The 144,179-nt window shown below is 37.4% G+C and overlaps 2 pseudogenes; both read left to right on the forward strand.

The window, feature by feature from the left end:
* Positions 1-23,763: 23,763 nt before the first annotated feature.
* Positions 23,764-24,789, forward strand: LOC111147824 (annotated as a pseudogene).
* A 14,945-nt stretch (positions 24,790-39,734) lies between these two features.
* Positions 39,735-90,115, forward strand: LOC111147489 (annotated as a pseudogene).
* The last annotated feature ends 54,064 nt before the right edge of the window (positions 90,116-144,179 follow it).

A 144,179-nucleotide genomic window follows, 5' to 3' on the forward strand; every position in this document is an offset into this window, starting at 1 on the left:
AAACACTAGCTTCCATTAATTTGATGCCTGTTTTATTCAGTACATCTGACCTCTGAGCTTGACAATGACTCTTTTGCAAATGGAAGCTTAAGATGCCATCTATAACATAAAATATCAGGTATGTGGGTGTTACAAAAGCATTCTGTCTCTGTGATGGGATGGCTCTGAGGAGAATTCACTGCCCACAGGATCTTTTATCTGTGAGTCACAGTTCCTGGGAAGGGCAGTTTCAGAGACACCCTCATTCCACATGAGCCACGAAGTCAATGTTTGCTCTTTTTTGGGAGTTGAGTGGATAAGTAGCATCTGGTCTAAGTTCCCAGCACAGTTTGCCCCAGTTAGTCCTCTGTTTTCAAGCCTCAGCAAGGAGGCCTGGAACAAAAATAGATGGAGGACATTCTTGTTTGTAGGCACCATAGAACAGATAAAGCAGATTACAAATATTTAACATGAACTGAGGTAGTAGATAATACAATTCTTCAAAGATGCAGTAAGTTGGAGGAATAGTGAATGCAGACTTTTAGAAAAGATGACATGCCTTTATGCAAATCTTAATTTTCAGCAATAATAACTCCTTATGATACAGTGAAAAAATTAACTAAGAGTCATACAATTTTATAGCTGGAAGAGGCCTTCATGACTCCTTGCTCTCTTTTTTTCTAATGAAGAAACTGAAGTAGAAAGTGGTTAAGTTAGTTTGCCCAAGCTTTGCCCAGCTTGTTAGAGGCTGGCTTAGACCTAGAAGCAGGTTTTCTTTCTTTCCTTTTTTTAAAAATTTTATTTATTTATTTATTTATTTGACACACACAGAGAGAGAGAGAGCACAAGTAGGTAGAGAGGCAGGCAGAGAGAGCGGGGGAAGCAGGCTCCCCACTGAGCAGAGAGCCCAATGCAGGTCTGGACCCCAGGACCCTGAGATCATGACCCCAGCTGAAGGCAGACACTTAACCTACTGAGCCACCCAGACACACCTAGAGCAGGTTTTCTAAACTCTTCCAGTCAGAGTTCAACATTACCCTGACCCCAAACTTGGACCCTCACTGCAAAAACTGCCTGTAAGGCTGTGACTGAGGGAATCAAGTCTGCAGATTTTATTTGAATCCCTGTCATTGATGAGAAGATATGCATTTATTGGGATTGAAACATTATAAACTTAATAAGAAAATATATGATTTAAAAGTTCTTACCAAATGGGCGCCTGGGTGGCTCACTCGTTAAGCGTCTGCCTTCAGCTTAGGTCATGATCCTAGGGTCCCGGGATTGAGCCCCACATTGGGCTCCATTCTCCATGGGAAGCCTATTCTCCCTCTCCCCCCCAGTGTGTTCCCTCTCTCACTGTGTCTCTGTCAAATAAATAAATAAAATCTTAAAAAAAAAGCCACTCATCGCGGAGTTTGCTTGAGACTCTCTCTCCCTCTCCTTCTGCCTCTCTTTCCACTTGCTCGCCTGCACATGCACTTTCTCCGTCCAATGAATGAATAAATCTTTTTTTTTTTTTAAAGGGCATTTAGGTCACTTGTGTCCATGTTATGAAAGGTTAATTTCATGGGTAACTAACTTTGTCCTAAAAAAACTAGTTTGCTAACACAGAAATGTATAGAAGGTATTAATTCGATTATAAACAAATTTATTATTCTTCACTCTGATGTGAAAAGTTTAAGTGGTAAGTAAATAATGGTCATGGCTGCATCAGGGCCTGAGAAAAGAGATACATCCTAGAGCAGAAATCCGGAGACCTGGGCTCTACTCTCTCATTAACAACGAGGTGACTGTACACAAATTATTTAGTTCTTTGATTCTTAATTTCCTCAAATATAAAGTGAGAGGATGATATAAACTTTGATTATAATGTGTTGTCTCACTTATCTGCATTTTAAGAAACAAAGCAATGTGTGGACATACTACACTAAGAGAAAGGGTATTTCTGTAGTGTTTGAAACAACCAGAATATTCATAGACCCAACTCTGTTGGAAACTCTGAGTTGCTCAGAGAATATGAGATTCTAATATGTATCATGCTTCATATTTGAGGGAAAAAAATCCACATATTTAATAACCTGACATACATCATTTCTTAAACTATACATTTTGGCATTTTCTATTGTATTACATATCTATGTAATAATGAAAGCTATTTTGTATTTCAGAAAATGACTCAGAACACTTCAGAGATGGGTTTGTTATTATAGAATGTAAAACTTAGCAGCTAGTCAAGAGTTAGTTCTCTTGATTCAAAAGACAGAAAACTCAATTCATAGTGGCTTAACCATAAAGGAACTTCATGGGCTTACCCAACTGAATAGCTCAAGGGGTGGGTTTGCTACAGGCAAGTTTGGCTTCAGTACTTCAGATGAAATGTTATCATGACCCATGTTATCATGACCCTGTCTTCTAGCCTCACCATCCTCCATGTGGCCTCATTCGTCAGTTCCTCACAGTGGCAAGATGGCTGCCGGGAGCTTCAGGTTTATACCCTCCAGGTCTAAGACAATAGGAAATATCCAGTACCTCTCCCCCATATTTCTAGAAAAAAAAAGTCTCGCTGCATCTCACTGTCTCATTGTCTTTGATTTCATCACATGTTTATTCTTACTCAAATCATTATAGCGAAAGAATTAGATGGGCAGATTGGATAGACTTGAACCCTATAATTGCTCAAAGCCTTACCTGAAGCATAAAGTTGGGGCAAAAACGATGGGGCAGAGAAAATCAGGGTACTCTCAGCAGAAGATGGGAGACCTGTAAGGAGTTGCTGTGACAACAGGTCTACCAAACTATGATTTTGACATATTATCAAGTTTTGACTTTTTATAAACCTTCTTATTTCAAACTTAGTATGATTTTCTGCACTGCTCTTATAGGCAAGTAGCAAAAGTTGACTGCTATATAATGTGTACCAACCTGCACTGATACCACAATAGGGTTGTTTACGGATGGCAGTGTGATGGATCCACACAGTGCTTTTAGCACTAGGTAATCTTGTTCAACTAAAAGCTTAAGTGAAATGCAATCTGATAAAAACTGAGCTTTTAAGGATAAAGTCGGGGTAGGTGGGGATCCTTTATAACAGCCTCCTTGTCAAATGATCTTATAGCTAACGGTAGAATACTTCAAATAAACCTCTGAGCTCTACACAGCAGCATTAATAGAGGTAAACAGGTGGTCTTATTTGAGTTCCAAGATGCTATTTTTCCTTCTCTCTAAAGGCTAGCTAACAAACATTACAGGAGAATTATGTGCTAAATCTGAAGGAAAATATGGGTGATGATAATTTTGCAAGTGCCCTTTATCTAGAGAGTTCTGCTTTGAGATTATGGGGCACTTGCAAAATTAATAATCTCAAAGCAGGATGCTGGATGAAAAGTGGATTGGAGAATGTGAGAGAGCTGAGGACAAAGCATGGCTCTTTTCTCTTGCAGTGAAGAGAAGACAGAAAGGTAAAGGCAAGTCTAAACTGATTTCTTCTTTATTCATCACAAAAGACAGAGGGGCCAGTCAAGCAGGATGTAGTGAATAAAGGGGAAGATGGGAAAGTTGGAGAAGAGATGCCTCTACCAGAGGAAAACTTCCCAGGCTCCCTATTGATCCACATCAAGGAGAAGAGGAAGCTTGAAGTCTGATTTCTGCCCTTGACACAGTAAATCCGGCCTTCCCAAACCTGACCAAATGGTTGTCCTAGATTCAGACAAATCAGATTGGGGAGCTCTGCTTCTGTGAGGAAGAATGAGGAAGAACATATCCCAATGCGGCAAAGGAGAGAGAGGTATCCTGCTCCTATTTCCCCATGTGGGGAAGGAGCAAGAGTCCTCTTCTCAGTGGAAAGAAGACAAAAATGAAGAGGGAGAAAATTTCCTCCAAGAGTTTGGCCCCAAGTGGCCTTAGGAAAAAATGGGTATGTGTTGGAAAGTAGGGGTGGATTCTGTTTTTGTTTAGTATAGTCGACAGAATTATGGCCCCACATATGCCCTACTCCCACAACCTGTGAATATGTTACATGACATGGCAAAAGGGAATCAAGGTTGTAAGTGAAATTAAGGTTACTAATCAATTTACTTTAAGACAGGGAGATTATTTCAGATTACCCAAATGGGCCCAACCTAATTATATGAGCTCTTAAAAGCAGAAGATGGAGGCTGAACAAGGAGATGGAGACATGCAAATTGAGAAGGACTCAACTATGCTAGTTTTGAAAATAAAGGAAGAGGGCTATTATGGGTTAAAGTATTCTCCTCCAAATTCATATACTGAAGTCTTAACCCCAGTGCCTCAGAATATGTCTGAATTGGAGATAGGGCTTTTCAAGAGGGGATTAAGTTAAAATTTGGTCACGTAGTTTGGTCCTAATCTAATATGACTGGGGGCCTTATAAGAAGAGCAGATTAGAACACAGACACACATAGAGGGAAGACAATGTGAAGATACAGAGAGAAGACAGCCATCTGCAAGCCATGGAGAGAGGCCTCAGAAGAAGACAAGTCTGCCAATACTATGAACTCTAGCCTCCAGAATGGTTAAAAAAAAAAAAAAAGTTTCTGTTAGAAAATCGCTAGAGAATACTCTGTGGTATTTTGTTATGGTAGCCCTAGAACATAAAAACAGAGACAATTAGTTAAGGAGTATATGAAGTCCAGGAGCTGGGAATAGCCCTTAGTTTACAGACAGTAAGAAAATGGTGATCTCAGTCACCAAACTGCAAGGAACTGAAATCTGCCAACAACTTGTGTGACCAACACCACATATTCTTTCCTAAAGGCTCCAGAAAGGAATGCCACTTGTGGACTCCTCGGTTTTAGGTTCAGTGAAACCTGTATCAGACTTCTGACCTACAGAACTATTAAGAGAAATTTGACTGTTTTAAGTCCCTACATTTGTAGTAATTTGTTGTGATAGCATTAGAAAGGACAGTGCATTCATTCACACAAAAGGCCTCTTTTTGTAATTTTTAATTTTTTATTAACATATAATGTATTATTAGCCCCAGGGGTACAGGTCTGTGAATCACCAGGTTTACACACTTCACAGCACTCACCATAGCACATACCTTCCCCAATGTAAAAGTCTTTTTTTGAAGAGTTCAAGTTATGACTCACAGATGGCCTCAAAATAAAGAACCCTTGGTTACTTTTAAGGGCATTCTTCCTCAGCCATTTCAGCAAAAGCCAAAATTAGAGATGGGATTGACTAGGAAAAGTCTGTGCAAAAAATCTCATATCTAATGGCATGAATTCCAGAGACAGACATGGGGAAACCAGGTGCTTGAGAATTTTAAGTCAGCAAAAATCCTGCCGGTTTGGATCACCGAGGACAGAGTTAGAATTAAGTGAAAGGAGGCTAGTGGACACTCAAAATTCCACAGGCAAGAAGCAGGCTGATAAATTGACTCAGCTGCAAACACATGCTACCCTTTGTGAAAAGGAAGAACGGCCCAAGGGGTGAAGGCATGAGCCCAGAGGGTAAAGCCAGGAACCAGAGAGGATTCCTCCCAGCTCTTGAAACCTAAGGAGGTTTGGCTGTATTTAGAAGTTGCTTGGGACTGGTGACTCTTGTTTTTTTCTTCCATTTTCTCCCCTTACCAACCATAATGTCTGTATTACTTTACACCTGTCCCACCATTGTACTTTAGGAGCAGATAACTGGTTTTTCAGTTTCATAGGACTATAGATGGAGATAAATTCTGTCCCAGGGTGGATTATACCCAGAGCCTCACCCACAGTTGATTTAGATGATTTAGGTAGTGAGATATAGGACTTCAAAGCGGATGAGATTTAGATGATATTCTGGATTCGAAGCTGGAGGTGTAATGGGAAGAGACCTCTTGGGAGCTTGGGATGGGGTGAATGTGTTTTGTACGAAGACAGATATGGAGGGTAGACTGTGGGCAGAAGAATGACTCTCCATTGAAGTCTAACTTAACTTGCTACACTGGCAATAAAAAATCAATAGTCAGTGATCTACTTCTCTGCGAATCAGTGCTAGAATCCTAGGGCCTAAGGGCAGGAAGCACCTCTCAGCATCTAATTCACGTCCATTATTATCCAGATTCTGATCCTGTAGAAAAGGGCTGATGAGAGCTTACTCCATGTCACATGGCTCATTTCTGTCCAAAAAAATGAGAATGTTTATTTCCCTACAGCGTAATTAGTATCTGATTATCCTGTTTTCAGAATGTTCTTGTATGTGTGTGGGTCTATTCTCTTTGACTGAGCTCCACACTGGCTGCCATCAGTCTAGTGCCTACTAAGACTCTGCACTGCCTCAGTGTCCCATTTCCAACATAAATACCTATTAGCAGGCTATGCATTTCTTTTGACAAAGTGACCCCTGTAAGTCAGTAATGTGTTACTCCAGAGAATTATACTTTCATTTTTCTAATTTAAGATTTTATTCATTTGAGAAAGCACACAAATAGGTGGAAGGACAGAGAGAGAGGGAGAAGCAGGCTTCCCACTAAGCAGGGAGCCAGACTCAGGACTCGATCCCAGGAACCTGGAATCATGACCTGAACTGAAGGCAGACGTTTAACCAACTGAGCCATTCAGGCAACCCTGAATTTTAGTTTTTAACCAGCACTTAACAACCCCCTCCAAAATGAGATTATTCTGGGAGAATTTCAAGAACAGCAATAGTCTTTCATCTCATCCCCCAGAGAAAACTACAGTTAGGTCCTCCTGAATTTTTTTTTTAAACTAATTAGATAATTTGATGCCCTTGTTTTTGTATCCACTGTCATCACTTGGTTTTCTTAGACTCCTTCTTAAAATAGGGTTTGAGCCTTGCAATTATTTTAGCTACACTCCACTATCCTAACATGGGAGCCCCAACGATGTGGTGGTGGCATGTGGAGGAAGGGAAAGTATTCGATAACCTTAGGATTAGGTCTGAGTATTTCTGCTCCCCACCTTAAAACTTCAGAAATGCTCCTCAGTGTTCTTCCCTTCCTTATGTGAGAGAAGAAGGCTACAGGTGACTGAAACTGGGCATTTCTCTTCACCTCAAATGCTATAGAGGGATGGTGATGGGTATCTCCCTTCTCCCAGATCAGACAGCTGCTGCTAAAATAGTTTCCTTGGAGTCCAGGCCTACTCACGGAGAATGTAGCTCTTGGGGCCTATCTCAAAATAGTGGCTTTTCCACTCCCCCTGCTAGAAGCATGAAGGGAATTTTGTCTGATCTTCATTAGGAGAGCCTGGTAGGGCTGGGAGGTAAAATTCATGAAATCTGGAATGGTCCCCAAGGACTGGGCCCCAGGGATTTTTGACTCTCAAGCTGTCCATACTGAACCTTGTTAATTTGTGTTCCCACCAATACTGGCCCCAAAGACTGGTTTCCTCCTAGTAAGCTATGATTCTTGGTATATTTTCCTCTCTCCAGTTTTTGGAGGAGCAGTTTCCTCTGTGACCTCAATTCTCCGGCAGATCTACGAGAAGTTGTTGATTTTCGGCTTGCTAAGCTTTTTTCTTGTTATGAACATGGAAGTGATGACTTTAAAGCTCTTTGTGTGTCAGAATGGAAACTGGAACACTCTGTATTAAAATGGGGTCAACTTGAACATACTGGTTTTTTTTGTAAATATTTTCACGTTGCCAAATATATTCACAACCTGTATGTTAATATTTGCATAATATCCTCTTCTATAGATACACCCTAATTTGCTAAGTCAACTCTCAATGTTAGACACATGGTTTGTTACCTATTTTGAACCATTTTATACAATCTGGAAGTGGAGCAAGCTAGTGATGCATCTCTGTGTCTATCTACAATGAGTTCCTTAGAATATTTTCAAATATTTCCATGAAGAAATCAGATTTAGTGCAGGAAGATTTGGTGAAAAAACAAGGAAAAGTAGGTGGATCCCTATATCCACCTTTGGGTACTGCCCACCTCCTCCTAACTTTCCTTTTGTTCATCCTGTTGTCTTTTCCCTCACTTCCTCATGTGCCCACTGCCTTCTGGCTACCTCATACCCTGGGGTGGAGCTCAGAGGACTTGTGCCATTTTATGTGCCCTAAATGGGATGAGAATTTCTGGGAATACTGTGGAGGATGGTTACTACTTCCCCCTTCCTCATCTTCCAACTCAGCCTCAGTAGCAGAAGAAGGAATGTGTCCAGAAAGCACCTGAACACATTCTTTTTAAGGTTTTATTTTTTCTTTAAATTGAATAATAAACCATGTCTATATGTTCTCAAACCTCTTTTTGCTAAGTTTTGGGAGGTGGGCACTTCCTCCTTAGCACTTCCCACTGGCCCCTAAAGACAGGAGAGCTGCCCCCCACAACACACACCCAGTTCTGCTGCTGTCAGGCCCCAAGGAACCTGTTTGTCCAACTCCCTCCTCAAGCACGCCCCCCACCTCACCCCAGATTTACTGTTAAAGGAAGGAAAAGAGGAAGAAAAGCCAACATGCCAAACTGTCTTTTTCCCTACCCCTTGTGGGGAACAGCTCACAGAGTATCAAAATTAGCACCAGAGCTCACAGAAACACACAGAATCTCGAAATCAGCTTAGTTAGAAGTTATGGACAGGAGAGACAACTGACATTGTTTTTCTTCAATGCCTCAGTACATGATGTGTCTGGAATAAAACACTGGCATGTTCATCTTTTGATTAATATTAAGAAAAAGTTGAGCTATACACACCTCAAAAGGGGGGATAGTGTCATGACAATTCTACTCGGAAATCAATTTCTTTTTTTCTGTTTTTTAATGTACATTAAGAGTGCTTATATATTTAAATAACAACTATTTAAAATGACCCAAGCTGAATGTCATTTTCATATTTAAGTAAAAATAGGGAACTAAAAATATAGCACTGACTCCAGTCACAAGGAAGATGCTTGAAGTTTTGTTATGTGACAAGAATATAAAATATTTCTACATGTATAATTAAATACACAACAGATAGTAAAGCATTATCTCTGGATATTAACATCAGACAAATGACCTTGAATGCTTTCAGATGTTATAAGTTAAAAGTCTGGCTATAAAAATAAACATAATTGGGTTGTAAAATAATATGTAATAATTTTAAATTTTAGAGGAAAAGTTTGGTGAGAGAGACCTGTAAAGAAGGCAATATACTTCTGAAAAGCAGTAGAGCTGGGCTTCAAGGAGGAAAGAAGTCCTTCCCAGGCCTCTTTTTTTTTTTTTTTTTTATTGTGTAATAACACTTAACATGAAATCTACCATCTTCACAAAATTTTAAGTGTACAATTTTGCATACGCATTTGGGAAACCAGAGGTTTATGTGAGAAACCACACTTCCTGGCTTCCCTGTTATTTCTTTGTGTGGAACTGAGGCTTCACCAGAACCAAGCAGTCAGATAAGTGACTTTATAAGTGAAAACTCCAAGTCTCACTGCATGTAGAAATGTACTTTTTCTTGCTTCTCGGTATATCATTGAGCAATACGGTGTCAGTGTTTGGAAAGCAAATCTGGAAGAATTCTGTCTCCACTGAGATGCCCGTTTTCCTTCCAGCAGAAACTACTTCATCCTCATAAACATGCATGAGAGTGATACACAGAGATGTGCTTTTAGGAGTCAACATCATTCTGGGTATAATCTTCACATTCCATGTTAGAACACTTACATTAATATTTTGACCAGCTTACATATTTTATTTTAGTGACAAATCACCTTTATACGCCACCCTTCAATGCCTAGATTTTTTTGATCCAGCAACCTTTTCATACCCACTCAGCTTTAAAACTAAGAACAAAAAAGTTAGTCATCAGTTCCTCCCCTCCCCACCAGCAAATGTTGAAAACCCTGTCTTTTAAGTGCTAAGAGAGACCAAGTCAGTCTTCCCTTTGATTCTTCTCAAAGAGCTTCAACAGGGAATCTTACCTAATTTCTGGTATTATGTAACATGACAAAGTTTTTGTATATGTTTTATAACCATCACAACCATCTTGGGTAGACGCTATTCTCATTCTAAACTTACAGGCTTGAGAGAGCTAAGTTTTAGTTATTTCTCTTTATTCAAACAAATGAATACTGTAAGATCTGGGACCTTCAGCAACAATGCTCAAACTCTTCCCCAAAAGAAAAGAGCTTCTCAAGGCGACAGATGAATTCAAATATCACAATCCAAATAGCACTTAATGTATTTAATATGGCATTTTTACTTCTGTTCATTGATGTTTAGACTACACTTCAGCTTGGTCCAAGATAGAGAAGCAGTTTGTACTTCTGGCCCCACAGACAGAAAGCCTCCCCCCTTTTCCCCAGCCCCCATCTCATTTTCTCCTATATACCTGTGAATGGATTTCACCCTCCTGGTCTCAGTCTAGTGTGTGAGATGATTCTTTCCCATCTTACCTCTCTTGGGATGTTATGTTTTTCTTCTCATGGGTAATGATAACGAAAATTAGCATTTCTGAATTCCTTCTTAGAAGCTGGTGCTGTTCTAAGTGCTCTACACATCTTAATACCGCTAAATCTTCACAATAAGTAATCCCCTAGCCCCATTTTACAACATGAGGGAACTTCAGGAACAGAGGTGTCACACAGCATGCCCGATGTCAAACAGTTACTAGCAGAAGATTCAAAACTGGGCTGTGTAATTTCAGAGTTTCCATTCTTAACTCTGACACTGCTGGTCTGCCATACCCTCCTCTCTACTCTGTCCCTAAGACCTCTGTTCTTTTCTACCTGAAGCGTCCATATTCTCTCTTTCTGAGGGGCTATCCCTCTTCTTCCCACTTGAGGAAGTGGCTTTAAACACTAATTGAGATATCTCATTATCTGAAGCAGAATTTGATGTTGTTGAGGATGGGAGGTAGCAGTTTGGTCAAGAGCTAGCATCTATATCCCTCATCCTCAACCTGGGGCTCTTGGTTGGGCAGGGTCTTTACAGCAGCATGGTCCATTCCTCCCCCCACCCCACCGCACCCCCATTCCAACATCTTGTAGTGTATGTGAGGTATCTGGATTCTGGAATCATTCTCCACCTTCCTTTCCAAGACCTCATTCTCCCAAGAAGTAGCTGGGCAAGAGAATAGCAGAAGCGAGCATCTGTAACCAGACACTTAGCAGTGGTAGACTGCATTCTCTGACCCTCCTGGCTCAGCTGGTTCTCTCTGCTGCTATGGTGGAGTTTTGCATGGACATTAGTGTGCTTTAGCTTCATAACAACTTTCTGTCACCAATGACCCCTCTCAGACAGGGGCAGCGTGAACTTCCTTTAGCCCTAACAGAACAAACTCTCAGCCCCCATCTGGTGGCCTCACATTGCTTGGCCCCTTGGAAAATCCTAACACAAAGTGAAAAATGCCTTCACTTGTTCACTGTACATGTGAATATTTAATAGTCGGTTTGCACAAAAGAGAACCTACCTATTCTTTACTTGGGGCTATAATATGCTTTAGCACTAAATTCTATTTTGTCAATTCTTAAAGCTATAGAAGCTTCTGGTATTCAATGAATGATAAACATAGCAGAAAATCTATTATTCAGAGAGACACAGCGCTGCATTTAGGCTTGCTACAAGTCCATCCACTGTAGCATATGCAATGAAAAGTAGTCCGTAGCTTATGCTGGGGCACTCTTCTCGTGTAACTAAAGTTGAGATCTCATTACTTGCAGACTTATATTCAATTAACCTTTCATTTCAAGGGTGAGAGAAATAAGATATAAAGATGCTCTACCTGCAAGTGCATATCAACATGATCGCATATGGGTAAACATGCTTGAATAAGTATAAAGTCTCTAAAATGCCTTCTGTGTCAAGTAAAGATTCCTAAGCTTGTTTTCTAGAGAAAATTCTGCTCTACTGAGCTCGCTATGCCATCTGGAGTTGGCGATATGCCCTAGTGGGCCTTGGCTGCAGCTTCTCTCTCCCCCATGCCTGCTGCGGATTCAGCACACACTGGCAGGCTAGTCTATTTCCTTGACGTGTCATTGATAAGCGTCCTTCTTCCCTCCTCTCAGTCCTTCCCATGCTTAATTGTGAGACTGCTCTTCTCTTGTTTTCCTGTGTTCTTCGAACACAAATAAAACCTTGATTTAAGGCAACTGGGAATATGCAGCTTTTGTTAAGAGCCCATGTCTTTGTTGGAAATGGCCTGAAGGAAATAATCAGCAATAGTATACGATGTTACTGAGTGAAAGAAAGTCAAAATCGAAGCCAGAAACTCATCGACAGGATTCAAATGAAAAATTGATAGATGAATTCTATCTGAATGTATACCATGCTCAGAGCTAACATACAAGGTACTGTGGATACTCCACACAAATCAATCTGGAAACAGAAACCATTTTGTTTTGTTTTGTTTTGTTTTGTTTTGTTTTGTACTCTGCCCAGGATTTTGCCAAAAATTCCAAGAATCAGATTGAAGCTAGAATCATGGCAGCGTTTAAAGCATGCTCGTCCATTATCTGGCCTTCTTTCCTGCTCTTACGGAAGAGGAGAATGAGGCAGAAATGCTGAAGGTTTCCTGGCCAGTTCGTGTTAGAAGTCTCAGAGCTGGGGTGCCTGGGTGGCTCAGTAGGTTAAAGCCTCTGCCTTCAGCTCAGGTCATGATCCCAGGGTCCTGGGATGAAGCCCCTCATTGAGCTCTCTGGCAGGGAGCCTGCTTCCCGCCACCCCAACCCCACCTCTGCCTGCCTCTCTGCCTGCTTGTGATCTTTGTCTGTCAAATAAATAAATAAATAAAAACTTAAAAAGCAGCAGCAGCAGCAGCAGCAGCAGCAGAAGTCTCAGAGCTATCCCTACACTTCATCTCACTTCTCAGACTGTGTTTTGTAACATACCATACCAATGGGCAGTGCTCAGTTCTCCACCTTTCCTGAAGCCTTTCTTATTCTCTACCTTACCTTTTGAAAAATAGCAGGACGGGAGGCCATGATCCATAACTCCTATTAGATGTTTCTTCAAATGCCGCGGGGGTTTCTGATGGCAACTGGAAGCCTGCCAGTGCAGAAAACATACCCTGTGTTGGCGAGGTATCCAGATTCCGTGTGAAATCTGCTACCATTTAAAAGACATTTCCTCAACTATGAATTCCTCTCCATCAATTCCCAGGTCTCTGACTTCAAAAATGTTTTCTCAAATGCCTGCCTTAAAAAACACTGTACTATTCACAACATTTCCATTGCATCTTCTGAACTCTTTGCCTCTTCAGAAGTATGCTGCCCTAGGTATGACCTTGAAGTATAACTGCCTTGTTCAATCAATAATAAGTTTCTGACCACTTGCTGTGTGTACATCTTGGTGCCAAGCATTGCAAGAGGATCTGAAGAACAAGGAAAGCTTTCAGAGCTTTCTATTTATCTTAGGCAGATAAAATTAAAACTTACAAACTAGTCAGAGAACAATTAGGAATTGAACTGTGAGAATGAACGCAGCAGAATATGACTGAGAAATGTAAAAAAGACCTAAGTTTGCTTGGATTCCTTCGAGAAAATTCACAGGAGGTAAGACATAGATTGGGGCCTGAAGGAAGAATAGAATTTGGTGAGAGAAAAAAGAAGCAAGGGCATTGCCAAGGGGAGGTAAGCGTGGGCAAAGGCTCAGAGGCAGGACTAGTCACTGAGTATAATGAGAGCCTGTAGTTCACAGTTGTGAACAGGAAGGTAAGCAGGTAAAGTACGCTCGGTCATGAGGGGTATATGGACTAGGTGGTGGCATTTGAATTTGGAATAAAAAATGACCCAATAGGGACGCCTGGGTGACTCAGTCAGTTAAGCAAGGATCTGCCTTCAGCTCAGGTCATGATCCCAGGGTCCTGGGATCAAGCCCCACATTGGGCTCCTTGCTCAACAGGGAGCCTGCTTCTCCCTCTGCTTGCTGCTCCCCCTGCTTGTGCTCTGTCTCTCTCATGAATAAATAAATAAATAAATAAATAAAATATTTTTAAAATGACCTAATAAAAAACCGTGAAAATAATGTTCAAAGTGCAGCCTGAAGACCACCCATCTAAGAAATTTTGTTGCGCTCCTTAAAATAGCACATTTCCATAACCACCATCACAGTAAGGATGCAGAACCTCATGGACCACTCCCTAGTGCTACCCTATTATGGTTATCCCCTCCCCTACACTCCCATACACGTGTCAAAATTCACAGAACTGTACATCAAAAAGTCCATTTTACTTGATATTAATTTGTAACAGTAAGTAAAGTCAAGATTGTCTTTACCTATAAAAAACAATGGCATATCTCTGGGCTCTACATCATATGGACTAAAATCCGAACCTTTGGCGTTGACTCCAGACAACTACATTTTTAAAAACAGTGGTTGCAGTGATAGAAGGGGAGCTAGCCTGTATAACCCCCTCCACCTTCCCTGCCCTGCCTCCTTTAAGTGTTTGCTTTGAAGGTCTTCTTCCTCCAGGTGAGGCTGGGCTGGTGGGTCTGTGGCTCTGCCAGGCTGTAGCTGAGCTGGAGTCCAGGGACAGCCTTTGTTTTCTGGCTTTGTCCCACTGTCCCAGATCTTCTATTTCTTGGTTTACTGTTCCTTTTTTCCTTGGGCTTTCTAAGAAGATGCACATGAGAAAAGTTGTAGGAGCTCTTGTCAGTCTGAGAAGCTTTATGTGCCACCATATTTGATTGATAATTTGGCCTTTGTACAAAATTCACAGATGAAAATCATTTCCCTCAAAACTGAGTGTATTTCTCTGTTGTCCTTCAACACTGGGTGTTGCTTTTCCTTGCCAACCCTATTTTCTCTACTTTCTAAAGGTCACTTGCTTTCTTTTCTAACACGTTCAGCATCATTTCTCATTTCTGAAATTACTCAAATATGTCACAGTAATATATCGAGTGGTAGGACTCCCATTCATTCATTCACTGTGTTAGGCAATTGCTGGATCCTTTTGATCTGAAGACTTGAGTCCTCATTCAATCCTGAAAATCTTTCTTAAATTATTCCTTTGATAGTTTGTCTTTTGTTTCCTATATTCTCTTTTTTGGACTTCATGCAGTCTGATATCGGGACATGTTATTGATCCTCTAAAATGTAATCTCTTCTCCTTTTCTTTCCTCTTTGTCCATTGTCCCATGCTGGCAATTGCTGATTGCAGCTTTCTTTGTCTTGCTTTATCAACCAGTATCTCTCTGATAGTTGTATATTCATTTTTTATTGGTGTTGTAACAAATTACCCAAACATTGTAGCGTAAAACAACAGAAATTTATTATTTTACAGTTCTGGAGATCAGAAATCCGACATATGTCTCACAGGACTAAAAGCAAGGTGTCACTTCCTTCCTTTCTGGAGGCTCTGGAGGAGAATTTATTTCCTTGTTTTTTTCTAACTTTTAGAGACTGCTGACATTTGTTGGCTCATGACCCTTTCCTGCATCTTCAAAGCCAGCAATGTTGCATCTTTCCCTCTTTCTCTCTTCCTCTCTCCTCTCTCTATTTCTCTCTCTCTCTCTCTCTCTCTGCCTCTCTGTATGTGTCCAAAGCCAGGGAGATTTTTTGTTTTTAAGGACTTATCTTATTAGATTAGGCCCACCTGAATTGTCCAGAATAGTTTTCCCATCTCAAGATCTGTAACCTCAATGACATTAGCAGAGTACATTTTGCCCTGTAAGGTAACATAAGGTTCTGGGGATTGTGGTATGGACAGCATTGTGGGCCCTAATTCTGCCTATGACGAAATATCTACTAGAAATTAATTGGAATATGTCTGCTGATATTCTCTTCTACATTCTTTATTTCTGTTGGCATGTATACCACTCTATATTACTTCATGATTACTTCACTATAGTTTTGGGAAGGAGAGGTAAATGGATGAACTTAATTTGACATCTTGAATCAGAAGTCTTTCCCCAGGATTTTTAAATGTTCATTATTATTTAAAAATCACTATTGGGGTGTCTGGGTAGCTCAGTTGGTTAAGCACCTAACTTGGTTTTCAGCTCAGGTTATGACCTCAGGGTCATGAAATTGAGCCCCACGGCCTTGTGTTAGGCTCCACACGGGGTGTGAAGCCTACTTCAGATTCTCTTTCTCCCTTTGCCCTTCTCACCGCTCTCTCTCAGCCCATGTTCACTTTCTCTCTCTTAAAAACAAAACAAAAACAAAAACACAAAAAAAAACCACTGTCATATGGGCTCTTGTATATAAGGACAATAAAATGAAATATTTAAAAAATTTTAGGAATGTATTTCGTATTTTCAAAAGTACCCATCATTTGCATTATCCTTTTGATTCTTCTCTGAATTTAAACTTCAGTATAAATGGAATTACTTTACTTAAGCTATTTAATTATGATTAATACTGTCCCTTCAGCCTGAGTCTTATCAAGCCTTCTTGTATATCTTTAGCATTTTAAAGTATTCTGTACATGTCTGAATGCTGGCATACTTTGTGTGTGTGTGTGTGTGCGTGCGCGCGTGTGTGCGTGTGTAAGTCTGTGTATATTTCTAAGGGGAAGTCATATTAAAGTGGTCCCAATTACTTTGTTAGAGACACAAAAATTTCTTACAAAATAACTTTTGCATTTAGGATGAACTAGAGTTCGTCGTAAAATATTTAGCCCAACCATATAGTTTAACATTTACATTTTTAAGTTCTTACAACACTTTAAATTTCTTTTTAGAAATGATGCATTTCCTATAGTTCACTAAAACTTCAAAGTACCCTACTATTCTTACCAGAAACAATTACTTTCAAAACTGTATTCCATAGAATCCATAGGCTCCTACACTTAGGAGCCCTAAGATACTGAGCTCTTAGTCAGGAAAAAGTGTTCTGTGGGCAAATAATTTGGGAAAATGACTTACTCTACTACACTGTCGCCCCTCCATATTTACAAAGTATATTAAGAGAAATTATAAATCAAAGCAAACATTTTTTAAAAATCTTTAATCAGCCAAACATACTTTAAATATATTTGATATTTTTTAATTTTAATTTTTTAAATTTACATTTTTTAAAATTTAAATTTTTTAAAAATTTTAATCCTCTAACAACTCTGGTAACACTATGTATCTCAGAAACATAGTTTTTTGGTTTATTTTTTTTTACAATTTTTAAAAATTTTAATTTCAGTGCCATTTAATACAGTGTAACATTAGTTTCAGGTGTATAATACAATGATTCAACAATTCCCATATATTAGTTAATGCTCATCAAGGTAAGTGTATGCTTAATTCCCTTTATCTATTTCACTAATCCTTCCCTACCGACCTCCCCTCTGGTAACCATGTTTATTCCCTATAGTTAAGAGTGTTTTTTAGGTTTGTTTCTTTGTTTTCCTTTGTTTTGTTTCTTAAATTCTACTTATGAGTAAACTCATAATGTATTTGTCTTTCTCTGACCAACTTATTTTACTTAGTATGATACTCTTTAGATCCATCCATATTGTAAATGGCAAGATTTTATGATTTTATTCTTTTTTAAGGCTGAATAATATTTCGTTGTGTGTGGGTATGTGTGTACACATACATATTGCATCTACTTTATCCATTCATCTGTCAATGCTCACATGGCTGCTTCCATAATTTAGCTATGTAAATAATGCTGCAATAAACACACAGTACATATGTCCTTTTGAATTAGTGTTTTTGCATTCTTTGGGTAAATACCCAATGTTGATTACTGGATCATGAGGTGGTTCTGTTTTTTAATTCTTTGAGGAACTTCCATACTGTTTTCTACAGTGTCTGCACCAGTTTGCATTCCCATCAACAGAGCAAAGTGTTCCGTTTTCTTCACACCCTCACCAACTTTTGTTATTTCTTGCGTTTTTATTTTAGCTATTCTGACAGGTAAGAAGTGATATCTCATTATGGTTTTGATTTGCATTTCCCTGATAGTAAGTGATGCTGAGCATCTTTTCATGCGTCTGTTGGCCATCTGTATGCCTTCTTTGGAGAAATAAACTGTTCATCCCTTCTGCCCATCTTTTAATTGGAGTGTGTGTATGTGTGTGTGTGTATGTGTGTGTGTGTGTGTTGCATTATATAAGTTTTTTATATATTTTGGATTCTAACCTTTTATCAGATATGTCATTTATAAATGATATTTAATATCTTCTCCATTTCAGTAGGTTGTCTTTTAGTTTTGTTGATTCTTCCTTTGCTATACTGAAGTCTTTTGTTTTGATGTAATCCCAATAATCTATTTCTGCTTTTGTTTCCTTTGCCTCAGGAGACATATCTGGAAAGATGTTGCTATGGCCAATGTTAAAAAGGTTACTGCCTGTGTTGTTCTCCAGGATTTTTATGGTTTCAGGTCTCACATTTGAGTCCTTCATCCATTTTGTATATTATGTAAGAAAGTGGTGCTGTCCAGTTTTCCCAACACCAACACAGTTTTGTGCTAAATAATTTGACTTTAACACGTATGACCAAATTTGAAGAATGATAACTGGGACAGGGTTTTACAATTGGAAAGGAATTAGAACCTGTGCCTTGAGGCATGGGATTAGGTCCTCCTTTGTTTTACCCCTGGTTCTTCCACTAGCAGATACTCATGAAATGACATCTATTTCCAGAGCTACCACCTGAAAGCCCAGCATGGACAGATTTTCCAGAATTACTCTGTGGCCAACAGCACATTTTTCCCTCTCAATCATACTTTTCTCTTCAAAGGAATGTTGGTGCAGCACTGACGTACAAGAAAAAGCAGAAGAATGTGATAGGACACAAAATACTTTCTTTAGTTTGACTCTCATATGTAGATACCACTTCATTTAGCTCAGTGAGAGTACCAGCCATCCATCTACCAGGCAATATTTTGAATTTATTAGGTATTTATTTGTACCTTGTTTTTTCAGAAACTACTTCAGAAGATTTTTAAAAATACATAAATTGTAAGATGTTAATATGAATATTATATTGTGACCTACATTTTTACCATGATTGGGCCACAGTTTAGTGTGCTCAGAAACCTACTGCAAACAAGGAATTCTTGTCACTTAATAATCACAATATCCACTGGATAAAAATAAATCAATCGCTTAAGAGAATTACATTTTATTCTTTAAACTAGAGTCAGGCAGAATTTTATGATGGGGGGCTTAGTAAGGAGAACATTTTCTGATTTAGTAAACAGCACTGTCACAGCTCAACAAATTTCTTATGGAGCTTTCTTTTCACAGTATCAATAAAATCTGATATTATCACACCTAAATATAATTTAGTAATGGCAATTCTTGTGTATGTTTGTAGGGAGAGGTATAGTTGTAATTCAGTGCTAATTAGATGTCTAGCTTTTGGCTGACCTTGAAAAGGGTTGAATTCCCAGCATCCAACCCATTGCCCTAAATGTAGCAGGTGCCAACAACTCTTTGTTGAAGGTGGTAATTATGTATTAGCGAATGTACTAACGGTTCTGCTTTTACAGAGCTCAGGCTAGTATCTACGTCAAATCTGCTGCCTTCCTCCTTTACCCATGGGAATGGGATTGAATGATGTTTACTAGCCAAGGCACAGTGTGAAAGATTGTTCAATTTTGGCCAGTCTATAATTTCATAATCTCAATCCCAAAAGCACAAAGTTGATTTTATAAATATTTCTTTAAAATGACTATAGATGTATCCAATAGATGTAATATTCCAGTAGGGTAGGAATGTAATTACCAATGAAGAAACTGAGATTCATGATGGTTGAGCATACTGACCCAGTTCATTGAGCTAGCAAGTAGCAGAGCTGGGACTTGAACCCAGATCTGTCTGACTTCACATTTCGTGCTCTTAATGTGCTCAGTAATGTGCTAAGAGAGACCCTGTAGGGATTGAATTATATACTTTTTCTCTCCAAGAAAGAGAAGAAAAGGGCACTGTAGACAGAAGGAGCCTTAACAACTTCTCAGTCAATAATCCCAGAAATTCAAATATTTTAAATCTGCTTTGATGCTCCAGGGTCTTAAACCTTATCTCTGCTGTCTTGTGAGCTACCCTTTCTCAATGCCAGACTTTGTGTCATGCTTCAAGGACAGCATGTCTGATGTACCTTTTGAATTTCAGGGACACTGACTTTCACAGGAGGACCTACATCCTTTCATTTATTTTGTGTGCTCTCAGGTGGTATTTAAGTTGACAGCCAGGTCCTCAGTCTTCTTCTCAAGGGATTATAGGTGTTGAACTACTTTCATCTTTCTCTGTCTATTTTTTTTTTAAGTGATAAAGGATCAAGATGGCTATCCATCCTTCTCTCTATCCTGTAGTCCCCTGGCATTCTCAGCAAAATGCTAGTTGGAAAATCACACTTCTACAGTGGTGAGCAGATAATTGAAATTCAAAGCAGAGGGGAGAAAAATCAGTTCTGAAGGCCTATTTTGCTGCAAATTCTTTATTAGGATTTTGGCTCTAGATCTGCACTAGTCAAGATGGGGAGAATTCAAAGAGAGGAACAGGATTCCCTACAATGTTCTGAAATGAAATAATTACATCCTGAATCTGTATATCTGAGATGGCCTGCTTACCTTGCACCTTGTACACATCCCTCTGGTTTCCCGTTCTTTAGACGGTCCTTTTGATGTCAAGCCCTCCTGAGAAGCATCTTTAGCAAACACCCTTTGAGGATTAGATATACAATGTTAACATTAATTTGAAAGCTAATCAAATGTCCTTTTTTTTTTTTTTAATTATTCCAAGCAGGCTGAGAGCCCATCATCTCTGTCATAGCTGTTTCTTATGAGATTTCCTCAGGCATATATATTAACAGGTTGTATTTGACAATGAAGATGATCTACCCTTTTTGTGTGTGGGAAATCTGGCTTTAAATATATATATATATATGTTCTTTCTGACAAGCATAAGACTGGCATTAGCCAGAAAGAGAAGGTCTAATTTTCTGATTCACTGAATACAGTAGACATACAATGGAGCCCAAACTCACAATGTTATAAGATTTTGAAGAATATGAAAGGTAAAAAAAAAACCCTGCTAATTTTCTTTGTATCTGTTTATGATGTCCCTGGGACAGTAAAAGAATCTTTAAAGGAAAGAGAGTGGAAAAAAGAGGTCTACAGTATAAATTGATAAGTTTGTGAAGCCTATGAGGTGTAAGTCAATTATTGGTTCCTACTTTCCGAGTTTTAATTTTTGTTTGGGGTTTGGTTTGGTTTTTTTGGCTACAATTAAACTTCATAAAGATAATGATAAATGACAGGTAATAGAAGCAGCTTTCAATAGAAGGAAAAAAAGTTGTGTCATCCAGCTCAGAAAAAAAAAAGCTAATATGGAATAATAATGCATTAATAGGTACATGTAAAGCAATATATAATGGAAAGGCATGAATATACAAAAAGGCTGCCATTTGTGTTACTTTATAAGCTACATTTCTGAAGTTAGGAGTCAAGAATCTGATGGGGAGATTGCTAAAATTCGTTGAAGTCATTCAGAAGGTGCTGAAGCAATAAGGACATTTTAATTGCACAATGTGTAACATTCAATCTAAAAAATTATTGGTAATACCAAAGAACAGTACAAAGGGAAAAACCAGATAATAGAAACAGAAATAAATTCAGATAACGTAGTTATTGAAACTACTAGACACAGACTTTGAGAATAACTGTGGTTAACATGTTAAAAAAAATAAGTTGAAATAATTCACCAGAAAACTAGAATATAGAGAGCACAATAATTTAGAAAATCTAAAAACTTAAAAATAAATTGGCTGGATTTTAAGAATCAATGCATGCAGTTATCACAGTTGAAAAAAAGAATTAGTGAGCTTGAGGGCAGAAAACATTTGGACTGACACAAAGAAAGTAAAATAATGGAAAATATATAAAAGAGAATAAAAGATATATGGAACACTGTGAAAAAGTCTTTAGAAAAAGGTCATACATGTAGTTGGAGTTTCAGAAGTGAGGTAGAAAGAGTTTCAGGGAAGAAGCTTTGAAGACACAGTGGATCAGATTTCTTCAAAATGGACAGAAGTCTAGTAGTTAAATTGTTAAACTCCCTTCAAGTTAGGCCAATGAGTCAGAAAGAGTTAGGAACACTAAGCAGGATAAATAAAAAGAAAATCCTATTTAGGATTAGATACATTATGGTAAAAATGTTTAAAATTTTTTAAAAGATAAAATCTTATAAACCACCAGATAAAAACAAACCAGATCAAAAACAGGACTGCTGATAACAGAAGAAATGGAAGCCAGTAGACAACAGAACATCACCCTCAACATGTGGAAAGATCAATGCCAACCTAAATGGATACGCTCTGTCAAACTATCCTTTTAAAAAATAAGGCAATCAAAATACGAAAAAAATTAAAGAAACACCAAAGGAGATTTTTTTTTCAGTAGAAAGAAAATAATCTTACATCAAAAAATAGAATTACAGGGAAAAAGAAAATACTAGATAGTATAAATATGTAGATAAGTATAATAAATCATTTACTTTCTAAAGAGTAATGATAAACCTCACAGAGTGAAAACTATATGCAGAATGAAAACACATGGCAACAATAACATGAAGATTAGAGGGGAATAAATGCAGCTTACAGGTTGAAGGTTCAACCATTACCATAAATGGAAAAAAACTAATTTATATTCCAGGCTAATAAATTAAGGATGACTGTTATAAGCTCCAGGATAACCTGAGAAAATCACCAGAGAACAAACAAACTAAAAAAATAAAAATAAAAGTAAAATCAGAACAAATAGAATAACAAAAAACACTTGAAAACCACTGGTTGCAGCCACAGTGGAGTAACTGGTATCAGACTCATGCTTCCACCATAAACTACCATTATATCTATACAATAATATATAACTATTTCAGGCAAAGGATGGCAACCAACATGGGGCTAAGAATTATGAAAGTTAGAAAGCACAATATTAGCTCATATTCACCCAAGATTTCTCCCCAAAAGTATTTCTGAATATGGACAAGGAAAATAGAGGCCAAGCAGAGTGGTGGTATCACTGGGTAGAAGAAAAAGAAATCTAATTTGGGGATGCTGAAGTAGGTGGAGTTTGGGGGACAGAGTAATGCGGAGGAAGGATCCATTGAGAAGAAGCCCCGAAATTTTCCATAAAAATATTCCTAGGGCCCTATTCTCTTCTAAGCTATAGATTTGCAAGGTCAACAATCGAACTGGCACTTCACAAAACAGTTTATCCAAACAGCCAATATGCATATTATATATTCTCAATCTCATTTGTCATCTGAGAAATGTCAATTAAAATCAGAGCAAAATATACACATCCATACCAGGCTGTCTATAATTAAAAAGACTGATAAGATGAAGTATTGGCGAGGAATTAGAACACCTGTTATTCTTGGGCACTGCTGGTAGACATGTAAATTGGCTCAACCATTTAGAAAACTTAACTGACATATATAATCTCCATAAGAAATGTCAAAGGATATTCATACAAGCATTTTCTGTAATAACCCAACCTGGAAACAACCCAAAACATCCATCAATAACGGTATGGATACATAAATTGTAGTTTAATCAAGCTAAGGAATAACATTCATCAATGTGTGGTAATAGAAGTCAGATTAGTTTTGTCTGCTTGGAACTTTATTTAAATGGGAGCATGGAACATGTGTTCTCTATGCCCAGCATCAGTAACATGTAGATGCATCCATATTGTTGCAAATACTACATTTTTTTTCTCATTCCTGACAAATGCATATTTTTATTTCTATTAAATATTCTATTTTTATTTACTTTCATTTGTTCTACATTTCTTTATGTGTGTGCGTATCTATATATAAAGTATATAAATGTTGTATATGTACTTACATATAAAAATATACAACTATACATTTTGGGCTGTGTTGTTGTATGTATATAATAGGCATATAACAGTAAAATGTGCACGTGGCTGCACAACTAGGGATGCTCACGGCTCTCAACACGTGGCCCAGTTTCTTTCAAAATGTCTGCTGTTCACAGAATTCTCTGCAAGCTCAGCTTGAAGGATGATCATGCCCCCAAGTGCACACAGGTCAAAGCATACACTAATTTTGAGTGTGATGCTCTGACACTGAAACAGCCATCTAGAGCAAAGATGTGGATGAGCTCATTATGGTCAATATCTGAACAACCAGAGAAATGAATTGAGACAGGATATTGTCTTCACCTACCAGAGAAGGACCAACAAGGAGCTTAGATCAGTACTGAAGTCAGCCTTGTCTGGCCACCTGGAGACTGTGAGTTGGGGCTTATTGAAAACATCTGCTCAGTACAATGCTTCTCAATGCAAAGCCTCAATGAGGCTGGGGACTGAGGAGGACTCCCTCACTGAAACCATATGCTCAAAGACCAACCAAGAGCTTCAGGAAATTAACAGAGACTACAAGGAAATATACAAGACTAATCTGGAGAAGGACATCATTTCTGACATATCTGATGACTTCTGCTAGCTGATGGTTGTCCTCGCAAAGCATAAAAGAGCAGAAGATGGCTCTGTCATTGATTATGAACTGACTGACCAAGATGCCTGGGATCTCCACGATGCTGGGGTGAAGAGGAAAAGAACTGATGTACCCAAGTGGATCAGCACTGTGACCAAGCAGACTGTCACCTCCAGAAAGTATTTGGCAGGTGTTTAAGTGTTTAACAGCTACAGCCCTTATGACATGCTGGAAAGCCTCAAGAAGGAGGTCAAAGGAGACCTGGAAGATGCTTTCCTGAATCAGTCCAGTGCATTCAGAACAAGCCCCTGTATTTTGCTGACAATTCCATGAAAGGCAAGGAGACTTGCAATCAAGTCTTGATTAGAATCATGGTCTCTTGCAGGGAAGTGGACATGTTAAAAATTAGGTGTCAATTCAAGAGCGAGTATGACAAGTCCCTGAACTACCATACCCAGCAAGACACCAAGGGCGACTACTAGAAAGTGCTGCTTTACCTGTCTGGTGGGGATGACTGAGGTCACAATGGCATGAGCATCTAGGAGGGGTGCTCCTTTGTTTCCAGCTAACAGTTCTAGAAAATAGCCTGTGACTAACATCCCCTTGTGCCCATCCCTGCCCCCCTCCCCATCTTTATTTCAGTTGCCTAAGCATTGCCTGCTTCTCACATCTAGTCTTTCCTTTGAGCCAAAGAAAGGAATAGCCCAAGGAGTTGGAAATGCATTCTGTGATGTGAAACACATTGCCTCTTGTGTACTGTGTCATAAACAGATGGATAAACTGAATTTTTACTTTATAATAAAAGTAAAATATGCATGCATGTATGTATATATATATAATATATAATAAAATATATACAGATATAAGATGTATGTAATAAACAGTTATTTTTAAATGTTATTGTGTTAATATCCTGAGGTTCACATTAAATAAAATACTAGACTAGAAGAGTATGACTGGCCAGCTAAGAGTTAATTACATGGATGAAAAGGCAAATGAATCAATGAATCTGTCTGGGCTTGTTTTCAGGCAAACAATGTAGGGACCAAGGGCAGGGAGCCCCAAGATGGGCCACTGTGGCATGAACATTACATCGAGTGAGCACTGGGTGTTATATGCAACTAATGAATCACTGAACACTATAACAAAACATGATGTACTATATTCTGGCTAACTGAACATAATAAAAAAAAAGTAATCAAAACCCAGCAGATGCAGGAAAAGCTCTCTTCCTGATCTTCAACTACCTAAATTTACATTGTTAAGGAGAGCTATTAACAGATTCTGCTTTACCTAAGAAACTTATCTGCATAATAGGGCAAACTTTGTTTTTGTAAAACATCTTTTCACCTTCCTGCTAATGGCTTCCTCCCCTTTGTGTCTTCAGAACCTCTCCCTCTCCTTAGCTCACATTAAGTTTCACGCTGCCTCCTTTTCTTTGGAATTTCATGTCTGTGTGGATTCCTCCTGTGTATGCTATTAAATTTTATTTTCTCTTGTTAATCTGTCTCATGTCAACTTGATTCTAAGTGTAAGGGCCTATTCCGCCAGAGCGGCCCCACCCCGGTTGAACTGCCATTTTGTTGTTTATGCAGTGAAACTTAAATTGACCTTGCCCCCTCCAGGGGAACTTACTTAAAAGCAAGTCCAGGAATCCAGTACCAGGTAACTGCCCAAATACAAGGGTGGGTTAGGTCAAGTGGAGATAAAGGCCCAAATACAAGGGGGGTCAGGTCAGGTGAAGACATTCAATCAGTGGGGGTGCATACTGTCTCCTAGTTACCAAGGTGATAGGCTAGTTTACATAGCTACTATGGGGTGAATTGTAATTCAATTAGCCACCTGTGTGTGGCCAGGCCCAACCACAGGACCTTTGCTCTATAAAGGTTAGTCTGGAAAGGAGGGTGGCGCGTACTGTCTTTAAGAGGCGTGGCCCCGGCCGGTCGGTTTGATTCTTGATGCTTGGTGCGAAATAAAGCTTCGCTTGACCTTCACTTTGTATCAGCCTCGCTCCTTTAATCACGGACCCATTATTGGGGGGGCCCAACATTGGGGACCCAACACTAAGTCCAGCTAGAAGGAGGACCACAGGACAGAGGAAGATCTTTCTCCCCAACATTTCACTGAATGCTAAAAACCACCATGATTCCCTTCTTTTGCAGTAATGATAATGATATTCTAATAGACACATTTCCTTTTTGTTGGGTCCATGGTCAAAGGAACGAGACTGATACAAAGCGAAGATCAAGCAAAGCTTTATTTCGTACCAAGCGTAGAGAATCAAACTGACCAGCCAGGGCCATCTCTTACAAAGAGGCAACCCCTCCCTGCCTTACCGACTAACTTTTAAAGGGCAAGGGCCATGTCGTTGGGCCTGGCCACACACAGGTAGCCAATGAGATTGTAACACACAGAGAAAGTTGCATAGTCATGCTAGGTCACAAACGGGTGGCCAACTGAATTCAATTTACCCTAGTAGATATTTGAGCTAGCCTATCTCCTTGGTCAGAATTGGCGTCCAAAAGGCGCCCAAAGGGCGGGGCCCATACTCCTTGGTAGCTAGGGAGACAGTATGTGCCCCCACTGATTGGGTACCTCCACCTGGCCTGACCCACCCTTGTATATGGGCTTTGTTACCTGGGACTGGTTTCCGGGACTTGTTTTTAAGTAAGTTCTGGTGGGGGGGGGTGGGGGGGTGGGGGGAGGGGGGCAGGGTCAGTTTAAGTTTTACTGCATAAACAACAAAATCACTGTTTAACCCGATGGAGCTGCTCTGGCTAAATAGGCCCTTATACTTTTGTCCTATTTTCTAACTTTTCATTGCCTCTTTTTCATACATACATATCCAAATCATCAGATATTTTGCCAACTTTACTTTCAAAACATGTCTGGAATATGACTTCTCACTAGGTCAATGACTATAACCCTAGTCCAAGCCATTGACCAAGAAGTTGGAAGAAAGTAGGGAAACACAAGGGATTGAGCACTACCCAGGAGATGGTAAACATGGGGCTCAATCCCACTCCTCAACCTGAAGAGGGAAGGGAAGAGGGCTGTTGTTATAGGACTGAGAGGGTTGCTTGACAGGATTTCAATCTTGACTTAGGAATTCAGCCAGCTGGAGGCAATCACTCTTGGGAAGGAAGACTGAGGAATAAATATCCTGAATTTACTCACTTTTCTGCCATTTGTCAATAGAGCATTTTGATGTGATCCATAGGGCCACATAGGCATAGAATAAGGTAGAAAAGGGTGGAGAGTAAATCTGGTATAGGGGAATGTGTCTTTTAGTGGAACCTTTCAATTTGACTGTTGTTTCCTTTTGTTCTATTTTCCACAAAACAGCCAGAGTGATTTCCCTAAAGCCTAAGGCAGAACATGCCATTGATTTCCTGAAGACCTTCTGATGGAATAATAAATAATAATGAAGCTCTCAATACCTTCCACCTTATTTCTAAAGGGCCAAAACCTTCCCTAATCCCAGAACACCACCTTAATTAAGGGAGGGAAGAAGGGAGAAAGAGAGAGCAAGGTATTTATGTACAAGCTTAGATTAATATACTCATTCTTTCTTCTTCTAATTACCTACAATGACACCAGGGAACAGAAAAGGAAGTTATTCTCCCTTCTTTCTGAACAAAATAACTATATCTTAAAATTTTCATTTCTTTGAAATCCCTTTGGAAACTACCAGGTCATTCCTTTTGTCAAGGCACCTACTTGTATGTGCTACTGAACGAGACTCTGGAGTTCATTTTTCATATAATATATATTCTAATCAGTATGACATCTAACTGTGAGTCTTACATTTTGATTTATTGATCTAGAGGTTTTTTCTTTATTGTCATTTGTCAATCAATACCTATTTCTAGGATTCCTTAAGGTAACTCATTTAATTTTCATGGCACAAGCAATGTTTCAATGAGAATAATCAATTTTCTGCTGTGCATAATAGTACAAATAAGTTGATTTATTTAAAGGAAAACTGTCCTTAAAGGAAAAGAAGAATCAAGACTACTTCTATTTGAGTTAAGAGGAGTAATGGTGAAATGGTGTCATAAAGTCTCAAATCAGAAAGTGCATAAGTACACATATAACAAGTACAGACCTAAGTATAAGGGAGGTTACAAGAACATGCAAGACAAAATCCTTGCTCAAGAGGAACTACCTTTATAAGCACTTAACTCTATGAAGAGTGACTAGTTCTTAAACAAATATGCAATGGATCCAAGTTTTGTGCTTTTGAACAGAACAAGTATGGGGTAGACTCATTCCTGCCACAATCCCTAAAGAATTTTTTTTTCCTTTTTAGGTCAACTCTCTAAATGAATGTCTCTGGGAGTCCCTATTCCCCTATCCACACATAGGAGCTTTTTCTGGTTCTCTTGTCAAGCAGAATAGTTTTCCTAAACAGTAATGTAATTTTCAATTGTCTTACCACAGTATGATTTAGCTGATCATACTGATTTTTATGTTCGTGATTTTTGTTGTGTGCCTTCAAGATATATATTTGCATTCTCAAGGAGCAAACGCATTATATCTACATTGTATCCGATGTCTTCAAAACAAGGGAATTTGTGCTTGCTTCAGCAGCACATATGCTAAGATAAAAAGAAAAGACTTCTGACATTTGTGAGCATTTTACCCAAGCACCTTCATAGAGTCCTCAAATGCAAATAACATTAAAGTTGAGCATTTCCCAAAGAAAAAGTAGCAAACAGGTTGCAGACCCTTTGTCATTTTCCAAACATAACACTAAATATATGAAATTTTAAAAAGTTTTGTTCTTAGAATAAAAGCTACTATTTATAGCATTTGGTGATAACATTAAATATTCCTAATCTGCAATGGAACTCAGCTGTTGTCATTTTACCAGAGGATTTTTGTGTATGAGATAGAAGAAAGCAGTATAGCCATACCAAGCAATGGATGCTAAACAATTCTCTAACTTCCCACCGTACAGCTTTCCAGTAAACCCTACTAGCTGGGAAAATTAGTCTAAATGTTTACTGCAATCCTTTGCTCCTAAGCTCAACCTCATGTCTCCCAGGGGAAATGAGCTTGAATATTTTTTTTAGCTCAACATTACACAGTTTTTGTTAAAATAGAGTTATAGCTGAATCGTCAATTTTTCAGATAACAGGCTTACCTTTTGTGTTTTTGGGGACTTTTCAGCAGAACAGAGAAAAAATGAGGATTGATTTAAATCACTTTCTAAGTAAGACGACTTCTTAAACTGAACAAATTAAGGCATCTCTTAATAGCAAAACCATGAAGAACTTGGCATTGTTGTATGCCATAATAGTTCTTATCTCAGACTTATCAAATATTTCTTTGTATTTGTAGGATCATGAGATTTCATAAATAACATTCAATTGTTTTCTGAGAAATACATATTATATCCATGATGAGTTACTAAGATAGAGATTTTATTGAAGGGCAGTCATAGGAAGCAGGCATTGAGTTCTGTACTGAAGACACTTGGAAACATTACTTACCATAGAGATGAGCCAGAAGGACTAGATCTAAGATTCTCAGAAGATGGATGCCCTAAACAACTATTCATTGGGTTTCTCACATCCTGAGCTCCTAATCTAAAGATCTGACCATTAGTTCTCCAGGAAAAAAAAATGTACAAATATCTCAGTGGCAGTGCTTCTGTTCCACCAAAGCACTTATTTTTTTTTCTGGTTTCTTTGAAAAGACTCTTGATCTTGTCTTTTCTTTTCCTAATTATCTTCAAGTTGGGGAATCATCCATCAACTTTGCTAGATCAGTTCCACATTCTTCTGCCTCCTTCCCCACTGCATTTGATACTAGAAAACAGAGTTCTCTGATATTCCTAATTTGGGACTGAGTCAAGCCTACACAAAATTGCAAAGTGAGTGAAATTTATCTCCAAAGCTCTTGAGTCCTGTTTCAGTCTTTCTGCCTTCCTTGTAGTTAGGAGCCATAGGAGAGGTGATATCTCACACTGTCTGTATTCTGGATTCACAATAGAACCCTACCAGGCTGCTACAATTATTATCCCTGTTTTGTTTTACCTATTAGGAACCAAGTAGGAAATAGGCCAAAGTGCATTTCTTGAATCCAAGATTTGAACCCCACTGTGGTCTGTCCATAGTGCTTTGCTGAGCTGACCTCTCTTTTCTGTCTGGACTCTTTCACTATGATGTTCCCTTGCAGTGCCATCCCCCGCCCCCGTCCTGGCCTCTCACATGCCAGCAATGCCCTGTATGCCACTTTTTTCACCTTGATATCAGAGGTGACATCCAAATTTACCTAATTGTGCTATGCCACGCAACTGGCAACATGCCAAGTAATCTGAGAAACAATTTCAAGTAAAGGAACTAGTCACTGATACTAAATCACTTGTTGAATTTTATTTGGTGGGGGGAGGAGCTGGGAACGCTAAGATAACTCAGGATTTGGGATTTATGGTATGAAGTTCTCAGTCTATGAATTTTACTGTGCAAATCTGATATTGGCTTATGATAAATTAACTCTATCTGCACCAAAGAAAACTCATTCCTTTTGAATTTGTCTCCTTCATCTATCACAAGTCCCTCATATGCATAAGCTACTGAAATTTAAAAATCTTTTTCTAATGAATTATAGATGCCTCAGCAATAATTTCCAGGCCCTGAACTTTTGCTAACACTACTTTATCCATGCAGCATTTTCCTTTTAGCTGAGGCTTGAATGTTTTGGACCAAAGATTTTCAAATTGTGCTCCCCTGTTGAGGACTGCCATCCCACCCACCCTACAGCAGCACAGTCAGGCTTTTAGATCTTCATATTTTCACCATGACACTAAGAAGTCCAGGGTAAAAGATTCTGAAATCTTGAGCTAGATGACTGAAGATGTTAAAAATTTTCTTTAAAAAAGAAAAAAAGGATTTTATTTATTTGTTTGAGAGAGAGAAAACGAGAGACAGAGCAGGAGTAGGGGGAGAGGCAGAGGGAGAGGGAGAAGCAGACTCCTCGCTGAGCAGGAAGCCAGATGTGGGGCTTGATCCCAGGACCCTGGGACCATGACCTGACCTGAAGGCAGTCGCTTAACCAACTGAGCCACCCAGGCACCCCTAAAATTTTCTTTTATGATACGATGACATTGTTTCACTAACACATTTTGACATTAAGTCATCATTGCTATTGATTTTTGAAGCATTATATTTGCAGTGAAAGAATTAGAATTATTCAAATACTATTCATAAAAATGTATGCTTTACAAAGTTGAAGAATCCCTGTATTACAAATTATGATGATTTTTTAAATTTTTCTATAAAGAAAAAAGGACATTGTTTTCCCAAACTGCTTTAACAATTTAGGCTTTACGTGTTGTGGTTGTCACTTATTTTGTTCTTCTTTGGGGGTGGGGATGGTAAATAATATGGCATATCAAAAAAATTTAAGTTCTGTCAAATTTAAAATGTACACTGCTATCATACATATATGCAATTTTATTAGCTTAAGACTAACAATTTAAAATATAAAATTTACTAAAGCTAGAAAACAGAGATTTACAGTGCTTTCATTAGAAAGATCTGTACATTTATTAATATTTCCAAGGAGAGCAAGTATTTATGCAAATATGTGGGTTAAATGCTATAGCACCATGCTACATCTCCATAATCTGAAAAATTCTTTACAGTTTCATGAGAAGTGAATTAACAGTAGAAAATATGCTTCTTTCCTGAATAATCAAATAGCAAAATGAGAAAAAATTTCTCAGTTATCAAACACTGTGTATGTTTGTATACTCGTATACAACTGCGAGGTTTGTGAGCTCATTATAAGTAGAATATCATTATTGTTTACTTTATGTTCTAGAGATTTTTGCCAAACAGAAGACTATGGGGACCTTTTACAATTTCTTGTAAGCATACCAGGTTGTCATTTCCAATGAAAGATTTATATATATATATATATATATATTATCCTTCCCAAATCACATGCATTTATATTCATTCTCTGCATACTTTCTGAGCTAAATTATGAATTTCTTAAACTCTGACACATTTTAATCTTAGAGAAATTACAGCCTTAAGGTTGTAAAAGAAACCTTCATCTATCATACTTTGATCCCCTTTCAACCATAATGGTACCAGGTGCACTGATGTAACATCCTCAGCCCAGCAATTCTTTTACCCTGCCCAATGAAGGAAATCTCACGATTAGTATCTGAATTCTAGGTGTTCCATGACAAGAACTGATTATTTGGACGTTTTCTAACCAAATCGTGGTTTGCTGTTTTTGTTCTTATTGTTGTGCTAGTGGTGGCTTGCTTTATTTTTAAAATTAAAAGATCAAGTTGAACATACAATAGGAAGTCCATTCCATCTTATAGGGTTCCTTTTTTTACCAGAAGTCAGATACATTCACGTGACCAACCCCAATGACTGCCCTCTCTAGGACATGTCAAATCACTAACTCCACCCCATACACACAGAGGACATGTTTTTTTTTTTTTTTTTAAGATTTTATTTATTTGACAGAGAGAAATCACAAGTAGGCAGAGAGGCAGGTAGAGAGAGAGGAGGAAGCAGGCTCCCCGCGGAGCAGAGAGCCCAATGCGGGGCTCGATCCCAGGACCCTGAGATCATGACCTGAACTGAAGGCAGAGGCTTAACCCACTGAGCCACCCAGGCGCCCCCACAGAGGACATGTTTAACAGATCATCCTGTTAAACAGTCTGCCCCACCTGAAGTCATTACATAAAAACCTCTTATAAAAAATAAAGTCAAATCCATGGAGAGGTTCAAAATTCCATCATTGCTACGCTAAACTTGTGTCCTAAATTCTGAAAAGAAACACTGGTGATGAGGGAGCAGGAGGCTGGCTGAAGACAAAGCAAAAGCTGGCACCTTGCACCCCCTCTCCATCCGCTCCCCCTCGGTAATGTGTGTAGCATTCCTCAGGCACCCCTGACTGCCATAAGCAAGAAACAAATAGTTAACTTGCAGAGATCACAATCCCGCAAGACAGAATCTCCCTTGGTTTACAAATGTCCTAGAGATCTACAAAGAAAGAAGTTACCTTATCAACAGCACAATTTCCAGAGGCAAATAACTCAGTTCCTCAAGCCCTAAATGAAGTTTAATTTCTTCTAAACCCAAATCTCACTAACAAAGATGCTTGACAGCAGAAATATGAATGGCTTGCCAAAAGACAACATTGATCAAGCACATGGTAGGCCCTCTTTAGCATATGAAAGCTCCCTTGAACCCTCCCTTCCCCTCACCTTCCCCCAACCTCAAGGTACAGAACATGCCATCTCTCACAACCCGGGGCAGCAGCTCTTCCTGCCCATGGGTCCTGTCCCCATGCTTTAATAAACCACCATTTTGCACCAAAGATGTCTCAAGAATTCTTTGTTGGTCATCGGCTCCGGACCTCAGCCCACCGAACCTCACCTGGGTTCTAGAACTTCATCACTGGGAACCATCATATTGAAAGATCCATATGGCTACGATTTGGGAAAGCCAGGATGGCCACCTGGTAGTATCTGATAAAACCTGAACAGTTGTCAAAATCCTCCATAAGATGATCCATCACAGTAAAGACAAAATGACTATGATATTAAACACTGGTAGTGAAAATATATAAGGATAACAAAATATAGTCTTATCTGTAGCTAACATAATCCTGGAAAAAGTGTAAAGGCAAGACGAGACTGGAACATTCTCTAAGAAAATATTTAAGCATTTTTAAAATTTGTTTATTTAATTTATTTTTTTTTAAAGATTTTACTTATTTATTTGACAGAGAGACAGAGATCACAAGCAGGTAGAGAGGCAGGCAGAGAGAGAGGGGGAAGCAGGCTGGATCCCAGGACCCTGAGATCATGACCTGAGCCGAAGGCAGAGGCTTAACCTACTGAGCCACCCAGGCACCCATATTTAAGCATTTTTTAAAGATTGTATTTATTTATTTGACAAAGGGAGCATATAAGAGCAGGGGAGGAGGGGCAGAGGGAGAAGGAAGCTCCCTGCTGAGCAGAGAGCCAGAGGCAGGGCGCCATTCCAAGACTCTGGGATCATGATCTGAGCTGAAAGCAGATGCTTAACCCACTGAACCATGCAAGCACCCATATTCAAGCATTTTCAGATGAATTTTATATAATGACTTCCCTCTGGGTGATGTATATTTGCAAATAACAGCATGATTATTTTCTGGAAAGCTGGAACATTCCCTTGTTAAAATAGACACAGCACAGATCGTGGCTAAAAGATACTGAATATCCCATCCGCTATGTACGACATTCTAACTATTCTATCCAGTAAAAGGGGACTATTCTATCAGCACAGGTATTCATGAATCTGTAAGGATCTGTCCCTTGTTTAAAAATATTCACTGTCGGGGCACCTGGGTGGCTCAGTGGGTTAAGCCTCTGCCCTTGGCTCAGGTCATGATCCCAGGGTCCTGGGATCCAGCCCCGCATCAGGCTCTCTGCTCAGCAGGGAGCCTGCTTCCTCCTCTTTCTCTGCCTGTCTCTCTGCCTACTTATGATCTGTCTGTCAAATAAATAAAAAAAAATTCACTGTCTTCATTATTGTGAAACCTCTAGAAAAGCACAAAGATCTTAAGAGAATAGGTAAGTTATACCAATCAAGTTCTAATCACAGGAGATCTTCAGAAAACACCACGTACATCTGCTGCTGACCCAAGATCCTCAGAATAAGCAATGACTATATAGAGTACAGAGATCACAGTCAAGACCATCAGAAGCAAATTCTCCAAAATACCTGAAACCACCCATTATTCTACTCTCCTTTGCATATTTTTGTTCATTAACCTTTTATTTGTATTTCTTTCAAGTTTAACTTTATACTCTTGTGATTTATTTCATGTTTCCCTTATAATAATACAAACTTGTTTATATATAAGATTTCCTATAACCATCATAACTCTTTAATAGCTACTCTAAGCTATTGCTGGTCACCCAATTTGAAAAACTATATATATAAAGGTATGTTACACTAACTTTGTTAATAATGAATTTCTTGTAGATAATACACAGTGAGAGCATGAGAAGGAGGATATAGTTAGGATGCCAAATTGACTGTTTGTCTTAACAAAATCCTAAAGATAATATATTTACAGCTTCATAAATATTGTTCTCTCATGCAGCTCCTGTGTTCTTTGTTCAAGGAGAAAATAAAGGCTCTTCAATGTTTTTTGTTTTGTTTTGTTTTGTTTTTTTAAAGATTTCATTTATTTATTTGACAGACAGATCACAAGTAGGCAGAGAGGCAGACAGAGAGAGAGAGAGGAGGAAGCAGGCTCCCCGCTGAGCAGAGAGCCCGACGCGGGGCTTGATCCCAGGCCCCTGGGATCATGACCTGAGCTGAAGGCAGAGGCTTTAACCTGAGCCACCCAGGCGCCCCAAGGCTCTTCAATGTTTACACAGAACCAAGTATTTTGTCCTCTAAGAAGACTATCAGTTAGGTTACTCCAGTAGATGATTCCTCAGTATCTTCTGTTGAATTTTGGAATTACAAAGAGCCTAAAGGTATGAAATCCTTTGTGGAGAAATAACAACTAGTGGAACAGATCTTAGAGGAACTAGGTAACGTGGGCAAAAAGTTTGGTGCATAACTTGAATGTTGCAATAAGTAACATCACACAACAGTAAGTTCAAATTCCTTATAAAAATGATTATATAACATAGGATTTTCTTTTAGCTACCAAGAGAAAATCTATGCCCTTGTTAGCATACTTTATTGTATCTGAATTAACAGTAGCCATGAAATGAATCAACTTGTATCTAGGTGAAAAAGAAAGTCTACTTGGTTATCTAAATAAAGTAGACTTAGAGAGTCACTGGGATCTGCTTTTATAATCAAGCCTGGAAAACCATGGATTGATTCTACAGTGCCTTTCTGCCCCAAAATTATTTTTGTTTTTCTTACAGTTATTTGATACATGTTTTCCATAAATGTTAAGTGCCTGTATATAGTCTCTGCCCTGGTAGATGATTCAACAAAAAGCACAAAGACAAAAGCAGCATATGATCATCCTGACCAATAATCAAACCAGAAATCACACCTTCACAATTAAACCTTACCTTAAAAAAGATCTGCAAACAAATCTCATCTTCAAGGAGAATCAACACCAGTGGTAAAGATATGAGCAATTTATGATGGTCTTCACTCTACTTGTCTGTGAAAGAACCAAAAGGGGGTACCATGAGTAAAAACTTGCCTACCCTCTAAAAAAAACACTGATCTTCTGTTGCCAAGGTAATAGAGCAATAAGAAATCATTTTTAAGAAAATGTTATTATTGAAATATAGTTGAATCACAACTCATTTTTAACTTGCTTAATAAAGAAGTAACAGCTTTCTAGTCATCGAAAAATTAACCACTGGAGCCAGTTTTAAATTTGTTTACTCAACCAATGACAACTCACTTCAGTAAATATGGTTATGCAAGCCAAACAACCAGCAGAAGGCTTTCACTTCTGAAAGGGAGCCCATGAGAAAGAGATTCATTCCAGGGAACACTATTCTAAGTGCTAGGCAATCGACAACAGGCTTACCCAGATAACCATTTATGTACAATAATGTTAAATCACTCCTGTCTCCAAACTTCAGTGATCACTGAGCTTCATGCTTCCCAAACTTGCTATATAAGACTGATATTCTGCTCTGCTTAGAAAGTGCCTGACCAGCAGAGCTGCCCCACCTTAAAAAAGCAATAAGTTCATGTTTGTGTGTGTGTGTGTGTGTGTGTGTGTGTGTGTGTGTGTATATTTCAGATATTGAATGGTGACTTTATCTTTTACATGGTAGTGGTTAAGTGGGTATATACACATTTGTCAAAACTCTATACAAAAATCTGTGATTTTTATTATATATGTTAGTTATACCTAAATTTATTTTTTAAAAAAAGGGAGTATAGGAATAAAACACATAGGCAAAAAGAGGCAGACATTTAGAGTTGAGATGGAAACATGGAACATTGCCAATGTGACCTCTCTCATACCCACAACAGCAGCCTCCAAGACACCTCTATGATCTCAGTGGGATCCACAGAATATAGTTTGAAAATTGCTGCTATATATGTGATGATGACAACTCAAGTAGACACAGGACAATACAGTGTAAAATTCTTCATTAATGATATTTTGGCTAATCTGGAAAGGCTTAAAAAGCATGAACTAAAATACAAGACAGAAATGACCTGAAAGTAGGGAAAAGGGATCAGAATTAAAATAACCAAAGACTGCTTATTCAATAGGAAGACAGACATATTGATTAGTTTGTTAAATCAATCTGCATGTTAAAAAATTCAAGGGTAATCACTAAGTTAACAACATAAAATATGTAACTTGCATGCCAGGAAAGGGAAAAGAAGAGAATAAGAAAATCTGGTTAATCCAATTAGAAGAAGGAAATAAGAAAAGACAAGCAAAATAAGTAAAATAAATCAGACTGAGCGAGATAAATACCATATGACTTCACTCATGTGCAATTAAAAAAATGAATAAACAAACAAACAATAAGCAGAATCAGATGTGTAAATACAGAGAATAGATGGATGGTTGCCTGGGAAAGTGGTGGGGGGATGGGTAAAATGGGTGGAAAGGACAGAGAGAGACAGGCGTCCAGCTATGGAAAAAGTAAGACAGGAATGAAAGGCACAGCATGGGGAATATCTATGGATACCGTAATAGAGTTATATCTTGACAGATGGTAACTACACTTGTGGTAAGCATAGCATAATGTTCAAACTCGTCCAATCACTGTATGATATACCTGAAAGTAATGCAACATTGTGTGTCAACTGTACTCAGTTGTACCTCTGTGCATAGTAAGTAGAAAACACAACTATTAACACTAAAAATAGCAGTAAGAAATTGGATCAGTAATATTCATATCTAATCAAACCAGCTCTATGCCCCAAATAGAGCATTTGTGAGGTAATTATTTAATACTATATGGATGAATTCATGTTAGGTTTACAAACCTAAACTTGTGTACAGTTAACATATATAAAGCAAAAACAGGGGGTGCCTGGGTGGCTCAGTGGGTTAAGCCTCTGCCTTCAGCTCAGGTCATGATCTCAGGGTCCTGGGATCAAGCCCCACATTAGGCTCTCTGCTCAGTGGGGAGCCTGCTTCCTCCTCTCTCTCTCTGTCTGCCTCTCTGCCTACTTGTGATTTCTCTCTAACAAATAAATAAAATCTTAAAAAAAAAAAAAAAAGCAAAAACAGAATCATAAGAAGAAATGGAAAAATTAGTACTCAGATTGGGGAATTTCAACATAGTCCTCTCAGAAGCAAATAGATTAAGCTGGCAAAAAAAAAAAAAATTCACTAAATATATGAAAAGCTGTACTGCACAGACAAGAAGCGTGACAGAATGGACACATGTAGAGCCTTGCAGCCAATAATCACAGAATACTAATTACTTGGAAGCACACATGAACATTTGTTAAATTATCATTAATGAAGTTTCAAATGACCAAGAATTGGTATATAAATCCTATTTTATAACCAGATTGTCATAAAAAAAAATTAAGAAGAAAGTTGAAATCACACATTGAAAACAAAATATCTATCTCATGTGTCAGAAACTAAATTTTAATTGAAATTTAGGAAATGTTTTAAACTGCACTACAACAAAAGTACTATGTTACAAAAATCCATGGGATGTTGTTAATCAGGAAGTACTTAGTGAGAAATGTACAGCCTGGAATGTGAAATGTTAAAAAATAAATAAAGACTAAAAATAAATGAACTATGTGCTAATCTCAAAAGCCAGAGAAAGAAAACTGAACACATACGATAGAATTAGAAAGAATGAGACTTTTTCTAGAAAAAAATTAAGTGATTAAAATTGACTAACTACAAAATGGATACAAACATCTCTATAACCATTAAAAAAATCAATCTCTAAAACAGTCATAAAATAAAGAAATGTAGAACTTATAAACAAAAACAAAATTGCCATTATTTCCACATGGTATGATCAATTATATAGAAAATCCATGAAAGTATACAGCAAATTAGAGCTAATTATGTTTTTCACAAAATTATTGCATATAAATTCACTGTAAAAAAGGCAATAGCATTCTATGTGTAAAGTTTCGCAGGTGAGGTAAACACGACACCAGGCAAGGTGGACACAAGACAAGATTTATTAAAGGCACTCTCTGGGGAAGTTTCAGGGCTCAGGAGAAGGGGAGCCAGGAAAGTCATGCAGGGAGGAGGTGGGCACCCTCAGGCGAGGTTCTGCAACTCTGGAAAGCAGAGTCGGGAAGTCACACTGGGAGGGAGTCGGAGGGGATCTTTTATCGGGTCAAGGTAGGGCACGGGCTTGTGTCCATATATGGTAAGGTATGTGGTGATCGGGGAATATGGGGCGGGGAGAGTCCGTGATAGGCAGTTCCCAGTGGGGAAGTTCCTGGGTGGAAGGTTTCAGTTTTCTGGCGGTGAAGTGAAGGCTGCAGTGAGGATGGCGGGAAAAGTCCGCCATCTTGGAGAGGGTTGGCGGGAAGATCCGCCATTTTGGAGCGCCGGTTTCCCAGCCAGCCCATCACTATGTATCAGCAACAACCATTTAAATGTAAGTCTAGAAAATATTCCCTTCAAAAATAGCAAGAAAATCTGTAAGGTACTTAGGAATTTAGCTAATAAAGGTGTTCATTTACTCCAGATTGATCTATAAATTCAGGATAATTCCAATCAAAAATATCCAGAGATTTTTTGTTTTTCATGAAAATTGATAAGCTCTTGCTAAAATCTGTAATGAAAGAGGAAATAGTCAAGAATAACTAAAACACAAGCAGATGGATAAAAAGTATGATACTATTTATGTAAATGTTACAAATACACAAATTAATTATACATTTATATACATGCATATACAACTTAGGAATACATGCATATATACCGTGTTAAAAATAAACGTACAGTAAGGATAAGCACCAATATTTGAATAGGGGAAAAAGGAAAATGTAGTCAGTAAGAAGTATAAAGAGGATAATGAGTTAATTTCTGGAAAAACACATATATGGAAAACAGCAAAAATGAACAATTGTTATATTTTACTTTTGGTACGTGGTATTTGTTATATTAAAACCTATGTTTGCTGTTTGTTTAAAGATCGTCCTGATAAAGATAAGAAAATTGAAAAAGTCTGAATTGCAGGTTGGGAATAGGTAGCCTTAAGAGACGACTCTTCTAAGTTCAGCGTCAATGAGGGCAGTAGTCAGAGGGTAGCATGAGGTCAAGGAAAAGTCCTTTTGTTGTATGGGAAAGAGTGGAGTACGTTTCCATGTAGATTAATAAAAATATTTTGCAACACTGGAGAAAAAATAATAGAATTGATAGGGCCTTGAGCATTGAATACATTGAATCAAAAACATTCTATCAGAAGAAAAGAGAATGGAATGCCTCTATTAAGCATCATGACCAGAGTAGAGAAAGAATTAGTAGATGGGAAAAATGGCTCTAAGGACTTTTATCTTGGATACTAACTAACATAAGAATAGATGTGAAATACTGTGTTTATCTCACTACTAAACGGAAGGATAAGGGGAGGAAGGAAATTAAGATACTGTTAGGATCCCAAGATCATTTGAGGAAAGTTGAAAAAAATAATCTCCATGGCATTCTAAATTTTTTTTGTTGTTTTATCTATTTATTTTAGAGAGAGAAAGACTAAGTGGGAGGAAGGGCAGAGGGAGAGATCTTCAAGCAGAAATCCTGCTGAGCAATGAGTCTGAGACGGGGCTCAATCTCAGGACTCTTGAGATCATGGCCCATGAGATTATGACCAAGCCAAAACCAGGAGTCCAGCACTTAACCAAATGAACCACCCAGGTGCTCCTCCATGGAGTTCTAAGGGTCATGGTTCCTAGTCCAGCATTTCAGCCTCCTTTGCACATGGCAGTCTTAAAGTTTTTCTTTGCACTCTACATGGAGAGAGTGACTTTTTCCATACTACAAGTTTTTGACACACTGGGGATGTTCAATATAATTTAATGTAAGATCTTAATTTTCCTTCTGACCTGCTAAAGAGATAGGAATATAATTATGGGATTTTTTTTTTCTTGATCCAAAGAGAAACAGGCCAAATAGGTTGGGGTGATGACATTTATAGAGGGAAACCTTGCAATTATTCTTATTAGACAAAAGTCATCACCCACACATCTCCTTTTCTTTAATATGTTAATTTTTTATTTTTTTAATAAACATATAATGTATTATTAGCCCCAGGGGTACAGGTCTGTGAATGCCAGGTTTACACACTTCACAGCACTCACCATAGCACATACCCTCCCCAATGTCCATAACCCCTCTCCCTACCCCCCTCTCTCCAGCCCCCCTCAGTTTGTTTTGTGGCATTAAGAGTCTCTTATGGTTTGTCTCCCTCCCGATCCCATCTTGTTTCATTTGTTCTTTTCCTACCCCCCAAAACCCCCACATTGCATCTCCAATTCCTCATATCAGGGAGATCATATGATAATTGTCCTTCTCCGATTGACTTATTTCGCTCAGCATAATACCCTCTAGTTCCATCCACATCGTTGCAAATGGCAAGATTTCATTTCTTTTGACGGCTGCATGGTATTCCATTGTATATATATATATACCACATCTTCTTTATCCATTCATCTGTTGATGGACATCTAGGTTCTTTCCATAGTTTGGCTATTATGGACATTGCTGCTATAAACATTCAGGTGCATGTGCCCCTTCAGATCACTACATTTGTATCTTTAGGGTAAATAACCAATAGTGCAATTGCTGGGTTGTAAGGTAGCTCTATTTTCAACTTTTTGAGGAACCTCCATGCTGTTTTCCAGAGTTGCTTGCATTCCCACCAACAATGTAGAAGGGTTCCCCTTTCTCCGCATCCTCGCCAGCATGTGTCATTTCCTGACTTGTTAATTTTCGCCATTCAGACTGGTGTGAGGTGGTATCTCATTGTGGTTTTGATTTGTATTTCTCTGATGCCGAGTGACACACATCTCCTTTTAAAGTTAAGTGTTGCCTAGAAGTTAAGACTTGAGATCCTAAAAGAATCACGCAGACCACCTGCCAGTCTGGCCTTCATTGTCTACAACATCAGGGCACTGGGTTAATGATCTCTAAAATAAAATCCTACAGTTCAGTTATTCTGCCTCTGCAGCTGTTTGCCCCAGTGTAATGGAAATGACCATCTAATACCTTCTGAAGAGAAAAACCTCATGAACATCCTACTTGTTTTCCCCCAATGGTAGCTGCTGGCTAGATACTATAGAAGACTTTAATTCATTGAAGCTTAGAGCTAGAGTAGACCATTGCAAGCCTAGAACTTTCTTCTTACAGGTGAGAATATTAGAGACCAGATCAAGTTAATGGCTTGGTTAAGGGAAGACACTGACTAGTGGTCACTCAGCTGTTCCCTCATAGGCTACAACATTTAAAATGTTACTTCTGATATACATATCTGTTGAATTAAACTGCTTTCTGAAGTGTGTATACTTTCGATATAACTTTACATTTCATAGAGGTTTAAATAGAAAAAGGGGTGCCTGGATGGTATATTGGGCTAAGTGTCCAACTCAGTTTTGGCTCAGGTCATGGTCTCATGGTTGTGAGGATGAGCCCTGCTCCATCGACTGGGCTCCGTGCTCAGCACAGAGTCTGCCTGAGATGCTCTCTCTTCCTCTGCTCCTCCCACTCCTGCACTCTCTCTCTAAAATAAATAAATGTTTAAAAAAAATAAAAATAAATATATAAATAGGAAATTTACGTGATTTTTAGCATGAAGACTTGAAGAGGTTTGAGCCCAGTGGTAGTACATTTTGCATGCATTTAATACCTCAGTGGTTTTTGCCAGTTTATTTTCTATCACACATAAGAGATCATTGGTTTTATGAGAATATGTCTATTAAAGTTCACTATCTTTCTCTGTTTCAAATGGACTACAGAAGAAGATATCTCAGTGGGATAGAACTTCAGGCCAAATCCATGCTCTGCTCAGTCAAACCAAGTATGTCCAAGGGCCCTTCAAATTTATATCTGGGTTTATGAATTATAGGTGGTTTCTGATAGGGATCTTTACAACTGCTGACAGATTTAAAAGCTGTGATAATTTTGCAATAAACAATAGAATAGCATAATAACAATTATTGCTCCTTTTTAACCTGAAAACAGTGATTAAAGGACTATTCTTATTTTGTAACTCTCCGAAATATTCAGATTTTTTAGGCAACCGTGAAAGGCTTTTTAATGTATCTATTGAAATATAAAGTGTGCAAAGCAAAGAAACAGTCTCTTAAAGCATGATCACATCCAGGAAGAACCATCTGGATCTCTTCCTTTAAGATTTCTTGTGTTTGGGGGCGCCTGGGTGGCTCAGTGGGTTAAAGCCTCTGCCTTTGGCTCAGGTCATGATCCCAGGGTCCTGGGGTCGAGCCCCACATCGGGCTCTCTGCTTAGCGGGGAGCCTGCTTCCCCCTCTCTCTCTCTCTCTCTCTCTCTGCCTGCCTCTCTGTCTACTTGTGATCTCTGTCTGCCAAATAAATAAATAAAATCTTAAAAAAAAAAAAGATTTCTTGTGTTTGTTTCAAGTAAAATTTTACAGACTGCTCTATCTAGGACACTACTTGGAATGCTGGGAATTCAGAGTTTTAATTTTGTTTGTGACAAAAAAAGGCATTTGACTGCTAACCTTTGATAATCAGGGTGGAAAAATGGCCAGTTGGAAAAGTAAAACACAAATTGCCTCACGTAAGAAAACATCTTAAAACAAAGCTATAACAAGGTAGAAAGTGAGTACAAATCAATCAAATACTGTGTGAAGTTTGGCTTTAAGGGAGTAGAAAATCAGTAACTCCAGCTGTCTATGGTTGTACAGATTCTACAGTCCTCAGTTATAGTAAGCACTTAGACTGTGTGTACAAAGTACATATCGTAGATGTGTAATTTTATTGAGATTTTTCCTAACAGATAGGGAGGTAACTATCTTTGGGGAAGGACATCTTTTTTAATCCAAAGATACCACTTAGCACAAGTTTGGGAGTCTCAAACCATTATTCCAATAATTGATTTCGACCTCCTTGTTTGTGCATATGTATATGTGTGTGTGGTTTTTTTTTTTAAGATTTTATTTATTTATTAGACAGAGAGAGAGAGTGCACATGAGCAGGGGGGCAGGGGCAGAAGGGGAGGGAGAAGCAGACGTCCCCCTGAGCAGGGAACCCAAGGCAGGGTTCAATCCCAGGACCCTGGGACCATAACCTGAACAGAAGACAAGACACTTAACCTTAACCGACTGAGCCATTCAGGCACCTCTTTGTGTGTTTCTTATAATCTTAAAGTCTACATATTACCTAAACAGAATTTAAAAAATAAGTTAAATATATCTCACAAAACAAACTGAGGGTTGATGGGGGGAGGGGGTTGGAGAGGGGGGTTGGGGTTATGGACATTAGGGAGGGTATGTGCTATGGTGAGTGCTGTGAAATGTGTAAACCTGGCAATTCACAGACCTGTACCCCTGGGGATAAAAATATATTATATGTTTAAAAAAAAAATAAAAATAAATAAGTTAAATAATGTAAAATTTGAGCTAGTTAATGTATCATTAACTACGAGGACACAGCAAATATTTACCCCAAATCATATTTTAAATAGAACTTTAAAACAGCTCCCTGAAGAAAGCAATACAGAATGAAATTTAATCTACATATCTCAAGTGCATAAAACATTACGTATCTGTAACTTTCATCTTATATAAACCATGGTATATAAGGAAGTTTCATTCAAGAAAGAATAGTGTTCATTTTTCAAAGGGAAAAAAAATAAGGATGAATCTGAAACTCTCATTTTGACAAAAAAAAAATTTGTTTTTAAGAATCTCCTACTGAAGTCCACAGCGAGTTGAAGTAATCATTTATGGTTAATATTAAAATTTTATTTGAAAAATACTACTTTCTCAGTACTAGAAACATATCTAACTCTAAAATTCATTTTGTACCATTTTGTAATAATTTTTTTTAAAGATTTTATTCATTTATTTGACAGAGAGAAAGATCACAAGTAGGCAGAGAGGTAGGCAGAGAGAAGCGGGGGAAGCAGGCTCCCTGCTGAGCAGAGAGCCTGATGCGGGGCTCAATCCCAGGACCCTGAGATCATGACCTGAGCAGAAGGCAGAGGCTTAACCCACTGAGCCACCCAGGTGCCCCCATTTTGCAATAATTTAATGAAACCTAATGATATATTAGAGAGGGTGGAAAAACAAAGATATCCTCTGTTGTATTTTACTTTGCCTTTAAGGTTATCAGTATCCTATAAGCTAGTCAAAGCTAAATTGGATCTCTAAAAGGCATTTTCTCCTGTTAACAAAAGCAATTGTTTAGTGTTTCTGTTTAAATGTGAAACCAATCAAGAATGCAATATAAGCAAGGAAGAAGAATATACTCACGAAGACTACAGACTTTTAAATAATGAAAATACAGTCTTGAGTGTCACACGCACCAGTAGCTGGGATGCCAAAAGATGTGATTCTGGTAATACTCTTTCAGATTGTGATCCTGTACTGCATTTGTACTGGATCTGTATCTGAGACTTCTGACTCCAAAGGTATCACGGATCCACAGCTGTACCCATCACTCACTACTCACTTAGTATCAGGCAAGCTACTTTACCTCTCAGAGGTTCTCTACGGAAACCAGTAGTTAACGACGACAAAAAATTACACAAAGGATTTTCCCGAAGTGTATTCCATAGACTATCTGGACAATGACATGAGTAAAACTCCTAAGACTTGTAGAGCTCTTTCTCTTCATCTCTCTGCTTCCCATGGCCTGACCTGCCAATTTCAACAACCGTTAGCAGCCTCGACTTTCTACCCCTCAGATTCTATTTCTTTCATCCACTGAGATCAACACTCTTTGTTTGGGCTTCACTTCTCCACGTTACAGCATGAAACCACCTGCAGAAGAATACTTGTGTTCTTCCCCTACCTCAAGTTTCTGAGCCATTTATTGGGTTTATTTAATCCTTTTAATTAGTTGTTTCTTATATACTAAATAATTTTATAGATGTTAATAGCAAGAGAGCAATTCTGATTCTAGCCATTCTATTATGACTCACCCCCAGATGTCCCTATAAGAGCATTTTTTATGAGCTCACTCTTTCTACCAAATTGGTAATAGATTGGTTTGAATCTACTGAACAGAGATAAAGTTATGCAGCAATTGTTCAAGCTAGTGATAATGATAGCTTTATTGAGCATAATGGTGGTAGTAGGAGAAAAATAGAAGGAGAAGGAGAAAAAGAAGCATTTGTGAAATGTGTAGGAGATAATACTGGTATCATTTGGTATTTGATAGTATATGACACTAAAATAAGGGGGGGTTTATAGAATGGCACAGTTTTCTGGCTTGGACTACAGGATGGATGGTAACAGCTTTCATAAATGAACACAGTGAATTTGAGATCCCTGTGAGATACCCAAGTTAGCATGGATGGCAGTTCATAAATGTAGAGGATATAAACCAAGTATAAAATTTAAACAGAGTTCTCTGTGGAACCTTGAGGAACACCGTTATTTAAGGTATTACGTATTGGTTGAGCTTATTGAAAGCATTGAAAGGGCTTGAGAATGAGTAGCTAGAAAAGGAACATAGGAAGCAGAGGAATGGCATATTTCATTGATTCAAAATTTTACAATGTACAATTTCGTCTTTTTTTCATCACTGCTTTAAGAGTAGTAAGTTTTGGGGCTACATCTTTGAAGAGAGTAAAAATTTAAACCAAATTCTCCTTTCATTTATCTTGTTTTTTCAAATACTTTAAATATAATATTTATAATAACATTTAAAAATTCATATTATTTCTGCATCACTCAAAAAGGAAAACTGTTTTAATGGAAATTTAGGAAAAAATGTTTATATGGCTCTATTATTGCATTTTTGAGTATTTATATTATGGGTAGAGTTATTTTGCTCGTCTCCTAAAATTGCAAAGTGCAGCTTTTCATATTATACATTTGATATGTTCCCATTGACACTGAAATTAATAGTTCTATATTTAGCCCAGTCATAACTGAATTTCTCAAAATACTCTTCTTGAAACGTGGGCTTTTGTAGACTACTTCTTTCAAAAGGCTCCTTTTTTACTTAAAACAAAGCCCTCCATGATCTCCCTGGCCCCACTCTGAACTCATTCATATTCTATTTCTTTGAGCCCAATAACACACATGCACAGAGACACTTTTTGTATAGGTACTTGCACCCCATTGTTTCACTATGGACTAGAGGCCAGGCAGCAATTTTTAAGTCATGAGATAAATTCTATAGTTCTTTACTCCATGGTCCATTTGCTTCAGTAGTCATTGTTTCCTCACTAAGAAAGTCCCACTTCTTTCAACTCCCATGATGGGCCAGACGTTAAGTACCACGGCTATAAGTGATCAGTACAAAAGTTCTGGAAAAACACAGAGAAAGGACGACATTAAGGAGATTTCTGTGTTGATATTCTTGAAATTACAGTCTAACTGGAAATTACAGTCTCAATAGAACAGTCTAGTCTTGAAATTACAGTCTAAATAGAACAGTCTAATTAGACTTCACCCTTCACTGAATTAAGAGTAACTCTTTGGTCCTCTTCTTTTTTTTTTTAAGATTTTATTTATTTATTTACTTGAGAGAGAGCAGGAGGAGCACAGGGAGAGCGACAATCAGAATCCGTGCTGAGCATGGAGCCTGACACAGGGCTTGATCTCACAACCCTGAGATCATGACCTGAGCTGAAATCAAGAGTTAGATGCTTAACGGACTGAGCCTTCCAGGCACCTCTGGTCCTCCTCCTTTATATTTTACACTTTTATATTTAGTTACTATATTCAGTGAACAAAGTCAGATTTTACAATTGACGATTTCTATTGTGATATTTTCTGCTCCTCCTCCTCGTGTATTTACCTTGTAATCCCTCTGATATTAGGATGTGGCTTTCAACGTCTGACTTTGCCAAGTAAGGATTTCCTAGTTAAGATTTTAATAATATTTATATATTTTTATAAACATACTTTGTTTATTCTGGTCTAAGCATATGAGAGTTCTTAGAAATAAACAGTGAACTGGTAAATTTAGCACCTAATGTTTCTTTCAATAATGAGAAACATCTTTGAAAAACATTTGGACTGAAAATTTCTTGATTCACCATGAGAAACTGAAATAGCAAGCCAATTACGTGGGTTGGTAAGGAGTTTGCCCACAGGACATGCCAAGAAGAGAAGAGCATCAAAGCCCTAAAATCAGGTTCAGTTATGTTCACCTTTTTGGTGTGCCTTAGGTTGCATGAATTGTTTTAAGAGGAAGATGCTGGACATTTGAGGCGTATTGATGAATCTTACTGATGCTAATTGGTCACACAGAGAAGTCACATAAATGGTGGGTAAGGAAAATTGCTGAAGGAACATGAAAGAGAACATTAATTTGGAAAAGTGTACCTTTACTTTATTGAACTCACTCTTGTTCTCTATTCTGTTTAACTATAAGGAATGACTTTTTCAGAATAATTTTTAACTTTGATCAATTTCTCTTTGATTCTTTGAATAACATGCTATTTCAATATATCCTTCCACAGACCATTCACCGAGTTGTACCCGTGACAAAATAAAAGAAGTTTCCCATTGCTCTGGCATGTTGCCCATTCCTGCTGACCTAATAGCCATTCATATTCAAAGAAGCAACCTACAGAGTAATCTTGGTTAGGAAGACTATTTTCTCCTGCCCACCAGGTGTTCAATGAAATGATACATTCTGATGTACCTGCTATTAAGCAGAGTTCTTACACAAATCTTGCCTTTTTGCATAAACAAAAGAAAAACCTCTAGCTTCCAATCTGGATCTGACCAACTATGTTTGCTCAAAGGAAGAGCTAGGATCATGGGTATTTAATCTCATACTGTAACACTTAAATATTGTTGGGGATGCCATCTAGCTAGAAACCTCTCTACTCCCATCTGTCTTCAAATAAAATTCTAATACAAGCTATTTTATTTCTAGAAAGACTCGGAGGATTTCCATGCCACACTATCATAATATGTACTGGTAAATGGAGGGAGAGTGTCTTTTTTATATGAATATACATTACGTGTGAGGAATGTTAATATAGACTATTAAAATTGCCGCCTGATCCTGTGTATGAATCATGCCCCCAGCCCACCTTTCTCAGCTTCACTGGAGACTTTTTTGAACGTCTCATCAATGTTAGCTCTCTGTATAATTGTTTCAGATGGATTGCTAAAATTTGACATTTATGACCCTTGGTATTCCAACCCACCCTAAATTCTACCTTTAGTTCCAACTGTATTTCTTAGAGGTCTCCCTTCAGGGTTTGGTGTTCTCAGCATTGTCTGAACATACTCTGATGTTCTTCTGTCTGTTGGAAAACATTCATTTTGCCTTGAATGTCCTCTACTAAAAACTGCCTAATAGATGTAGCCTACCTAGCTCTCAGTAGGTAGAACTGAGATTTTTTTATACTAATTATGAAGTACATTTAATTCTCTGTAAGCATTGACCCCTATGCAATGTTTTTGTGTTTATGTCTATCTCCTGGTCTAAACTGTAACCCAGAGAAGGGCCAATTTTCAATTATCTTTTTATTTCCCAAGCATCTTACTCAATGCCAATCACCTAGTTGGTTTTTAGAAAGTATTTGTAGGATTATTTCAAGTGGAATCAATAGATAATATCAATAACTTAGTCTTAGTAATAAAAAACAAGAAATATGTCTTACTAGTTATTTGCTTCTAAAATAAAACGCCAATATGCATTTGCTATGAATTTATATTGCTATTTATAGCTCTTCCAGTGCCTCTAGCTTTAGAAATAAGGTAACATTAGAAAAGATTTCATGGACATTCAGGGTCATTTTCCTGGAAAAATGATCTTGTGATGACCTTAGGAGGTATTATTTGAGAACTCTCTAGTTATGTGTTTTTATATCTCAATTATTTTATTTTATCTTAACTCAGATGGAAAGCCCTCAGGGAAGTAACTGAGTCATATTTTGTGAGTTATGAGGCACAAAAGGCACCCCTGGAAATTCACACATAAATATGTCATCATTATCATAGTTGCCCCTGACGAGTCTGTTACATTTCAGTAACATAAAAATTCATGTTATTTACAACGACGGCTTTATGAAGTTCCCCTTTAGCCTAGTTTTATCTTTCATGGAGCTTCATACAAATCTGAGAATTCCCTCCCTTGAAGGGCCACAGTAGAGTAGAGTAGAAATGTGGCTCCCTTAGGCTTTATCGACAATATATTCCCTAAGGTTATAAGTCTCCGGAGTTGTTCAGATGGAAAATAAAATACCAGTGGGACATATTTTGTAAAAATTTCTTTGTTTTTAAAGATTTTATTATTTATTTTAGAGAGAGAGGGAGTGTACCCGAGTGGAGGGAGGGGCAGAGGGAGAGAATCTCAAGCAGATTCCCTACTGAGGCCGTAACAGATATACGACCTGGGACTTGATCTCAGAACCCATGAGATTATAACCTGAGCTGAAACCAAGAGTCTGCACTCAGCTGACTGAGCCACTCAGGCACCCCGCTTAGTACAAATTTCTATAATACCTCTTTTTTTTTTTTTTAAAGATTTTATTTATTTATTTGACAGAGATCACAAGTAGGCAGAGAGGCAGGCAGAGAGAGAGAGAAAGCAGGCTTCCTGCTGAGCAGTGAGCCCGATGCGGGGCTCGATCCCAGGACCCTGGGATCATGACCTGAGCCGAAGGCAGAGGCTTTAACCCACTGAGCCACCCAGGCACCCCTATAATACCTCTTTTTAGCAATTAATTAGCTGATGTTCTCAATCTCTCAGTAACTTTACATTTTTACAGATGATATAAAACTTTATAATTTACATTATAGTTTCACATATCAATAAATTCTCATTTTAGATGTAACCCTTTACATTTCACACTGTTACCTAACTTTTAAGTGAATGCCATTGTAGCTTATGTAATACTCACACAAACTTAAACATAGACAGTACACAAAATATTTCTTTTATCAACGGTGATGATGAAGATGGCAACAGTAATGGTGATGACCTGGTGGCAATGATGCCAGCTAATACATTTTCACATGTTAATTGCCATACAATGAATTAAATGCTTTCATAAATGAGCTTATTTAATCTCCTCAGTCAGTCCAGGCAGTAACTAATAGCATACCTTAAGAAACTAAGCTTTAGAGATGTTAACAGATTTGTCCAAAACAGCTTGTAGCAGACAGAGCTTTGATGCTAATTGAGACTGACTCCAAAGCCAAAGAGGCTAATGACAGCATATTTGAATTTTTATTTTCCTCAAATGTCAAGATACATGTTTAATTAATTAGAGTTAATAAAGCAGAATTCCCTGTAGAATTCTCCCATGCAAACATTGGGTTTTTAGACCACTGGTTTGAACACATTTAAAAATTATCCTTTATAACATCAAGATATATTTTGTGTGAAACATTTTGTTTTTAAAGAACTGCTTCTTATGGGCACCTCAGTGGCTCAGTTAGATAAGCGGCTGTCTTTGACTCAGGTCATGATGCCAGGGTCCTAGGATCCAGCCCTGCATTAGGCTCCCTGCTCAGTGCAGAGCCTGCTTCTCCTTTTCCCTCTGCCCCTGCCCCCTGCTTGTGTTTTCTCTCTCTCTCTCAAATAAATTAAAAAAAAAAAACAAAAAAAAAACTTAAAGTAATGAAAGACTGCTTCTTAATACACATAAAATAACAACCAGACTACATTATTAGTTTCTTTTTTTTTTATTTAGTTTAATGGCCTATTACCTTAACCCTCACATTCTTTTCTGAATCTAAAATCTACTTTGGTTAATAATATGTATAATTGAAAAATAATTTTTCAGACTAGCTGCTGTACTTACAGATAACGGTGACAAAAGATAAAATTAAGCATCAGTGAAAATACATATTTTTTGAAAATGTTATTGTAAGAATTATTCATTAGTGACTTTTTTCTTTACTATCTCAAAGCCCCTGTTTCCTCATCTGTGAAATTATAATAATATTCATCTCATTTAATAGTAAAAGGAGTAACAGTTTTATAATAATTATTATTGACTGAATTGTCTCCCTTCAGAGTTCTTTGTTGAAGGCCCAACCCTCAGTATCTCAGAAGGTGACTATATTTGGAGATAAGTGCTACTGCCCCTCGGAACAATTTGTTACTTAAACTATAACCCCTGGAGGATTTTACTAGTTGCCAAGCACATTTAGATATGGCCTTAAGAAATACATATACTGGCAACAGGTATTTGGGGAGAAGGACGATACGCGACCGTGAAGCCGGGCAGCTGGGGATTCCCGGCTCGCTCAGGGCGGAAGGCCACCCCTTCACAGAAGCCGGCCAGCCGGGATCACCCCGTCAGCTCAGTGTGGAACGAAATACCGCCTGCTTCCCTTTGCATTATCGCTCCTTTCTCTTCCCAGAAGAGCCCGTTGTTTTTTAGATGAGTCCTTTGAATGTGCTTGGTTAACTATAAACTTTGTCCTCCTCCTTGCTTGTCCGCAAGACCTGTGACTAACGTTTGACTTTCATCGGTCCTTCTGTTGGCTATTGTTTCTATCTAATAAAAGTGAGACTGGAGTTGCTCGGGGCAGCAGTCTTTTCGACTGTTGTCCCCTGCTCCTAATCTCTTGCAGCTGACTTGTTTGTGCCTAATTCTTCTCCCGTCAAACCTGACTGGATTTAAAGATGCTAATTAAATTAAAATAAGTATGTTAGGGTGGTCCTAATCCAATCTGACTGGTGTACTTATCACTAGAGGAAATTTAGACACAAGGAGAGACACAGAGACCTGAGTGCACAGAGGGACAACAATGAGAAGAGGTAGCAAGCCAAGGAGAGAGTGCTAGAACAAATCCTTCACTTTCAGCAACTTGATCTTGGACTTGCACTCTCCAGAACCGTGAGAAAATAATTTCTGTAGTCTATACCACCCAGTCTGTGGTATTTTGTATAGCAACCCTAGCAAATGAATGATATATACATACCTATAAATATATATACACATGTATATGTATGACTAGTAAGAACTGGTGGTTATTATTGGTCTTGATTTTAATAAGCCACCACCTAGAACAGTGCTAGGATATAAACATCTATTAATGAATTTATTAATTATTTAAGGTATATTATAAAAACACATTAAATATTACACAGTCCTAAAGAAGGTGAGATCTAATTTCCCTTTTGATTTTTGTCTCACTGATTACTTGAACATATTTTTTTTTAATTTCCAAAAATTTGGGATATTTCCAGATATCTTTCTGCTACTGATTCTCATTTAATTTTATTGCACTCACAGAATATTTAAATATTTTTAATTTATTGAGACTGTTTTTATGGTGTAGTACATGATCCATATTGGTTATTCTCTATACATACTTTTAAAAGAATGTATATTCTGGATTCAGTTACCTATAAATATTAATTAGTTCAAGTTGGTTTATAATGTTATTCAGGTATTCTATATCATTACTTCCTTGAGCTTACTAATTTCATCAGTAACAGAGAGAAGTGTTGAAGTCTCAGTTTACAATTGTTAATTTTGTTTTAACTTTCAATTCTCTCAATTTTTGGTTTCAGTAAGAGGAGCCTCTGTTGTTAGATACAGATGAATTTCAGATTGTTATGTATTCTTGAATTGACATACTAATCATTATAAAATGCCCCCCCCCATCCCTTCCTTGTTCTGAGGTCTGTCTGATAATAATATGGCACCTCCAGCTTTGGTTTTCTCAAAATTTCTTAGTTCATCTTTTTTGTCCTTTTGCTTTAGACCCACTTGTGTCTTTATGTGTAATGCAGGGGTTTTTTATAGGCAGCATGTCTTTGGATCTTGCTTGTAAATCTGACAAACTGTCTTTTAATTCGTTCATTTGGACCATTTGCTTTCAATATAATTATTGATATTGTTGGATTTAAGAATACAATTTTTTCTATATATTTTTTTCTATTTTTTTTCTCCTCCTACCCCTTTCCTGAACTCTTTGAGTATTTTTTTTTTAATCTAATTTCTAATTATTGGCTTTGTAGCTCCACCTCCTTAAAAAGTTCGCAGTTTCTCTAAATTTTTAAAGACATGTCATTAGGGGCGCCTGGGTGGCTCAGTGGGTTAAGCCTCTGCCTTCAGCTCAGGTCATGATCTCAGAGTCCTGGGATCCTGGGGGCCTGCTTCCTCCTCTCTCTCTGCCTGCTTGTGATCTCTCTCTGTCAAATAAATAAATAAAATCTTAAAAAAAAAAAAAAAAAAGACATGTCATTAACTTGTTACATCCTCCTTCAAAAATGATATCATACCACAAAACATATGTAAAAAATTACACCAGGTTATCCATGTGTTATTCTTCACACATTACTTATTTAAATGCTATAAATCCAACAACTTATTTTATTACTTGGCTTTTAGACAGTCAATTATTTTTAAAAGAGGTTAAATATAAGAAAGAATGCCTTTACTTGTACCATCTCTGGCACTCATCATTTATATGCTAGGTCTTAAGTTTCCCTCAATTCTCATACCCCTGACAAAAGTATGTTTTCAAACATTTTTTCTGGTAAGTCTGTTGGTAAGATTTCCCTCAGCTCCTTCCTCTTTTCCCAAAAACTCTTCATTTTAGCTTAATTTTTTGAAATATTTTTTACTCAATAAAAAGTTTATGGTTGACAGAATTTTAAATTCTTTTCTGACTTTGAAAGATGTGACTCCATTGAATTCTTACATAGCTTAAGCCAAGAAGTGTGTGGCAATTCTTATCTTTGTTTCTGTGTATATTTCCTTTTTTTTCTTCTTCTGTCATAATTTCCTTTTTATCTTTTTTTTTTTTTTAAGCAGTTTTCCCAAGAAGTATCTAGGAGTGTGTATGTGTGTATATTTGATTGGATTCTCTTGAGTTTCTTGCATCTGAGGCTTGTTATCTTTCAGTAACTTTGTAAATGCTATATTTTCCTATCAAATACTTTTTTTCCTTCCTATTTCTTTGTTTCCTTTCCTTATTATTTCTCCATCTGAGATTCCATTGACAATTATATTAAACTGTATAATATTATCCCCCATGCTCTGGAAATTCTGGTATTTGTTTTGATTTGGTTTTTAGCACTTTTTTTTTTGAAGATTTTATTTATTTACTTGAAAGAGAGTGAGAGAGAAAGATCTCAAGAAGGGGGAAAGTCAAAGGGAGAAGCAGACTCCCAGCCAAGCAGGTAGTACAAAATGGGGCTTGATTTTCAGGACCCTGAGATCATGACCCAAGCCGAAGACAGACATTTAACCAACTGAACCACCAAGGCACCCCTGGTTTTTAGCACTTTTTGTTCTTCTGGTTTCTGTTTGAATTATTTCTATTAATCTTTCTTTCAAGTTTAGTAGTTCTTTATTCTTTTATAGCTAGTATGCTGATAAGTCTATAAAAAGAACTGTTCACCTCTGATATCATTTTTTTAATTTGTAGCATTTCTATTGTACTTTTTCTTATAGTTCTATTTGCTGAAATCTATATGCATATTTTACATCCTTTCTACTATTATCTTTCTGCTTATTAGTCCTAGTCATTTTATCTCTGAATCTACTTCTGTTGCCTCTTTATCTCCTAACAATGGGGTGCTTATTCTTGCTCTTTTGTGTATCTAATTATGTCAGCCATTAGTATGGGCATGGGGCCAACATAATCATTAGTTGAATTGGTTTCAAGACTTAATGTTGCTAGAACTTCCTTCAGAACACCACAAGCTCCCAGTTTTTCCAGCACCTGGCTGCTGGTGTCCTGTGCTTAGTGCTACACCTTGCCAAAGATGTCTCTCAGAGTTCTTGTTCCACCCTCAGTTTTCAGTGGGACCTGCATACCTGAAACACAGAGATTCTCTCCACAACTTCTTTGCTTCCTCATTGGTTGACTACTGTGACATCTCATCTGGTAAACTTCTGGTGGGAGCAGAGGATGACAGTTCTTTGTTCTCCTGGCCCAGTCTTGGTCTTGGTCACATGCTGTGTACTGGGTCATAAAAACCTTGTGGTTTTCCTTACTTCATCCAAATGCTTCCTGGTAGAGTTTTGAGACAAAATTTTCCTTTCTCAGTCATAGAAGAACTGGTTATTATCAGTGCAACATTCTTGGTCCAAACTCTGTCCTCTGGGTGAGATAGCTTTTGCTGTTCCCTTGGTGGCAATGAACCTTTGACTGAGACCCTGCTCAGAAGGATTTCTTAGTCTTTCCACAACTGTTAATTACTGTTTCTTCCTGTTCACTGCATGGCTTGTGGTGGGCCATAGGGCTTTCTTTACATCTCTCAAGAGGAGACAGGTTTTGTTTCTATTCTTCCTGCAAAACAGATGACTTGCTTCTAACTTTCCCCTATGAATAACAGATCTTTCCTGGGTTCAGGTCTCAAGTTGCTTGAAGCTTTAGCTTCATATAATGGAAAGGCTCAAGACATGGGCAAGATTTTGTGCCCACGTATTACTGAGGGTAGCTCTTTCCTGCCCTGCCCCTAATCTTTCTCAAGTATCCAGTGGAAGCCTATGAAAAAGCAATGGAAAGTGAATGTACACCCCCATTGGGTCTGGAGTTCCCAGAGGTTCTAAACTTTCATGTTAGTCCCAACCTAACCTTTAATAGTATATTAAACTGTGACTGTTTTCTCTTCACTTGATTTTACAGTGGCTGTCTCTTCATCTCATGTCCTGCCAAAGAGGAAATAATTCATTTGTGTCATCATTCCTCAGAAGGGCCTACCACTCTGGAATTTAGTCTACCAGCTTACCTTGAGACCTCAGCTCTAATAATTTTTTTTTTTTTAAAGATTCTGTTTATTTATTTGACAGAGAGAGAGATCACAAGTAGGCAGAGAGGTAGGCGGGGGTGGGGGGTGGGCGGGAAGCAGGGTCCCTGCCGAGCAGAGAGCCTGATGTGGGGCTCGATCCCAGGACCCTGGGATCACGACCTGAGCCGAAGGCAGAGGCCCAACCCACTGAGCCACCCAGGCACCCCAGATCTGATAATTTTTTAAAACTGTTTTAATTTTGAAGATTAGCCTTTTCTTCTTATTAAGGTGGGAGTAACATTCCTTGCAGATTTTTACATCCCAAGTAGAAGTACAGATTCCTATTGAAGATCTTTTGAGGAGTTTCCAAATACAGTATGAGTACCTGGTATACTGAGATAGTTAAATGTATAAGTAGGAAAAAAAGGTAGTTTTTATGGATAAATTCCATAAATCTATTTAATATAGGTTATATCTTATACTTGAAATTTATAATTCTTTGTTATACTTCTCAATGATTATGTTAAAAGTCCTTTTAAAAGATAGAAAAAATAAGTTTTAAAAACTATTTTTACTTGATCTAGAATCATTTATTTCATTGTCATACTTCTGGTACAAACTCATCATATTACAAATTGAGTTTGCATTATAAGGAGACACCAGAGAATCAAGACTTAAGTTTTTTAGTGTAAGAATATGTAAGAATAAGATTTCTAACTCCAAGAGTGTCTCCAAAACACTCTGAAATTTATCAGATAGCCAGAAGGAAGATATAGCATCACACTTCTAAAATTACAAACAGAAAATAGAATAAATTCCATTGCACAATTAGATATATAACCCTAGAGAATACATTTTTAAAAAACTATAGTGGTAAAGGAATATAATTTAGCACCCTGAATGTTAGATCTATAAACTTATTGTATCCCTCCCCTAGAGAAATACATAATGAGGAAATCAAACAGCAAATGTATCAATGTCTTAAGCAAGAGCAAGTCTGAGGAAAGGAAGAAATCCTGCGTATACATAACAAGGAGTTGCTAGTAGTTTGAGAAATTTCAGGAAGCCAATGTAGAGAATGTTCTTTTACCAAAGTTTGCACTGAAAATGTTCCTATGGGAAGATCAAGGACAAGTGATTACTGTATATTTCAAAATCTCAATGCAAGGACTGACCATTTGTTCTCCCAAGCAGTCCTTTTTGGTTCATTAGGGTTTGGCATGATTGCTATAAAGTATTATGTTACATTACCAAAAAAAGAAGATCTGAGATACAGGTGGATAGAAAATGTCATATTGTTCAGAAGGCACTAATTTCCCGGAATTTTTGTGAAAGCTTCCAAATATCTTCACAACTTTTTAATATAACTTTTTGGTAATGTGTATAACCACAAATCAACAAATTTGTTAGTATTATCATGTTGCTAAATATTCCTAACTCAGTCTTTCTTAAAATGTGGATAGGAGAATAGGAAATTTATATTCCTCCAACTTCTTTGCCACCTCATGAATTTCAGTAAGATAGAAATCAGACTTTTCTGGACACATTTTAGGGAAAACTAGCCTTTCCTCTATAGTCCATTCTGACAACATGAAAAAAAAACAAAAGAAAATGAAAAACACCTACTTTCTCTCTTACTCTAATGATACTACCAAAGGTCAATTTACTTACAAGAACATAATACTAATGGTAAACTGCAAACGGTAACTAGAACCCTAAGATAAGCAACTATTACATAGCTCATTGCTCTGCTATTGTGTGTCTGGGTGCATAATCTTCTCTGTTCAGTTCCATTTTGTGATCTCCCCCGTCAGCTGCTAGTGATGTCATAGAGTTGTTTCATTATAAAAAGGCAGATAGAGGATTTCAACCATATAATCATATTGACACTTTTTTTTTTTTTAAGATTTTATTTATTTATTTGAGAGAGAGAGAGTGAGAGAGAGCATGAGAAGGGAGGGTCAGAGGGAGAAGCAGACTCCCTGCTAAGCAGGGAGCCCGATGTGGGGCTTGATCCCAGGACTCTGAGATCATGACCTGAGCCGAAGGCAGTTACTTAACCAACTGAGCCACCCAGGCGCCCTCATATTGACACTTAACAATCCTTTTTCATAAATACAATACAGTCTCTAGCCTGGATTGATTCCAAACCTTAAGTACTTGTTTGAGAGGAGAATGTGTTTGGAAAGAGTGGATTTTCTTTAATAGTCTTAACAGCCACAGTTCTATTTCTCAAGCCCCAGACACTGTGGTTGTGTGTGCCTCTAAGGACTTCCCTCACTAGGTACAGTGTTAAAATAGGTACTATAGAACATTTCATATAAAATGAAATTATCCCTGAGAAGGAGAAATCCAGTATTATTCAATCCAATTTGGAACACTTTTAGAAGACTCCTATATGACCATAAGTTTTGTCTATTAGGCACTGGTTGCATGCTATTTTGATATATCACTGAAGAGAAAATTTGATTCTATATTAAAATATCAGTTCAGTGTTTTGTTTTGTTTTGTTTTGGGAAAGAGAGTGTGTATGCACATGGTGTGCATGAGTGCGCAAGCAGTCCGGGGAGTAGGGTGGGTGCAGGGGCAGAAAGGAGCAGAGGGAGAAATAATCTCAAGCAGGCTCCATGCTCAGTGCAAAGCCCTATACAGGTGTTGACCTCACAGTCCTGAGATCATGACCTAAGCCAAAAATAAGAGTTAGGCACTCAACTGACTGAGCAACCCAGGTGCCCAGTTTAGGATTTAAATAATAGTTTACATTTGTGCAACATGTACTTTCTTTTTTCTAAATTTGGGGTGGTATTAAGAACAAATGATGGAGCAAAACTGGTGTAGTATATCCACACTTTTTTGTACCCCTTTAATTATATATGCATAGTAGCAATGAATAAAACATGAAAGGGAAAAGCAAAAGAACAAACTATACTCTAGTAAGATAAACTTTTTTGTAAATTGGAAATGAATTATAAGTACAAAGCAGTGAGGAGAATGAAGCCAAAGTCTTGCTGAATCTCGGGTTGAGGTGAAAGTAGTAGTAGACTGAAATGTACTTACAGGGGGTTAACAGGGACTAGAAGAGCCTTTCCTATTCCTGAGGTCTCACTTGAGAAAGAAGCTAAGATCAACTGCTGCTGATGGCCACCCGTGGCTAGGGCTCAAAGAAACATGTGGGCTGAAGCAATAGGAGGATATAAATTCCATTTCATAAATAAGAAATAAATCAGGTCTGGCTCTGTAACAAGCTGGATTCACAATATCAACAAGGTAAAAAAAAATGATAAACCTGATTCTAGATGCTGATTCTTACGAAACATGGCATTAGAGAAAAATCACATAGTAGGACAAAGGGAGGGAGGGAAGGAGAGAGAGAGAGAGAGAAAATCCTTTCCAATCAAAATGAACCTACAGGGGCACCTGGGTGGCTCAGTCAGTTAAATGTCTGTCTTCAGCTTAGGTCATGATCCCAGGGTCCTGGCATGGAGCCCCACATCCGGGTCCCTGCTCCATGAGAAGCCTTTTCTCCCTCTCCCACTCCCCCCACTTGTGTTCCCTCTCTCACTGTGAATCTGTCCAATAAATAAATAAAATCTTTAAAACAAACAAAATGAACCTACAGACCAAAATTTTAAATTGTTGGAAGAAAGATGCACACATCAGTAAAAAAGCAACTGAAAATCCACAGCTGGAACATAAATTCAATGTACATGAAGTCAAATTATAAGGGTTGATTGGAGGCTCTAATACAGTGAAGGAACTATAAGTATTAAATAGAAAAACAATGAGAAACTATTCATTGTGTCTGGAAAGATGGGGAATCAATGATTCACAACCATCTTCAATAACTGGGAAGATAGAAAGTGTCCCCAATGAACTAACAGGTCTGGCCAAAGAAATATGCAGGCATACTGTTGAAATTGACAACTGGCTTTCTGTGTCTGTCTATGATAAATATGGGATGAGAGTGAGCTAAAGAGAGAACAATTCATCTGGCAAGCAGAATTTAAAGGAAATATAAAGAATTTAGACATGCTGGATTACAAATAAAACCATTTCATATTTCTATACTTTCTAGCTCTGGTCTTAGAGTAAAGATCAAATCAAGTGTGTGGCTGTAAGATCTTTAGTTAAGAGCACAGAGAGATTTACGGGAGTGCCCAGTAAACCTTTATAGGAAGACAAGGACTTTCTAAGAATCTTAAGAGTACTGTCTAAAAACAACCTCCCATATAGCTCAAAGTAAATAGAGGCCTGTTTCTAAAGAATTATGGATGTGGCTTTTGGCACACTGAGGACATCTCAATTAGATTTATAAACAGTCCAAAATATTTTTAAGGAGGTTATAACAGGCCCAACTATGGGGAATAGAGAGAGTTCAAAATAAAAAGAAGCCTCTGGGATCTCAAATTTCTATAGTCAGGAAATAGGCCAAGAATGCTTTTCAGAGAATAACTGGACCCTTACTAGGGTTCATGTCCTTACTTTGGAAAAGGAGACTCTGACAACACGTGTTTGGCTAGATTTCAGAATTGTTGTTGACTAGTGATTGCTCTATGCCCCATCCCATTTTTCCCTTTTTTGATTCAGTATGGCTATTGTAATTCTTCTGTCCTTGTCTTAATATTTTATGTTCAGTGTATAGTGTATGAGGAACTAGTCTTTTTTCTTTATAAGTCTCTGGATCATAAGTGGCTCTACCTGAAGAGCTATATATGAGGAATCTCAGTTATCACCTAACTTGTTGCAGAGAATAATGTCATGATCAGATAATATTGTGAGATAATAGGGAAAGACCAAGCATATTTTGCATGTGGGAAAATACGAGTTATTTGGTCTAATTGATAGGTACAACAAGAGACTATTTCCAAATGACACTTGTCTCTCTCTCCACACTCTTCTGAAATATCTTTGTAACTTCTCCTATTTACAGGTGGAATCTAGTTTTCCACCACCCAGATTCTGGGCTGGCCCTGTTCTTTCTGAACTAATAAACTGTGGGGGAAATTGTATAAATTTGAAGTCTAGGCCTTAAGAAACCTTGCAACTTCTGGTTTCAACCTTTTCGACTGATTCCTACATATAAGGACAAGCCAAACATAACCTAGTAGAGGATGAGAGGCTACATAGCTGAAGAACAGGGCACCCAACCACAGTCATCAACTACCAGAAAGATCAATGAGACCACTGAAGCCCACTTCCCAGCTGGGCCAACTGAACCTGCAAGAATGAATCCAGGTAAGATTAGTGGAAGAATCACCCAGTGAAATACAGGCCAAACTGAAGGGTCATGAAGAAGTGATGGTTTTCATCATGAAGTTTATTTGGGGGACAAAGCAATGGATAAATCCTTACTAAAATTATTAGATAAACTAAAATCTAGCCAACACCCAAGGAGAATTAGTGAATGGAAACCACAACGCAGGACATTCACTCAGTACAAATCACAAAGAGAGAAGTAATTGTTTTTAATGTGAGAGAAGTGTAAGACGTGTAAATCAGTTGGAGAGAGGCATCCTATTGACTAATAGGGGTTCCAGAAGAAGATAATGAAGGGAATGGCACAGCAGAAATATACAAAGAGATAACTTTTGAGAACCAAGTTATGAGACTACACTCGGTGTACCAGGGGAATATATAAACAAACCCAAACTTTGAACACATTACAGTGAGACTATGGCACATAAGTTTTAAAGAGAATGCATTTTTAAATGTCAGAAAGAAAAGACACATTACCTATAGAAGAACATCAAAACAACAAAAAACTCCTTTAACTACCACAATAGGTACCAAAAAATAATGAAGTAGTATCATCAAAATACTCAAGAAAAATAATTTCAGTGTAGGATTTTATATCCACCTAAATTATCTTTTAAGAATTAAAGCAAAATCAAGAAATACTTCAGAAACACAAATGTTAAGAGTTTACAACTCATAGAATATCACCAAACAAGTAAAGCATTTATTTAATTTTTATGTAAAGTTAATGTGGCGGAAAGACATAAAATATAAGAATATCATGATGTACAGAAATAGATCATTTAATTTAAAGAACTACTAAGTAAAAATAAGGTAGCTGAACTTTGTCATTTCTATGAGAATGCAAGTCCTATGATGATTTTGTTTATCTCTGGGATGTAAACTTTAGTGTTTGTAACATAGTAAGGTTCAGTAAGTATTTATTAAATAAGGACTATAGGTCCTTAGTCATGACAATAAAAGGTACAGCATAGGGAATATAGTCAATGGTATTATAATAGCATTGTATAGTGATGGTGGCTATATCTGTGGTGAGCAAAATGTATGAACTTATCAAATCACTATGTTGTACATTTGAAACTAATATAACATATGTGTTAACTAAACTTCAATAGAAAAGAGGATATCCTTGAAGAGGATAAAACTATTGAAAATCTAGATTTAACAGAGAAAACAGCTATGCATTTAAATAATTAAAAATTCTACTAAAACTAGAAATAAAACTACAGAGTTCAGTAAAAGGCAGAAAAGGAAGGGGAAATGCAAAAAAAATGATAGTAAAGAGAAACATTAAATTCAGGCAGTAGAATTAAAAATATATCAATTACCATAATTAATGAAAATATCTGAAACTCATCTACTATATGATCAAGATTATAAAATTAGAGGAAATGAACAACAGTCTGATGTTTGTTACAAGAAAAATAACTAAAACAAGTGTATATGAAAGTTGAAAATAAAAAAACATAGAAAGTATGACATCAATAGGTAACCAAAACAAAAATTAATAAAATAGCATTTAAAAAATCATTAGTATCAGTAAAGCAGTAGAATATGTAGCAGCCATTCATTTTCAACCTCTTTGTGCTTTGCTGCAAATCAGTCACATCTACCTTCCTTAGTGGCTTGCCTTTGAGCACTGTAGCAATTAACTTTTACAGAGAATCAGAAGTGGTTGGTGGTATATGTTCTACCCCAAGGATGCCTTCAGCTAGTGCTCAACTGTTATTGGACTATTAAAAACTCAGCTCCTTTGCCACAAGTCAGTATGCCCACTGAACTACAATTTATGCTACAGAGTTCACCAATGATCAAGCTGAGATGTCACCAAAATTGTATCCTTTCTGAGCTTCTTCCTTTTCCTGTTTCCTCCATAATCCTACTTGTTCTTTCTGGGGGTACTTAGTAAATCACCTGTATTTGAATCTTTGGCTCATTCTCCACATCTGTAGGAACCTAACCTAGGACAACTATATAATATTAGTTTAAGAAGTAACTGGAGATTCACTTATGCCTATTATGTGGAAGGGTAGAAAAAGTATTGCTCCCACACTAATAAGATGAAAATGCCAGATAAACTATAAAATCATGACTTTTCTTGAACCTGTCAGAGATCTCAGGGCAACCAATTATCTTGGAATCCCAGGAAAGATGTCTCCATGCAGACAGGGCATAGGGACTGAAACACACATGGCAGAGAGACATGAGAAAAAGAGACACCAGTGCCATACAAGTGGCTAAAAATAACTTACCTATTTTTTAAATGAATTTATAAAATCTGAGTATGGGCTAGCATAAGAGTATAGAACCCCTGGGAGCCACAGACACAGCGGCATTCATACTACTTACAGGCTGTCCTCCACAGACCTCTGCTAGGGCTCAAAGAAGAAATGGGGCATATTGGGAATAAGAGAAACTCTCACGATTGTGCAGGTTTAGGTAAGTAGAGTATCCAACACTAGAGGAAAGGCATAAGTTCCTATTTAAAACCTTCTCCTCTACAGAACAAAAGATTTAAGTTGCTGGGAAGTTGTAGTACAAATCACCACTCCAGGCACTCTTAAAGATGAAGCTGCGTGTCACCTGGGTGGCTCAGTGGGTTAAGCCTCTGCTTTCGGCTCAGGTCATGATCCCAGGGTCCTAGAATCAAGCCCCGCATCGGCTCTCTGCTTGACAGGGAGCCTGTTTCCCCCTCTCTCTCTACCTGTCTCTCTGCCTACTTGTGATCTCTGTCTGTCAAATAAATAAATAAAATCTTAAAAAAAAAAAAAAAAGATGCTGGGGAAATGTTCTGGAGTAGGAATAGGAAATTGTCTTGAGACCAGACCATTAAAGGTCTCCTACCACTAGGGGAGGGGCAGGAAACTCTCATACAAGAACTACTAATGATCCATAGCAGAGTTTGGCTTACATGGGTAGCAAAGCAGGTTTACTAAGGAAATTCCGAACTCGAGACCAAGCTCACCGAAGTTTTAGACTGGGCCAAAACAAGAGAAAATTCCCCTGCCCCATAAATCAGGATTAACAACACAAAGTAATAAAGACTGGCAATCTACCACTGGAGAGAACAAGGACATAGGAAGACCCCATATCAGGTGCAAGAGCAAAAGGGAAGGCTAAAACCTGAGGATGGATAAGGAGAATTATGAAAAACACTTTGGTTCACTGCAAGCGGAGCTACCATCTTGTTGTGTTACATTGCTATGTTACATTGTCGTGTTACATTGCAGTGTTTAGTGGGTAAGGAGAATTTCTTAATTCTCCTTACCCACTAAAATTTTTATGGAATCACAGAAAATTCCAAACAGCCAAAGTAGTTCTGAGAAAGAACAAAGCTGGAGGTATCACAATCCCAGATTTCAAGATAGACTACAAAGCTGTAGTAAACAGAACAGTATGGTGCTGGCGCAAAAAGAAAGACATAGATCAATGGAATAGACTAGAGAGCCCAGAAAAAAACCCACAATTATATGGCCACTTAATCTGTGACAAAAGAGGCAAGAATATACAATGGAGAAAAGACAGTCTCTTCAATAAATGGTGCTGGGAAAACTGGACAGCTACATGCAAAAGAACAAAATTGAGCCACTTTCTAACACCATACACAAAAATAAACTCAAAATGGATTAAAGACCTAACTGTGAGACCTGGAACCATGAAAATCCTAAAAGAGGAGACAAGGAGTGATTTCTCTGAAATTGGCTGTTGCAGCATTTTTCTAGATATGTCTCCTAAGGCAAAGGAAAAAGAGCAAACTTAAACTATTGGAGCTACATCAAAACAAAAAGCTTCTGCACACCAAAGAAACCATCAACAAAACAAAAAGGCAATCTACCAAATGGGAGAAAATATTTGTAAATAATATACCCAGTTAGAGGTTGATATTCAAAATATATAAAGAACTTACTCAATTCAACATCAAAAAACCCACAAATAATCCAATTAAAATGGGCAGAGGAACTAAACAAACATTTTTTCCAAAATGACATGTAGATAGCCGAAAGACACATGAAAAGAGCTCAACATCACTAATTATCAGGAAAATGCAAATCAAAACCACAATAAGATCAATTTACACCCACTAGAATAGCTAAAATCAAAATGCTAATAAATAACAAGTGTTGGCAAGGATCTGAGCAAAAGGAACCCTTGTGCACTGTTGGTGGGAATACAAATTGGTACAGCCACTATGGAAAATAATATGGAGGTTCCTCAAAAAATTAAAAATAGAAATACCATATGATTCAATAACTCTACTACTGGGTATTTACCCAAAAAAACAAAAACAATTTACATACACACACACGTACATATATGTATATACATACATACACACATACACACACACATTATGGACACTGGGCAAAATGGATGAAGCAGTGTGGAAGATACAGGTTTCCACTTATGGGATGAGTAAGTCATGGGAATAAAAGCCACTGCATAAAGAATATAGTCAATAATATTGTAATAGCAATGTAACACGACAAGATGGTAGCTCCGCTTGCAGTAAACACAGCATAATGTACAAACTTGTCAAATCACTAAGTTGTACACCTAAAACTAACGTAGCATTGTGTGTCAAATGCACTCAAATTTAAAAAAAATTTAAGGAAAAACACTATGACATCCAGGCTACCCTAAGGTATTTCTAGAAGCATGTGGAAGTGGTGATACACTGATGATAACCATAGCAACAACATAATCCCACCTACACCCATGACAAGATTGACACAAGTCTCCACATTAACAGTCTGACAGAAGAGATACACACACTTCTATGCAAAAATGGCTATTTACCTCAATCTGTATTGTGCTGCCTTGATGTCCAGAATCAATAAAAATAAAATTTCAAGGCACACAGAAAAATAAGAAGAATTCACTAAGGTAAAGCAATCAAATCAAATCCAACTCAGAAAGACCCCAACGTTGGAATTATCAGGCAATGAACTTAGAACAGCTATGATTAATAATTTTTAAATTCTAAGTGTAGTTTCCTCATCTTCAAAATGGAGACTTTATTTTTGTTTTTGTTTTCCATTTTGTGTTTTTTTAATGAACACATACCACTACCTCTATAATCCATTGGTTAGACCATCATGAGGCTCCTCCCCTCAACTGAAGGTGGTGTGTGTGGAGGGGCCAGGAGGTGTCAGGACTATCATCTTCCCATGTATCTGGAAATGGAGGAAGACTGAAAAGGGTGAGCACTAGCAGTTTTAGCCATAGATGGCGATTAAAAAAAATGTCCTTTAAAAATATATTTCTTAAAGGAAAAATGGAGTCATTTAAAGAAAACATGGCTTTAAAGAGCAGCATAGAGGGCTTATGCTTCTGGCAAAAATAGAGAAGGTGGTACAAGAGCAGATTCTCCAGCCTGCAAATCTGTCATCCTATGCTCCTATGAATTGTCAGATTTGGTGACAAAGGCCACAGGTCTCTTCCTGCAGAGATGTGTAGGATTCATATGGTTTTTGTGCAGATTTAAGGAGATAATGGTATTAGGTGCATATTTAACAAACTTCCCAACATAGAGTCAAAAGAGAGTAGTTGTCATCAATACTACCTTAGACACTTAATTAAAAGTTTGTTAGGTTTGTTCCAAAGATTCCTAAGAATATGTATAAGCCTTACCTTTTCCACTCCAAGCTGATGACCACCACCCTCTTGCTTCTTTTGCTAAAGGTTTTTCATCAGGAAGGGGAGATCAAATTGCGGCTATTGGTAACTCTCCCACTTCTCTACTCAGAAACATTGAGAAGGCTTTCCCTCACAAAAATGTCAGAAACCCCACTGTAGTCTATATCTGTGTTTTCATCATAGAACTCAAAATTCAATTTTCCACTTTTTACCTTATTTCTATTTGTCCCTACCATAAAACCAAATAGGCTAGATAGCATCACATACCAATTTAAAATATTATTTGCAATACACTTTGAATCTTTCCCTTGAAATCTATATTGCTTTTACAAGTGAATTTCAATTAAAAGTCTGTTTTCATACACTAATCAGAGATACCCACTTGCAAGGATGCATATTGTGCCTAAAAATTCAAGACTATTATTCAACAGGCAGAATCCCCAAATTACAGAATCAACTTTCTTTCACCAATATTTTCAGAATTTATAGCTCTCTTTTATTTTTATACTGCTTGAGTTCTCTTGATAGGTAGTATGCCTTGAATATAGTCTTCAATTAGTAAAATATATAGGATTCAAGCAACAGAATGTGTCCATTTGCGCTAACCCTAGATTCTCGCTTTTATAAGCAGGCAGCATGTATTGTGTGATGTCATTCACCAACTATTGGTAACAGCAGAGACGCTGAGTATTTCTAATATATGGCACCTCCATGGTTGCTGTGGTCCTTTCAAAGATGATTTATCAAAATTAAAGTTATGCGCATATACTCAATTTTCCCTAGCTACTTCGGTCTCCTCTTTAAATTAGGATTACTTTTTGAAAGAATAATTATTTCAAGAAGGCTAAACCCAGAACTGCTGATATCATACAGTTCATTGCCCTCATTTAAAGAGAGTAAGTGACCTCCCCGCATCAATGGCAAAGGTAGGTTTGCAAACCCAGGTCATGGGACTTGAGTCTAGACAATTCTGCCATGCTGCCTTCTCGATATTCTCCAGGTAGACTAACTCTGCCACTAATTGGATGACCTTGGAAAGCCACTTAATTTCTCCAATACATAGCTTCCTCACATGGAAAATGGGGCTAATAATAGTGGCTCTCTCACAGTGTCATTGCAAGAATTAAATGAGTTGCTATTTCAAAGCACGTACAACAGTGCTTGACACACTGTAAGCACCATAAATGTGCTGGCTAAAATATATTCTGTTACTCTGAAAACCACCCTTGAGTTATTTACTGATATCACTTAACATTTTGATAAGGTAGCTTTAAAATTGCTAGTGCAAATTGTAGTTAAATAAAAGAATAGTTAGTCTGGGACTGGAGTATATTAGAACACTGCCATGAAATCCCCTTGCAGTTGTGTGATCACTTGCCTGAAAATACCAAATAAGCACAAAGCTACTCAAATCCTTGTGGAAGAAAACATATTCATTATTCAGTGACATTAATTATGATAGCTAATATTTACTGGCATTTACTAGGCACTATTTTAAATATTAATTATTAATTCTAATTGCCAGAATAACCCTATGGAATAGGTACCACTGTTATGCCCATTTTACAGAACAAGTGCAGAAAAGTAGTTTGTGCAAGTTCACACAGCTAAAAACTGGTAAAGCTGAGATAGAAGAAATGGTCTTGTCCTGAGCACTTCCCAGTTTAGCCAGTCCTCCATTCTTCCCTTGCCCCAGAGTGGCAGAATTCCGCTGAGAAATATAAATAAAGAATATATAAAGGAAATATATATATAGTTTCTAAAATGTAGTCTCCTCACTGCCTGGTGGTAACACATTATAAATGGACAGTTCTATTGAAAGTGACCAAGTTCAGGAAGTGACTGAACCTTAGTTCCTCCCTCAACCTCAGTGAAAAGCCTGAGATTGTCTATGGTACTGAGGTTCTCCTGGGTATGAGAGAGCTGAGGGTTTTGAACAGAGCAAAGATAAAGAAGTGAGTGTGTAATCTGCAAAAAGGATGATACCTTATGAAAACATTAGCCAATCTTGTAAGTTAAAAGCATTAACCAATCTTATCAACCAATTTTAACTTGTGGTTAAAAGTTACCACCCTCTTTGCCACTTCTAAATTTTTCTGCTTCTAGAGGAAAAGAGTTGCATATTCTGAGAGTTTAAAAAAAAAAAAATAGTTCCTAAGAAAGTATCTAGAATCTAGAAAATAATTTTCTGGATCAGTGATGTGCACATGATTACAGACCATGGTGACTCTGAATGTATTTGTATACGTGAGTTGAACAGACTTGTCCAACAACCCAGGCTTTGCCCACCCAGAGAGGGTGTGTGGCCCACATGTGCTTTACAGTTGGGAAGAACTGATCATGGAGACATAGTCAGCTCCTTTCCACTTTTAAGAGTCAGAAATGGAGGAAATGGAGGGAATTTTGGCCACTAGCTCCATGTTGTTTTCCCCAGTATTTTGTATTCCCCAACATTTTCTACTATACTGGCAATATGATTTTTTAAGAATCCTTACAAATTTTTCTCTAAACAGGCAAACAGACTCTGGCAATGTGTTTTTGAGAGTATGGATGGGTTATAAATAGGCAGACAGCAGCAATTCTTCCCCAGAGGAATGAGGCCTTGGCATGAACTTTAGGGAGAAATGGTAAGATGAAAGATGCCAGGATAGGCAGACTTTGATAAATTGCTGGTGAGCAGGCTTTAGGAAGCCCTCTCCATATTGAGAATAGAAGTATGATTGGGTTGGAGACCCATCTACTTACCCCAGGTGATAAAAAAAGGAAATCTCTCTAGTTGGTGGAAGAAATGATATAGGGGGTAGAGATGTTAGTGGAATACATACCCTTATACTACCAGGATACCATCTATAACCCCTGCATGGACAAATGAAAAAACAGAGGCCTTGACAGTGTCCTTTTCAAGACTTTGACTCAATAAATACCTATTGCGAACTCATAATATGCTAGGCATGGCTCATACACTGGTCAACTAGAAAGACTGTTTCCTGTCCCCAAGGAGCTGATGGAGTAGAGGGTAACAGTTGCCAATTAATTATCACTGTAATGAGCATACAAAGAAGTATAGATCATTTTGGGAACCCATAATAGGAAACCTAACCTTAGTCAAACAAAACATAAGAAGCATTTAAGCCGAGGCCTCAAGAATGGGTAAGCTTCAACTTTTCTATGGGGGGATGATGGGAAGAAGCTGATGAGGAGATTTTAGACAGGGGAAAAAGAAGCATAACTCTGATGGCTCAGTCACAAGGCTGAATTTATGCTTTAAAATATTTATCTTTTTCCATCCAGAACCAGGTAAGGATGGGCCTCCGAAATGCTAAGCCCTTCCTGTTTGATACCTTATTTCCTCCAAGCAGCAGCCCTATGAGGAAAGTGCTATCATTCTTTCCATTCTATACAGGACAAAATGAAAGATCAAAGAGTTTATACCGAATATAAATTTAAAGCCAGAAATTTAGGTCTCCCTGACACACACCCTAAACTCTTTCCACAACATCTCTGCACATTTGTTAGAGGGAAACAGAAACAAAAAAAGTCATACTCAGCTCCAGCAGAAAATATCCTGAGGAAGAAGAATGAAGAGAGGAATGCTCCTGTCTGCCTATTTGTAATCTATCTATATCCTCAAAAACACATTCCCAGAGTCTATTTGCCTGTTAGAGAAAAATGCTTGGAGATTCTTAAAGAATCAGTACCAGGAGGCACCACTGGGCAGCCTGTTACAGATAACCAAGATATACTACAGAGTCCAACTCTTCTCTCTGTTCTCTCATATGGTGTCTGTCTACTCAAAGTGCAATGTACTTCATTTCCAACATAAAGGACATTTTAAAGGTGAAGTTGAAGGTGATACTTCTCAAAATACATGTCATACAGGAGACATCTAGCTCTCTCTTGAGTCATGTTATATCAGTGCTTCCAATAGCCATATTGTACAAGACAGTTCTCTTAAAGTCCAAAGTTGTTTTTATGTTTGGAGAGGAAAGAGAGAAAGAGAGAGAGAGGAAAGGAAAGGGGGAAAAAGGACTACTAAAGAGGAAAAAGTCTCATAAAGATCAAAACACAGCACACAATATTATCAGTAAATTTCAGTGAAAAGCTTCAAAATTCACACAAAAACATCAAATGATCATACTGTCAGAACACTTAACTTCTATTTTATCACTCAAGGAGACAGGACTGATGATTCTCAGAATGTACTATTCACAGAAAAGAAGCCCACGAATTCACTCATCTTAAGAGTTGCCAACGTTGTGTTTTAAAACTCATTTCAAACACATAAGAATAAGGCATTTTCTGCATCTTTTGGTAAGTCAAAAGAAAAACAAATCAATACATGTTTTTCAAACCAAAAAATATGTTTTCATTACTGAGAAAAGTAAAAAACATAAAAAATCTTCTAACAGTAATAGTGACATTAAACTGTAACACCTCTCTTTTTCATTTATTGGTAAAATATTTTTTCTTACATAGCATATAAAATGTTTAGAGGAGTTTTTTCCATTTTTACTAAGTCTTCATAATAATCTCCCTGGGACTGAGTTCTAAACTCTTTGGAAACTACTGAGGTATTAATTGGCTTTTAAAATTCTCTTAAAATTATAAATTTCACTTAACTGCCACATATGGCCTTTCCTTTAAATATTAATGACTCTTCAATAAGTAATATCTATAAGTAAAACCAGACTTTAGAAGCTATCTCTCATAGGGGAATGAATATCTGGTAGATTTTACTTACTTGCCACAGCTGAAAAACCAGTGCAGAGTTGAGGAAATGTCATTTTGTTCTAGAGAGTATAAATGAACAGAACAAACTGGATGTGTGCTTTGGCAGTCACTGCTAAGAAACAGCACAGAGGAGAGAAACAAGGTCAAATAATCTTGTCTCCCATTCAGAAGTTAGGAAAAGACCAATGGTGGTCATTAGAAGGAGAAACTGTTCTAAGAGTTGAGGGAGAGGGAAGAACAAAAACTAGCCTAGTCCTCTCACTTAAGTGATACAGAAGCAGAAGAATGGAAGGCCATGTTATACAACCAGGCAGAGAAACATAAATATTTAGCATTCTGCTCTTCTCAAAGCCTTTTCTGTTTTATTCCATAAGTAGCATCATCCCAAATTTATAGATAAAACAAAAACAGGGACACGAAATGACTTAACTGAGACCTCACAAGCAAATGAGTAGAATGGCACTAAAACTTGGGACCAGTGTTTACAGTAAGCTTCCTGGATGAGGTCTTGAGTTGTATAGTACACAATTATGTAACTCTATCTTCTTCCATCCATCCGTCCATCCATCCATTTATACTGTGCTAGGTTTCAGATTGAAAGCTCCCAGGTGTGTTCCTTCAGGGTATTTGCATCATAAAGAGGACTTTGATCTTCAATTACCAGTATGTCCAAAGTTATTTACAGGGGTCAATGAGTCATTGATTATTCAATAACTAACTGGGGGGGAAAGCCACAACTTAAATTCCCTGAATATAACATTTTCTGAATACAAATTGGAAACGTTGTTACTCTAGCAAGAATAATTCAGTAAAAGCAAGTAGATAAATTATAAACTTTGTCCAAATATGAATATGAGACTGATTAATCTATTAAGTGGCTTTCCAGTAACACAATAGGATAAATTCTATCATCCTGGATAAGCAAGTGTTAAGAAAGTCAGATTTAGTGTTTTCTGTTCTATTCTGGCCAGTCCTGACTCCATCATTAATTTCTAATAATTTCAATGATCTCTCACCTCCCACGTAATGACACCATGAGGTGTCATCCCAGGCCACAACATATCTCAGGTTCGTTTACACCCATCACAAACTCTCAATAAACATGAGTGTGCCTTTTCTCTGCTATATCTTTCACTTAACAGATTTCTGTATCTTTCAACTCCATTAGTTCCATGTGTAGTCATAAATCACGGCTAAAATTGTTTATTTTTTTCTTGCCTTCGTATTTCTCCCATACTCTACTACTTTTGTTACTCTGCTATTAAATGGTAGATTAGGGATGGACAAAATATGGTGAAAATACATAAAAAATCTAAAACTGGATTTTGAGTGAGTAAGGTGACATCTTATAACTCTCAGCTAAAGAAACTAAAGATTTAAAAAAAACGGAGCTTTTGAAAATTTCAGAAATATTAAGATTTTTAAAGTACTATACACCAAATTGGGCTTTATATAAAAAAGGCTTAACGAACTAAAAATTATCTTATTTAACAAAAAGATTTCAAATGTAAGCTAATTTCTCCTTTTTCTTCCATGTTCTCATTCTCCCCCCATTCTGATTCGTAATTTTAATTCTAGTTTTATAAATTTATCCCATTCATGATTTATAAATGGAAATGAACCTCACTGAACACTATGAGCTTTTGTGTTCCTGCTGCATTCTTTATACCCCATTCAGGATAACATCCTAAAATAGGTGTTCATATTCACCAGCTCCTCTTTCTCACCTGTCATGCACCCAATCCCTTTAATCAACCTTTTATCCCCACCATTCCACAGATGCAAGTGAATTTACTTGTTTATCAGATAGAAAGAGAAGAGACAGAGCACAAGCAGGGGGAGAGGCAGGCAGAGGGAGAAGCAGGCTCCCCACTGAGCAAGGAACCCAAAGTGGGACTTGATCCCATGACCCTGGGATCATGACCTGAGCCAAAGACAGATGCTTAACCAACTGAGCCACCCAGGCATCCCTAGGCTTTACTTGTTTTGACAATGTTAGGTTCACAGCAAAATTGAGGGGAACATGCAGACATTTCCCGTATATATCCTATTCCCTCAAGTGTATAACCTCCTCTATTATCAACATGTTCTCACCAGAATGGTATATTTATGATTGGTGAACCTACACTGACACATCATAATCACTGAAAAGGCCATAGTTTACATTATGATTCACTCTTGGTGTTGTATATTCTATGGGTCTGGACAAATGTATAATGACGCATCTACCCTTAGAGTAACACAGAGTGCATTTTCACTGGGCTAAAAATCTTCTGAGGTATCTCTAGTCATCCCTTTCCTCCCAATCCCTGGCAATCACTAATCTCTTTATTGTCTCCATAGTTTTGCCTTTTCCAGAATATCACAAACTGTATGTTGAAATCATACAGTATGTAGACTTTTCAGATTGGCTCCTTTCACTAATAATATGCATTTAAGATTCTCAATGTGTATTCATGGCTTGATAGTTCTTTTCTTTTTAGCACCAACATTTCCCTGTTGTCCTCGTTCCAGGTTCTGGCCATTCTAATATGTTTGAGTGGCATCTCATTGTTGTTTAACTTCCATTTCCTTCATGAGATACGACATTGAACATCTTTTCATGTGCTTATTTGCCATCTTTATCTCTTCTTTGGTGAGATGTCTGTTAAGGTCTTTGGACCATTTTTTAAAATCAGATTGTTTTCTTATTACTGGGTTTTAAAAGCTTTTTATGAATTTTGTATGATGATCTTTTTTTTTTTTTCCTTTTCAAGATTTATTTAAATTCTAGTTAGTGGTGCACCTGGATGACTCAGTCAGTTGACTCTGACTCTTTATTTCAGCTCAGGTATAATCTCAGGGTCCTGAGATGGAGTCCCAGGGAGTCTGCTTCCTCTCTGCACCACTACCTCCCATTCATACATACTCTATCTCTCTCAAATAAATAAATCTTATAAAAAATTCTAGTTGATTACCATATAGGGTAGTATTAGTTTCAGAGGTAGAATTTAGTGATTCATCCCTTGCATATAACACCCCATGCTCATCCCAGTAAGTGCCCTCCTTAATGCCTCCCCCTTTACCCCATCCTTCCACTTACCTCCTCTCCAGCAACCCTGTTTGTTCTCTGTTAAGAGTCTCTTATGGTTTGCTCCCTCTCTGTTTTTACCTTATTTTTTCCTTCCCTTCCCCTCTGTTCATCTGTTTTGAAGCCTCCTCACAGATGAGTGATGGCTAAGTAATATTCCATTACATATACATGTTTGAAGATGTGGTATATTTTGAATAGTAGTCCTTTATCAGATGGCTTTTGCAAATATTTTCTCCCAGGCTGCAGCTTGCCATTTTATTCTCTTGACCATTTCTCAAAGAGCAGAAGTTTATTTTAATTAAATCCAGCTTATCAGTTCTTTCTTTCATGATCTTGCTTTTTGGCATATTATTTAAAAAGGTAACAACAGTCCCAGGGCATCTAGTTATACCCTTTTCTTACCCCATCTCTTAACAGCTTGCAACATAGTTGACCAGTTTCTCATGCCCTCTTTATTGAAACACTCCCATTTTTGCTTCTTTGTCCTACTTACTGCTTGCTGTAGTCGCTTTGCTCACTGTGTCTCCTTTGTTTGAGCTTCAAATGTTAGAGTGTATCTCCATTCACCTCTAACTTTCCTCTCATCTGGTCCCATAGCCTTACATTTCATTTTTATTCCTGCTATTCTACATGTGTATCGTGACCCCCTTGTTGAGCTCCAGACTACTAAAACCAGTTGCATACTTGACCTCTCCACACAGATATTCAATAGTCATGGAAAACATGGTCACATTAGAATTATTGATCTCCTAGATTCATTCCTGTCCAGTCAGCTATATCTCAGTAAATGGAAAACCACTCATTGGTTGCTTAAACCAAGAACTAAAAGGTTCTCCCTGGGGTGCCTAAGTGGCTCAGTTGGTTAACTCTTGATTTCAGCTCAGGTCATGATCTCCAGGTCATGGGATCGAGCCCCACATAGGACTACACACTCAGTACACAGTCTGCTTATCCCTCCCCTCTGCTCCCCCCCCATTCATGTGCTCACTCTTTCTCAAAAAAAAAAAAAAAAAAAGTCCTTGATTTTTAAGTTTTCCTCATATCATTCATCCAATCTACAAAATTCTATAATTCTACATCTAAAATCTCTCTTGAATCCATCTACCTTTTTCATTTTCAGTGCTAATACCCCAGTTTTGCCATCAGAATCTCTTTATTGAATTACTGTGATCATCTCGGAACTTCTTCCTGTCTCTCTCCCTATAATCCATTACCCACAGAATAACCTAAATGATTTCATAAAACATAAACCATATTATGCTTAAACCTCCCAACAGTTTCCTTTTGTATATAGTAAAAGATCCAAATACTTTAATGCGTCTCACAAGGCCTTTTATCATTTAAATCCTGACTCTTCTGTGGATGTCCCTCCTTGCCACCATACTTCTCACTCACGTGATAGTTATCTTTATTGTCTCTTATTTCCTTAGACATGCCCAACCTCAATCCTGTTTTAGTTTCTTAATTCTTATTCTTCCTTCTACCAAAAATGCTCTGAAGATTTTCTCACAGCTGTTTCTTTGTTATTAAACTCTGATTTCAAATGTAATCTCCTCAGAGAGGTCTCCCCCATCACCCACCCCACCCAGAAGCACAGTCATTCTTTTTTTGCATAACCTTTGTTTTCTTCATAGCTCTTACAATGATCTGAAATGATCTTAATTAGTGCTATTGCTATTGTTATTGTTTATTGTCTGTCTCTGTGCCTTGACTAGAATGTGAGTTCCAGGGGGGCAAGTACTTCATCTGACTTGTCTTATTATGGTTGTTTGTCCAGCTTCGGGAATAGTGCTTATGTTTATGGAGACTCAATATTATTATTTTTTAAATGAATAAATGAACTCACTGAATAGGCAAATTGTTAAGGGGCCACAAACTCTATGATCCTTGTTTTTGTAGTGAATCAGATCTAGTTGAGTTGCATAGGGTCATAAATCAAAGCATCTGAAAGATCTTTATGTCTGTTTGCACACAGAATTGACTTTTTATAGAATTTACAGCCTTAATTAAACTGTGAGACAACAGATACTAGGAAACTGTATTTACTTGATTTTGCAAATGAGCACATTGACATCTATAGGGAGTATAGAGAACTCTAATGAAGTCAGATTTCTGAAGTGCTAACAATGTTGTGCTACTATGCTTTTTCTAGAAATGTGGCCATATCCACTGAAATGACACCCATCCCAGTGCAATATCCAGGAACTATAATCAAGAGCTAAGTTACTGATACATTAGTCCAGGAGTACAGGCTAAATTAGAAGAAGATATAACATTATTTCTAAAACACTGCTTTGATTTTATTATTCCCTCCTCCTCAACCCACAGCAGAATCTATTGACCTCCCTGACTTTGTTAACTGGCATATGCTGGAATTAAGGTTTATAAAAAGTAGTTATTTAATGATATTTGTAAAAAATTATGACAACATTTATAACTATCCTATCTTCAGCTCCAAACACAAGGTGAAAATTAAAGTAAAAACATTGAACAAATTAATTTCGGCTTGGCAATGCTTTTCAATGACTAAAACAATTCTGAACTATAAATAAGTGTTTTTACATGTCTTACAATTTTTTTCTAACTAGAACACATTTCAAAAAAATTATTAGTATTCTTCACAGATTCCTAGAGCCTACTTTATAGAGTTGATCATCTCAGAAACAACCCGGTGAATATTAGCATCTGGAAATCCCATTATCTGCCCTTGAGACTTATTATTAATCATGGTGACACAGGTGCTTGCTAAGAAATGCAAACATTTGGTGGGGGGGGAGGCAGGTCTAAAGAATTAGTTGTATCACAGAGAGAAAACAGTGTGCTTTAGTGTTCTCACTTGAAAACGTTGAGGGGATGACATCTGGTGCTTACCACCAGGAACAACAGTCCCAGGATGTCAATCCACTGCATGGTTTGCTAGTGTTAGGGTCACCAAGAAGACATGACTCACACAGGCAATGGGTGGAACACCACTTTTCTCACACAGAAGAGAGGCAGAGCAAGATCAACTTTAATAGTAAGCATCAGTACCCCACAGTTAGCAAATCTCACCCCACAGCTGATATGGGGAGAAGGTCTGCACCCATCTTTCTTGTCCTGCAGGTGAAGGGCCTTTTCCCTCCCCTACAAAACCAAAAGAACAACCATATCAACACACACTTAAGCTGAACAGAAAACTACACAACAGACCTGAACAGGGAAAGATAATTCCAACCAAAGACAAATTTATATCTTATGCTATAAGGGCTTTTTATCTTTCTGCAAGGAAATGGTCCAGGCCCAAGGCCACTCTTCTGCAGCTATGTTAGGGATTGAAAGACTACTCGCTCATGAGTCCCCAACAGAAAATGTATTGGCCTAACTCAGTGTTATTTTATGATACTTGAGGACAAGAAAGTTAACTGAAGCTTGCTTCTCAAACTCTACCCCCATATATCTTTTCCCCTACTATTTTTCTCCTTTACCATTTAGGAAGCAATAGTGCCTTTCCATACATCTGTTCCTTAGGAAGACTGATAGAGTTACAGAAAAAATACATTGGATTAATGTTCTAAAATATGCTTTTTAGAGTTACAGCAAAGAAAATAGTTTTGAATGACAAACTATGTTTACATAGTTTGCAAGCCAGATGCCTAAGACAGAAAAGTAATTTTGTTTGTTACATTTCTGAAACTTGATTTTAAATATGAAGAGAAAAATACCAAAAACAGTAGAACTTAGGTAGAACTCTCTAAAATAAATGTATTAGTTTCAGTAATACTAGCTGCTATAACAAACAAACTCCAAGTTTATATGGCTTAAGGCCACAGAAGTTTATTTCTTGAATGTACAAAAGAACAATGAGGGTGTTTCTGACTGGTAGCCGAACGTGACACAAGGTGGAACTATGCTCCCTGTAGTCACTCATGGATACTGGGCTGATAGAGGATTTGTCTTTTTAGGCATAGGTCTTTTAATATCACCACAGGTGTTGATGTCTGACCAGTAGGAGGGAGAAGAAAGTGTTAAGATTGTACACTTGTTCCTTAACTGCCTTAAGGGTCTGGGAAAAAAATTAATGTCTTCCATTTTCTTTTCTGCAAGAAATAGTCACATGGCCCTAGTTAGACAAAAGGGGTGCTAGTGAATGACCATTTCCCAGGGGACAGTTCTATTCCCTAGAAGAATTTTTAAATAAGAGGTCCATAAAATGAGTCAGTGGTGGTTGTTTCCTAGAAAAGCAAAACACTTGACCCTGTTAATTATTTTATTTTTATATTTTTAGGATTTTGTTTGAGAGAGAGAGCATGAGAGAGAGGGCATGAGTAGGGAGGGGATAGGGGCAGAGAGAGAGGGAGAAACAGACTCTCCACTGAGCAAAGAGTCTGATCCCAGGATCTGGGACCATGACCTGAGCTGAAGGCAAATGTTTAACCTACTGGACCACTCAGGTGCCCATCCCCTGTTAATTCTTAATATTGAAACTTCGATAGGAATGGCCACTCATCTCCAAACTACCAAAGGTCTATAAAGGTGTAGGAGAGCATCTAAGGTAGCTTATCCTACACCACATTGATGGAAGGTAGACTAAAGATGCCTTTTTTTTTTAAAGATTTTATTTATTTATTTGACAGACAGAGATCACAAGTAGGCAGAGAGGCAGGCAGAGAGAGAAGAGGAAGCAGGCTCCCTGATGAGCAGAGAGCCCAATGCAGGGCTCATCCCAGGACCCTGGGATCATGACCTGAGCTGAAGGCAGAGGCTCCAACCCACTGAGCCACCCAGGTGCCCCTAAAGATGCCTTTCAATTATGAAAACTATCAGAAACTGATAGATTTAGGGTTCAGAGAGCAGAGAGTGTTTGTGCCCAGCTTCCTGTATGGAACTCAGAGATAATATAACCTTATTGAACACTCAGTACTAAAATGGGTAGCATCAGTGGAGCTGAAATTGTGGTAAAATACTTCTAATCAGATACACAGTTTGAAATAACACTCATCTCCAAACTACCAAAGGTCTATAAAGGTGTAGGAGAGCATCTAAGGTAGCTTATCCTACTCCACATTGATGGAAGGTAGACTAAAGATGCCTTTTTTTTTTTTTTTAAAGATTTTATTTATTTATTTGACAGACAGAGATCACAAGTAGGCAGAGAGGCAGGCAGAGAGAGAAGAGGAAGCAGGCTCCCTGCTGAGCAGAGAGCCCAATGCAGGGCTTATCCCAGGACCCCGGGATCATAACCTGAGCTGAAGGCAGAGGCTCCTACCCACTGAGCCACCCAGGCACCCCTAAAGATGCCTTTCAATTATGAAAAGAATAACACAGAATAAACAGCAGGGGTCTAATGACTGGAGAATGGGGTCCAGCAGACCTTGGCAGCAGGTTTCAGCAGGGCTGGATGCTGACAACCAAAGGAATGGTTGCATTGGTAGAGTTAGGTTTCCTTTTTCTGAGAAAAGAGCTCAGTTAAATAAAGGTACAGAAAAATAATGTCATTTGACTGCACAGAAGTTTGGTGGTTCAAAATACATGTCTCATACATCTAAATACTAAACACTGCAGCATTAGTAACCATCTCAAAATCTCTGGGATTTTAATAATTTTCTCCAGAGATGCTTGACAATTAGAAAAGTATATGGTTTTAAAGTCATCTTTCCATTTCAGAATTTTATTTAGTAAGATATTTTAATCATTAAACCAATACTAGATTCTGTATCATGATCAAGTTGAGGCTTACATATTTGAGATCACTGTTTTTTTTTTTTTTCCTCTTCCATAACATCTCACTACATTTGGTGTTTTTCTTCCAATTAGGAGCCAAGTATTCTTCCCACTTGACAATCCTTTTAGCTGATTATGAAAGAGCATTTCTCTCATGGCTGGTAACCATGTGGGCCTCTCACTCAACGGCAGTGTCTGGCTCTCAAAGTCATCTATGATTCTTGAGGTGTTCTCAGTTGCTTTTGAAACAGCTTGCCTCTCCCTTTTTACCTCCACATGGAGAACCTTTGAATCTGTCCAGGATGTTGCCTTTCTCTATTTTTGTTTTGGAGTTGGCTCCAAACAGTTGTTTCTGCCATATTCCCACAGCACTTCCAAAGTATGTACTTTAAAGAGGTTTTATTTTAAATCAGACCCTCATATGTAGACCCTACAAAGTTAGTGGAAATACGTTTGGACATTTTTCTCATGGTGGCAAGAGAGGTAGAGAGTTATTCTTCAATAGATTCACTCAAGTTAATATCCACACAGCTTCCCTCACACAATAGCCCATTCCATTTGTATACCTTGAAAACTTCGGGTCTTTTCTCTGACCACAGTGATCTTTATTATCCCTTCTGAACCTCACTTTCCTCAACATTGAGCCTTCCTATCCCCAGTGATAGGTTTCATTCTCAAACTGACCTGTCTTATACAGAAAATACATTTGTAAGAAACACCATTTAACAGACATTATCATTTCTCTGGGAATTAATTATAAATCCTTACTAAATATCCTTGAAGGGGAAAGCATTTTACATGTCTTTTTTAAATCTTCAAAACAGTTGGTATAGTGCTAAGTTTATATCATCTGGCAGACTAATCAAGTCACGCAAAAAAGTGAAACTGAGTGTGACTATGTCAGTATGTTACTGTGGCTCTTTTTGAGGAATAAGGATGGATCTCTAAAACAGGAACATAAAACTCATCAATACAATTATGACATTCCAAGCTTCTGTGCAGAAAAATGGTCCTGCTAACCATGAAATGAAATAGTCTTTAATATCTAATTAAATACCTTCTTTGATGAGAAAAAAAGTATGGTCTCAAATTTTATGATTTTTCACTTTCTAGTAAGTCTAGTGTAAAAAACAGATCAATGCAATACCATGCCTTTATTCCCTCTCTGCAGTGAGTAGAACTTGAAATTTCATAGTTTCATAGGATATTTTCAGCCACAACTTTGTTTTTACATTTAGGCCATTGACAGTAACTTCGTAGCACTTGTACAGATGATCACGCCTCTTGTAAAGGGGTACATCTTCTCTTTGGTTTGTACTGAGTTCCAAATTTCACAGTAAATGTCACTAAGACTTACTGTTTCTCACAGATATTTTATGAGCTAGCTCCTATGTTTATCATCATCGCTTCCCAACAAATTTCTGCCAGTGGTTACTTCACAGGAATAGCCCCTCTTCAAGGACAGGTAGCTTGGCACCAACTCAGCCACCAAGGTATTGATTTAAAAGACTTAACCAATCCGTGTAAACACTCTTCTCTTCACTGAGATATACATTGTTAGGGAATATAATTAGAATCCTGGCAGAGTTAGGGATCAGTTGGTTATATCAAAACTCTTTTCAAACTCCTTAGGTGGAAGAATTTACTGGTTTTAATTTAATTTAATTTAATTTAATTCTCCTCTCTGCTCCTTGCTATTATGTTGCCTTCATTCTCTCTGCTATCACAAGAATATGGCTGAAGCCATATTTGGTACCAAGGTGAAAAATTCTAATGAAGTCCTCTTACGGACACTCCATAGATTAAATACTCACTTGTTGCTGATCAAAGGATGACTGGGATGGTGGTAATAGGTTAATGGCAGCACCCCACACAAACACATTAGACTTGGAATAGGGGTGCATGATCTTTATTTGACATGATTAAATAATAGAGGGTCACTGTTAGAACTTACAAAAACTTGCAACCAGCAATAAATGTCATTTATATATTGACATAAATGATAAAATGGTAGTTTTGCTTTGGTTTTGTACTCTAAAAATGTATCACTTAATTATTGAGTAGCACAGTTTTATAATTAGGTAATTCAAGGAACCACGAATGAAAGATCTCCTCAACTCTATACAGTGTGATGGCTATACTTCTTAACCATTCTGTCTTCATGTTGTAAAGTCACTGATGAATAAAACAAAAATCATTTATAATTTTGTCTATTAAAAAAACTATTGAGGGGCGCCTGGGTGGCCCAGTGGGTTAAAGCCTCTGCCTTAGGGTCAGGTCATGATCCCAGGGTCCTGGGATTGAGCCCCGCATCGGGCTCTCTGCTCAGCAGGGAGCCTACTTCCCCTTATCTCTCTGTCTGCCTCTCTTCCTACTTGTGATCTCTGTCAAATAAATAAATAAAATCTTAAAAAAAAAAAAGCTATTGAGCTTAATAAAGAATTCATATCCTTTGATGGAAAGGTAATGTTAAATTAAAAAGGGCTCTCATATAGATAGCTATTTAGGAGATCAATAAAACAATGATCCAATGTAAGTAAAAAGCCAGCAAAAAAACACTATTCATATTATAATTTTCATTGATGCTTAATTTACCTCAAAATTATTTTTCTGTTAAGGTCAATATATCCTTTCATTCTGGACAATTAGAAATTATTATCTTAAGGGACGCCTGGGTGGCTCAGTTGGTTAAGCAGCTGCCTTCGGCTCAGGTCATGATCCCAGTGTCCTGGGATCGAGTCCCACATCGGGCTCCTTGCTCGGCAGGGAACCTGCTTCTCCCTCTGCCTCTGCCTGCCTCTCTGTCTGCCTGTGCTCGCTCGCTCTCTCTCCCTTTGTCCCTGACAAATAAATAAATAAAATCTTTAAAAAAAAAAAAAAGAAATTATTATCTTAAAATATTAATATAATGAATCACTGAACAATATCTAATAATGATCACTATTATAAGAGAGTATTTATCTACACAACACTATAATATTTTTCTCCTTCACCTAACCAGAAAGAGATTTATTTCCCCATGAGAATTTTCATCAGCATTTTCCAGGTTGTCCTCTCACCAAACACTACATTATTCACTATTGCTGATTACGCAAATTTGCAAGTATTTAATTTTAGAATATAGTAGATACTTAATGAACATCTTCTTTACTCATCAAGAAATATTGCTGAGTTCTTAATCCCTGAAGGCTTGTCCCAACTGGAGGTAGAGGGATGAATATGAAATAATCAATAAGACAAGCAGTGTTCAGAGAAACAGGCTTACTAAATTTACTCTGCCTAAAAATCGAGGAACTCCCCCCTTAGCAGTAAGCCCTTGCTGTGACTCATACTTAGTCGGGGCCACCAGAGAGCAGCCAGCAAAGGCCCTGCTATGGTTGCTCTAGTCTACTGCCTTGAGAAGTCTATGAATAGCTCAGTGATATGCTTAATAAAAAATGTGGACGATGAGGCATATCTGTCTGCCCAATCAAATAAACAATTACAAATTTCTCCTGTGCGTGGTGCAGAACTTACATATTACCCCAGGACAGGGAAACCAATTATAATGAGAAACTACAATCTGGGGTGCCCCCACCTCAATTTTGCCGGAGCTTGGGAGTTCCTCTAGATGAGAGTCCTCAGCTTTCCCACATTCTTTTTGAGAACTTTTGATGTGAAGGACAAGCAGAGAAATGGAGGAGGACCTTGTGGGAATATTGAACTTAGAGTCACATATTTGCCTTTTTTTCTTTTCTTTTTCAGAGGAGAGATACTGCAGTATGTTTGCAGCATTGGTAGGAATTATCCAGAGAAAGAGATCGTGCTGGTGAAGAAAGGGAAAACTGCAGAGCAAATCTCTGACAAGGTAGAAAGGACAAGGGGCCCCAAAGCACAGGTGAAAGGTGAGGGTGCAGAGCAGGGAGGGGCCTCTTCCACCAGAGCAGGGGAGGGCAGCGGCAGGGCAGGTGCTGGTATGATCCCCAACGTGGTAATGAGAGGGAGACAGAGCTCCCTTCCAATAGCTTCTATGTTCTTTTACACTGAAGTAGAAGCCAGCTCTATCTTCTGCAGGATAAGGAAGGTAAAGAGAGGTTCCAGAAGAGAGGAGAAGGTATGAAATAATCATCCAAGATAGTGTTTCTCAAATAATCCAAGGTAATAGACCATTTATTTTTATTTGCAATCCACCATGAACAAATACTCTTACAAAATAAAAATGAAATACTGGAATATTAAATTTTTAAAAAGTCAGATAAAACCAAAACAAGACTTGTCTAACATTAGATTCAGGAGCATTAAACTTATTCCTTGAAACTGCTCTAAAAGTTTGCAAATTCACTCTTCATGGACCACTAATAAATAGCTTATAAAAGAGCACCAGTTTCTGAAAAATACTTTAAGAAGCACAGATCTGGAAGAGAGAGGCTTCAAAGCTTGCTAGGAATGCATTGTAAAATTTCCTGCCAGTGTTACCCAAGTATCTAAACTAGCTATCCTGAATTATGTTATTTTTCTGTGCAAAATTCAGCTGTTTAGGTACAGACAAGAAAAAGCTGGATGACTGGATTCCATAGGACTTGGACTACCGCTGGTGGAGAACATCAGAGCTCAAAGATGGCAGCGCTTTTGCAAAGGCCAAATAGACCATGGGATATAAACTGAGCAAAGAGTAGAACAAGGTGCGAGGAGGAATGATGTTAGTAAGAAAATGATGGGGTTAGTGTGACTAGCAGCTTCAATATCGAGGAATCCTATCAGTGGAACTGGATGATACAGGGGTGTTGAGATGGAAGGCGAGATGTCTGAAATCACACTTTCAGAGTTTTTAGGAAAAGCAGTGGCTGAGAGGTTATTTCAGCAAGTAGCAGAAGAGAATTGGGATAAAATACCATTGGAGGGACTGACAGTAAGAATGGAATGGAGAAAGGGATTTTGAGTCAAAAACTAAAGACTTTACTGAATGAAGGAAAATTCAGAAAAGGGAGCCGATTTAATAGTCAAATATCATGAATATCAAAAGAATAGCGAAGTTTTGGCAAGATAGAGTAGAAGAAATTACAAAAATTATAAGAATTAGCAATATGAAGGAAAAAAAAAAGAAAGAAAGCAACTCCACTTTCTGGTCACAGGTACCTGGAGAGTGAAACCAAAACAAAACAGAACAAGTCTTCATTCTGCAGACACAGCTCAGTCCTCCGAACCTTTTAAATAACACACAGCTCAGTTCTCAAAACCTTTTAAATAACAGAGTAAGAATTCCAGAGGGTACCATGGAAGTGTTTATATGTGCTTAGTTCCACAATCATGGCCAGCTAGATCCAAACACCCCTCCCTCTTTTTTTGCAATAGAATCAGAGATAAAGCAAAACATACTGCTGATATATATCTTTAAAAAAAACCAATGTCATGATATATGAGACTATTCTCCTATAATGAAACATGTCAATAAAATGTTGGGATGCTAATAGACTAACAATATTTTATATAAGTTGAATTTCAATAACAAAGTAACTGAAAAAGATTAATCAAATAAATTATGGTCAAAGGTTGACATAGGAATTTCATATGCACTCAAATTAGAGAGTTTCAGCTAAATAAAGTGTGCTTATTTTGACAAAATGGTAAGAGGAGCCTTAACTATATTAAGTTTTTCTGTTTATTATTTTACAAATTTTTTAAACAATAAAACAAATATGACATCCTTTGTTTTATTATTTTAATCATTTCTCCATCAAACTATAAAAGTAGAATACATATATATATATGTAACTATATGTATAACTGGAGCTTTATAAATGTACCTATAAAACAACAATGATGAATCTCAAGTCCAATATAAAAAGTTAAAACAACTTTTCAAATATATGTTGGAAAAGAGTAGTTTCCTGATTTGAAAAGTGGGATAATAAAAGCATCAAACCTGTAAGATACACAGAGATTGAAATGAGACAATTATTGTTATGTACTGAATATTTGCATTCCCAAATCCCTCAAATTCATATTCATATATCTCCAACGTAGTATTTTCAGAGGAATGGACCTTTGGGTGGTAATTAGGTCTAAATGAGGTCCTGAGAGTGGGGCCCCCAATGATGGGACTAGTAATCTTTTAAGAAGACAAAGAGTTTTGGCCAAAAGAGCTTTGACCCTCTGGCCAAAAAGAGCCCAGAGCTCTCCTGCTCTCTCTTCCATGTGATGAAAATGCAAAAAAAAAAAAAAAAAAAAAAAAAGGCCATCTAAGGTCAGGAAGAAGTGCCCTGCCAGCAAATGAATCTCCCAGCACCTTGATCTTGGACTTCCCAGACTCCAAAAGTATAAGAACTAAATGCCTGTTATTTAAGCGACTAAGTCTATGGAATTTTGTTATGGTACCTCAAGCAGATTAAGACAACCATATAAAGAATGCAATGGCACGACTAGCATCCATTGGCCTATAAAATGGTACCACTGCATAAAAATTCAAAACTTTACAAAACACACCATAAACCCAGTTATTTGCACTGTATAATAGCAGGGAGTTATTGTACACTGGACATTATTAGAATAATAAAGTAAAAATGTTAATAGCACTTGTAGTTACATAGCAGTGACCAAATGCCAAGCACCATTCAGATCACTTTACATATATAAAAGTGTTTAGTCTCATGATAGTGCTACAAAATGGTATGATTATCCTCATTTCATGCAAGAGGAAATTTAGGAACAAAGTTTCTAAATGTTTTACATGTATTAAGCCTTTAACTTTGCTAGCAATAATAAGATATGGGTAGTATTACTGTCCTCATTTTATAGATGAGAAAAGTGAGAAGTGTTAGCTTACTTATTGATCCATGTTTTTCAACAAATAGATGATGGAGTTGGAATCTGAGCGTACACCATCAGGCTCAGACCTATGTACCTAGTTACTACATATTATCAAGGGGATGATGGTCTGTTCAGATATCTTACAAACCAGTAAGAGGATGTTAATACTTCTGAAAAATGGGCAATGAATTTGAACATATAATTCACCAAGTGCACACACCTCTTCTCTTCTTTGAAATGCTCATCATGCCTATGGTTGATTGCCTGGATAGCTTTTTGTGCAGAAGCCTAACCCACTAAATACAGAAGAAAAAAAAATACATTACAGTAGAAATTTGGGTAAAAATAGTAACCTCCCACATGGGCAAAAGTATTAAAGGGAGTGTTAAAATCTCAGATTGCTTGTCAAACTGAATGGAAATTTTAATTTATTAGATATACATACCATGTAAAAGATTTTTATTCTTTTAAAATTACTGTTTCTTGTACAAACTCATTTCAGTCACTTGAAAATGACTGTGTAGATCACTCTGGACATCACTGGTTAAAAATGACTGAAATGGAGAAGTGGAAATCTACCTTTTCTACCTTTTTACCCAGACCATTGATCTTCCAATATGCTGGCATAATAAATGATTAATAGACCATGAAAGCATCAAATAGTTTACATAGAGTAAAAGACAAAATTTAAATGTTATCTCTTTTAATAGCAATCCTTTGAATTTTTATTTCATAATTACTAAAGTGGATATTCACTATATTCTTCCATTACTTTCAAATTATCTCTTCCCTGATGGGAAGACTATCAAACTCTTGTCATCAATATAAAAATATTTTAAAATACGATTCTCTGCTCCTGTCCTTTTGACAGACAACAGCATCTTCTGGTGCATGTCCCTGAGATGTGGAGGTGAGGACTGGAGTCAATGGATTTGGCCATATTGAGTGTCTGATCACCAGGGCTATCTGAACTCTGGCAAAGTGGATACTGTCACCATCGATGACCCAACCCACAGCAAAGTCCACAGCACAGGCAAGGGTGAGAACGGAAAACTTGTCATCAATAAAAAGCCCATCTCCATCTTCCAGGAGGGAGATCCTGCCAACATCAAATGGGGTGATACTGGTGCTGAGTATTTTGTGGAGTCCACTGAGGTCTTCACCAGCATGGAGAAGCCTGGTGCTCACTTGAAGGGTGGGGCCAAGAGGGTCAACATCTCAGTCCTTTCTGTTGATGCACCCATGTCTGTGATGGGTGTGAGCCATGAGATGTATGACAACTCCCTCAAGATCATCAGCAATGCCTCCTGCATCACCAACTGCTTGGCTCCTTGGGCCAAGGTCATCCATGACAACTCTGGTATCAGAGAGGGATTCATGAATACAGTCCATGCCATCACTGTCACCCAGAAGACCATGGACAATTCTTCTAGGAAGCTATGGTGTGATGGCTGAGAGGCTGCCCAGAACATCATCCCTGCTTCTATTGGCACCACCAACGCTATAGGCAAGATCATCCCTCAGCTGAATGGAAAGCTCACTGGCATGGACTTCTGTGTCCTCACCCCCAATTTTAATTTATTAGAAACACAGACCATTTATATTATTCTTTTAAAATTATTGTTTATTGTCCAAACACTACAGGTCAGTCGTGGATCTAACCTGCTACCTGGAGAAACTTGCCAAATACAATGACATCTAGAAGATGATGAAGCAGGCACCAGAGGGCTCCTTCAAGGGCATCTCAGGCTACACTGAATACCAAGTTGTCTCCTGAGCCTTAACAGAAACACTCACTCTTCCACTTTCAATGCTGAGGCTGGCATTGCTCTCATTGACTACCTTGTCAAGTTTGTTTCCTAATATGATGATGAATTTGGCTACAGCAAACAGTTTCCTTATAAATAGGGGTGCTAGTAGAATATTTTCTTCTACAATTCAGTCTTTTACTCCAGTTCCTGATACAGAGATCCTTAATCCTTTGGAACTTCTTGGGTAATAATGGCAGTGTCTTTGTTCTAAAGAAATAGATCTTTGATAGGGGCTGGTCACCAGAAAGACCAAGCCATGATTGGAAGCTTGCAATTTTCAGTTCTACATCCCATTCTTCAAAGATGGGAGAGGGACTAGGAGTGGATTTAATAATTGATCATGCCTGTGTGATTGAGCCTCCATAAAAATCACAATATATCTTTCATCCTTACCAGCCAATAAAATTGTTTTTATCAGTGTAACCAATTACCTTCATCTTTTTAGATGTAATGGTAAATGTATTGCCTTTTTCTAAATGGAACTCTTGTAAGACTTGAAATGAGATATAATTTTTTTTCTTTTAAAAAAGCTTTATCAAAATATAATATACATATCAAAAACCTGACCATTTAAAACATACAATTCAATTATGTTAGCATATTCACAATGTTACATAATCATTATCACAGTCGATATAAGAATATTTTTATTATTCCTAAAAGAAATCCCCTAGCTATTAGCAGTCATACACCACCCCACCCCTGGCCCCAGGTAAGCACTAATCACTAATCTCCTTTTTGTTAGTATAAATTTGTTTATTCTTCACATTTAATATAATAGAGAATCAGGGGTGCCTGCATGGCTCAGTTGGTTAAGCATCTGCCTTCCACTCAGGTGGGATCAGGTCCCATGTCCAGCTCCCTGCTCAGTGGGGAGCCTGCTTCTCCCTCTCCCTTTACCTCTCCCTCCCCCAACTCATTCTCTCTCATAAATAAAATATTTAAAAATATATAAAGAGAATCATACAATATGGGCAGTTTGCAACTTGTTTTTTAACTTAGCATAAAGTTTTCCAGAATTATTGATGTTGTAGTATGTATCACTATGACATTCCTTTCTTGGTCTAGTAATATTCCATTGAACCAGTTAGCTTTTTATACATAATCAACTAATTTTGCCTCCACAGTCATTTGTCTCTCCTTTTTGCTAACAATGGAAAAGAAAAGACAAATGTTAAGGGAAAAGCACATGGAAATAGATGAACGGGATAATCAGCTTCTGAATAATTGATTCTAATTGACATCTTTAGGCTCTAGGTGAATTCACATCTGGAATAGATCACTGAAATATTTTGGAAATCCCCCCCTTTTTTTCTACCTTTGTACATACTCACAACTATAAGGAAATAACATTTATTTGGTGCTTTACTCACAAGTGGTAACTTCAGGTTGTTAAATAATTAAATATATTTCTCTACCACTCAAAAAATTTAGAGTTTTCAATCTTGTTTACTTACCCAACATGTAAAAATTCCTTCCCCTTTACCATTTTTTGCATAGAAACTCAGCTTTTCTGATAAGAGTTGTGGTTTTGTCTTTTCACAGAAGTATCTATTTTCTTTTTTTTTTATTTTATTTTTTATTTATTTATTTATTTATTTATTTTTAAAGATTTTATTTATTTATTTAACAGAGAGAGATCACAAGTAGACAGAGAGGCAGGCAGAGAGAGAGAGAGAGAGAGGGAAGCAGGCTCCCTGCCGAGCAGAGAGCCCGACGCGGGACTCGATCCCAGGACCCTGAGATCACGACCTGAGCCGAAGGCAGCGGCTTAACCCACTGAGCCACCCAGGCGCCCCAGAAGTATCTATTTTCTAATTCATACCATAACTACTTCATTTTCTCACTCTATATTTGGTTATAATTAGCTAATATTTCAACAGTGATAAATACCTCTCCTCCAATTTCCTTTCTAACTTTCCAATTTACTTTTACCTTAGATTTTGTGTTTTTTGATGATTATGAATTAAATCACTGAATACTGAACTGAATTTGATATTATAACATAGTTAGCAATATTCACTGGAATATTCCCTAAAGTGTATTATTCAATCTAAGATATATAGACATTTATAAAGACACTATTTCCTGAGAAAAAAAACAATTAAGTCGGTACTGAGACATTCACATAAAGTTACCTCATTTGGGAACCCAAAATGAAAATTCTATTGTGAGAATTACTTGAATAATATGTTTACCATCTACTTCACAATTAACAGCTAATTCTTAATACCAGTGATTGACTAATAACCCATTACACTGATATTCATGTTCCTTTCAAAATCAATAGAAAAAACACTGTTTTATAAATTGGTACTTTAATAATTAACTGTCAACGAAAAGGTCACTTTTTTTCTATAAAGAGCCTATCAAGTTCTGAGTTACATTAAAAACCTCAAGGAAATTATCTTTTCTATTGACTAATTCCATTTTTAAAAATTGAGAACTATTATTTAACACACTACAGTGAAGATTTTCTTCTCATTTTTCCTCACACTTCGAGAAAAGCTAATCATATTCTTTTGTTCTTACTTTAAAATGTATTTAAGGGCACCTGGGTGGCTCAGTCAGTTAAGTAGCTGCCTTTGGCTCTGATCATCATTTTGGAACTCGAGCCCCAAGGCTGGCTCCCTGCCCAATGGGGAGCCTGCTTCTCCCTCTCTCTCTCTCTTTCTGCCCACCACCCCCCAACTCATGCTCTCTCTCTCTTGCTCTTGCTTGCAGTCTCAAATAAATAAATATTTTTTTTCTTTTTATTTTTTTTTAAATATATTTTTTTGATTTTTTGCCCCTGGGATCATGCCCTGCGCTCACGTGAGTCTGTTTCCCCCTCTCTCTCTCTCTGCCCACCCCCCAACTCATGCTCTCTCTCTCTCTTACTCTTGCTTGCAGTCTCAAATAAAAATCTTTTCTTTATTTTTTTATTTTTATTTTTTTTAAATATTTATTTGATTTTTTTGACCCTGGGGTCATGACCTGAATTTAACCGACTGAGCCACCCAGGTGCCCCACAAGTAACATCTTTAAGAAAAATGTATTTATTTTCCTTTTGGTAGGAAAACTTTATAGCTATCTTCTTTTAAAAATATTATAAAGATTTTATCTCATTTGAGTTATGTTATATTCTGTATTTTTAAAACAGAGTATTTCTAAAATACGTTTTTAACTCTTTCAACTAATTTTCTTTGTTCTAATGCAATAGGAACCTAATTCTAAGCACCTGATAATATGTGTTGCTGTAAATTCACTTAGTGCCTTGTGTTTATCTGTTTCAACTGCCTTCTTCAGTCATGAATCCTGTAACATAAATACCAATCTTTCTTTCAGAAGCTGCCTACAAACTACCAAATAATCTATGAATTGCACAGATTGACCCTACTGACTATATCCACAAAGCTGGATATTTGAAAATTATATTATCAAGTATATTACATTACCTGATGTTTAGTATCATAGCTAGCAAGAATTAGCACGGCCAGAAATGAAATGTGACTGTTCTACAGATTATTTAATAATTGTTAGCCATCTATGACCTCCGAATTTTGGAATTGGGTATCTATGTTTAAATGTGACAGCTATAAAACTCCCTTTTAATTATCCTATGTGTACCTTGAATTCACTTATGTAGAATCAAGCATGTGGATAAAAAACATTCAAATATCTCCATTTACCTATCTAAGAGAGGACAGTCAGTAAGAATTATGCGGGGGGGAGATTAGGAAATTAGAACCACAAGTCTCTGTTCCAGGGTCGCCTTTGACTTTCAAGAGTGAATTAGTCTTGGGAAAGCCACATGATTCTGAGATTTTTATTTCTTCCTCCACACAACAAGGATAGTGAACAAGAAAGTCTTTGAGGTCCCTTTAAATTTAAATTATCTTTAACTATACTGTGAAATTGGATAAAGGAAAACTCATGGGTTATGGACACTGGGGAAGGTATGTGCTACGGTGAGTCCTGTGAAGTGTGTAAACCTGGTGATTCACAGACCTGTACCCCGGGTCTAATAATACATTATATGTTAATAAAAAATAAAAATTTTAAAAAAATAAGAAGACCAGAAGTGGAAGCTCTCATACACTACCATTCATCATCAGTCCCAGACCTTAAAGGAAGAGAGATGCCTTGCATTCCCAACAATAAACCTAAACTTGCTCCAGCAAGGAGTTAGAAAGATTTGCTCCTCACCCAGGAACAGCCCATCCGATGACACACTGTCATAACTCAGCCAATGAAAAGCCACTACACATTCTGAATTCTCAATTTACTCCAATGAATTTGTAACAGCCCCTCCCAACTCCTCCCTTTCCTCTATAAAAGAACATTCTTCTCCTCTGTTCTCCAGACTTGCTACAGTTTTGCCAGTTTGCATTTCCTGAATTGCAATTTTTTTGTTATTTCCAAATAATCCATTTTGCTGATAAAATAACTGGCTATTTTATTTTTAAGGTTAACAATACACTGTTAAGTTAATTAAATAAGGAGGCCATTAGATTGATGTGTCTCTAATGCCATGGTGGCCTACATAAGCAAACCAAAATCTAATCCTGTAATTGCCTCAGCGTTATGAAACCAAAGTGCTGTAAGGACAACCAATCATACACAGCTAACTAGACTTTAAAGTTGAGCCAACTAATAATCTCCTTACTTTGCATCCATCTTCTTTCTATAAATGTCTCTGTGAAGGATTGCTCCTAACCACTTCTAGTTTGGTGTTGTCCAATTCAAATTAATTTTTTTCTCAGATAAACCCTTACATATTTTATTTCTTTTTTTTAATTAATTTTTTTTCAGCATTCCAAAATTGTTTATGCACCACACCCAGTGCTCCATGCAATACGTGCCCTCCATAATACCCACCACCAGGCTCACCCAACCCCCACCCCTCCCCTCCAAAACCCTCAGTTTGTTTCTCAGAGTCCACATTCTCCATGGTTCATCTCCCGCTCCGATTTCCCCCAACTCCTTTCTCCTCTCCTTCATCCAGTGTCTTCCATGTTATTCCTTATGCTCCACAATTAAATAAAATCATATGATAATTGACTCTCTTTGCTTGACTTATTTCACTCAGCATAATCTCCTCCAGTCCCCTCCATGCTGATACAAAAGTTGGGTATTCATCCTTTCTGATGGAGGCATAATATTCCATTGTATACATGGACCATATCTTCTTTATCCATTCATCTGTTGAAGGGCATCTTGGCTCTTTCCACAGTGACTGTGGTCATTGCTGCTATGAACACTGAGGTACAGACGGCCCTTCTTTTCACTACATCTGTATCTTTGGGGTAAATACCCATAGTGCAATGGCAGAAACCCTTACATTTTTAATATGCCTCAGTTTATCTTTAAACAACACCCAGCTATGTGAGCAAGAAAGTCTTAAATGGCAAAAATTTGTCTCAACAGAGAAGAACATCAATGTAACAGAAAATGAATACAAAGTAATATTTTGTTGAAGAGTGGGTGAAGACTAAGAATAGAGTTCTAGAAGTCTTTCCATTCACCAAATAATTTTAATAAATCCTCTCACTGACATGATCATAAGGGAGAAGAATCTATAGAAGGATACACTAGCAACTTTTGCAGCAATTTGAAAAACATACTATCATAGTGAAGTTTCTGCTTCTTTAGGTTTACACATTACACAGTCTGTGTCATAGCTAATAGAAAATGAAACAGAAAAGACTATAGAAAAATAACGAATGAAGACTCATTCTGAATCAGGGGGGTTGGTCATATTCAGAAAGAGCAAATAAGAATTCTCTGCTTTTAGGATACAAAAGCTAAGACAAGCGACAATTCTAGTGTTTCTTTCCGCGCAATGTGGTCGATCTAGGTGGGTTTCTGCAGGGAGCCTATGGGCTATGTAGATTCTAGTCTTATAACGATGAATTCACACATAGGTAATTTAATCTTATGGGCGCATGGGAACTGACAGGACCACACTCAGAGTGTATATTTACATAAACAGTACTCATGGTCTACAATATACATACATTTAATCTTATTCACCTATAAATAATAATAATTCATGCTATTAACCTTCTCAACTGAACTTTTTAAAAAAGATTTTATTTATTTATTTATTTGTCAGAAAGAACGAGCAGAAGAAGAGGGAGAAGCAAGCTCCCCACTGAGCAAGGAGCCTGCTGTGGGATTCGATTCCAGGACCCTGGGATCATGACCTCAGTGGAAGGCAGACTCTTAACTGACTAAGCCACCCAGGTGTCCCTCAACTAAAATTTTTTTTTTTTTTTAAGATTTTATTCATTTATTCAGGGGAAGGAACAGAGGGAGAGGGACAAGCAGACTCCACACAGAGCCAGACCTGGGGCTCAATCTCACAACCGTGAGATCATGACCTGAGCCAAAGTTAAGAATCTGATGCATAACCCAGGCGCCCCTCAACTAAATATTTTTCATTGCACTTAAACAAGGAAGCCATCAGACTGAGGTGGCTCTAATGCCAGACAGCCTATGTAAGCAAACGAAAATCTAAGCCTATAAATGCCTCAAGTTTACAAAATCAAGACAGTAGGGGCAACCAATCACAAACAGCTAATTGGGCTTTAAGTTGAGGCCAATCAAATAATTCCCTTTCCTTGCTTTTGAACATTCTCCATACGTCTTTCCCTCTAGCTCCTGGGAGCAAACACTCCTAAAACAGTTCTGGTTTGTCATTGCCCAATTCGGATCAATGTTTGCTCAAATAAACTTAAATTTTTAATATGCCTTGGTTTATCTTTTAACACTTCAATGTCTCCCAAAGTTAAACTAGAACCTTTCGGTTATTTTCAGAACAATGCACATAAAGAGGTGGGACCTATCTTAGAACTACAGTAAGGTTCTGTTTTCCAGAATGAGAAGACTGATGTAAGCTCCCCCGCCACACACAAAAAGAGTGCAGTCTGAGTGGACTACACCCAAGAGAGAAGTTTCTCTCCAAAGACCTGAGTATGTCAATATGTCTGTATTTTTGCTTATATGGAAAAATAAATGGCCTACTAAGAGACTTACAATTTTAAATAGGACAATAATATACACAACTGATATAAAAGCCTTATTTATGTGGTGGCTTTGAAACATTTTTGTTCTTTAAAGGGCCAAACAAAAATAGCTTGCTTCACAGACATATCTCCCATGGCTCTCAGATAAAGGTTTTAGAGAAAAATGGTTGTTTGCATAAAGAGAATTTATTTATTTCTGTTCTAGTACAATAATAAAAATTAATCATTTATATTTATTCATACATTTGGATCTTTTAAACAAAAACCATCAGTTTGAAGCTTGCTTTCTCAGTTCAGATTAAAAGCTATGGAGTGTTGGAGGAATTCATGTAGTTTGTAAATATTTGCTTTTGGAGACAAATGATAGTAATTAAATAAACTGCTGTGTGTTTTACTGAATGAGCAATGCAAGAACATTTACACATGTAGATTCAAAGGATAAATCTCTTCATTTTAAAGGTTTTTTATTATTTTACATTTCTAATGAAAGTCTTTTGGGTGATGTACTGTCACCAATTTATACTCAGGTTAAATTAGTTAACCAGATTTTCTTAACTAATCAAATTAGTAACAACTATTAAGCATACTATGCCTGATACATCTCTCATAAAGAAAAACTGCCAGAAGAATAATGAAGTTCTGAGTATAAAGTCAAACTCATTTGGCTCCAGGGGGTATAACCCTATATTGGACATTAATGGGTGTGGGTGTATGTGTGTATCTTCCTTCAAGTGGAAAGAGCATGACGTTCTTTTTGGATATCTTTGGATCTGAATTTAAGAATGAACATTCTTGGTTGTGTGAAATTAGTAAGTTATCAGGCTCTTGAAACCTCAGTTTTGTTTTTGTTTTGGTTTTGTTTTAATCTATAAAGAAAGGAAATACAGAGTACATATAGTTCATAATCCTAAAGATGAAATGACAAATTCTCATTCCAAAGTTCCCTTTCCCTTTATGTCTTCTATTCATCTGTCAACATCTTTTCTTCCTCCTCATTGTTCTTCCACACTCTCCTTTACTATTGCTGTCATTTCTCTTTGATGTGGCAGAGCCTGAAAGATCTTCTACCACAAAACAAAACTCTTTCCCATTTCCCGTTGAGCTCACAACTCAACTACACCTCTCAGGCCCCCTGGGAGTTAGGTGCAGACATGGAAGGTAGGCAGAGGTAAAAGGCACTCCTTCCAGATCTGACCCCCAGATGCCTTGATGACATCGTCTGCTCTCTTTTTCCACTCACTGGCTGAACGTACAGGACCCAGAGGACAAGGAGGAGGGCAAACTCAAAACCATAGACGAGAGGTGCCTGAGTCCTCCAACACTCTGTGATACCAGCACTGAACTGTATGTAATCAAAATGGAGATCTTTTATATCAAGCCGCCGAGAAGAGGAATTACTTTTACATAAACTCGCATTACTTTAATTTGTGCACAAATCGGTACCTTGAACCGAGACGCTATGGTTGTACCGCCTTAGTGATCATGTGGCTGTGGACGCAGGAAACCCGGAGAGCCACACTATGCTGTGATAAACATGGGGCAAAATTGCCAACTGCATTAACATGATAGAAAACCTTAGGCCTGGAACTCTAAAGAGGCTGGAAAACAAACTGCTAGGTTTTCTACTGGCTAGTGTTAGCAATACAGAAGGAAGAGATAACCCCTGGCAAACAGGGAGCCAATCTGCAAGTTAAAAAAGAAAAAAAAGAAAGAAAGAAAGAATCCAAAAATCTGAGATCTCACAGAGTTAAACAAACAAACAGTTTTTATACCTCAGACAGCATAAAATAAGACTAAGAAAGGTTTTAGCAACAAAACCACATAAAGAATCAGCCATGTAGCAAAATTCAGACTAATGCTTTTCTACCTAAACACACTGAATCAGATAGAGCCCTGAAGTAGCCACCATTAACTAGAGAGAGAGAAACATATATGAAAGGTTAGAAAAAAAAAAAAAAAAAAAGTAACCAGTCTTAAGAATTATGCTTAATAACGTGGGGCACCTGAGTGGCTCAGTGGGTTAAGCCTCTGCTTTCAGCTCAGGTCATGATCTCAGGGTCCTGGGATTGAGCCCCGCATCAGGCTTTCTGCTCAGCAGGGAGCCTGCTTCCTCCTCTCTCTCTGCCTGCCTCTCTGCCTACTCGTGATCTCTGTCTGTCAAATAAATAAAATCTTTAAAAAAAAAAAAAAGAATTATGCTTAATAACGAATGTTGAGTATAGTTTCTAGTTACTGGCACAACAGCACATAGAAGAGTTTAGAAGTCTACAAATATCTAATCCGACTATGTACGGAATTTTTGAGGGAATTATATTGCCCATGAAACCATAAGCCTGGATAAAAACAATCAAACAAAATTTGGCTATGTGGATATTTACATAACATTCAGGACCCCCCACATGGCATGAACAGATTGTGCTGTTAAAGCTATAAAACCATGAAACAGACAAAGCATAATTCCCATTACTTACCTGAGATTTGGCCAAGGAGGAGAACGAACATGAAAGTTGCTCTCAGAACACCAGATAAGGGAGTGCCTCCCAGAAAAGCAGAATCAGGGTCTAATCAGAGCTGATTAGAAGGACTGTGCAGATGTAGAGGCAGGTAGAACCAAAGGATCCTATTAAGTCTGAGTCTTGAACTCTTGAAGGTCACCTGCTGCATATCTTCAAGAAACAGTTACATGAGCAAGAAATAGAAGCACTATTAAATTTGAGGGTGTGTCGCGCCCCCCAGGGCTTGTTAAAATACAGCCTGCTGTGCTGCACCCCCTGAATTCGGATTCAGGCATTCTGGGCGGGGACCCAAGAATTTGCAAGTCTAACAAGCTCCCAGGTGCTACTGATGCTTCTCCTATGGAGATCTTTTTGAAAACTACTCATGCAGACGTGGGTTTCTCAAAGAAATCTGAGATTTCATGTCAGTCACAATAGCTTGTCAGCCACACTAGCCAGTCTCAGGGTAACAGGTACACAGCATATATTTTGTCTTCCTTCAAATCCTCTGTCTCTTCACATTTGTGTTACCTTATTTTTGCCTCTATTACTTTGACCCCCTCCCTGATGCTCTTCTTTCTTTCTTCATTCTCTGACTTTCTCATTTTTTAAGGGCCTATTCAGCCAGAGCGGCCCCACCCCGGCTGAACTGCCATTTTGTTGTTTATGAAGTAAAACTTAAATTGACCCTGCCCGACCCCCCCACCCCCCAGGGGAACTTACTTAAAAGCAAGTCCGGGAAACCAGTCCCAGGTAACAAAGCCCAAATACAAGGGTGGGTTAGGTCAGGTGGAGACATTCAATCAGTGGGGGCATATACAGTCTCCTAGCTACCAAGGAGTATGGGCCCCGCCCTTGGGGTGCCTTTTGGGTGCCCCTCCTGACTAAGGTGATAGGCTAGTTCAAATAGCTACTATGTGGTGAACTGTAGTTCAACTGGCCACCCGTGTGTGACCTAGCATGACTGTGCAGCTTTCTCTGTGTGTTGCAATCTCATTGGCCACCTGTGTGTAGCCAAGCTCAACCGCATGGCCTTTGCTCTGTAAAAGTTAGTCTGTGAGGCAGGGAGGGGTCGCACTCTCTGTAAGAGACGTGGCCCCAGCGGGTTGGTTTGATTCTCAATGCTTGGCGCGAAATAAAGCTTTGCTTGACCTTCGCTTTGTATCAGTCTCGCTCCTTTAATCATGAACCCATTATTGGGGGACCCAACATTGGGGACCCAACAATTTCTACTCTTTTTTCCTTTGACCTATCCTCCTTAGAAAGATTCTCAGTCAAATAATTAAAATGTATGTCTCAAAGTAAAAATTTCCAAGAATCTGGGAGTTTATTTTAGAATACCCTTCTTAAAAGAAAATTATCACCAGCTACTTAAAGCTGGTATGTACTCTTTTTGGTGCTCTATTTCCTACTAGATATGTCGCCAGAAGCAAGGAAAATAAAAGCAAAAATGAACTAGTGGGACTTCATCAAGAGAAAAAGCTTCTGCACAGTGAAGGAAACAACCAACGAAACTAAAGCAGCTTACGGAATGGGAGAAGATATTTGCAAATGACATATCTGATAAAAGGTTAGTATCCAAAATCTGTCAAGAATTTATCAAACTCAACACCCAAAAAACCCCCAAGTAATCCAGTTACGAAATGGGCAGAAGACATCCAAAGAAGATATACAGATGGCTGACAGGCACATGAAAAGATGCTCAAAATCACTCATCGTCAGGGAAATGCAAATCAAAACCAGGATGAGATACCACCTCACACCTGTCAGAATGGCTAAAATTAACAACACAAGAAACAACATGTGTTGGTGAGGATGCAGAGAAAGGGGAACGGTTTTGCCCCGTTGGTGGGAATGCAAACTGGAGCAGTCACTCTGGAGAACATTATGGAGGTTCCTCAAAAAGTTAAAAATAGAACTACCCTATGACCCAGTAATTGCACTATTAGGTATTTACCCTAAAGATACAAAAATACAGATTCAAAGGTATCCATGTACCCCAGTGGTTATAGCAGCATTATTAACAATATCCAAAGTATGGAAAGAACCCAAGTATCCAGCAACTGATGAATGGATAATGAAGATGTGGTATATATACACACACAGTGCAATATCACTCAGTCATCAAGAAAGGAAATCTTCCCATTTGCAACAACGGGGATAGAGCTAGAGTATATTATGCTAAATTAAACAAGTTAGTCAGAGAAAGACAAATACCATATGACCTCATTCATATGTGAAGTTGAAGAAAGAAAACAGATAAACATATGGGAAGAGAAAAAGAAAAAAGGAGAGAGGGAAAGAATCCATTAGACTCTTAATGATGGAGAACAAACAGGGTTGATGAAGGGAGGCAGGTGGGGCTTGGGATAGATGGGTGATGGGTACTAACAAGGGCACTTGTGATGAGCACTGGGTGTTATATGTGAGTGATGAGTCACCGAATTCTACTCCAGAAACCAATATTGCACTGTATGTTAACTAACTGGAATTTAAATTTTAAAAAATAATTTAAAAATAAAGTGCTGTTCTGTATACAGCTAACGTTCAAAGTATGACTCTTTAATGAATCATCTATTTCTTTACTAATCAAACCTCAAGAACTTTCAGTTTTCTTGGAGGGAGCTAGCATGAACTCACAAATGAAATAAACATTAAATGATTTTTCCTGCAAAATGATAGTTGCTTGTACTATTCTCTCTTGAAAATGATAGTGATGAGGAAAACAACGGCAAGAGAAATGTAGCTTAAATTAAATCTTACAGCTTGCAGCCCACTGACAGATACCTGAAACATTCAGAGTGTTACCTTCCTTAGGGAACTCATGGCTGCCTTAGTGCCTTAATGCTTATGTTTTATTTTTTTAAAGATTTATTCATTTATTTGACAGAGAAAGCACAAGCAGCGGGGAGAAGGGGAGTGGCAAGGAGAGGGAGAAGCAGGCTCTCCACTGAGCGGGGAGCTCTATGCAGGGCTCAATCCCAGACCCTGGGATCATGACCTGAGCCAAAGGCAGACGCTTAACTGACTGAGTCACCCAGGTGCCCCAGTGTTTATGTTTTATTAAAGGTTAAAAGTAACCTGGGGCAGCTGGACAGTACAGTTGGTTGGGTGTCCAACTTTTGGTTCAAGTCATGATCTCAGGGTGGTGAGATCGAGACCCACATCTGGCTCCATGCTCAGTGCAGACTCTGCTTGAGTTTTACTCTCCCTCTCCCTCTGCCCATCCTGCTTCCTCCTGCGCACGCACGCACTCTTTCTCTTAATAAAATAAATGAATAAATATTCAAAGACTGAAAGGAGCCTTAACATAAGCAGCTAGCCCCTCAAAGTCCTGAAAGCCTTGCCTCCAAGTTCCTTAGACTTAGGCTCTTCCCTAACCCCCACTAACTAAAAAGTATATGACCTGTCACTTCTCACAATCCCAGTGCAGCTCTTTCTGCCCACAGGTCCTGTCCCCCTGCTATAATAAAATCACCTTTTTGCACCTTAAAGCATCTCAAGAATTCTTTCTTGACTGTTGGGCTCGATGACCCAGTATCAATAGGAGTAGCATTTTTAACTATATATTGGAACATTTATATTGATTTTTAAAAACTTCCTCTTTGAGAGTCCAAGTAAATGTATTTATCGATCTCTAATGTGTGTAAGAGTTTTTCTTGTATCCATCCCAAAGCTCCTGTTTCAGTTATCAACCTTAAAAAATAAAATAACCAGTTATTATGTTAGCAAAATGAGTTTATTCAAGAATGGCAGCGTAACTGCAGTTCAGGATGTTAGGTAGAGGCTAGACAGGAGCAGCAGGAGGAACGCCCAAAGGCAGAGTCCCAAGTCCTTGAAGGGGAATGGGAAAGACATGAGTTGGAGGCAAGGACAGTGATCAAAACAAAACAAAACAAAACAGAACTACATATTGAAAACCCAGGAGCTCAGCATCCTTACCTTGGGGCTTCTAAGATCTTGGTCCTCACAGACCAAGAGCCACAGGTGCAGAGCATGCATTCTCCTTTTCCACCTCTGCCCCAAGGTAATCCCTACATTCATTGTAGTGCATTTGTATTGCAGGAACAGCCACCTGATGGAGAAAGGCTGCCATAAGGGTTCTGACAGAAACCTTGCAAGGTCAAAATTCCCCAACCCACCTGTGGGAGGAGTCCCACAAATGACTGGAAACAGCCTCCATTACAGATTACCCCACTGTACATCACAGATCCTCCCAGTCCACAAAGACCCAGGAATATCCAATCCCAAAACAACCTAGGGGCACCTACCCTCTCTCCCATTTTGAGAGTGTACTTTTGCTTTAATAAACTGCTTTGTGCTTACTACTTTCCCTCTGGCTGTCTTTATTCTGAGGCCAGATCCTCATATAAATCTTTTGGTGGTGAATCCAAGGTTCAAGACCTCCATTCACACAAAGCAGACTGTCTCTCACTCTTAACAACCACGAGCAAACTATGGTGAACTATAAGCAAGTTTAGAAAACAAAGGAAAAAAAAAAAAAAAAACAGAAAAAAGGGGGAGTTGGGACAGGTTTCTCAGAAGTCCAGTGGAGGAAAAATGAGAGTTCCAAGTGGGGCAGCTTCTCACTGGCTACAGGCAAGGACACCTTGCTGTTGCTGGGCTGGGAGGAAATCTTCCTTCTTTGTGCTGAACTATGCAAGCTGTAACATGTGTGTGACAGCTTCTCTATCAGGGCCTCCTAACTGCATTTTAAGTGAGGTTTCTTTTATTCATTTTCACACAGGGGAAGCACATTTCTTTTCATTCTCTTTTCACTGAAGATATAGATTAGGAGGTTATCATCCTCTTCAGATAGCTTTCAAATATATAAAGACAACACACTTTTTTAAAGTATGCTCCACACCCAGCATGGAGCCCCATGCAAGGCTTGAACTCAGGACCTTGAGATCAAGACCTGAGCTGAGATCAAGAGTTGGATGCTTAACTGACTGAGCCACCCAGGTGCCTCTAAAGAGAACTCTTCTGATGTATATCTTAAAATTTTCTCATGTTCAAAATATAGCAATCTCACAAAGTTCTAGACTGTGATAACTTTTGAAGCTTTTAAACAAAATTATTAAAGGCCAAAGTTATTCATGCCGGCATGGGCATTTATCTAATATTTTAAAGACTAAAATTTCTAGGCTCTGAAAGGTTCTTTCTTCATTAGAGATTGTCAAAGATGTTTTAATGCATTTCCAAATTTTCACTATAATTTAAAGCTTCTTATTTTATATTTCTATATAACCCAGATGTTTAAAAAATGTTCATTACATATCTTACTTGTAAATCATCTATTATATTATTGCTGTATGTCAATCTTTTTTTAGAAGTTTTTATTTAAATTCTAGTTAGTTAACATATAGTGTAATATTGGTTTCAGGAGTAGAATTTAGTGATTCATCACTTGTATATAACACCCAGTGCTCATCACAAGTGCCTTCCTTAATACCCTTCACCCATTTAGCTTCTCCCACACCCATGTTGTACATCAATCTACTAGGATAATGTAACTCCTACTTAGGCAAAGCTTAATCATTCAGGTCTTCATTTCCCCAAATCCCTTTCCGTGACTCAGATCTCATTTACAATCTTCAGACCTCCTATTTTGTACTTACCCCTCAGATTACCTTTACTCCAGCCAAGCTACTCGGTCATTTATTTTCTGAAATAAGTCTTTCTGCATTCCCTCCTATGCTATGTATCTCTTTTGAAAGGTCAATCAATTTCCTTCTACTAGATTCATGGAAATTTTATTTCAATAATAAATTCCAGTCTTCTGTAACTTTGTTATTTGTAGAGTAGGATTGTATTGAAATTTGGGGTTCTCCCAAGTATTTTCTTAAAAGGTGATAATAACAAATGTGGTAGTTAAATAAGATTTATGGAGAAAAAAAGAAAAAGGAACTAAACTAGAGTTCTAGGATGACAGGCATTTTATCATGTTCACCATGTTATCACCAATGTCTGGCATAGAGTAAATATTTAACAAAGAGTAAAACTTTTTTTTTTCTTAATCTGACATAAATACATTTAATCTATACTATACATTGTTTCTTTATGAATTTCTATTCAACAAATAATTATTGTATATTTGTTACATGTTAAATACTGTACTAGCCAGCTGACAGAAAAGGACAAAAACAGATAGTATCTGTGTTCAAGGACTTTGAGTTTCCATGGGAGTCTGAACAGATAAATTAGAAATAACAATCCAATTCTATTAGGGTTATGATAAAAGAGGTACAGTTTTTTATGGGAGCATTTAAGAGAGATAACCTTAGTTCTTAGACTGGGGCCGTGGAAGAAAAGGAGAAATTTACATGAAAAGTGAAAGGGATATTATTTCCAGGAAAGAAGCAGCAGGTATAAAAGCCTACAGGCAAGAGAAGGCGTAAAGTGTGGGTAACGACAAATAGTTTAAAATGGCAGCCTTCGGCACATGAGGAGAGTAATGATTAGAGATAGACCCAGAGAGCAAGGCAACACCACATCACAAATTTCAAGAGTCAGTATTAGAGGGTGTCGACTTTAAGAATATTGAGGGCATACTGAAAGCTTTTAAGCTGAGAATGTGGATGACATCATCAGATTTCAACCCTGGGCATTCGGTCTCTTATGGAGGGCAGAATAAGTATGTTACATAAGAACATGGAGAAAGGAGGCAGGATAGCGTACTGACTGATCCACAGATGGGTTATGTGCATGTGGACAGAGTCATCACCTTACCTGTGTTTAATTTTACCAATATGTGACAATTCGCTCACCAACACATTTTGTTTTAAGTGTTCAAACTAAGGTGAAGAGTGGAGGGAACTTCTCTCAGTGAGAGTGGATTGGAGGGAGATATACAAACCCCAGCCAGCAGAACAAGTGAGAACGCTATTGGAATGATGATAAACTTGTAGCTGTGGGTGTGAGAAATCAAAATATGAGAATTTACGATTAATTGGATGTTAAGTGAGAAAAAGCAATGAGTCAAGGCTCAGTTTAAAATTTAGGCTTGGTAAATGGTTGCTTCTTAGAGTGTATTTTATCCTCACAAACGAACATGTAAGATCCTGGAGGTCAGAGACTCTTTCCTTCCCACTGCCTGTATCCAGTACACAACTCTCCAAGAGGAGGTTCTAGTGAATGGCTGTGGACTGGCCATTTCAAGCTAAAGAATGGAGATGCATTTGAAATTCTGCGTGTGTTGCCTTCTTCTGTCAGAATTTGTGCAGTTCAACGAGATGATCCTGAAGCAAAACTTTCAAAGATGAATACGAACAGAAAATAAGTTGAAAGAGACTAGAATCCAGTGTGTCAGAAATGAGAAGCGCAAGGTTCTGTAGCCTATGATTGGAACTGAAGGGATGCAGAATGATGTTTTGGTTACTCTATTAATATATACGGCCATACCACCTTGAACATGCCCGGTCTCATCTGGTTACTTTATTAATGGTGTGGTATAATCTATTTTGATGTCCTCAAAAAAGACTAAACATATGCAAATTTTGGGTTCCACTTAATCATCTTATCTTGTATACGCAAACACTATCTTTGATAGAACAGTGAAAAAGTAGCAAGTGACTCGCCAATGCAAGCAATATTCATTTGAAAAAATGCTAGCATCTGTGAGAAATGTGAATGATTTTATCACTGTAATATTATTAGATTATTGCTTTGAGTGGATGTTTGGTGAGATGGCATTCAGAGCAAAACAGCAAGTGCCACAGAGAAAGTGGTACAAAGGAAATTATGTCAAATGACTCCTTTAGCAACCTACAAGGTAAGTTCTGCTCCCTATCCTGCATGTGGATGATAGTCACTAAAGCCCACTTGTGGGCTTTAGTAACTATGCTTGTGACCAGCCCACAAATTTGTGATACACCCACGCCCTTATGTTTCTATAAATGAGATGTTGGCTTACTGAGTCAATTATTTCCCAGACCTGTTGATGTTGATCTTATTAACCATTTTGTGTAGTTGAAATTTTTTATTTGTTTACATTACAGATTATTGTGTTTACTAACATTTTGAAGAGACTCAATAAATGAACACTTTGTAGAGCAATTTTGAAAAAGAGCTTAAGATTCATAAAAACAAAGTATATAATCTCTGTGGTCAAGAATAAAACACACCAAATTTTAATTCCTGGTTCTTTTCACCATAAAATTGCTGAAGCTGGGCTCAAAAGGAAGAATAATTACCATTTGATGGAAAATATTCAGATAGAAGGATAGTATCTAAGGTCCTTTTTTTTTTTTTTAAGATTTTATTTATTTGACAGAGAGAGAGTGGTTACAAGTAGGCAGAGAGGCAGGCAAAGAGAGAGGGGGAAGCAGGCTTCCATCCCAGGACCCTGAGATCATGCTCTGAGCCTAAAGCAGAGGCTTAACCCACTGAGCAACCCAGGAGCCCTCTAAGGTCCTTTCAACCCTTAAATTCTACGATTTTTTGCATCAACATCAGTTACTACAACTTTTCCTGATTTCATAATCTTGGATAGAAATTTTTCTTTTTTTTATTTATTCATTGAAGAGAGAGCACGAGAGAGAGCGCAAGCAGAGGAAGGGCACAAGCAGAAGGAAGAAAAGAGCAGAGGGAGAAGCAGTCTCCCTGCTGAGCAAGAAGCCCTATGCAGGACTCAATTCCAGGAACCTGGCATCATGACCTGAGCCCAAGGCAGACGCTTAACTGCTTAACCTTAACCGACTAACCCACTGAGGTGCCCCACAGCTACCCATTTCTTTAAAAAGACTATTTTTTGGATGAGTTTTGGGTTTGCCACAAAAATGAGAGGAAAGTACAGAGATTACCCAAATAGTCCCTGCGCCGACGTGTGCATAGCCTTCTCCATTATCAACATCCCCCACCAGAGTGATACATTTGTTACCACTGATGAATCTACTGACACATCATCATCAGCCAAGGTCCCTATTTTAACATTACCATTCCCTCTTTTTTTTTTTATTATCTTATGTTAGTCACTATACAGTACATCATTAGTTTTTGATGTAGCATTCCATGATCATGCCCTCCTTAGTACCTATCACTGGGCTAACACATCCCCCTACTGCCCTCCCCTCTAAAACCCTCTGTTTATTTCTGAGTCCATAGGAGAAGGAAGGGAAAAATGAAGGCGGGTGGAACTGGAGGGGGAAATGAAACATGAGAGACTATGGACTCTGAGAAACCATTTCCTCTTGGTGTGGTACATTCTATGGGTTTGGACAAATGTATAATGACATGTATCCATCATTATAATATCACATAGAATATTTCCACTGCCCTAAAAACTGTCTGTGCTTCTCTTATTCATTTCTCTCTTCCTCTGATTCCTGGCAATCACTGATTTTTTTACCATCTTCACAGTTTTGCCTTTTCCAGAACATCATATAGTTGGAATCATACAGTAAGTGACCCTTCAGATTGGGCATATCTCACTTAGTCATGCACATTCAATTTTCTTCTATGTATTTTCATGGCTTGATAGCTCATTTCTTTTTAATGCTGAATTATATTCCAAGGTCTGGATGCTCCACACTTCATTTATCTGTTCACCTACTGAAGGGCATCTTGGTTGCTTCAAGCTGTAACAATTATGAATAAAGCAGCTATAAACAATTGTGTGAGGGGTTTTGTGAGGATGTAAGTTTTCAACTTCTAAGAGTCATCTCATTTCCTCTTTACTCTTTTTTCCTATCCCTCTTATGATTTCAGAACAAAGCATGAAAACTTTACATTTTTGTCTTTATGGATATTCATTTACTTTTTTTTTTTTTTTTTTTTTTTGTCCCATTAGACCTGCAAAACAACCAAAAGCTCTGTTTAGCTTCTCAGCTTCCATGGGGGAAAAAAAGGTGGCTTTCCGCCCCGCCTGAAATTAACAGACCATATAGGGTGAAAGCAGACCCAAATACCAAGTTTCCTTCTCTCTTTCTTCTAAATGATCTTAGCCATATAATTCTTCACTGCATTATTGGTACTCCAATGCTTTCAAGCAGAATGTTTTAAATATAATATTTTTTCAGAGTTTCTCTTTGTCCCAATCTGGATGATGGGCCTGAAAAATCTGATCTGCCTTTGCTCGACACTGAAGTTAAGGAATGCATACTTTTCATCGCAGAATTCAAGTCTGTATTCTTTTATCTTAATATTAAAGTCCTTGGGAAATATCCAATTATATTTATAATAGAAGCAAAGTTTTATACTTTAAAAGCTTGTAAGGTTGAGCGTTCCCATCTGTCTAGTGACTTAAAACTTTCAAAGTCCTTCTTATACGTAGCACTGCTGTAATCCTCACAACAGCAAACCAAGGCAGATCAGATACTTCTTCAGTTTTTACAAGAGGAATTGATGATACAGGGATATTAAGTAACTTGCTCAAGGTCACACAGCTTAACAAAACTTTGAAGTACCACAAAGAATATTCAGTTTTATAATCCCCATCTGAAGTCTTGCTCTACACTGCCAACTCACCCATGAACACACAGAAAAGACCCACTGAGAATTAAACAACAAATGGCTAGAAAAACAAATAGTGACAAACACTTCTCATATGGGTTTTTTAACAAACATTTATTTCTTCTCTACAATTACAAAATCAATTATATCTACCCATAAATATTTTTACCGTATTTATTCAATAAATGTACCCTTTTCATACTTGCATTTTAATCTGCTAAGAGCAATATTGCTACTCACAAAAGAATAGTTCAAATGTTTCTCCCAAATTGAAATTATAAAAAGTTAATGCCTACTAATTTACTTAAACACTTACAACCTACTTTAGTAATCTATTCTCTAGACATAGGTAGAATTCATGGTAGAACACCACAGCACACAATTCATGGTGGACATTTTATAAAGTACATGTAAGTAAAGGGTATAAAATTAAGATTCACTTCTTAATTTTGCAATGCATAAAAATAACATTAACATATTTATATGTCTTTACTATTAGAAGGTCCTACAAATAGTATGATAATAGTTAACACTTATTGAACACTCAGTGCTATAGCAGCACAGTTCTGAATACTTTAATCATATAATCATATATAATTGTCCTAAATGCACTATGAAAGGTATATGATTAATATAACCATTTGAAAGATTAGAAAATGCAGGTACATACTAGTTTAGTAACTTGTGCAAGGTAACAGAGCCAATATATGGCAGAGCAGGGATGTAAGCCCAAGTAGTGTGACTTTAGAGTCAACACTTCCCACTGTTATACTAAGTCACTTAGATATGGGTGTTAAAAACAAACAAACAATATTATACTACGTTTCATAACTTTAGCCTGTCACGTAACAATATATTATGATCACATTTCCACAGCACTTAAAGACTCTTGTCATTAGGACTTCTTTAAAAGTTTTTCCCAAAAGTACCTCAGAACTTCTTGCCGCAAGGCTTTGCACAAGAGATTCTCTGTCAGGAATGCTGTTTTATATCCAACTATAAAATTCAAATTGTCTGACAAAGAGATAATTGAAGAATCATTTAGATCCAAAACTCAAAGTTCTTTAATTCAATGACTGAATCAAATAAGCTACTTCTTTAGAAATATGAAGGTAAAATGTACTCAATGGTGTTAGTGTATAGATTTAGCTGTATAATTTTATTAATCTAATTTCAAATAATCTATGAGAATGCATGTTCTAGAAAAGTCATAATCCCTCCATCCTCAGCCATTCTTTCCATAATACGTAAAATAAATTCATTTTTTCTTTTATCTTTTTACACTTGTAGCATCATAAACTAAAAAATAACTTGGTGTAAATGTTCTGATTTTAAACCAAAGAGAAAAGTCATATAATGCTAAATGTTCATATAGTTTACACTCTTTTTAAATATAGTATTGCATAAGAAACTAAATTATTTTGTGTAATTATTATATGATTTCATGTATCCTTGTGAGAAGTTTGCCCTTTTAAAGAAAATATGATTTAAATATTAAAATTAATATAAAATGTATTAAAATGTATTAATGACACTGAAGTATTATATTACAAAATTAAGTACGTTAATTTGGAGCACAATATAACCCTCATAGTCTTGTAAAAGATAAAATAGATATGGAAAAATAGCTAAATGTGCCTTCTCAGCACTAAGCCAAATTTAATGAATTCACTTTGCATATACTGCTAGATGAACTGATGATGTCATGAGCTCTTTAGAACTACAAAGAATTGTTCAAAGATATGACATAATTTTATGTTCAGAGTATAATTCGAGATTTGGTATTTCAATGTAGCAGTTGTCTTTTATTAATAACTTCTACATAAATGGTCTAAGTCATTAAAACAAAAAAAACTTGTTAGCATATATCTTAACTCCACACCAAGATGATAACATAGGAGGCCCCTGAATTTCCCTCCTCCTATGGAGTCCCAGGAGGAAGTGCAAAAATGTAAAAATGTAGAATTTTCATATGCATTTGAAGTTGTTTTCAGTTTAAATCATTTTTTTCTTAAGATTTTATTTATTTATTTGACAGAGATCACAGGCAGGCAGAGAGAGATAGACAGAGGAGGAAGCAGGCTCCCCGCCGAGCAGAGAGCCCAATGTGGGGCTCGATCCCAGGACCCTGGGATCATGACCTGAGCTGAAGGCAGAGGCTTTAACCCACTGAGCCACCCAGGTGGCCCTAAATCTTTTTTTTTTTTTTTATTTTATTTATTTGACAGAGAGAGAGATCACAAGTAGTCAGAGAGGTAGAGAGAGAGAGTGGGAAGCAGGCTCCCTGCTAAGCAGAAAGCCAGGTGTGGGGCTGATCCTGGAGTTGTTTTCAGTTTAAAATGGCCTGTTTACAATCTTGAGATTTGTTTACATAAACCTCATGATAATCATAAACCAAATACCTATACTAGATACACAAAAGATGAAGAGCAGGAAATCAGCATAGTACCAGGCAAAATCATCAAATCTCAAAGAAAGAGAGCAAGAAAGGAAGAAAGGAACAAAGGGACAATAAAACAACCAGAAAACAATGAATAAAATGACAACAGTAAGTCCACAGGTATCACTAGTTACTTTAAATGTAAATGAACTAAATTCTACAATCAAAAGAGACTAATTGAATGGATAAAAACAAGAACCAACTATATGCTGTCTACAAGAAACTCACTTCAGCTTTAAGGACACAGAGTGAAAATGAAGGGTGGAAAAAGATATCCCATGTAAATGTAAACCAAAAGAAAGCTGGGTAGGTATACTCATATGAGACAAAACAGACCATGACCCAAAAATTATGAGGCAAAAATGTTATTATATAAAGATAAGGGGGTCAATTCATCAAAGATATAACAATTACAAATATTTATGCACCCAACACTAGAGCACCTAAATATATTAAGCAAATAAAAACAGATCTAAAGGAAGAAATAAACCACAATACAATAATAGTGAGGGACTTCAATACTAGACTTTCATCAATGGCTAGATGTCCACAGAAAAATCAATAAGCAAATGATGGACTTACACTTCACATTAGACCAGATAGACCTAACAGACACATACAGAACATTCCATCAAATAGCAGCAGAATACATATCCTTTTCAAGAGCACATGGAACATTCTCTAGGATAGATCATATGTTAGGCAACAAAACAGTATTAACAAACTTAAGAAATTGAAACCATATCATGCATCTTTTTCAACTACAATGGTATGAAAGCATAAATCAATTACAAGGGGCATTTGGGTGGCTCAGTGGGTTAAAGCCTCTGCCTTTGGCTCAGGTCATGGTCTTCATGGTCTCAGGGTCCTGGGATCGAGCCCCACATCTGGCTCTCTGCTCAGTGGGCAGTCTGCTTCCTCCTTTCTCTCTGCCTCCTTCTCTGCCTACCTGTGACCTCTGTCTGTCAAATAAATAAATAAAATCTTTAAAAAAATAAATAAATAAAATAAATTACAAGAAAAATAGAAAATTCACAAATATGTGGAGCTTAAATAATATGCTCCTGAAGAATCAGTGAGTCAAAGAAGAAATCAAAAGAAAAATCCCAAAACATCTTGAGACAAATTAAATGATAATACAACATATCAAAACTTATGGGTAAAGCAAAAGCAGTTCTAAGAAGGAAGTTTATAGGAATAAATACCCACATTAAGACAAAAGATCTTAAGTAAGCAATCTATTACTCCTCAAGGAACTAGAAAAAGAAGAACAAAATAAGCCCAGAGTCAGTAGAAGGAGAGAAATAAGAAAGATCAGAATAGAAATAAATGAAATGGAGACTAAGTGATAATAGAAAAGTTTGAAAAAAAACAAACAACTAAGAGCTTGTTTTTTGAAAAGATAAATTGACAAACTTTAGCTACATTAAGAAAAAAAGGGAGAAGACTCAAAATCATAATGAAAGAAGAGCATTATTACTGTTTCACAGCAATACTAAGGAACATGAGAAACTATTCTGAATAATTATATACCAACAATCTGGATAACCTTGAAGAAATGGATAAATTCCAAGAAACATATACCCTACCAGGACTAAAACATGGAGAAATAGAAAATCTAAACAAATTACTAGAAGACTGAATCAGTTATCAAAACCTTTCCAACAAACAAAAGTCTAGGGCCAGAAGGCTTCATTGGTAAATTCTAGCAAATGTTAAAAAAAACAATTAACACTAATCCTTTTCAAACTCTTCTAAAAAATAGAAGATGAGGGAATACTTCCCAATTCATTTTAGGAGGCCAGCAATACCCTGATACCAAAACCAGATAAGGACACTAGAAGAAAATGACAAGCTAATATCTCTGACAAACATAGATGGAGAAACCCTCAAAAAATATTAGTAAACCAGTGGCGCCTGGGTGGCTCAGTGGGTTAAGCCTCTGCATTCGTCTCAGGTCATGATATCAGGGACCTGGGATCGAGCCCCACATCGGGCTCTCTGCTCAGCCGGGAGCCTGCTTCCCCCCACCCCACTGCCTGCCTCTTTGCCTCCTTGTGATCTCTCTGTTTGTCAAATAAATAAATAAAAACTTCAAAAAAATTATCAGCAAACCAAATTCAACACTACATTAAAAGCATCATACACCATTATCAAGTGGGATTTATTCTAGGGATGTAAGGATAGTTCAACATATGCAAACCTATAATTGTGATATACCACATAAACAAAATGAAGGATAAAAATCATATGATCATCTCAATAGATGCAGAAAAATCATCTAAGAAAATTCAGCATCCATTCATGATAAAAACTCAACACAGTGGACATAGAGGCCCTCAACACAACCAAGGCCATATAGGACAAGCTCACAGCTAAAATCATACTTAATGGTAAAAAGCTGAAAGTACTTCCTCTAAGATCAGATGCCCATTCTCCATTTTCATTCAACATAGTAAGGAAGTCCTTGCCTGAAAAACTGGGAAAAAAAAGAGGGAAAAGTCATCCAAACTGGAAAGGAGGAAGTAAAATTATCTGTTTACAGATGCCACAATCTATAAAGAAAACTCAGACTCCAACAAAAATTGTTAGAACTAATAAATGAATTCAGAAAAGTTGCAAGATATAAAATCAACACATAAAAATCAGTTTTATTTTTATTCACTAACAGAGCTTGACAGAACTATCAGAAAGAGGAATTAAGAAAACAATCCCATTTACAACTGCATCAAAAAATATTTAGGAATCAACTTAAATAGGTAAGCAGTCTGCACTGAAAATTTTAAGGCAGTGATAAAGCAAACTGAAGAAGAAACAAATAAATGGAAAGCTATTCCATATTTATAGACTGGAAAAATTAATATTATTAAAATATCCATACAACTCAAAGCAATCTACAGATTCAATGCAATCCCTACCAAATTGCAATGCTATTGCAATGCAATCAATGCAATCCCATACCAAATGCCAAAAAATTGGCATTTTTTCACAGAAATAGAAAAATCAACCCTAAAATTTGTATGAAACCAAACAGATCCTGAATAGCCAATGAAACCTTGAGAAAGAACAATGCTGGAGGCACCATGCCTTCTGATTTTAAACTACATTACAAAGCCATAGTAATCAAACAGAATGGTATTGGCATAAATACTGAAATCACATAGATCAACAGAACAGAAAAAAGAGCTTAGATTTACCCATGCATACAAAGTCAATTAATTTCCAACCATAGGAGCCAATAACATACTATGAAGAAAGAAAAGTCTTTTCAATAGAAGGTGTAGGAAAAACTGGACACTAACATACAAAAGAATGAAATGGGGCCCCTATCTTACCCTATACACAAAAATCAATTCCAAATGGACTTAAGACCTGAATCTATAAAACTCCAAGAAGAAAAGATAGGCAGTAAGCTTCTTGACCTTGACCTTGGCAATTAATTTTTGGATTTGACACCAAAAGCAAATGTAGCCAAAGCAAAATAATAAGTAAGACTACATCACACTAAGAAGCTTCTGCACAGCAAAACAAACCATCAACAAAATGAAAAGGCAACCTGTGGAATGGGAGAAAATATTTGCAATGCACATATTCAATAGGGTTAATGCCAATAATACACAAGGGACCCATATAACTCAATAGCAAAAAACCAAATAACCAATTTTAAAAATGAACAAGAATCCTGAATAGACATTTTTCCTGAGTAGACATATAAAAAGCCAACAGGTCTGGACATCACTGAAAACCAGGGAAATGCAAATCAAAACCACAATGAGATACCATCTCACACCTGTTAGAATGGCTATTTTCAAAAACGCTAGAAGTAACAAGTGTAGGTGAGAATGTGGAGAAAGGAAAAGCCTTGTGCACTGCAGATGGGAATGTAAATCAGTGCAACCACTGTGGGAACAGTATGGAAAGTTCTCAAAAGAATAAACATAGAACTAAAAAAATGAAAAGAAGCAAAATAAATACTTGTAACTCCCAAATTGATACGTATCATCGACATTAATTGTCCCTGATTGCTCCCTGAAATTTACAATTTATATATCCAAATGACCACAGACAGGCCAGTAATCTTAAACTGTACATGTTCAAAGCAGAATGTCTGACACCCCTTCCTCTTCCTTTTATAGCTTCCTCCATTTTGGCTAAAGGAAGCTCCTTATTTTCAGTTATTCAGGTCTCAGGCCTTTGAGTTTCACTTGCTCCTCTTTTTCTCCTGATGGTCAAGCTTTCAATACATTCAATAGGTTCTCTCTTAAGAATCTTTCCAGAATCCACATGCTCTCACTCCTGCATTGCTGTTCCTCTTAAGATACAAGTTCCCTCATTCCTTGGTGGTGAAGAAATAGAAGATTGTTTTTAAGGTTTGATCATCCAACCCTGAGAAAAAGTCACTCTTTGTAAGGACCTCTGCAATCTGCCTGTTCTTCCTCATGCTCCTTTAAGACTCCGACTGCTCACCTCTATGACTCCTTGACTCCTTTCCCTCCTGGCCACTCCACTCCTAGCCCAACCACAACCCACATGAGGTCCACTCCCATGCAGAGTCTTCAGGCTTGCCCTTCCCTCTGCTTGAATGCTCTTTCTGTATGTCTACACATCATGCTTCAAGTCTTGTACTCTCATGTCTCCTTTGCATTCAGGACTCTTCTGACCACATAAAATTGCTGTCTTTCCAGTTCCTGTTTTCCTCTTCTTCTACTTTTTAGCATAAATCACCAACACATATTTTTAACCCACTGAGCCACCCAGGTGCCCCCACCAACACATATTTTTAACTTGTTTATTAAACTTACAAGGATTTCTGACTGCTGTAACCACTGATATGTCCCTAACACCGTTTGGCATATTGTAGGTATGCAATAAATATGGTTACTAAAATGTCGTATTTGAAGTCCTGAGGAAGAGCTAGGAGACCTGGGTAAAGTATAGGATCATTTCTTATTGAAAACAGGAAAGGCTTCAAAGGACAAATTGCGTGTCAACCGAGATTAGATGATGAGTGTGGACACAGGGGTGGTAGCTGCAGGGGGAGGTGACTGTGTATACCAATTCAAAACTCCTGGGAAATAATGGAGGCAACAAGATAGTTATTCAATTTGACTGGAGTGCAGAATACATGAGAAGGACAGTGAGGTAACTTAGGGCATGTAAGGCAAGCAAAAAACCTATCTAAGTCTTTGAAGTGAGCAATGTTGCTCTTCCTTCCCTAGATGTTTGCCATGTTGCATTTAGATATGAAACCTGCACTAAAAAGTTAGGTAGAGTTGCAATATCTTCCTCTTCCAGAATTCTGCTGGTGACACTCTTTCTGCTCATCAGGCTGGCTGAGGGAAAACTGAACCAATAAACCTCATTTCTTATTGAGGTGGACCAAATATTTTTTCATGGTTACTTAGGGAATATGAGTTTCAGTACTGAAATGAGTACTCAGTATTCAGATAATAATTATAAACACATAGAAATAAAATATTTTACTCCAAAGGATTTACATAGAAGTGTTTCACGAGAATTGTTCTTCTATACTTAGGACCTGAATTTGAGTTTGGGGAAAGCAATCCATCAACTTATATAATGAGGTTTAAGAGGAAACAGTGAACCAAGAAGTTCCTCTCATGGGCAACAATCTCTCTACTTTCCAATCTTCACTTCTTTATTTCTGCTTGGCTAGAAGCAGAAAAATTCTAGCCTTAATTCTCCAGGACCCCTGAAGGCATTCTTTTCTAACAAGATTACTTTTTCCTTTGTATTCATCTTTCTTAGCTGTTATAAAATCAGCAACTACTCCTTCCATCACTTCCTGAATTTACCCTCTCTCACCATTTTTTTTAAACCAGTGATAAATAGTGAATCATAAAAGTGTAAGTAAGAAAAAAAACAAAAACCAAAAACAACCAACCAACGAACCAACAAAAACCACTGGTAACATGGTCAAGTAAAATGAGAATACCAAATGGAGGTGCTTCAAAATAACATTCTGGGCCTATATATCTGATTAGCTGAAGTTTTTTTTATTTGAGAATAATCTGTTTATCAAAACATAATTCACCTGGCATGTGCTGACCGGTCATAGACATCATCAGATTAATAACCCTATATCAAAGATATGAATAGTAATTATTATTATAAAATATTACATATTTATTGAGCACAGCAGACATTTTGTATGAATCATCTGATGTACTATCCCCTCAACAGCCCTCTGAAATAGGATACAGTACAACCCCCAAATCACAGATGAAAGAAGTGAGGCAGAGCAAGATTAAGTTACTTAACTCAAGACCACAAAGCAGGGGCACCTGGGTGGCTTGGTGGGTTCATCCTCTGCCTTCAGCTCAGGTCATGATCCCAGGGTCCTGGGATCGAGCCCCGCATCAGGCTCTCTGCTCAACAGGGAGCCTGCTTGCCTGCCTCTCTGCCTACTTGTGATCTCTCTCTGTCAAATAAATAAATAAAATTAAATTAAAAAAAAAAAAGACCACAAAGCAAATGAGGTGGCAGAGCCAGAATTCAAAAGCCATCTGATCAATACAGAGTACACACTTTTAACTATTCCACAATTCTGCTTGCTTTCTGTAATATACAGTTTCTTCACTTATTAAAAAGTAGAAGTGACAGCTAACATTAATTAAGCACCTATATGTGAGATATTTCACATTATTCCCTCTAAACTTTACAACAATCATACAAATTGGACATTTTACAGGCTAAGGAAGGAAGGCTGAGGTCAGTTTACTTCTCATTCCCAAGACTGGAGTCCTACTTTGCTTAAAAAATATTGGAAGACTAGACCAATAATATTCAGCAAGCATAATTCTGCAAAATCACAAAGCTCATTGTATTTTCTTGGTGAAAACTATGACCAAATTAAGAAAGAGATAATAAAAACATATTGTATTATCTCCCCCACTTTCCAGGTCCAGCTCAAATGCCGATCCCTTCATTAAGCTTTCTTTAGTTTCTTGATCCCCAAACCTAACTAATCTTATATTTCAGTTCAATTAAGGATAAGCAATTCTAACAGACTGGGAACAGATGTGCAAACTGTTAAGCCACTGTTGCTTACAGTGGGAGTAAGACCCGTTACACTGTCATTTGTAAAACCCCTGCCCCTTAAAATCTGATTCATGACACAGATTCTGCTTAAGAGTAGCACTATTATTGTGCTTGCCTTAACCTCTCTTCCAGATCTTAAGCAATTAAGAGCCAAGGCTATTTTATCCTCATCCATTTTTTATCATCTACAATATTCAATACAGTGTCTGGCATATTGTATTTGCTTGATAGTGGTTGTAATCTTGGTTGTGATGAAGAATTCAATCACCTTTTCTTTGATTATCAATTATTTAATAGTCTTTCAATGCTTAGAATGAGCTATACAGGCTAAGAGAGTGGAGCTATTCAATCATTTCTGGACACTTCCAGTGACTTTCCCATGATCTCATGAAAGAAAAAAAAAAGTTTTGCAGAAGAAATAACAGATTTGCAAAATATTAAATATGCCATTGTCTGATGAGGCATGAGATAAGCCCCTGCTTTTATCTCTACCTTGCTCTAGAATTATCTGTGTAAGACCATAAAAATTAGCTTAGCCTATTGTTGTGTGACTGAACTGTATGAAGAGGATGGAAGCCTGGATCAGAACTTTAGAGCCAGAATAAAGAGTGTGGAATTTATTCTAATTATAACAGGAAGCTAGTGTAGCTTTTAAGCAGTCAGACTTATGATTTTAAAAGATTTCAGCCTTAAAAAAGAAAGAAAACCTTTAATTCATGACCACATGGATGTATCTGTAGGATATTATATTAAATGAAATAAGCCAAACACAGAAAGATGAATACTGTATGATCTCACTTATATGTGGAATCTAACATAGTCAAATTCACAGAAGCAGAGTGTAGAATGATGGTTGCTGGGGACAGCAGGGAGGGGTAAATGAAGAGAAGCATCAAAGGGTATAAATTTTCAATTATGCAAGATGAATAAATTCTGGAGATCTAACAATGTTCAGCATGGTGACTATAGTTAACAATAGTAGTTTATATATTTGAAATTTGCTTAGTGGGTAGATCTTAAGGGTTCTTCCCACAGGAAAGAAAGAAAAAGAAGTAAAGTAAAGAAAAAAGAGAGAGAGGGAGAGAGAGAGGAAGGGGGAAAAAAGAAAAGAAGGAAAGAAAAAGAAAGAAAGTGAGGAACTATGTGAAATGATGGATATGTTAATTAGCTTAATTGTGATGATCACTTCACTATGTATAAAATACACCAAATCATCAAGTTGTACTCCTTAAATATGTGTAATTATTATTTGTCAGTTATAACTCAATATAGCTGAAAAAACAACAAAAAGGATTTGATTTGACTACTGCATAGAGAAGGTTTAAGGGACGAAATAATGAAAGGATTTCCACTCTGTGGTGGGAGAGGGCCTCGAGCTGTTGAAAGAATCCTGGTGGTTGATGTTGTTGGGCAGAGATGGTGAAGAGTGGTCTCACTCAGACTTGTCAATGCACAGGCTGTGGGTGTGAGTAAAAGACACAAGATTCAAACTTGTTTATCTTCCTCTAAACTTCACAGCATTTCCACACCTTTGTATTATCTCCCTTGGTAGCTTATCATTAACTTAATTTTTTTTTAATTTAAATTCTATTAGCCAACATATAGTTACATCATCAATTTCAGAGGTAGAGTTTAATAATTCATCAGTTCTGTATAACATCCAGTGCTCATCACATCATGTGCTCAAAAAAAGACAATTTAAAACTTTTAAGCCTAGGGCACCTGGGTGGCTCAGTGGGTTAAGCCGCTGCCTTCGGCTCAGGTCATGATCTCAGGGTCCTGGGATTGAGTCCTGCATCGGGCTCTCTGCTCAGCGGGGAGCCTGCTTCCCTCTCTCTCTCTCTGCCTGCCTCTCTGCCTACTTGTGATCTCTGTCTGTCAAATAAATAAAATCTTTAAAAAAAAAAACAAAAACTTTTAAGCCTAGTTTTTCTTCTGAGTACTTCATTGCTTTATGATTTACCATTCTTATCTTCCTAGAATCTAAATGCTGTTTTAGAGTTTGATTATTCACTCAAAAACAAACAAACAAACAAACAAAAAAAAAAAACAACCAACAACAACAAAAGAATGCATGGATGCATGGATATTAGTAGGTACCCTAAGAGATTATCTATTCTCAAATTTGACCTTGGCAATGCAAGTAGGTATATAGAGTGGATGAGCCAACCACTTAAACAAGACAGAAAGCATGTAACCTTTTTCTTTTCTTTGTATAAATAACTTATAGCATTCAGGACTTCTCTCTCATCACAAGTTTAATATAACCACAAAAGGATTCTGAATATCATTTCAAGGAACATTTGTTTGCCACCATGCTTTTCCAAGAAAATTATAATAAAGAAAATGGTTAGAATAAATGCCTCAAGGTATTATTTTATCTTTGAGAAAGTGCAAATTTTTAAAATTTATGGTTGAAGCAATATGATAGCAAGATGTTCCAACAATTTGTGAGTGACAGAGATACAGAAATCAGACTCACCAGTAGGGAAGTACATAGTCCATTAATAAGAGGAATTTATTAAACAGGAATTGTGATATTTAAAAAGCACTAGTGACTATGCTTTGTAAGATTATGATTCAATTGGATTGAGATGAAGCCCGTCAGTTAGCATTCAAAAAAAATTTTTTTTCTGATAGTTTTAATGTGAAAACAGTGTTGAGAACAGGGTCTGGGCAAAACAAAGTATTATTTATTCTTTTTCTATAATATCTGTAAAACGGAAACCCCTTGCTATTTTCCAAGTTATAAGAACTCTCTTTTAAATCTGGCAAAAGTCAGGAGGGAAGGGCCATATGTGAAAATACCAAGTTTTCATGTATGTGCATAAGCAAGAGCACACAGGCCTACACACATGTAATACTGGGTTAAAAGAGGACTTTTAGAACTCTCCAGCCGGTGGAGGCATACATGGAACAGAAGTAAAGCACAGTTTCTGGCATAAGAGGGGGAAAGATGCAATTGAGAGTCAGCACAGGTCTTTAAAAAGCAATACCATGGTTTAATAACAGGAGGTTTATGGACATGGTGATTGTGTACTTAGATTACATTTATATTTCTATTTGAGTCCCATATTCCATTTTAAAATATTTACTAAAGATGGAGCTTTTCATCACATTAAGATAACCTTCCCCCAAGTCCTTCACCAACTCTTTCTAGTCCCATCTCTGGCATTTCTGCCCTGTTAGCTAATGAATGAAATTCATTAGTGCACTGAATTCAGTTTAACCAAGAATTTGACTCAGGTCAAATAGAAACCATACGAGGTAGTTTCCTTTAAACATGACGGACAGCTTCACAAACAATTAATTTTTATTAAGTTCTCTACCAAAGCCTAATCCAAAGGAGAACACAGCATCTGGAAAGGAGGAATCTCTGAAGGAGCACTTCTGGGTGCAAAAGAGATCCTTCTTAAAAGTGCTCGAAGAACTGTTTCTTCTGCCTTATAAGGCAGATGCAGAGTAGACAACTTTGTGGATCTAGAAGCCTCTTTCATATTCTGCCAGAAATACCTGGGAGAGCACACAATCCAGAAAACATGGAAATTCTAGAACCAAGAATGAGTCGGGCTCTGTGGAGCAAAGGCGAATGCAAATAAGCAATGAAATTAACTTTTTTTAAACAGCAATAGGATGATTCTTAGTTAAGAAATTTTATTTTTATAGTGAAAACCTTAAGACTGAGTCTCTCAGAAAATGAAATGAGGGCATCTGGGTGGTTCAGTTGGCTAAGTCTATGACTTGGGCTCAGATCATAATCTCATGTTCCTGGGAAGGAACCCAGCTTCGCGCTCACCAGGAAGTCTGCTTTTCCCTCTCCCTCTGCCTCTCCCTCAGCCACTGCTCCTGCCCTCTCTCTCAAATAAATATGAAATGAATGTGCCGTCATTTATAAATTTGTTCATTCTACGTTAACTGAGCACCTATTAATATCAGGAAGTAAGTTGTTTACTTATTTATTCATGCAGCTTTCTTTAAGTAAGAGGATACAAGCAAAACAAAACAAAACAGCCAAATAAGTGAGTGTGCCACATCGTTACAGGACGATAAATGCTATGAGAAAAAACAGGTACAGAATAAATGTGATGAAAGATGGGAGTAAGTGGCAACTTTAAACAGTGTGATGAAGAAAAGCCTCTCTGAGAAGTGATAGTCCAGCAAATGCTTGAAGCTAATGAGAAAATTGGGTTATACAAATGTTTAAGGAAGTGGGCACAAGGGAAGGCAAATTTTTGAGAGGAAAGAAATAGTAATATATTTGCACTTATGAGAAAGATCTAGCAGAAAAATAAAAATATAATAATGAGAGAGGAAGGAATTACTGAAACATCAAGCAGTGAAAAGTGAATTAGTGAACACATGGAAGGTTGCTTTAGAGAGGAGGAGGGACTCTGCTTGTACAATAGATGGAAAAGCAGAGCACCACGGCATTTTTGCATCAGATTGGAACTGCATACACTGGAGAGCAGATCCCTCAGAAGGTATACGACAGCACTGTCAAATTTCCATCTCTTACACTTTTCTTCTCTAAAAGTGGACATTTTAGTTCACGACTTATTGTGGCCACTGATTATTTTGGTGGAGAGTGAAAAAACACTGAATGGTGGTAAGACAGGCTTATGTGCAGAAGACACACTGAGAAAGAAGAGGGTAAATGTCCAAACATCATTTGTCTCTATATCCCAAGCTTTTGTGTTTCTTACCAACTGTGCTTGGAGGTGGAATGGTTCACTGTAACCCATACTCTTAGGGTTGTGTGTAGGAGCCAGTGAATATCCACGCTATTTCAGAGAGGCGCTGCTCTAGGGGATCTGCTTTGTTGCTGAGAGGCAGATGCTCAGAGTCTCCGGCTGGAAAAATAAATTCAGTCTACTGGTTTATCAGAGCTTCTGTGTGCTGACAAGTTTGAATAAACATGCATCGTAAAGCCCCTTCCCCACACCGCCCCTGGCTCACTGCAGAGGCCAGCCCAAGACTTCTCTCTCTGCCAAACCATGTCCTTCCTCAAAATTTGGCTTTCCTACCAAATTTTATTTTGTTTTATTTTTGCCTTTGGCACAAGAAATCTGAGAAACAAATTCACATGTATTCACCAGAGTATCAAAATAAGCGAATCTTCGCAAAAAGCATTTGCTTTATCAAGAGAGGTTCAATTAATCAATAAAAAGGAGCAGCTGATGGGAAGCAGTGGGAGCAGCTCTCAGGGACAGATATTCTTGAATAGCTCTCTGGGATTCTTATATCTAGCAAGTGATTTGCCTTGCTCACTGCATGTTACTTTTTTTTTTTTTCTTACAACCTATTTAGTTATATACAAATAATGTTATTTAATTCATCTCATCAACAAACAGTTACTGACTGGGTGTCAAGAACTATGCTTAGTTCCTAGCACATGCTAATGCTAAGAGATGACAGGTTGCCTTATTCTCAAGGGAATGTAGCCTAATTGGAGAGACAAGTAACAAATAGCTGCTATTCCTACAATAGGACAAGCACCATGACAAACTTATGCCCAAGATGCTGCTGACATACAGAGTAAAGTACTTAGCAGAGTCTGTGGACTCAAGGAATACTAGAGATTCCTGAAAGTTCAAGGGTGAGCAGAAGTGAGCCAAGCCAACAAGGGTGGGAAGGGCATTCCTGATAAATCACCAGAAGGTAGAGTAGGTCATGATAGAGAGATAGGTAGATAGATAGACAGGCAAACAGACTCTGGTTTCTGTATTGTTTAAAATGGATGAACTAAAATTTAACATTCAGGAATACCTAGCTCACTGGAACCACTCCTTCTAAGCTAGATAAATACTGCCTTGCATGTAACATATCTACAGGACTATTCTATTCTCTAACATACTGTCCTTGAAGAAATAGGCCTGCAATTTAGAGGACAAAAAGTTAAGGCTGGAATACACTATTTTCCAGTCCAATTTGTTTGAAACAGAGGCAGAAAGCTATGGCAAAAGCCATTCCCTACAAAAACAAATTGAAAAGTTCTACGGAGTTCAAATGTTGACTACATAGTGAACTGACTATGGAATTTTCAGACGTCTTTTTGCTTTGAAGACATATTGACATGATGTCCCTTGAAAGAATATAATCATCCTCTCGAAATCATTTTGAATATACTCCATATGATACAGATTGTTATTTATCCAAGACTGTTTATTCTCTCTGAAGTTTCCAGTGAAAGTCAACCTTAGTCAGAAGCTGTGTCAAGTTGTAAAAATAAATATATCTGACAGTTCTGAGAATGCTTGAATTAAAAAAAAAAAGTATAAAAATTGGATAATTCTGCTTCATAAAAGCAAAACTTATATTTTAGGATCTCCAAATTTTCACTCCAATCATAGTAATTATGCTTCACTATCAATTGAATGTGCTACAGAAAAGAAATTGACCTACTGAATGAACAGATTTGTCACTCAGGATTTAATATTTTAAGGTTATTATGAAAAGGTTTTGAAAAAGAATATCCCTTTTTTACCTGAAGGTAAGACTCTACTCCTATCATAAATGCAGAACCTAAAAGTAGTTTCAACAGTGCAATTATAAAATACAGAACCTCTGACCCTATTCTTGTGTTGTGCCAGTTGTATAGCACTGATCTGTAGTTGCCTCTGTCCATACACACTGCAAGACAATCAAGCAAACAAACAAAAACCAAAAAGGAAACAACAAACAAAACAACAACAACAACAACAACAAAAACTTTTAATAACATATTGAACTACATGAAGATGGTGGCTGATGCTTAGACCTACATAAGTATGGGTCTTTGTCATACTTTTCACACACTGGCAGAATGAGCTCTGAGCATTCTCTGAGTGTTGCTGTACAAAGCATATTCCTGGGGTTTCATCTTTTAACAGAAGATGACACTACTCTGTATTCATTTACCACGATGTAAACAACTGAGATTTTCTTGGTCATCTCTCCCTTTGTGTGACCTTATCTTTCTGGTGTTGACACATAGCTCCTTGAAGATCACATTTTTGTAGAGTAACAACAGAAAGATTAAGTTATGACATGTACTTCTGTTATGTACTTCCCCTAATCATTATGTGCATTCCCACATTTTGGTATAAAGACTGGAAGCATGCAAAGATACTATCTGTGTTCTACAGATAAGGCCACTGTGCCCTCCACAGTTTCTGGACACTTTCAATTACCTTGTGTTTCACTTTTCAAGTTCTCAGAATTTGCCAACTCAGTGACAGTCCTTTCACTGATTCTCACAAATGTGATTTGTATTTGATAAATACTTTGTATAAGATTTATATAAGCAATGCCATACTATATCCGATTCCTGATACATAACGTGATGATTAAAAATAGAGACCACTACACTAGAGGAGAGAATACATTGATTCAAAACCGGGTTACTGACCTTGCCTTGCTTCTCTGTCAGTGAGGGGCACTATTGTTTTGCCCAGTGTCTGAAGCCAAACTTGAGTTTTACCTTAAACATCTCCCTTCCCTCAACTTCCTCATTCATCTCCCCAATTCTACCCTTACATTTCTCTCAAATACATCTACTTCTCTTGATAACCCCACCATTATTTGATTACAATGATTTCTCAGCTAAAATATTCCAAATGTTTTCTAACCTATGGTAGCACAAGATTGACTGTGGTGCTTTTTGTGGAAGGACTTTGTCATCTTCATTGTATTAGCTATCTATTGATGCATAACAAATTCTCACCTATTTCACAGCTTAAAGCAACACACATTTGTTATCTCATAGGGTCTATGAGTCAAAATCAGGTATGATTTAGCTAACTTCTAGTCTTCAGAGTCTTTCATGGCACTGAAATCAAAATGTTTCGTCTGAAAAGTTCGATGAGGGAAAGATCGATTTCCAAGCTCATGCAGTTGTTGGCAGGATTTCTTTTGAGTTGTTGGATGGAGAGCCTTAGATCCTTGCTAGCTGCCAGCCAGTGGCTGCTCTCCATACCTTGCATGGGATTCACTCTGTAAGGCAGCATGCAACATGGCAGCTTGTTGGAACAGAACCAACAAAGGATAGAGTCCGATAAAAGATGAAGGCCAGAATCTCATGTAACAGAATCACAAAGTGGTAACCCATTATCTTTGAGATATTCTACTGGCTAGAAGCAAGCTATGGGTCCTCCCCACACTTAAGGAAAAGGGATTACACAAGATCATAAACCAAGTGGCAGGGATCATCGGAGGCGATCATAGAGTCACTTGGCCACATTCATCATTTCCTTCAGTTTCTTAAACTTCCCATAATTTCAGGTAAAAACTTCTGCAGTCCATACAAATGTAGCTTCAAAGGAAATCTCTGAGGATACATGTGTTGACAAGGGGACCTTATTATGTGCTACCTTACCACACTTTATTTCTCCTTTCTACTTACTTACATTTTATTTCTCTTTACTAGTCACATTTTATTACTATATTATTGTTGTCTCCTTTACATACTAAATAAAGACCTTGGCTGCCTTATTCATTACCAATGCCTAGCATAGACTCTGCTACATAGTATGTGCTAAAAAAATATTTCTTACATAAATAAAGAAATGACTTCATTAAATGCTCTGTGGGATGACATGTTGTTCTCTGTTATTTACCTTCATAAGTTGAAAAATTCCTCTAGCTTGATTACCTTAACACATCAATTCTGTCATTATCATCAATGAGTGGATCAAAACCCCTCTAGAATTTATTTATTGTTTCTGCTTTTACCATCTCTCAGATTAATGAGCACCATTATTTAATAACTGCATGCACTATCATAAACTTACTTCTTTCTTGATTCAAGAAGACAGTTTTATTTATATCATTCCAATATCCAATAATCAGTCTGATGCTCATAGCTTCTACAACCCTCAGAAAGCTAAAGACTGCAGTCTAAACACTTTACCACCTTCCCCTTACCTCATTGAAGAATTCCAGCCTTATTGTTCTGTCTTTATATGAAAAATATCTAATATTTTTGATTAGCTGGCCTTGCCTGGATCTTCTCCAACTATATTATATCTTCTTTAAGGTAAATGAACAAAATTTTACACATGTACACAATGGTTTTGTTCAAGAGAGCACAAGTTTCTTATTGAACATTTAATGTATAAAAATAAAGATGGTGCATTTTCTGTAAGATATTTTATAATGGCCTTGGTTCTAGGGTAAATTGGTATGTGAGAAGGCTTTGAAGTTGAAATGTTGGCTTGAGTAAATTAAATGCTATGGTTAAAAATTGCACTATGCTAAGTCTGCAGATAAAGTTTGTCTTCTATAAACTCCATAATAATTTTCTTAATCTCTATCTTTACTTAAAACTATTCCTCCCTGAGTTTACAAGCAGTATTAAGTATTTTTTTTAAGTAGCTTATGCTTACCAGAAGAATGATAGAAAATTAAGTTGGAAAATTAGACTAGAACCAGTCACAATGGATCACAGATCCTTCCTATGGCATTTTGACTTAATGCTACAGAAGTGTGGAGACACTGAAAATTTTTGTGCAGAGGAATACCATGATGAGAACTGAGCTTCCAAAAGGATGAAAAGAACATTTTGAGGTTGTCACCATAATTGCAGGAAGTGGAGAGGATGAAGAAAAATGATGATGGTGATAACAATTAAGATAAAAATAAAAAGCATAAATATGATACATTTCATATGTAGTGGAAGAGAGGGCATTTATATTAACTTTTAGATTTTGAGCCTAGATGACTGGAGGTGTAGTAATGCCATTAGAAGGAAAAGGGAACACAAGAGGGAAGAAAGCAGATTACAAAGGGCAGGGGATGGGATTCAGTTTGTAATATCCTGAGCCTGAGGGGCTGCCAGATATTCAAGGTATAAATGACCACAGGATGTCAAAAATAAATATGTGCTTATAAAGTTGGTGTAAGGATTAAATGACTTGTTGTGTTTACTGGAGTCTCTGGCACAAAGTAATACTAGATAAATAGTATTAAACAAAATTTCCAAAACTCATTATCAGGATTCAATGAAGAACAAGCATTTTGATACATAAATTTTCATCAAGGTGTGAAAAAACTGAAGCTCAGGATATTTAAATAACTTTCATAAGCCCTCAAAGCCAATAAGTACTGAATTGGACATTTTCTGAGCTCAATCACAAAATTACTACGTAAGCAAGAAATAACAGTATTATAAAATTTAAATTATCTTGATATTATGGGAAGTATCACTCAACTAAATAGCAAATGTCTGGTTTGATACTGAAAAAAATTCATCAAGGTGAAATCCTAAATTTCAGAGAGATAAAATAGCTATCAATGATATTTAATCATCTAAAATTTCCCCCTAAGACCAGAATGCTAGTATTTTATGAAACTAATAAGATCATTATACATTTTTAATTATTTACTTATAAATTCAAAACATGTCTAAAAATTCATGAAGAAAGTAAGGATTCCTTTAAAAAAAAATAAATTTTGAAGTAGAGTCAAGATGGCAGAGGAGTACCAGACTGAGATGATATCAGGTCGCAGGAGTTCAGCTAGATAATTATCAAGCCATTCCAAACACCTACAAACCCAACAGGAGATCAAAGAGAAGAAGAGGAGTAATTCTAGAAACAGAAAATCGACCACTTTCTGAAAGGAAGGACCGGAAGAGAAGTGAATCCAAAGTGACAGGAAGATAGACCGCAGCAGGGAGGGGCCAGCTCCTGGCAAGCGGTGGAGCAACAGAGCACAAAATTTGAACTTTTAGAAGTCTGTTCCACTGAGGGACATCACTCCAGAGGCTAAACGGGGGTGGAGCCCTCAAGAGGACAGTGTGGTCTCATGCCCCGTGGGATCACAGAAGGATTGGAAGTGTCTGAGTGGAGCAGAGCTCACAGGTATCTGAGCAGGGAAGCCGGCTACAGAGACAGAGCCAAGGAATGAACTCTCAGCTTGGGGTTACCTTGAACTGTGATCTGTGGCACAGTCGGGCCACTGCTGTTTGAGCAGATCTGGGGAGACCCACCTTCATCCACCAGAAGAACAGAGCAGCAGGAATCTGCTGGGTTGGAGACTCCAAATGGGGCTGTGTGCCAGAGACAGAGATGGTCGGTCACAGGCTGGGTGAGCTTGGAGCGCGGCCAGAGACCAGGGAAAAAGGAGTGATTGACTGCTTTTCTCTGAGGGAGCACTGAAGACTGGGGACCCAAGCTCTTGGCTCCTCCAGGCCAGAGATTGGGAGGCTGCCATTTTCATTCCCATCCTCCAGAGCTCTACAGAAAGCGTTCAGGGAACAAAAGCTTCCAAGTGCGAACCCAAGCAGATAACTTAGCCCGGCCCCTGGCAAGGGCAAAACAATTCCGCCTTGAGCAAAGACATTTGAGAATCATACAACAGACCCATCCCCCAGAAGATCAGCAAGAACATCCAGCCAAGACCAAGCTCACTGATCAAGGACAACAGTGGAATTCCAGAGGAGGGGAAAGCAAAGCAAGGAATTCATGGCTTTCTCCCCATGATTCTTTAGGTCTTGCAAAGTTAATTAAACTTATTTTATTTATTTTTTTCTTATTCTAATTTTTTAACTTCTCCTCTTTCCTCATTTAACTTTTTTAAACTAGTTTATCTTAACAATAACTTTCTTTAAAAAATCTTTTTAAACCTTCAATATTATAGTCATATTTTATCCTTCATTGTATCTAACTTTATTTTTTGTATACATATAGGGTTTTTTCTTCTAAAAAAATTTTGGAATATGATTTCTTCTAATAGATCAAAATATACCTTAAATCTAGCACAGGGCTTTGTTCTAGTCTCCAGCCTGAACAAATTCTCTCCACTTTCTTTTTCTTTCTTTTTTTAACCAACTGATCTTATCAATTCCTTTCTTAGAATTTTTTTTAAATTTTCGTCTTTACAGTCATATTCCATCCCTTCATCATGCTTACTGTATTTTGTATATATATAAGCTTATCTTTAAAATTTTGGGAGGTAGTTTCTTCTAAGAGACCAAAATGCACCCAAAATCAAGTGGGTGGCTCTGTTTTATTCACCAGTCTAATATATATATATATTTTTTAAATTTTTTAAAAGTTTTCTAAACTTCTTTTTACACCCTTTCTCCTCCCCTGATTTGGGGTCTCTTCTGATTTGGTTAGCGTACACTTACATTTACATTTCTCTGGGTTCTTTGCCACCCTTTTAGTATTTTATTCTCTGGTACGTATATTCTTATCTGGATAAAATGACAAAGCAGAAAAACTCACCACACACACACACACACACACACACACACACAAAAGAACAAGAGGTAGTACCGAAGGCTAGGGACCTAATCAATATAGACATCGGTAATATGTCAGATCCAGAGTTCAGAATGACAATTCTCAAGGTGCTAGATAGGCTCGAAAAAGGGATAAAAAATATTAGAGAAACTCTGTCTGGAGAAATAAAAGCCCTTTCTGCAGAAATAAAAGAACTAAAATCTAACCCGGCTGAAATCAAAGAAGCTATTAATGAGGTGCAATCAAAAATGGAGGTTCTTACTGCTAGGATAAATGAGGCAGAAGAGAGAATTAGTGATACAGAAGACCAAATGACAGAGAAAAAAGAAGCTGAGCAAAAGAGAGACAAACAAATACTGGACCATGAGGGAAGAATTCGAGAGATAAGTGATACCATAAGATGAAAAAATATTAGAATAACTGGGATTCCAGAAGAAGAAGAAAGAGAGAGGGGAGGCAGAAGTTATACTGGAGTGAATTATTATAGAGAATTTCCTTAATATGGCAAAGGGAACAAGCATCAAAGTCCAGGAGGTGCAGAGACCCCCCCCTTCAAAATCAATAAGAATAGTTCCACATCCCGTCACCTAACAGTAAAATTTACAAATCTTAGTGACAAAGAGAAAATCCTGAAAGCAGCCTGGGACAAGAAGTCTGTAACATACAATGGTAAAAATATTAAATTGGCAGCAGACTTATCCACAGAGACCTGGCAGGCCAGAAAAAAACTGGCATGATATATTCAGAGCACTAAATGAGAAAGACATGCAGCCAAGAATACTATATCCAGATAGGCTATCACTGAAAATAGAAGGAGAGATAAAAAGCTTCCAGAAGAAACAAAAACTAAAACAATTTGTAAACACCAATCCAGTCCTAGAGGAAATATTGAAAGGGGTCCTCTAAGCAAAGAGAGAGCAAAGTAAAGAGAGAGACTAAAAGTAGTAGACCAGAAAGGAACAGAGACAATATACAGTAATGGTCACCTTATAGGCAATACAATGGCACTAAATTCGTATCTTTCAATAGTTACTCTGAATGTAAATGGACTAAATGCCCCAGTCAAAAGACACAGGGTATCAGACTAGATAAGAAACAAAACCCATCAATATACGGTCTAAAGAAACTCATTTTAGACCCAAAAACACCTCCAGATTTACAGTGAGTGGGTGGAAAACAATTTACCATGCTAATGACATCAAAAGAAAGCGGGGTGGCAATCCTTATATCAGATAAATTATATTTTAAGCCAAAGACTATAATAAGAGATGAGGAAGGACAATATATTGTACTCAAAGGGTCTGTCTAACAAGAAGATCTAACAATTTTAAATATCTATGCCCCTATATAAACCAATTAATAACAAAACCAAAGAAACACATTGGCAATAATCCAATAATAGTAGAGGACTTCAACACCCCCCTCACTGAAATGGACAGATCATCCAAGCAAAAGATCAACAAGGAAATAAAGGACTTCAATGACACACTGGACCACATGGACATCACAGATATATTCAAACATTCCATCCCAAAGCAACAGAATACACATTCTTCTCTAGTGCACAGGGAACATTCTCCAGAATAGATCACATCCTGGGTCACAAATCAGGTCTCAACTGGTACCAAAAGATTGGGATCATTCCCTGCATATTTTCAGACCACAATGCTCTGAAGCTAGAACTCAATCACAAGAGGAAATTTGGAAAGAACCTAAATACATGGAGGCTAAAGAGCATCCTACTAAAGAATGAATGGGTCAACCAGGAAATTAAAGAAGACTTGAAAAAATTCATGGAAACAAATGATAATGAAAATACAACTGTTCAAAATCTTTGGGATATAGCGAAGGTGGACCTGAGAGGAAAATACACAGCGATACAAGCCTTTCTCAAGAAACAAGAAAGGTCTCAAATATACAACCTAACCCTACACCTAAAGGAGCTTGAGAAAGAAGAACATAGAAAGCCTAAATCCAATAGAGAAGAGAAATAATAAATATCAGAGCAGAAATCAATGAAATAGAAACCAAAAAGAAAACAACAACAACAACAACAAAAACAGCAGAACAAATCAACAAAAAACTAAGAGCTGGTTCTTTGAAAGAATTAATAAGATTGATAACCCCCTGGCCAGACTTATCAAAAAGAAAAGAGAATGGACCCAAATTAATAAAATCATGAATGAAAGAGGAGAGATCACAATCAACACCAAAGAAATACAAACAATTATAAGAACATATTATGAGCAACTATACACCAGCAAATTTGACAACCTGGAAGAAATGGGTGCATTCCTAGAAAGGTATAAAGTACCAAAACTGAACAAGGAAGACATAGAAAACCTGAACAGACCCATAACCAGTAAGGAGATTGCAGCAATCATCAAAAATCTCCCAACAAACAAGAGCCCAGGGCCAGAGGGCTTCCCAGGGGAATTCTACCAAACATTTAAAGAAGAATTAATACCCATTCTTCTGAAACTGTTCCAAAAAATAGAAATGGAAGGAAAACTTCCAAATTCATTTTATAAGGCCAGCATTACCTTGATCACCAGGCAAAGACCCCATCAAAAAAGAGAATTACAGGGGCACCTGGGTGGCTCAGTTGTTAAGCGTCTGCCTTCGGCTCAGGTCATGATCCCAGGATTCTGGGATCGAGCCCCACATCAGGCTCCCAGCTTGGTGGGAAGCCTGCTTCTCCCTCTTTCAGTCCCCCTGCTTGTGTTCCCTCTCTCGCTGTGTCTCTCTGTCAAATAAATAAATACAATATTTAAAAAAAAAAAAAGAGAGAATTACAAACCAATATCCTTGATGAACACAGATGTGAAAATTCTCACCAAAATACTAGCCAATAGGATCCAACAGTACATTAAAAGGATTATTCACCACAACCAAGTGGGATTTATTCAAGGGCTACAAGGTTGGTTCAACATCTGCAAATCAATCAATGTAATGCAATACATTAATAAAAGAAAGAATAAGAACCATATGATATTCTCAATAGATGCTGAAAAAGCATTTGACAAAGTACAGCATCCTTTCTTCATCAAAACTCTTCAAAGTGTAGGGATAGAGGGTACATACCTCAATATCATCAAAGCTATCTATGAAAAACCCACCACAAATATCATTCTCAATGGAGAAAAACTGAGAGCTTTTCTGCTAAGGTCAGGAACACGGCAGGGATGTCCATTATCACACTGCTATTCAACATTACTAGAAGTCCTAGCCTCAGCAATCAGACAACAAAAAGAAATTAAAGGCATCCAAATTGGCAAAGAAGAAGTCAAACTATCACTCTTTGCAGATGATATGATACTTTATGTGGAAAACCCAAAAGACTTCACTCCAAATCTGCTAGAACTTGTACAGGAATTCAGTAAAATGTCAGGATATAAAATCAATGCACAGAAATCAGTTGCATTTCTCTACACCAACAACAAGACAGAAGAAAGAAAAATTAATGAGTCAATCCCATTTACAATTGCACCCAAAATCGTAAGATACCTAGGAATAAACCTAACCAAAGAGGCAAAGAATCTGTACTCAGAAATCTATAAAGTTGGGGTGCCTGGGTGGCTCAGTGGGTTAAAGTCTCTGCCCAGGGTCCTGGGATCGAGCCCTGCATCGGGCTCAGCAGGGAGCCTGCTTCCTCCCCTCTCTCTGCCTGTCTCTCTGCCTACCTGTGATCTCTGTCTGTCAAATAAATAAATAAAAATCTTAAAAAAAAAAAAGAAATCTATAAAGTACTCATGAAAGAAATTGAGAAAGACACAAAGAAATGGAAAAATGTTCCATGCTCATGGATTGGAAGAACAAATATTATGAAAATGTCTATGCTACTTAAAGCAATCTACACATTTAATGAAATCCCTATCAAAATACCATCCATTTTTTTCATTTTTTTTAAAGATTTTATTTATTTATTTGTCAGAGAGAGAGAGAGGGAGAGAGAGCAAGCACAGGCAGACAGAATGGCAGGCAGAGGCAGAGGGAGAAGCAGCCTCCCTGATGAGCAAGGAGCCCGATGTGGGACTCGATCCCAGGACGCTGGGATCATGACCTGAGCCGAAGGCAGCCGCTTAACCAACTGAGCCACCCAGGCGTCCCACCATCCATTTTTTTCAAAGAAATGGAACAAATAATCCTAAAATTTATATGGAACCAGAAAAGACCTCAAATAGCCAAAGGAATGTTGAAAAAGAAAGCCAAAGTTGGTGGCATCAACAGACTTCAAGCTCCATTACGAAGCGGTCATCAAGACAGTGTGGTACTGGCACAAAAACAGACATATAGATCAATGGAACAGAATAGAGAGCCCAGAAATAGACCCTCAACTCTATGGTCAACTAATCTTCAGCAAAGCAGGAAAAAATGTCCAGTGGAAAAAAGACAGTCTCTTCAACAAATGGTGCTGGGAAAATTGGACAGCCACATGCAAAAAAATGAAACTGGGCCATCTCCTTACATCACACATAAAAGTAGATTCCAAATGGATGAAAGACCTCAATGTGAGAAATGAATCCATCAAAATCCTCGAGGAGAACACAGGCAGCAACCTCTTTGACCTCAGCTACACAACCTTTTCCTAGGAACATCGCCAAAGGCAAGGGAAGCAAGGGCAAAAATGAACTATTGGGACTTCATCAAGATCAAAAGCTTTTGCACAGCAAAGGAAACAGTTAACCAAAAGACAACTGACAGAATGGGAGAAGATATTTGCAAATGACATATCAGATAAAGGGCTGGTATCCAAAATCTATAAAGAGCTTATCAAACTCAACATGCAAAGAACAAATAATCCAATCAAGAAATGGGCAGGGGACGTGAACAGACATTCTGCAAAGAAGACATCCAGATGGCCAACAGACACATGAAAAAGTGCTCCACATCACTCGGCATCAGGGAAATACAAATCAAAACCACAATGAGATACCATCTCAAACCAGTCAGAATGGCTAAAATAATAAGTCAGGAAACAACCGGTGTTGGCAAGGATGTGGAGAAAGGGGAACCCTTCTACACTATTGGTGGGAATGTAAGCTGGTGCAGCCTCTCTGGAAAACAGCATGGAGGTTCCTCAAAAAGTTGAAAATAGAGCTACCCTACAACCCAGCAATCACACTACTGGATATTTACCCTAAAATACAAATGCAGTAATCTGAAGGGGTATGTGCACCCAAATGTTTATAGCTGCAATGTCCACAATAGCCAAACTATGGAAAGAACCTAGGTGTCCATCAACAGAGGAATGGATAAAGAAGATGTGGTATATATATACAATGGAACACTATGCGGTCATCAAAAGAAATGAAATCTTGCCATATGCAGTGACGTGGATGGAACTAGAGGGTATTACGTTGAGCAAAATAAGTCAATCAGAGAAAGACAATTATCATATGATCTCCCTGATATGAGGAATTTGAGAGGCAAAGTGGGAGGTTTGGGCGGTAGGGAAGAAAAAAAATGAAACAAGATTGGATCAGGAGGGAGACAAACCATAAGAAACTATTAATCTCACAAAACAAACTGAGGGTTGCTGGGGGAGGGGGGTATGGAGAGGGTGGTTGGGTTATGGACATTTGGGAGGGTATGTGCTATAGTAAGTGCTGTGAAGTGTGTAAGCCTGACAAGTCACAGACCTGTTCCCCTGGGGCTAATAATACACTACATATTAATAATAAATAAATAAATTTTGAAAATTTTAATTAACAGAAATTTTGGTTAGGGATGGTTCTAAAATAGTGAAAGAAAACTACTTGGAACGAGGAGGCTCCAAAGACAAAAATATTAACATTTACATATCAAAGAGTAACTTCCAGGTTTAAAGCATCAGTGAAAAATTTCACTGCTCCCTTCTCCTAAGGTAAATCATACCAAAAGAATTAGAATAGTAAGAAACAGATAGACAAGACATTTTGGCAAAATTAGGAGATAAAATAATAAGTAAAATAAAAGAGTGACAAACTTCATCTTTGTGGAATCCAGCAGACACATATACTCCTATAATAGAGAATTTGAGAAAAGGATGTCAGTTACAGTGAGGAATGCACAGGGGTATAAGATCATCCAGAGATTGTACTTTGGCCCTTGCAGATCTAAAATAGCAGATTTTCAAAGTGTAGACCACTCTAAGAGCAAAAATCAACAGAAAAAGGATTTAAGTAGGGCTGAAGCAGATATTAATAAATTAGAAAAAAAATGAAACAAAGAAATAAGTTTAAAAATGCATTAACTGACTAGAAATAAAAGACAAAATATTGTTAATTACTCATAGAAGTAAGGAGTAATATGAGTACACAGAATAAGAAACAACAATAGGTAAACAATGACAGAAAATTAGAAGAATTATTTGAGATCACATTGCTCAAATCTATGCAAATGAAACTTAAAACATACATGAAAATAATGATTTCCAGGAAAAAATATAAAATGCCAAAATCATTCCCAGAAGATGTAAGAAACGCTAAATTATTTAATTAACATGGGAAAAAAGAGAACTTTGTCATGAAGCTACCCTATAAAAGGCTTTGCATGTGGGTTATTTTGCAACATAATTCTGGAAAAAAATAATTGAGAATTTGAGCTCAGACGATCTCTGAACTGCTCTAGTGGAGAGAAATGGGTAAAAAACACCCATTAGAGTGTTTGATATGGAGAAATCATTCCTATTCAAATAAAAAGCTAGGCAGTGATGGCCACTATCACCAAAACATTTGAACACTGTTCTGGAGGAACTAGCAAACAAAATTTGACGAAGGGGGAAAAAAGAATTATAAAATTTAGAGAGAAAATAAAACCATTGTCCATACTTGATAACAGTAGATATGCAAAAGGTTCAAGAGAATCTACTGGAAACTATTACCAAGATTACGTAAGAGGATCAGTCACAAAATGATTGTACACAACATAGACTTCCTATAGTCATCAACAGCAAGATAAAAGCATATTATGGAAGAAAATATCCAAAACAATAGTAATAAAACAACCACAAAAGGGAAGATTCCTAGAAATAAACATGTAGAATGTGTACAAAAGTTTAAAACAAGAAACCCGAACAAGTCTTGAATAAATAGAAAGATACACTCCATTTCTCTATATGAATTTTTAAACATCCTATAAATATCAGTTATCCCTAAATTAATCTATACATTTAATATGAATACAATAATATAACAAGAGCATATTTTTAGAAGTAAACAAGCGGACAGTGAATTTCATTGGAAAAACAGGTTGAGAAAAAATCAGGCAAATTCAACTTGAAGAAAAATAATGAGGAATTTGTCTTCTGAGATAGAAAAAATATCTAATAAAATTGCCACAAAAAAAGTGTAGTTCTGACACTTAGATAGGTAGACAATTAATGGAGCAAAACAGATTGCATGTTGGTGAACTCAGTCTTTGTTCTGATATCCCCAAATCCCCACACTTGTTTTTCTCTTATGTGAATGGCATAGAACTGTATTTCCCAGACTCCTCTGTATATATAGTCTTTCTGTGCCCCATGCCCTCAGTCTTCTGGTGGGTTCATGCAAAGAAAGGCATTGGCAGGGGCTGGCAGGGAGGAAGGGGGGAAAATCCACGTTATATCTCAGGTACTCTCTCTCCATGACTCCTGATCCTGTAGGACAGCCACTACTTCCATGATCTCATTTCCCAGTGAACATCCCTTGAAATGGCTGTCTTTCAATGGGAGCATTGACTTTCTGGCTCTGATCACTAACTTCTTGTCTTATCACTACAACAGCAGGATTGGTATCAACTTCCTGCTGTTGCTAATCTCTGCCCTCTATTTGGTACCACTATTTCCTCCGCTATTTCCTGTAACACATTCCCTATGTAAATGCTCTGTAATACCTAGAGTGATTTCTGTGTCCCCACCTAGACCCCAGCTCTTCCTGCTGGCAATGTGTATTAGCAGAGAAAAAGGTACCAGTCAACTCTTGCATTGAGAAAATTGGAGAGAGATTTGGGGGGGAAAAATACTATGGTCCATCTCATTTCTTATACCAAAACAAAATCCAGATGAGTCAACAATTAATACTTGAAAACATTCTGTAAATGTGCTACGAGAAATCACAGGAGCATAAAACCTTACTATGACACAAAACTCAGATGTGGAAGAAAAGATAGACAAATGAGACTACGTAAATATAAAAAAGCAATCACAAAACAAAAGCAGTGTAAACAAAGTCAACCTATAAAATGCATATTGACAACTTACATCACAGATAATGGGCTAATTAACCTGCTACATATCTCCCAAAACAATGCACAATATATGAAAAAATGAGCAAAAGCATGACTGGACAGTTCACAAAAGGAAAAAACATAAAGATCTGAAATATCTTAAATACATATGACTATGTTAAGTCTCACTCACAATAAAAGAAAAACAAATTTAAACTATAATGACATACCTATCTGGTAGGAAATTGATAATGCTTTGTAGGAAAAAGGTACTTCACACATTGCTAGTAGAATGGACAGTTCTCTTCAGAAAGCAACTGGGCACTAACTACCAATATAAAAATGCACACTCAAGTCCTAGCAATTATATTTCAAGAAATTTACTCTTCCACTACAGTTGCATATTTGCAAATTGAAATATTTATTAGGATGTTTATGGAGGCATTGTGTTAAGTGTAGCAGAAGATTGAAAATAATCTCAATGTCTTAACTGGTTACTACTTAGGACATACAATGAAATTTTAATATCATTGAAAAGCACAGCATCTCCAAGATTTATTAACATAAATTACAGTATATGGCTACTACTTTGCATTAAGAATGTATACAGAATAGGGCACCTGGGTGGCTCAGTCAGTAAGCATCTGCCTTCGCTCATGTCCCAATCCCAGGGCCCTGGGATTAAGTCCCTGCTCAGCGGGGACTCTGCTTCTCCTTCTTCCCCTGTGCCCCTTCCCCAGCTTGTGCAAGAGTGTGTGCATGCTCACTCTCTCTCTCTCAAATAAGTGAATAAAATCTTAAAAAAAAAAAAAGAATGTACACAGAATAAATGCACATGATGACACGTGCCTAAAACATCTTTGAAATATAGTCAAAAACTTAGTGGGGAAAAGAAGGACTAAGACCTAGGGAAGGAGACAGTTAACTGTAAACCTTATGAATTCTTTGATTCTTTCAATAATGTGCTTGTGTTACTTCAAGAATTTAAAAAATTAGTATTTCAAGTTAAATGTTTTAGCTTAACTCTCAGTGAAGAAAACATGTAAGGGTAAAAAGGTTGGAAATAATTTGGATTTTATAAATAGAGAATTTCTTTGAGCCCTTATATGATTTTTGAAGTGCAGGGTTTTTTTTTTTTTTTTTTTCAATTCTGGATGAAAAAGAAATAGCATTTTTTTAAGTATTTGTCTGAACACACATGAAATTGCTCTGCATTATTTTATCTCAGTAATCTATGAAATATTATAGGCGGTCTATCCAGACCTATCTGGCTGAGGCATACAATGCCATCTCCAGCATCTCATCTCCCCAGATACAACTCACAGCTTCCAGCACAGGTCCCTAGTAAGAGCTCAGTTGGAACAAAGTATAATGCTACCATTGATTGACCACCTAATATGACCTAATTCACATCAGGAGCTTTGGTTTTATAGTCTCTGACCCTCAACGTTACTCTAATGTTTTCTGCATTTTACCAATGACAGAAATGGCACGCAGAGCCATCAAAGTCTGTCCAATGTCATTCAGACATTGTTGATACAGAATGCAAACCAGATCTGGCTCATGGAAGCCAGCGCTCTTCCCACCATTCTAGGTCTTCATTTACTAGATTCTAATACACAACATTTTATTTCCAGAATCCCTAATTCATGCTCACTAAGTAAACAATTCCTCTCAGGAAATTCTCCTCCTGTGCCAACCTAAGTCCCCACAGACATTCTAGAAAACAGGCACTCTTCTCTGGGTCAGTAAAAATAAACAAATGACTAACCCCAATTAGCAGGTTCCTTGATTAGCAACTCTCTCTTCATCTACTTCTCTTAAAATGAAATACACACACACACACACACACACCGATCCACCCATCCTAAGCTCCATTTCATGTACAAAGCCAAAGCATAGGACTCTAGATTATAAAATTAGTTACCTAACCTTCATATTTTCTGTATTTATACACCCATTGATTCAAATACCTCCTTTCTGTTCAAGTGATTACTGTCCTTCCTTTCATCAAAACTCACTCTCACATCTTTCATTCACAATCATGTAAAAATAATCCATAGTAACATATATCAAAGTTTTTTCTATTTGAGTTCCATAGGATTTCAATAGTTAAGATAAATGGTTTGGTTAAAGTTGGGCTAAACAAAATATAATGCTTCTCAGAGTCTTTAAATTGCTAATGTGTATGCAAAGGGGAGCCTATACCAAGAAGCAGATTCCAAGCTTAACAGATGATATATTCCAAAGATAACCATTTTGAGAAAGAATTAGAATTGAGTACTCCAAAACTCAATTGTGATGCTACGAACACACATTCTGACTTCAGAATAAACTTTGGAAATTATTTGCCTATAGCATCTACTAAGGTATATTTGCAAATATAAATATCTTAAGACAAATGAGAAACTTGAGGCGTGAGTCTAAAATATTGGGTAGGAAAATATTTGAGGAATTTAGGTCTTCCCTACAACCTTGAAATCAGCTGAGTAAGCAACCACACTTATGAGATTGGCATCCTTTTTTTCTTTTTTGATTCAAGTTTTCTTCAATTCATTCTGTGTTTACTCAGTATAACTACCTATTCTTCCTTCACACCCGATCAAGAAAAAAAAAAATCAAATTCAAAAAAAAAAGAAAAAAAGTTAAAATTATATTAAGATACATTCAAATTAAGTTTCAAAGGTAAATAATTCAAGCTACAAGTTAAGTAAAAATCAGAAAAATAAATTCTATAAAAATATTCTAATATATTTCTAAATATTGAGGCATAACCCTGAATATCTTAAACAAGTAAACTGGTAAGGTACATAAATTAGAGAAAAGCCTTATTGACATTAGAGCAGTGCTTCTCAAATTAATATGCATAAGCATCAATAATATAAGGGAAATCTTGGAAAATGCTGATTCACTAAGTCTGAGGCCTATGATCTCACATTTCTTGCATTTCTTTGCATTTCTCTTCTACATGATGCCAATGTGCTAATCTGCAGACACATTTGAATAGCAACAGTTTCGAGTATATTATTAATTCTACCTCTTGCTCAGAATGGTTATTTCATGAAAGCTTATTGATACGAATACACTGTCTGTTAATTATGAATAGGCTGTGCTAAACAAACCCCAAAAATGGACAGCATGAATCAACTCAGGGTTCTTTTGCCCAAAAGTAGACCTAGCATTTTAGGAAAATAGTTCAAGCCAAAAAAAAAAAAAAAAAAAAAAAAAAAGCAGCATTTTTGCTTTACACACTGAACTCATTTTTAATCCACATGTCAGCGAGATACTGAGTATCCTCAAAGGGCTTCTGTTAATTAAGAACTGCGAACCGTTGAGTGACATTCCCTCTGCTCTTAGCCACCTGTTAGGGCCACCAGCCAAGAACTGAAGTTACAGGAAAGATGCCAAGCAGCAAGAAATGACTTAAGGTAATGCCAGATTTGATAATGTGAATATCCTTCCTGTTGGTTATCAAATGATGCTTTCATTATCATAGCTAATATATTCAATTCTACCCTCTCAGTTGGACTTTCTTTTCTCTGCCTTTCTCCTAAATTATCACCAGTGGAGGTTGACTATAACAATTTTTCAAGTAGATTGCATAATGTTCTCAAGTTGCTAACTTGCTCCCGTAACTCCTATTTGAATCTATTTTTTATTCTCTTGATGAATACACTTGATTTTAGAAGTGCGTTTCCCTAAAGCTAGGTTATGCATGTTTTGAAAAATGGTTGCTCACGGCTACTAATTTCTGAAATTGTTGGGCTATAGCCAACAACATACATTTTCAACACCATTGTGATTTCAGTGACTTACAATGTCATGTCATCAAAACCCTTTACTCATATTTGCAAAATTTATACCTGAATGACACTGATTAAGCAGCTGGTCCATTGAGCTCTTCTAAATGAAGGCAGCTACTTCCTCTCTTGCTGCCAAGGAAATGGCAGCCTCCATCTCTCACTTCACTACTTCATTGTTGCTTTTCAACCATTTTCATTTTAAATTATGCAGTGAGATGTAGTTCAATCCCTCAATCCTATTATCACAAACTCCGAGAGAGATCTTACTCTCTTGTTGCTGCTCCTTTGTAGATAGGATAGCAGTAAGAGTGCCATCACCTGGCTCCAGGGACTTTTAATTATTCAGGTGTTTTCCTTACAATGGGATTTGCTCTTATAAGATTTGCCCTGGAGGGATACCAAGAGTGGTGGTCCCAGTGTCCATGTGCGCCTTGGTGAAT

Source organism: Enhydra lutris, unplaced genomic scaffold (genome assembly GCF_002288905.1).
Source record: "Enhydra lutris kenyoni isolate GAN:26980312 unplaced genomic scaffold, ASM228890v2 scaffoldscaffold17, whole genome shotgun sequence".
NCBI lineage: Eukaryota > Metazoa > Chordata > Mammalia > Carnivora > Mustelidae > Enhydra > Enhydra lutris.